A 144,179-nucleotide genomic window follows, 5' to 3' on the forward strand; every position below is an offset into this window, starting at 1 on the left:
ACCGCATAAAAATACAGATGATAATGCTCGACAGTATTTACGGTATAATGACACAGCGTCGTACTATAAATTGTACTAAAATGTGCGCATAAAGTCAACGTCACCGCGGTACCGTTGGAAGCGATATTCGTGGGTTAAGGCGAAGTTGCAACACATTTTTTTATTAAGTTATGATTTATCTTATCAATACTCATACTAAAAGTAACAGTAAATACAATTATAGAAACAGTTATAACTTTTATGATTAAGAGTCGAGATGGCTCAATGGTTAGAATGCGTGGATCTTAACCGATGATTGCGAGTTCAAATCCAGGCAGCCCTACTGAATTTTTCATGTGCTTAATTGGTTTTTATAATTCATCTCATGCTCTACGTTGACGGTGAAATTTGCATTATAATTTCAACTAAATTCTGCCAAATATGTCTCGCAAACTCTTTGATTAGTTTCACGTAAATAGTTTGCTTTGTGGTACGGATTTGTGCAAGGCCGTCGTCTGGTAGCTCCAGCCACTCATCACATATTCTACAACCAAACAGCAATACTTGGTGCTGTTGTATGTTAGTACTGTTGTACCGGATAAGTGAACTAGTGGTACTAAGAAAATAAATTAAGCCTTGCATTTCATGACACAATTGCGCCCATCCCTTAGAATCCAGCCCAGTCCATTATTATTTTTTCGAGAAATCGCCCCCGTGAAATGGGGGTACGTGAGAAAGCCTAGTGTGCTCCAGCTTAACCCACTAAAAAACCAGCGGTACCCACTCTGTGTTTTCAAGGGAATATCTCAAGGTCGTTGCCATTGGCCTATCTTTGCGGGCCTCGAGCTGCAGGAGTTTCCAGATAAGATAGATAGAAGAAGATACCCCCACTCCAAGCGAAGCTTACCGCTGAGGAGAAGGTACGCATAGCGCCATCCAACCCAGTTCAGCTTAGTTCAGTAAAATAAAATAGACGGTAGTTTTTTATTTAAAACTAAAGGTATAGAAGTATGAAATTGATTCCAAACATTTTTTGTGACGATATGATTTAATGAGTAAGGTGTATTAGCTCTGCGTAGGCTGCTGCGAGGAGACGTCGCTTATCGCAATGCTGATTATAATAAAATATTTGTTTAACTTTCTCTCCAAACCTAAATTAAGCATATCTCGGTAAACTTTAATTCGTGTGAAATGGGTGAGCACAATAAGTAGACTTTCCATAGTTACGCGGTACGACAATTTATTTATTTTTAAGATAAATTTATTATTTATTTATTAACGCTTTATTGCACCCAATCTTAAAACTTAAAGTTACATTTTTGCAACACAAAAATTGCATGAGATGCAACAGGCGACCTTATCGCTAAGCAGCGATCTCTTCCAGGCAACCTTTGGGCAGATGATCGTAATATTAACATACGTGGGAAGGGTACATCAATTTTAAGTCAGTTTACCTATAGTACAAATACATAATATAATAATAGTACACAATACACAGGTAAAAATAAATGTGTATAATTTTTTAATGATTTGAATTATTTTAAATTTATTTTCACAATAAATTAAACAAAGCAATTTCTTAATTGACTTTTCTTCCGTACGTATTACATGACAGTAATATGAATGGTGATCGGAAAATTCCTCGCAAAGCGTGTCAATTGGTACCGTATACAACAGTAGAGTCTTATTATATATGATTATGAAGCATGTTTTAAGAAGATGCAAAAATGGTCATATATTGTACTAACAAATGAACACTTTTATTCTTGCGATAAAAATAACATAGTAATTAAGAGCCGAGATGGCCCAGTGGTTAGAACGCGTGCATCTTAACCGATGATTGTGGATTCAAACCCAGGCAAACATATTGAATATTCATGTGCTTAATTTGCTTATTATTCATTTCGTGCTCGGCGGCATTTGTGCATTCCACCAACCCGCATTAGAATAGTAATATCTTCCAAAACCTTCTCCTCAAATGGAAAAGAAACCTTTGCCCAGCAGTGGGAAATTTACAAGCTGTTGATGATGATGATAATGATAAAAATTAATCTCCAATGAATCTTGGTATAGATGAATAGACTTCTCAAGAATGGACGTATAATAAAAATATTGATTATCGAATGGACTGGGTCAACGTCAAAAATATACTTTCCGCCCGCGGCTACGCTCGCACTTACTAGTTTCCGCAGCGTGAGAGCGGTGAAGGATACAAAGTACCCAATGTGCTATTATTATTTTATATCTATCGCCTTATCCAAATTTCATTTAGCTATCAGAAGGTACAATCTATCAAGAACTAATCTACAAAGAAGGTTTTTTTCGAATAGCCGAATATTTTATGTGATATATTTGAGGATTCATGTGTAAAGAGTGCCTTTACAAAATTACTTTCGCCGGCGGTTTTTCCGACGACATGGAAACCTTCAAGAAAAGAGCGTACTCCTTTCTTAAAGGCCGGCAACGCACCTGCAAGCTCCCTGGTGTTGCAGATGTCCATGGGCGGTGGTAGTCACTTTCCATCAGGTGAGACTACTGCGCGTTTGCCACCTATGTCACAAAAAAAATACATGTATGTATGTAAGTAAATGAATTATTCGTCGTGTTTTTGTTTTAAAACTAAAATAAAGTTATTAATCAATCATATTCATGATACAACAAAATTTTGAATTACTAAAAGATAATCAAATCGCAACCGCTAACTAGAACTATTGAGAACATAGCGGGGCATGTCACTGCGATGACCAACTCACTGATTGTATAAGTATTTGATTGTAACCTTTATTGTAAACCGACATTGTCTGTAATTCTATGGATTCAGAATAGCTCTAAGGAAATTAATTCTTAAATTTATTGTTATTTTATATTGTTTAATCTTTATATCAAGCGACATACAGAACAACAATAAGCAACAACAACATTCCTGTAAATTCGCTCCTGGGCTAAAGACTCCTCTCCCTTTGAGGAGAATGTTTGGAACATATTCCAACACGCTGTTCCAATGCAGGTTGGAATGCACACGTGGCAGAACTTCTAAGAAATTAGACACATGCATGCACGATGTTTCCTTCACCGCCGAGCACGAGATGAAATATAAACACATAAAAATTCAGCGGCGCTCGCCTGGGTTTGAACCCGCAATCATCAGTTAAGATGCACGCATCAACATTAACCACTGGGCCATCTCAATTCACATACAGAATATTAATTTACAAATCGGCTTTCTTTTTTTGGGTAATTAATATTATTTTAATATATTATATTAAATGCATCGTATGCAGAAGTCACTTATCCATTCACATTAAGTGATATTCCCCGCGTGATACACACCAGCAAAAGCTACAGGTGGCACGTTTTCCAGACTACATCTTTGTCGTAGAAAGAAAAAACCGTTCGTGTATTACTGTTTCTACGAAATTCAGAATATACATTCGTACCTCGGGATCACGGTCATAACGGGAAAGTTAAAACAGAAAGGATAACTGGAAAGTCGAATTTTAATTGTCAACTTTCGTTTTCTAATATAATAAAATCGACTTTCGTTTCAAAATTTATCATTTGAATTTTAAATTTTTATACATTTCTGAATTTCCAAAAACGGTATTTAATTTTTAGATCATTTTTTGAATATGTTGCAACTCGTATAACATTAGTCAGTGTATTATCAATAACGTTCTAACGAAATAAAACAAAGAAAAGTTAAAGCGTGTTAATGTCCCATTACTGAGCAACGGTTGCTCCTTTAAGAAGAAGTTTTGGAGCTAATCCACAAAGCTAATGTTATGTGAGATAATGAAATGTTGGTGAATGAAGCTTCAATTTTTTGATACAGATGATTAGTGACAAGACTAAGTATGATTGAACAAGATGCAGCATTTGGTTCTTAGTGTGTGTATGTGTGGCTTGTGCTTATAGAAATTTATCTCGGTTTTTATATTTTCAAAAAACCCTTAAATTTATCAAGCTAAGAAGTATTTCGTTCTTTTAATGTAAGACCTTAAGGCCAAGCCAAGCTTGTTCTTTTCACAAAAGCACTTTTTTAACACTTTTAATTTGCTAATTCACAAATAAATGTCCCACAGCTGGGCTAGGACTCGCGTCTTGGTTGAATAGACGTGGCAGATTCCACCACTTTTTCGTTAATCTCATGCGATTAACTAAAAATACAAATTATGCCCATGAAAACTCAATGGTGCTTACCCGGATTTAAAATCAGAATCGCTGTGTTGTCAAGGCTCGTAATTTTACTAATACAATTATCAATAAATTTGCTTCGATATTGAATACAATATGACATATTGCTCTAAAGCTTGTCTCAAATAATTTATCGGTAGAAAGTTACTAATAGAGTTTAATAATCGATTCACACATAATAATAATGAACCCACGAAGCCGTATTTTACAAAACCATTATTGATAGCTCGTCTTAAGTTTAACAAGTTTCTTGGGTAATTTGTCAATATTCGACGTCATATGGAACCGTGAAGGAAATTCATTAAAACCGGTCCAATTTATAGCGACTTTACTTAAGAATTCATTTGTATTAACGGTTGTAAAGATAACCGTTTGAAATTCATTTACAATTTGCATAATATTTGATTACGTCATACGATCTTATAAAGACGAGCTGCCAGCTGTCGTTAGAATCTTGCACAAATCGATTTTTAACTTACTTATTTAAATAAATTTTATACAGTGATATATGACTATTGTATAGTCTTTTATGAGCCTACTTTAATAAAGATTATTTTTTATGTAGCCAATTGTGACTGTGGAGTTAGTTTAGTGGTTGCGATCCCGAGCTTCTGGGTTCAATCCCATAACGAGTCAATTAATCTTTCCTGTCGTATCACATTTGGTATCCCATCAAATTATGACAGCAAAGGAATACAGGGTAATCAAATGCGTACATTACAATATGTCCTACATAGACGTAGTCTCATTTGAGATTTGCCTCCTACGACATCATAGCCAGCTGAAATTTTCATAAATAATGACTATACTCAATACATTAAATTTCTTAATAACTCACTGTTTAGCAGTTCTGAATAGTGCTTACAAAAACCATTGTAAAGTGCTACCTCCAAGTAAAACTACTGATACTCTATTAGAAATAAATCAAATATAGTCAAGAATAATCCATAAGCGTAGGAGATAATTAGAGGAAGCCTATGTAAGTTGACTCTTAATCAAATGAATGTAAATGTGACAAAAATCATTAAAATAGAAAGTTATTTTTATGTTTATTTTCAGTAAAAAATAAGGTTAGTATATTTTTCAATACCTTTTTTGATACATTTTTGTATTGTTTTTGAATTCGCACAACCATCTTTATTGATGACTTATTTAAATTATTAATGACTTCATAACTACGCCTATTGTTTTAAATAAATATTTATGTTCATCAATAAAGGGTTTGTATGTCATATTTTATAGTTTGCTTTTAACCGCGTTCACACATTTTTTATTTTGCACTAACAAAAAATGTTGTATGAAATATAAAAGTACAGTCAAACGCTCAGTAGGTGAATGTTTAGTTTGATTACAAGCAAAATGTTTCAAACCGTAACAGTAGATTAAATGCTTTCACATTTTATGACTCTATCTAAATACCAACTTCGTATCCATTGGTTAAACAAATCGAGTATCAAATTAATAAGTTCATTTAGATGCAATGAACACAGTTTAATTAGCAAATTAAATCAAATTCAAATATTTATCTTATAATTAGGAAACTTTCTATGAAAAGTTTTTTGGTTAGAAGTTTACTTATTTTTTTAATTCAGTATCTTGATGTCCTCCTGACCAATTTTGGTTAAAAGTAGCCATTCCCATCAAAGTAATCGAACATTCAATCACAAGGGGCATAGTAACACCGGCTCACACTTGGATGACTGGATCAGGATGTCAAAAATACTTATTATTTAGGTTTGAATAAAAGATTGTATTTTTTTTTATAAATACTTTTTAATTAAAATTATATTTAATCGTTTGTATTTTTCTAAATAATATAACATTAGCTTAGTTTATTGTGCTTTATATGACGCCACTGTAGATATTTATATCAATTTTGTATTAAATAAACAACACTAATAGACAGCTACATACACACCTACAGCTAGGAATTACGTTGCAACTTTTATAGTTCTTATAGATTTAATTGATTTCAAAAACATGTAAAGTAAGTACGATTCTGTGTATCGCAAATGCTAAATAAACAATCATAAGTTATCGATGTCAAACTGACCTGCCCATAATTACACGTTGCAGCAACTGAGCCGTTGTATTAACCCCGTACGTCAGCACATGCTGCAGAAGCCAGTCATTATCAAGATGGATCGACTTCGAATAAATTTCTTATAACATGGATTCAATGGATTATATAGAAGACCTATATATTTATTCATCAACGCGCCAGTTTTTATTACAATACATATATAAATACCCTTAAAAATACTATATTGAAATATAAATAGTTTTAAACATTTCAAAACAGTTTACTAGCTTTATAAACTACTCATCTTAATTCGCCAGGATTCGACTACGAAACAATTAAAGACACAATGGGCGCAGGCTCATGACCTTGCATATTTTAACTCATGGACTTTCCAGGCACATAGGCCTGCTCATAGGAATTTCCTGATATATTTTAGAAAATAATTGACATGATCGATAATTAAAAACCGGAGTTGAAAAAATGCACTAAGATGTAAATTTAAATAAAGTAAATTAATAACTTTCCTCCTCAATATGTATTTTATGTACGCAAAACATTAAAGATTTGTACATAAATTGTAATATTAACGGGATCCCAGAAAACATTCAAATATATTCAATTGTAATTTATACAAGTAGGTATCGTTAAGGAACGTGGTGTGCTGAAGGATATATTTTTTTGTATTACTAATACATTTTAGACGATAGGATTTTAGTACTACAACGATAGCAAACGACTTCAAATAATTTAAAATAAATAAATTTTGTTTTTGTAATTGAAAATTATCAAATATGAAATTTAAAGATGCTGCTCATTTTCTTTCTCTGTTTATTCACGAGCCCGGTGTTTATTTCCGAACCGATGGTAGATTTTTGTCAATTAACGAACGCTTTTATATTGAATTAAGACGTTAAGTTTGATTTAAATTTTAACCTTGGTCTTAAATGCTAGTCCGTAGAGCATAGAATAACCAGCACGGTTTCAACATCTATATAAATAGACAAAAATACTATACTATATAATACTTAGTAGTTACCATTTATAATTGTCACCCGATTTTCTGGAATCAATAATAACTATAGTAGTATACGATCTGAAAGAACAATAGTTCTTTGAGACATTCGTGTAAATTATATGAAAATAAAATAAAATAATAGATAGAATAGGTCGTAACTTAAACCAGACCGAATGTCTCATCGGATTCGGCGTCTAATGATCCGCCGTCGACCTACTGACATCGATCTGTGAGTCTGCGATTTTCGTCTTTGTTCCCCGTTCACTTTGTTCGCTCATGTAACATCTGCTCTATCTTTTATTTATACTATTATTCTTCTAGTTGTGACTCGTTCAACTATGACAAGAATCATTCGTATTTGTTTATTTCAATTCATTTCATTTTTGTACAATAATTATTGTAATTTTAATTCTCAAAATTAAATATAGCCATTTGGGCTTTTTTCATTGTATATTTAGTTTCCCAATCAGCTTGAATAATACTCAAATTTATACTGGCCTATTTTTTTTAATTAATATCATATACAGCGAATAAGTTTCCTTTGCATTTCAAATGGTTATTCTTTTTATGAAACCACAGACTACAATAAGTAAGTGTTATGTTTCAATATTGAATAAAGGAATTGAGGTTTGAGTTTATTCTGAACTATATTATTAATTATTAATTTATTTATTCTTTTATAATAGTTTAGAAAAACTAAAAATAATAGACATAAATAATTATTATATTTTATAATATAGTTACAATACACATATTAAAAAAACATACCTATAATTTTTTACATTTGTGCTATTGCTGACTCTTTGGTCTGACTATAAGTAAGCAAGTTTCAAGGTTTTGCATTCAAATCCCAGCCAACCTGACGAATTTGCAGCCAACTTTACCCTTAAAACATTTTTAACGTTGTGCTCCTGCGCCTGAAATTATTCCCATTGTACCGAAATTGCGTTTCATTAAATTATCAATGTCTAAAAATAAAGAGTGGTTCTGACTCCGCAAAGTCAATAAATTCCTCTTGAGCAAGGTATCCGTTTCTATAATAAAATTCCACAGACAATTTCATGACTTCAAATCATGTTCCAAAATTCATTTTTATGAAAGGCATATTATTAACTACAATATTATAAAAATTATAAAAAGCATGGACCTAATACTTGTTAATATATAAATTACATTTAACTAATACATATGACTTTGCACTTTTAAATGTTGAAAATAGTAACTACTCAATTTCTTGATGTTTCTTCTTGGTATGTTCTGCATTTCTAACCGGTGGTAACTTCACTTAATATTGTTCGTTAAATGACATACAAAAGTGCATATAAAAGCCTACTTAAAACTATTTTGATTTGATTTGGTAGCCACTACTACCAGTACTAGTGTGTATAAAGACTCTATTACAATATTATTACTGTCACTGCTGAGGTAGGGTAGTCACAGTCGTAATGGGCTACTGTGAACAAATTTTGTCAGTGAGGTATCATCACATGCTATACATAAACGTGATAAATAGTCAAATTACAGTGTATACTAAAATTTAAATTCATCAATCAGAAGAAACGGCACATTTAATTTATTGCTGTTATCATTCCTCTCAAACTAGCTTAATAATACGGTTTCATATAAACTGTGCCAGTTTTTACTTCGTTATAAATCAAGTGTATTCGGAACATTTCAAATTATTTACATATTTGAACGATTTTTCACAGATAGAGCAAATAAAAATTAATATAAACAATTTCGTTAATATATTTATATGGCTATTTAATTCTGAACAAAGATATTTGGAATGTCGTTATCAAGCAATAAGTTACTGTAGCTTTAAAACAGAAAGAAAGTTTTCATTTTGTATATACACAATATAATAAAAGTATTGCCAGCGTGCAAACGGCATTTGTAATGTATTGCTTAGAATAATTAACTATTTAAATAATGGACCGAGATAGTATATAAAGCTCATGGATCTCAGGAGCAGTTCGAAGTTCAAAAAACACATACTTCATTAAACACACAAGGAGATTTAAATTTTTTATTTTGGTATTTAGAATATACTGAAAACTAAAACGCTGGGCAGTTACTGTTGTCTGATACGTAAATGAAATAAGTTTAATTAATAAATTCAGGCAAACACCACAACTGTTATTTTGATCACAAGAGAGGCTTTGACCCATACCTGGGCTGTCCACTGACTATATGCCATATCGATTAGGAATATATCCAGGTCCTGAAACGTCTGTATATCGCAGCTACATTTACTGTTCAAATCCATATCAGATTCTTATCTAAAGCAGTACAATCCAGTACAAACCTTATAAAATGGAATACTTATAAAAAAAAATTATTTAATTCGTAGTGACCATATTTACACATCCCCATATCTCTAACCTCTTTGAGATACGATTGTAAATGCGACACGATCCGTTACAAAAATAGTTCAATCGTATGAAAGCCAAATAACGTAATTATTGTAGTTTTCAACTTTTCACATGTCAAAATCAGGTCTGTAAGACAATACCGTAAACGGATTCACATCTTATTGATTGCGCAACATGGTGTCATCCAAATAAAATCTTTTATATACTTAACCATCTTGTACAATATAATTTAATCAAGAATTTATAAAGTAAACGGCCCTTTTTTAATATAATTTTCAGTTCAAATATGTTTTGTAATGGAGATATAATCTTTATTTATAGGTACGTAATACGTTTTTGTGGGGTTTCGGTATTAGTGCCATGGTTTTGGCAGAAAAGTAAATACAGTGAAACTACTAAAATTCATGAGTATTGTGAGTAATTTTTGTTTAAAAAATCCATCAATTGATTCCATGATCATAAGCCAGTAAGTACGCTGTCCAACCAACCCAAACATGAAACGCATTCTCAAAGTTAAGCACACTTGCGATTAATAGTTAACTTATCTATATTTCATGTAGCTTATACATTAAGAAATAAGTTACTAAAGGGCGAGAGTAAGCCTGAGGCTTCATTCTGCTCCCTACATGGCATTTGTGTCGATTTAATACAGCAAAATTAAAAGTTACGAAGGAAAAATTAAAGATATTAAGTGGAAAATATAAAACAAAATATTTTAGATCATAAAGGTGTATTTTGCTTTATTCTATAAGAATAATACATATAATTATGTGTTATATGTACATATAACACATAATTTTGCTCATTGAGCCTTTATTTACTCAAAATAATCCTACAGGATTACTTTAACTATGCTCGTGAAACTATTATACATCGAACCGGGAATATAACAGACCACTGCACCACTCAGCTCGTGGCCCCCTTTACGTGGTAACGGTGTATTAGTGCTGGTTTTTGCTTGAGCATGCGCCGAAATGCTGAGGAATGTAGCTCGCAATAAAATGACTATAAATAAAAATAGCGTTATTTTGATCAAAGTGGCAAGTTGTGTGCTATTTTTTTGGCGTATTATCGGAGATGTTTTACAGCAATTATAGTTAGGATTAAGAAAGCATCATCAGATATGACGGTTCAATAAATTTTTACATACTTTTTTGTCTCTCTCGCACACGTTATATAAATAAATAGTTATATTAAAACTTTAATGTACACTATATATTGATATGGAAGCCACTTATCGCGCTTATTCATTTGTTTCCTTGTTTATATTATAAGAACTTAAATAACTTACGACCTTTTAAAAAACTTAAAATACTATCTGATAATGTTATAATAATTACTATTGTCTATGAATTATCTTGGAATATTTATAAGTATATAGTATAGTCTGTAATATTAAAAATATTTATTTTATTCTTATATTTGTATGTAATTTATCGAAAATTGTTTGAACCTAAATTTATTACTACACTTCATTAATTTCATATAAGAAAACCTAATCAAGTTATCTTATAGAAATAGGTATTAACAATTGATCGATAAGAAGAGTAAGCCGCTACTCCAAATAAATATTTCGAAACTTCTTCCTGTGCTACATTGTATATTTTATAAATAAATGATTTTGATTTTGATTTAAAAAAGGTACACTAAATTATAGGCTATGAAAAAATTCATAGTGAGTTTCTCACTTTTTTCAATTTTATATTACATATACTAATAAATGTTTGCATAACGACGCGTTGAAATCTTTTCGAGTTGCTATGACAGTTACGTCACTGAATATTGATAGAAAATCGTTTTAGTATTTAAAATCAATTTCAATCAATTAATTTACCAAATAAATATTTATTTTTTATTATTAATATAAGCGAATGAAATATAAAGTCAAATTGTTAAGTATAAATAATACAAAATCGAATACGATACAAGTAAAGCTAGAAAGACAAGCTAACATTAAAATTTATCTTTAAAACCAATTCAATTCGTTTGGCCAATTTAAAATATATACGACAATATTATTTATATATTTATGATCTCTAAGATGGCCTATCTTCTCTAAGATATTGTAAAAAACTCTCTTCAATTTAAATATTAATACATGTCGTTTAGGTAGTTATTGGTCAAGGCATTGAGGTCTAATGAAGGTGTCGTTCTGCTGGCTAATCTCAAAACACAGTAACCAACTAGGGACATTTTTCTGCTCCGGAATAGTCGTGATAACCTCAGTTAATTCTCTAGCTAATTGCCAACATCCATATTTCGATCTCGTATTGAGATTTTGGCAGATTCCTATGTCATACGAGTACAGACTATCAACGGATTTCTTATAGAGAGAGTTGTTAGCTGAAACCGTTTATCAATAATTTATTTAAAATTAATTCTCCCATCTATAAATATAATTTAAGTGTACTAAACACTTAAATTATATTTATTAATTCGATTTGTTTAAATTTTAAATATAAATGTTCGCATTATTCACGACTTTCTTTTATTAATAAATAAAATAAACATTTACTGAATGTATACGTATTATGTATACATATTTGTATGTGTTTAAACGTTCTTTTCTTTCATCTTGAAATCCAAATTAAATAAAATTTTCGTCGCTTAAAAATAAACGTCTAAATATTTAAATTGTTATTTTTTTTTTCTTTTAAAGTCAACACAAGTTAAATGTTGTTACGGTTAAATGAATGTCGGCAATAAAAAAATACCTTTGTACTGTTTCACTTTGGCGTAAGACGACCAATTTACGTTGCCTGCTTAAACTCCTTATCACCTGCCAATTAGAGTACAAAATCGCCTAACTCGTGGTAAAGTTGAGTTAAAAACAACAATGTTACACCTTCATAAACAAGTCTCTTATAACGAGAGTCATATAGTCGGGAATGGCACGAATTAATATTGATAAATTATTGTAAACGATTCTATTAACGGTGGAAGTCAATTGGGCTTTCGTCATGGCCCTAAACTGCAGGTGCTATAAAATGTAAACAAACAGAAGTATCGTCTTTTGTTATATATTGCTTTTGGCGTATTGTGCAGCCTTATTAATGTTATCTTTGGTTTTCGAAAACGTTCGTCCCAAAGGGTATTTATTGAACTGTCTGCAGTTGCATGTTTGGTTATGCCAATTATGACGACACATTTTTTTTTATTTAAAGTTTATTTTATGTTACATACAATTCCGATCTGTAAAAAAACAAAACATAAAACATTTGTTTTACAGGCTTTTTTATATTTAATATATAAGAAAATTATTAGTTGAAATACTTTTTATACCAATTAATTTCATTGAAGTTAATAAGGAGATAACGATATTTATAATGGATACTGTACAAATGATAACAGCGTGTGGAATGTGCGATTGGTGGTAAAAATAAAATTAGTATTATACAAATATTATACATATAATATTTGGTTTTACAAATATAGTAATTGCAATACAAAACAATTAACTAACCCTAACGATTGATGCCTCCTTTGGCGACTGATTTTCGCGAAATCAAAGAAACTTTTTTTGGTGTTAGGTATATTCTTGATGATGAGCTGAGATGGCCCAGTGGTTAGAACGCGTGCATCTAAACCTATGATTTCGGGTTCAAATCCAGACAAGAACCACTAAATATAAATGCTTAATTTGTGTATAAACTGAAACTGAAAATAAATTATAAAATTCATCTCGTGCGCGGCGGTGAAGGAAAACATCGTAATAAACCTGCATGTGTCTAATTTCATCGAAATACTGTCACATGTGCATTCCACCAACCCGCAGTGGAACAGCATGGTGGAATATGTTAAAAACCCTCTTCTTAATGTGAGAGGAGGCCTTAGCAGCGGGAAATTCATGGGCTGTTATTTTACTTTAAGGTATATTGTTTTATGCTCGTTTGAATAAAAATGAGTCAGAAACCATAAGTATGGATACATTAAACATTTATATACAGCGATAGTGACCACATACCATGAGGTGGCCCATTTGACAGTCAGCCTGTATCTATATATTCAACACAAATAAACCGTAGAACACCACCTTTACATATCAGGTTAGCCAGCCAATCGCGAACCATCGTTGTTATTAGTTATTAATATAATTTGTGGCTTCTCTTAATAAATATATCCGTTATTATAATTGTATCCGTTATTAATAAATGAAGTTGTTTACTTAGCGTGTGTGAAACCTAGTCAGTACGCGACACCGACTTCAGACAAATTGTTAGCACGTGTGAAACATTTTAATGAAAAACTCCTATTGGATATTTTTTTACTATTTAGTGCGCTCTTGTTATTTTGACGTCCGTTTTTTCAACGTTTATTTTTAAAACGTCGCATCTGAAAGTAATGGTGCAAATTATAAAAGTGTAAATAACATTTTTTATTTTCAGAATACGTTTAAAATGAATATTTATATTATTCATTTTGATAAGCGTTAATATTGTGTGTCATATCATTTGAAATAAATCGATTTTCATTAAGCGAGCGACGGTAAGCTGCGTTACTATATTATAACTTAGAAGCTACATAATATTTATCTTTACATTTAATGAAGTGATATTGGCAAAAAATCTATAAGTACAATATACCGTATGTTAATAATTGAAATCGATAAAAAAAAACTACAAAAAAAAAACATCCATTAATTAATCGAATAAATGGTACTTTAAAGAAAGGGCTATGTTAAAGATAATTATTAATGTGTCCATTTCCTTAGCGTGTCTTGTCTTGTCTCTCTGTGCTTGTATTAACCGTTCATCACATATTGCCAAAAAGCAATACTTTGTAATGTTGTTCTCGTTTCAAGGTTGAGAAAGCTAGTGTTACTACAGGCGGGGGAGGCTTAGCAAAGTAGTCCCCAAGATTGTTGACGCATTGGCAATATTAGGACCACTTTAGGGCACTGCTCAAACATTAAACACACGTAGAACATATGTACCTCAATAAAAGCAAGTTTAATCCATTAAAATCTACTCACGATTATTCGTTAAGAATACTACTACTACTAATACTTCGTCTACGTTTTATTTTTAAATTTATATTATAACACACCTTGAGAGTGAAAAGATCGCCGCGAGGCAGTTTAAACAACAATATTAATTCACCGTCAATATAAGCACGCTTGTGTATTAACTAAAACAAGGAAACAAAACTAGAAAGAATATATATTATAATTACTTTTGTTTGTTTCTTGCAAAAAAATATATTTGTTTCTTAATTATGGTCGTTAATTACGTACAAGATGTGCAACATACGTTATCTGATCTGAAGGCTTGTTTTTCCTAAACATCGGTGACAGTAAAACAGTAAAAAATATCTGCAATTCAAACTGCAAACGTATCTTGGTTTTCTATGCCAAAATATATATACGCGCAATCAGTCGGGCCGATATTGTATCGAGCCCTTTTTATACTCTGGAAAAATGTGTAAATGTAGGAATTTGTAACTTAGCGGCATCCGAGTGATGAAATACCCATGAAAAACAGAGCGTCTGGCTCCTATGAAAGCGCCAGAGGATCCATCAAACCGAGACGATAGTATCCTCCCTGTGAGAGCATCTGTAATATAGTAGTACATAAGTGTCCAAATTGAAATCCATGCCTTTGAGTAGATCTTTGCTAGGTTCGATTTCATTTAAGTCAATCAATAAGTTTTAAATATAAATAGAAAATTGACATTTAACAAACAATTATTTAATCTCTACTTAAATCTTGGTTTATCCAATCGAATTGAAAGTCTGTTGAATGTTTCGATTCAGCATTCGATCGAAAAACGGATCGTGTGATCGCGACCGAACAGTGACAAAGCAGTTGATACATTAATCTCTTATTAACACCTAGTTTTTTTTTTTGTATTTCAAATAATTCCGAGCCTAGTTTTGCATATGACGTGCATACTATCTGTCTCGCTTCGAAGACTACGCGGTATGGAATGCACGCGACCACTGTAGCGATGCAAGAACGCTTCAGAAAATGTATTCTCTAGACGCGGAGTCGTTAAAAGCAATGTAGCGTATACATCTATGCGCCTATTGGCATACTTGATCAAGTGCTATTTCTATCTAGCGCTAAATATCATCTTATTTATCCGCTTATTAACAACGGATTAATCGAGAATGATAAAAAAAAATATAATAAATTTACCACACGCTTACCGTTCTATGAGCAAAAAGTACGTGCTCTTCTGGGTAGGTACTACCCACTCATCAAATATTCTAACGACATACAAAACTCAATATTGTTGTGTTCTGGTGTGAATGATGAGTGTGCCCGTGGAACAGCTTTCTTAAAAGACTTAGTTCTCCAATTTCGTATCTTAGTCCCTTAGTTGGTGGCGTATCAACACTATAAGAAACGATTCATTTTAATTTCTTTCGAAATCAATATCTGAGATTTTAAATAAACACGGTTATTTTTATAATTAAAGTTATAAATTTCGGAATATTTATCATGTTCTTTATTTCTGTTCGGTGGAGCTCGATGAATGTCTTGTTGACGAGACTCTGACTCAGTCTCGTGAACAAGACATTCGTAAATAATGTCGAAATATCGAGCTCCACCGAACAAAATTAAAAGTGGTGTGGTAAATATTCCTAAGTTTATAACTTTGATACCAATATCTGTCGGCAGCTTAAGAGCACTTACCTTCAGGTAGCCCACGTAGTGGTCTGCGTTAAATTTGATAAGAAAGTTCTTACTCTACGTAATGTATTTTTTTATTAACTGCAGTGTTATCCGTCAATTTTAATTATCTGTATATCCTAGACTTTTCTCGAAAATGTGTTTGCAATCAACTTATTTATAGTTAGTTGGCTTCATGACTACGACATTTTTAATGTAATTTAGGCCAATAGCATGAAATATCTTTAGCAATAATATACGCCACGGCACGATTTTCGTTGATCATTTAATACTCTTGAAAATATTTAAATAATGTCACTTAAAAGAAATGCGGCGAATAAATGAATGAAATACACCCATGTGAAATTGAAGTGTGTAATTGTTTATAATGAAGGAAGCATTTTAACAATCCAGTAATTAGTGACAACATTATGTCACTTAAAACAACACTTGGTTAAAGAACACAATTAAATTTCCTTAAAAAGTCCTTTTCAACTCGAACACATGTTTATCCGATAACGTTGTCACAACATTCGGTAAGATCATTGTCTTAGCGATAATTATTTTTTCTTTGTATAAAAGAGAGTTCGATTATGAAGTTATTTTGTTTGTTTTTTATTTTTTTGTTACTTAAAACATTTGGTCACGACACAATGCTTTAAATGTATTTAGTACAATGTATGTAGTTTTTTATTTTGTAAAAAGTTAGTTTGGAAAATGTAATTACATACAAAAAAAACATAATGCATATTGTGATTGTTTCATCACTTACAAGTTGCTCCACAATAAAAAAAATGTGTTTACGAGGGGTCGCTCGACAATTGATGATGGTGCTAAGCTAATTAAAAATAATAAGAAGGCCTGAGAGAATTCTGAGGATGTCCAAAGAATATTTTGCGATTGAAGGCTTTTGATTGTGTGCAACAGAAAACTATGGTCTGGAATCTACGGCATTATGGTATTAGATTTAGCCACTTCTGATTTCGTATCCGAGCAATCAAATTCGAGATGGGTTGATGTAAATGAAAATAGATCTTGCAGGCATTCTGAGGGCTCCAGTTACTAAGGTGATCCCTCAAGGATTAATTCGTGGTCCATTTCTCCTTTTCGTTTAGGTAGTTGAGGTATTAGGAATAGGAATTTTAGGTACTAAGTATGAGATAGTATTGTTTGCTGACGATTATTTATTAATAAAAAACAAAGTCTTTCAATATACGACGATGCCAATAACGCTCTCTCAGAAATAATTTGGTGACTAGACTCAGATCTTGCAGCCTTAGCAGTAGACTATTGTCTTATGTTGACATGACTTAGTGTATTTTAGTTATTTCTGTTCTACAGTATGATGTCTATAATACTCCAGCGCAATACAGCTTATATTAATACCATTTTTATATAACAAAAGCGGACTATTTTTGCAATCTAAAACTTGTGCCCAAAAGATTCGTTACGATGTAAATTTAAAGAAAATAAAATAAAGAATTTGTTTTTGATAATGTTATTTTTATATTTCCAGAAATTGTAACGTACATACTATTAATACGAGGAACAAGCATGAACTTGTTACTTCAACGAACCGATTACAAACTGTTGTAACTCTTTTGCGGGTTTTTACAACAGGGACTCAGAAAAAATTCAAAAATGTTCAATAGTGAAAAATTTAAAGAATTGTCAAAGAGCGTTCAAAATGATATTACAAAACGAATGACTTCTTAGTTGATTGCACGCCTCTTTCTACTTTTTTCTGAAGTATTTAACAAATAATAATAAGATATGTAGAAAAAAAATTATATAAAATGTAGCGTTTTTCCACGTGAAACGACAGTAAGAAATGGATTTTAATTTTAAAAATCTTCTTACAGTGAAACATGAACACTCGTCAAAAAAATAATTCCCACAGATACGAACAACCCAATCTCCACAAAACTGATTTTTGTTCGTCGGTTAATACGAGTAATTTTTGTATAATTTATACTTAAATATTAATTAACCTACTGACCGAATTTCAAGGCGGCTAGTCTCAAAGCCAAGCCAACTGCTTAGGAGATTTTATAGTGGGCATGTGTGTGCAAACACAGGCAGTGTTTGCACACACTCTCTGCCATGCTAGGCATTATAGACATATTTTAGGCATGAGACCATGCCTAAAACTGGTTGTAAGTGACCATATTGACAGAAAAAGCCAATAATTCGTCACAGATACGGCCTGGGACTTCAGTAGGTACCTCTAGAACTTTCTTAAAAACTAGCCTTTGGAGCAACGAGATAAGTAATCTATATAGAGTAAAAATAATAAAACAAGTCCCCCAAACTGTTCTGTCCATCATTCTGATACTAATGATGATAATGGGCAAATTGTTACATGAGGAAAATTTAGGTCTATAAATTATTTGACTCATCTATAAATTATATAACTCATAATCATCAAATTTAATATTGATATGGCTAGCTTTATCAGAATTCTGTTTATATGTTGTAGATTTATATAAGGCCTATGTAGAACCTTATTTTACGCATGTACGTAAATCCGGGGCGGGTAGCTAGCACATATGAGTATTTATTATAAACTGAAAAATGACATGCGTTTTAGTGTACATATTTGTATGGTAATTACGTAATTATAACTGGTATGTCTGTGACAGCCCAAATGGGTCGCTCTTACCCTATATTGGTACAAGCTTTCCGAGTCAATGAGATCGCCGCGTTAACCTTAAATGCAAGTGGAGCGAGCGACCCGGTTCCAACAATTCGGAACCAGTAACGTAAACTACAATGGTATTGTCGCGTTTTTTGGACCGCACACAGTCTAAGAAGCATTATTCTCGTACTTAACACATAGGTAGGTTTCTTGTACTACGACAAAGTTATAACACGACATCCCAAAAAAGGAGTGTAATGTTTTCAGGGCTTATGTTACTTGTGTATATGAGTTTATTCCTCTATGACTTTTAAATGTCCACATAGATTTGGATTTTAGGTAACTTACTAATAATGGTAACATGACCAATCGCTTTGATTTTTTACTTGTTACTTTTATGGCTGTCGTCTTTTTATATATTAATAATAATATCATTTCTGTTTCTATGCATGTAATAATTAAATACGTGTCTCTAATAAGTTTATAATTATAAGTCAATATTAGTATATTTTAATTTTTTTATTCACATTATATTTTGTCAAAATGACCAAATTTATACTTATTTAATGATAGTCATAGTGATCTCAAAATCTTTTTATTACGATAAACTATTGTTATTATAATATGGTATATTTAAATAGGCTTCTACAATCAGTGTTTTACGAATAATACAAGATTGATTTTGTTATATAGATTTGAAAGGACCGACAAGAAACTCGGTAAATTTATTCTTTTCTTGTCTTTAATCTGCTTTATAGATTCCGAAAAATCAACAAAAACTAGCCTTACGCTTTTTTGCCCTTTTACAATCTTGTATAAAGCTGAGTCGACTAAGGTTTATTTTTATTTTATTTTTAGACGTTGCGGGTATATGACTCCACCCCACCTGATGATAAGTGGAAGTGGAGTCCAAACGGGAAGACGACTAGTACAGTCAGTAAGAATGTGCTGCACTAGTCTTCCTCGCCATGCCGGCCCGAAAAATGCATTTTCACGCCTCGTTGAAGATAATCAATCACTCAGGTTATAAGAGGAGGTGAAAATGTGTGGTGGTAGCGAGTTCCATTTTTTGGCGGTGCGACAAAGAAAGGAGCTGCCGAATGTATTCAATTTTATTTTATTTTCCGTCAATGTGTGCAATACAATAAAATCTGACTTCCTTGTCAAACAAGACATTTTCGTTACGCGTAAACATCTAATATTTATAATTAGACACACCTTGAACACGACCCGACGATGTCCCATCGCTATTGAAACATTCGGAACATTCAAAGTCTTCACGAAAACAGTAGTGCTGTAAACAGTTGACATTGACGATATAAAAAATCGATATATTGTTTAGAATAAAACAAAACGAATACAGAGCTTTGTGCAATTGTAGAGCATAATACGGCGTGAGCGGGAATAATTGTACCTGAGTTTTGTATCGTAGCGTGTGGCGCTGATGGCGACTAACAGGAGCATTGAAATCATTGGGTGGTTTTTTATACTTAACTAATCAAATGTTCACAGACGTGTTGTTCGTGCTTTTGGTGCATCTTATTTACTTTTAAGTTTTTGTTGTTCCTATTTTGTCTATATTTTGGGCATTTTGCTGACTATACCAATTTTAATTGGACTACAATCTTGTATTTTTTTTGCGTCTGTTGCTATTTCTTACATACAGGAGTATAAGTTTAATTTGTACAGTTTGAGCCAATACAGTGTTCGTCTGTACAGTTTTTTAGTTTTAGTGATTATAAAAGGTGAATCATAACTATAGATTTTGGGTTCAGACTGAGGTAAGCATTACAAAAAGTCTACATTTGTACGCTTAATTAATAAATCTTCTACTCAGCTGTTGTAGAACATTGTGAGGAAACCTGCATGTGTCGTAAGAAATCCTAACGTACATGTATCATCAAACTGCATTGGAGAAGACGATTGGTGCAATAAGCTCCATGCCTCGTCTCCACGAGGTCACGGTTTCATACCATGATTTCATATGATAAATGTACTAGACTCAAGTTAAAATATTAATGAATATATCAAAGATACCGACAGTCGTCTGTGGAAGTTTGTCAGCTTAAAGACGAAAAAAACTTATATCATGCCAAATTGCCTCGTTTCAATAAAATGCGTACCACGTTTTGCACAATTTCGTGTTGTTACTTTTTGTCAGAAATAAATGCGTTTAGAGCAAGGTGTCCAAATCACTGACTCCCTGTCACAGCCGTACTTGCACAAAGTTTAAACAAAAAAATCCTTTAACAAAACCACCTGCTGAGGTAATGTGTCTGTTCAATCGACAACCAAAATATTTACCTCCATAAAAGCTACTGTTTTATCCGGAAAGTCTTTTGTCTCATTGTCGAACCTGTCGCCGCTGCACTTGCTTGATTTGAAATTTATTGGACACCTTTATTGCAACGCGAAACAACCTAAATTGACTCTTACATACAGTCAATACGATTCAAATTTAAATAACAATGACCATGTTATATTATTTCTATATTTGTTTTCGTAATTCAAAAAAGACTTTACTCATTTGGTTTAAAGTCGGTTTTTCTTTAAACAAGCATCGTAAGAAGATTCTTTATAATGCAGATTATTTAATCACGCTATAATAGACTATAATATCTTGTATGTAAGGTCTACAACTGAATATATTAGTCATACCCGTGCTACAGTAATTCGTATTTGTACAATATTTTTTGGACGAGATAGAACAATAGCAATTCGGTAGCTAGCTAGTTCTAGGAATGGTTAAGATCAAGCGTAAAATCAAGTTTTGTTGGATGGTCTTGTTAAGGAATTTATGCCAGGTAAGCTGATACTGGAAGTGTTGCCGTTTCTTATGAAATTCAACTGTCTGTGATATAAAATACTCAACAGCAGCCTGTATAATTCCCACTGCTGGGCTAAGTCTGGTTCTCCCTTTGAGGAGAAGGTTCGGAACATACTCCACCACGCTGTTCCAATGCGGGTTGCCACATGCAGATTCCCTCAGGATATTGTCCTTCACCGATGAGCACGAGATGAAATAAAAACACAAATTAAGCAAATGAACAATCAGCGGTACTTGCTGGGTTTGAACCCGCAATCATCGTTTAAGATGCACGCATTCGAACCACTGGGCCATCTCAGTTTATAAAGCTACTCAATCGATGGCCGTTGCGGCAGAAATGTTCTAGAGTGGCGACCACGAAACGGAAATACCCTCCTAAATTATTATCGCTTTAAGACCTGTCTATAACTAATAAACAAAAATGTATAGAATGATATCTACACCTTACAAAAATGACGAATTTCCAAACAAACCTTCATCGTAAGTAGGTGTTAAATCAATCAGTCAAAATAGCTTCAGAATAACATCTTTTTTTTTTTTTTTATGGCATAGGAGGCAAACGAGCAGGAGGCTCACCTGATGGAAAGTGACTACCACCGCCCATGGACACTTGCAACACCAGGGGACTTGCAGGTGCGTTGCCGGCCTTTCAAAAAGGAGTAGGCTCTTTTCTTAAAGGTGCCCATGTCGTATCGGTTCGGAAAAACCGCCGGCGAAAGCTGGTTCCACAAAGTGGTTGTGCGAGGCAGAAAATGTCTGAGAAATCGCGCTGTAGTGGATTTTCGGACATCAAGGTGGTGCGGGTGAAACTTAGAATTTTGGCGAGATGTCCGAAGGTGAAATTCAGCAGCCGGGATTAATCCGAACAATTCCTCGGAACATTCCCCGTGAAAAATTCGGTAGAAGATGCAGAGTGATCCGACATCTTTACGCAAAGCCAAAGGATCAAGGAGATCGGAAAGAGATTGATCGTCGATAACTCGAGCCGCTCTACGTTGGATGCGGTCAAATGGAAGGAGCTGGTACTGGGGAGCACCCGCCCAGAGATGAGAGCAGTACTCCATGTGAGGCCGAATTTGCGCCTTGTAAAGTTTAAGGCGATGGGCCGACGTGAAGTACTGTCTCGCCTTGCTGAGCACGCCCAGCTTTTTTGAAGCCAATTTGGCTTTGCCTTCCAATTGACCGCGGAACTGAACGAGGCTCGAAATATCAACGCCAAGTATTCCGATACTACCTGTAGCGGCTATCGGAATGTTCTCAAATCGTGGAGATACGACAAATGGTGTTTTTTTTAGCGGTTAACGCGCAAACTTGCGTCTTTTTGGGGTTGAAATGGACTAGATTTAGCCGGCCCCAATTCGAGACTTCGTTTAATGAAGACTCGATTTCAGACACAAGTTTGTTCCGGTTCTCTTCGACGTTTTCCCGAGAAATATTAGCGCGGCCGGTGTATAAGGTGTCAACGGTACTGTCGTCTGCATAGCAATGAATGTTCCCGATTTGCAACAAATCATTGATATGCAGAAGAAACAGAGTGGGTGATAGAACGCAGCCTTGTGGAACACCAGCATTGACGAATTTTAAGTCAGAGCATGCACCGTCGACAACGACCTTGATGCTCCGATCTGCCAAAAAGCTGGTAATCCAATTGCATAATTTCCCGGGAAGCCCATAGGAAGGAAGCTTCGAAAGAAGCGCTTTGTGCCATACACGATCGAAGGCCTTCGCTATGTCCAAGCTGGCTGCTAATGCCTCCCCCTTGCTCTCAACTGCTTCAGCCCACCTGTGAGTAAGGTAAACTAGAAGATCACCGGCTGACCGACCCCGACGGAAACCGTACTGGCGGTCGCTAATCAGCTGGTTCTCCTCTAGATACCGCAGGAGCTGGCAGCTTATAAGGGACTCCATTATCTTGGAGAGCAAGGAGGTGATGGCTATAGGCCTATAATTGGACGGGTCTGAGCGGTTGCCTTTTTTAGGGATCGGATGCACCAAAGCTGTCTTCCAGGAATTCGGGACGACGCCTAATGTGTAGGATTGCCGGAAAAGACGCGTTAAGACCGGTGCCAACTCGGGAGCACATGTCCGTAGCACGATTGGAGGGATACCATCGGGTCCGCTCGACTTATGAATGTCCAAGGAAAGAAGTGCTTTACGAACTGCACTTTGCCGGAATTTGACCTCCGGCATCGTGGTATCACATCGCGGAATTGTTGGTGGAGATTTTCCTTGGTCATCCAGAGTCGAGTTCGACGCGAAGAGAGAGCCTAAAAGATCAGCTTTCTCTTTCGCGGTATGGGCCAATGACTCACCGTCTCTGTGCAGAGATGGAAAACATGGCTGACAGAAATTCCCTAAGACAGCCTTAGCGAGAGACCAGAACGCTCGTGTTCCTGAAGGGAGACGCACCAGTCTCTCGCCAATTCTGCCAATGTACTCCGTCTTCGCCCTAGCAATCACGTTTTTGAGGGACCTAGAGGCAGAGTTGTATTCCTTTTTAAATGCGCTGGTATTTACATCACGAGACGCAGATGCATTAGCCCAGGTTTGATAGCGTTCCCACTTTCGGCGTGATGCCGTTTTGCAGAAGCGACCAAACCAAGGCTGGGACTTGCCACCGATGGGTACTGCAGAGTAAGGAATGAATAGTTCCATACCCTGAAGCACCACATCGGCAACAGAGTCAGCAGCAGCGTTCGGATCATCCGGCGAGAAACAAATCTGCCCCCATGGGTAAGATGCAAAAAAAGACCGCATCCCATCCCAATCTGCTGACTTGTAGTGCCAGACTCGGTGGCACCCAACAAAGCGAGGCCGTGAGTACCGCACAACCGGCACTGTACTCCGGACGAGACAGTGGTCAGACGAGCCCAGAGGGGGATCGACGATAACCTGATAGCCGGATGTGAAGTCAGCAGAAGGTCCAACAGGGAAGGTGTATGATCCTCCACATCCGGTATTCGCGTTGGCGAGTTGACCAGTTGTGTCAGATCATATGCTAGAGCGAAGTCCAGAACAGATCTACCCGCATGATCGGTGGTGCGTGAGCCGAGCCATTCTGCGTGGTGAGCATTAAAGTCACCCAGAATAATGATCTCTGCGGATGGAATCTGCTGAAGCACGGAATCTGTAGCCATTTGGACGTGCTCAACCAGTCGGTCGGTTTCGGCATTACCGCTATGGGACCTATAAAGGCACGCATAGATTCGCGGATGGTCATCGCAGTCTACACGCAGCCAGATAATCGATAGGTCCTGTCCTTCAAGGCTGCCGAGGCGTCGAGAACAGATATCATCTCTGACGTAAACGCATACCCCAGCTCGTGGTATAAAGGAATGTTCCAATTTGTACCCAGGGTACGAGAGAAAAGTCGTATCGGCAGGAGAAGATATCTGGGTCTCGGTTAGAAAGAGCAAGGCCGGCTTTGCCGTTTCCAGATGGTAGTGAACGGCGTTGAGGTTGGAGTTGAGTCCCCTTATGTTGCAGAAGTCCACAGCGAGGGTGGTAGGGGTTGCCTTATGATGCCTGCTCCGCTTGCCCCGAACAGTGGCGAGCGCAAAATTGCCCCCCCCCCAGAATTCGGAGGGCAGCCTGGGCATCCCTGCTCAGGTGGTGTATGTCCTGAGCATGGATGCCCAGAGAGGGATTCTCCACCGCTGTCGCTGATGGTACCCTCCTGGGGTAATTTAACCAAATTCTGCACAACCATCAAGTTTTGGGGGGGAGGGGGATTGGGCCTCCGGAACTCTCACTTACCGGACGAAACGCGGTAGCATAACTACCACTTTACGCCGATTTTAAGTGAGAGAGTGGTACTTCCCCGGGCATGCCGGCCCATTCGGCTGTAACCCGAAGGTATACAGCGTGGCACTACCACTTGCAATTGTCTTTAGCTCATTAGAATAAACCTAAATTACGAACTTTCATGAAAGATTTTGTCCTCATCCTCCATTTCATAGCTTAGCAAACAAATAGGCTATTTGACTGGTTTTTAAAATCCATATTATATTATTTAGTAGAAGTTAAGGAACCCAGTAAAAGTTGTGTTTTTTATTTCTAGTAAATATTTGCCGAAAAATATCAAAATAGCGCGCAAAAATGCTACTAGAACAATATGGCGCTGCAATGGGGTCGGTGACGTCACTTTCCTGTATATTAATCTGTGGAAGTAGAAAAGAAAAGTTTACAAGAAAGTGACTTCATCATAAGCCCGGCCAATCAGAAGCGTTTTGTGTCACGTGACAAACGTTTGAAAATTTGTATTTATATTTATGGATTTTGAATAAATTAAATATTATTTTCAACTTTCGTTAGTAAATAACCATTCTTACACTCGTAATATATACTGATTACAATAATTCACAATTTAATTTTCGCATTTTCAAATAACCTATTGTGATAATTTTTCTTAGTACAATATGTATGTTCTAAAGGAATATTTGTGCTAAATTTCTTCTCTTTAGCCCTACTAGCCACTAGCCTTAGTTAGTGTGTGCGTTGTATATCAGTAACTCGATTATTAATTCCACCTACGCACACATACATATGTGTATATTGTATATACTTACATGCCGAATAAAAGAAAATAAATGCACAAGTATGTGCAAATATTTTCGTGAGGGGAAATTATATTATAATTCAACAACTCTTACAACCCTGTGAAACGCCAATATTATGGTCAGGCGCTGTTGCGATATTATTAAGATCAAAAAAACTTCGTTCCTTTCAATTCTATTGCTGACCTTACACCAGCTTGCTACAATAAGAATTTACTATAATAAGTAAAAAAAAAATTGCCGGTACCTTCTCGTCACATATCTTACGGCGAGTGAGCCAGTGTAACTAATACAACGGACATGACATATTTGCGCAAAAGATTGGTGTCTCAACGGTATTGTCTGGGATTGTGAATAAGTTAATCCTTATATTTAGAGGTGTGCGCTAATATATATGGGCTGTGGTGACCAGTTACATGAGTCGATATGGCCTAGAGGTTAGAACGCGTGCATCTTAACCGATGATTGCGGGTTCAAACCCAGGCAAGCACCACTGTTTCATGTGCTTAATTTGTTTTTATAATTTATCTCGTGCTCAGCGGTGAAGGAAAACATCGTGAAGAAACCTGCATGTGACAAATTTCATAGAAATTCTGCCACATGTGTATCTCACCAACCCGCAATGGAAAAGCGCGGTGGAATACGTTCCAAACCTTCTCCTCAAAGGGAGAGGAGGCCTTTTAGCCCAGCAGTGGGAATTTACAGGCTGTTGTTGTTGTTTGTTGTTGTTGACCAGTTACAATCAGATAGCCCAATCTTCTGTCCACCGAAATGAAAAAATAAAAGTAAACGATTACTATTTATATACTACTTAAAGAACAGATTATTGGCATTTGAAATAAAGCAGGCGGATCTCACAGTATGTCACCAAAACCTAAGACTATATCGAGATTTTGTGCATGTTTGACTCCATTAAAACATTGGAATGTAGAAAATATCATCATTGCAGTGATGAAAGTCATCAATTTTTAAGTAATTTTTGAAGTTCCTAGTACGCTTCAAAATTTGCTGAAAAATGTATATTTTTCAAATAATTAATTTGTTACAATATATCTTCCAAATTAAAAGAGGCACGCGATATACATTTCAAAATGCAAGTGAAACTTAAGAAAATTTTAATTGAAATACAATTAATTAAAACAATACCTTCCAAAATGCCGAAGTAAGCTTAGAGTTAACTAGTAATATTGAATGACAATTTAAAGTTAAGCTGTTATATGCAGATTATCTATAAATCAATTTTCTTGATTCACTGAACTAAAAGAATAATGAGCTATAATGTATGTGATTGTGCTTCGTCTAAGTATTATTTTAGAAATTTGTATTTTATTTAAAAAACGTTAAGTATTTAATGTATATCGTTGAGCTGTACATTAGGTACTTAGTACACAGACGTAGTGACTGTTATAAAAGTATGAGTATAAATTATTTCGTATACTTTCTTTTTATTTTCATATTTAACAAAGCTACTAGTGACATCTGTTGGGGATCGCTCGTACTAACGCATGTTTTATGTGTAATAGCTACGTAGTTCCTACTTGTGATGGTAGATGGCACAAATAAATTTATGAACAAATATTAAATTATAATTTATTTATTTAAAAATTGATATTAATTAAAATTATAAGATTATTAAAAACAATATATAAATAAATTCAAGTAATGATTATGATTGAACAAAACAAACTGACTTACTCTTATATCTCATAGATGGCACTAGTAGTTCTTAACCTACGTTATGGAAACAAAATATATTTTGTCCTCATAGTACCTAATTTGTTAATTGTGTTACTTAATTTGAGTAATTCTCTTATTATTGCTAGTATATTGATTTCATTAAAAATTAAAAGTTATTTTGGAAAATAGATCGGAAATTATAAGTATTCAATTAGTTCCTATTTAGACCGATAGATGTCACTACTTTACCCGTTACATACCAATAAGACAGTTCACGTCATTTTCTGTATTTGTTAAACTATCAAAGTAAGAAAATTTCTAACGGCTCAATATACCGTTGAAATATATATCGCATATTAATGTTATTTTGTATAGTAGTGTAAAGCCATGACATTTCTACCTCGAATGGTCGTAGAAGACGTGTAAAGATTCTTGCATTAATATTATTATTATTAATAGCGCTGTAATTCAGCAATTTAGTGGGTTACCGGTTAATGGTTAATCTTTTGAATTGTATTTATAAACCATTTTACCGCGACCTTATAGTAAACGGGATGAAGATTCTGACAGAAAGTAACAGCGTGTCACTGCGTGGTCACTGCTTGGGAAAGCCCATTTTTGCAATCCAGAAGTAGTTTTTAATGCCACCACGCTGTTCCTCACATGGTTTGTAGACACATATGGTAGAATTTTAAGCAGGTTTCGCCTTTCACGTGATGAGTAAAAACAAATTAAGCACGAGATATTCTAATACAACCCGGGTTTGAACCTGCAGTTATTCTTCAGACGAACAACAACAACAGCCCGTGAATTTCCCACTTTTGGGCTAAGGCGTCTTCTCCTTGACGATAAGGTCCTTGAGGAGAAGGTTTGGAGCATATTCCACCACGCTGTTCCAATGCGGGTTGGTGGAATATCGACGAACATAATTACTTGGTAATGCTATGTTGCATATAAAGTGTCAGCCAGTGTAATTATAGCTACAATAGTCATATCATCATCTTATTAGATACCATGGTTAGCGGCGCGCTTCCGGTAATCACGTATTACCACTAACAGTCTTCTGGTCCATTTTCCTGCCTCTCTTCCTGCCTGAGATGCAAAAAAAACCTATGCAATAGATAAGTTCAATAAACTCCTTCAATTCCTAACAAAAATATTTGTATATATTTTTTTTTTACAAAAAAGCGGTTTTATTCGATAAGATCTGTTCTAATTAGTCGTTTTGTATTTAGCCCGTGAATAAAATGAGTAACGTCCGTTACCGAAATATTTAAAACCAGATTAAAAACTATTTTTAATTATTCGGACAACGAATCCAAAAGCGTAAATCCGTTTTTAGATTTATCTCATTTATTTGACGAAATTATATCCGAATGGTACGTTTTATGACAGTAAGACTGAAAGGAACAGTTAGGTTTTTTAAATTGGATTTTATATGTGTGATGTCCTGACAGATTTCAATGTAGACCAATCTCAAGGGCAATCTACGCCCGACATAATGTTATAGTACACAAATGTGTACGCAAATAAAGTAAAGTAAAGTAACAGCCTATAAATTTCCCACTGCTGGGCTAATGGCCTCCACTCCCATTAAGGAGAGGGCTTGGAACATATTCCGCCACGCTGTTCCAATGCGGGTTGGTGGAATGCACATGTGGCAGAATTTCAATGATATTAGTCACATGCAGGTTTCCTCACGATGTTTTCCTTAACCGCCGAGCACAAGATGAATTATAAACATAAATTAAACACATATATATATATGTATATAGTGGTGCTTGCCTGGGTTTGAACCCGCAATCATCGGTTAAGATGCACGCATTTCTGGGCCATCTCGGCAATAATAATCATTCTAACAAATCGATGGTGGTGGATGGTGGACCGAAAATAGTTCAAGCACTGGTCCAGCGGTTTTACATGGTTTGTAAGGCACAAAAGTGTACAAAGTTCGTTTGATGACAGGAGAACTCAGAAACTTTTTGTAAGCCTACCCGGGGTTGAACCCAAGTTTTTCGGATCTGTAATCCAGCCACTAAACAATCGTGGCTGTTATAGATCGTGTCATGTATGTATAAAGCACTAACCTTCAGGCATTACTCATTTATGATTCACTTATTTGCGACAATTACTCGTGATACAGTAATTAAGGGATTTGTCGAATGCGTTAGTAGTTCTATAATTTATTTATAAGCTGAATTAATATGATTAGATTGTATACAATTATGATAAGTATATTTCTAGAATATTATTTGATATATGTTAAAAAACAGATGTATTTTTGTATACCAACGGAAAAAAATGACTGCACACTTATATACATATGTACAAGAAACTTATTCCAAAAGAATCAGCACGTTTCGGGTAGAACGCTTCGTTACATAATACGTACGCAGGCAATGGTCTGATGACGGTTTAACTATATAGGCTTGGAAGATGTTTTTTTATGACGAACCACTTAATAGTAAGTAGTCACAGCCATAGGTACCATAGGTATTGTCAATGTTAGAAATTAACAGTAGTCTTTGTTGTACGCGTTATTTCCTTTCGCCTGTAGGCTGCAGTTACACCCTTTGAACCCGAACTACTAAAATACTAGAAACATTTAGTTTATTTATTGGGCAGTATTATATAGGGTTAGTGGGTGGTACCTACAGAGACGATTTTGCAAGCAGTCCTACCATCAAGTAAAAGTATTCCAATTGACATTGTAGACTGCAAATTCAAGATGCAAATGAGAATTTATTAATGAAAAATGGAACCTTGAAATCCGAAATTTTATAAGATTTCCTCCGATGAAATTAATCAATAATTAACAGTATTTAACTAACAATAATTAGATAGTTGATTTAATTCTATTTTAATAATCAAGTTATTCAAATTAATATTGAAATCGTTTGATTTTCTTACTTATTACAAAGTAATGTAAAGAATAAATATTATACTCTAGCTGTATAAAATACCTGCAATTACAAAGCGTTGTTAAATAATTGGTATTCTTTTATATCTAAACGGAACATCTATAATGCTCGAATATCAAATTATAAGATCTCGTAAAATTAGTTTTGTGCGTAAAGTTTAGCAATTTGTAATGTTACAAAAGTTGGTTCATAAAATACGAAGGAATTAAAATGTAAGCAGTAAGAGGATCAATAACATTCTAGGCTTCCTTGGCCGGGAATCGAACCGGGTCGTCGCTATGGTGACAGAACCACAACACCACGGTACATAAATCATGCACTGAAGTATCGAGAGAAGGTACAACGTACCTATAAATGCTCTTTGTGACTTATAATTGAGGACTTATAATTGAGGGAATACTGTTTTATGGCAATACACTTATATAAAGATCAAAATAAATGTCAGGCATGCTTCCTCGTATTCGTAGCGGAAGAACGTGTAAGGTGAATGTTATTTTGGTTCAAAGAAAAGCTGAAATTCAAATTTAAATGATTATGACGATTCATTTCCAAAAAGAAATATATCAATAGCGTTAATTCTTGTAATCAAACGTTTCTGTACATTTATTTATAACGTCTACGACGTCCTGATAGATGTCCGCTTCGGCTGTCAAACTGGCCAGCCGAAGACGCAGAACATATTATCATGGATATATAAAGAGATTCAAACTCAAACTTAAATTCCTTTATTCAATATCGAAGCATTACACTTACTTATTGATATAACAATCAAACATTGCTAACTTTCTGGAAAAGAAAATACCCAGACCTGAGAATTACCAGTGATAGAAAGTCAGCGGTTTTTTTTTATCAATTTTATTAAACATATATTGATTATGAATAGAAATAGCCAAGAGGCGATCGTTTCATTCCCAAGGTGTATGATAATTCGACACAACAGGTTCCGTCCTGAGCATCTTTCGTTAGAAAACTCAAAAACTTTTTTATCAGCTCGACCTGGACTTTGAACCAACAATCGATCATTAGCCACTAGACCAACAAAGTTAATTACTATTATAACTGCAAAATTTTACAAAATGTCCTTTGTTTGCACGTACAGTGTAAGTATTTATAATAATAAACTTACATTAAATAGAAGAAAAAGAAAGTTTATCAAGAAAATTTACCTTTACTTCTTGGAATAGTGCACTCTAAATATGTTTTTAGATTTATGTATATCAATCTATATAAAGTCTTTAACGTGATTTCAACATCTTCAAGAATTCTGATGACCTTCAAATGTAGGTAGTAATGACCAAAAGCAATATTATAATTTATAATTTTTTCCTGATCAGGATAGACAGTATAACCAAAATATAAAAGTTACTGGTATTACTAATATATGTAAGTAGGTAACTATATTATTTTGCGTGTTTTCTAAACCATCATAATATTTTTATATTATTTTAATGAAACAAGTCAAATAGGTTATTATTCATACTGGAAATTCCATCTAGCCACTCACCGCTTGAATTGGGGAGAAAATCAACGTAACAATGTAATAGACTCCTCGGTTCAGTTCTTAAGGTGACAAGTCGTTTTAAAAATAATTAAATGTAATTATTATGCCGAGATGAGCCATTGGCACGTGAATTTTCATCAAAGATTACGAATAAAGCCCCGCTAGAAGATATTTAATTATAATAATTACTTATATTTATATTTTACAAAATAGGTTTCTATTATAGCTTTATATACAGGTATAGCTATTATATATAGGTAGGCTGACTGACAATTGGGGAACTAACCAATCCTGGGAATGATTAATTTCTTACTTCTTACTTGGTGGTAATGGTTTGTGCAAGCCCAAGATAGCTACCACCCACCCATCAGATATTCTGTCGTCAAAAATATTTAGTATTGTTGGGGTTCCGGATATAACATCTTAGTTCAGTTCAGTCCCAAGGTTAGTGGCGCACTGGCGAAGTAAGGGATGGTTAATATTTCTAATAGCGCCGATATCTATGGGTGATGGTGACTACTTGCCAGTCCTCCTATATATTACATGATATAAAAAAGAAATTGTTTCCTTAGTTACATAACTTCACTAATTTGAAATCAGAACCCAAGAATACCGTATTGTTTGGCTATAGAACATGTGACCGCAAAACCCTACCAACACAATTTGACAGTTTGATCAATCTTTTATTATATTACAGTCTTGCATAGATGCTAATGTAAGAAATAACTTAGTTTAATCAAAATTTCGATCCAACGGGTAAATGCAAACAAGATAAGATAAAGTTACAGGACCAAGTTTCTGACTGCAACGTAAATGCATCCTTCATTGCAAGTCATAAATTTAACGCTTATCTATATCTTCCATAATATAATACTATACATGACTACTGGAATCCTGTGACTCCTTCCGTATGATATATTCGGATATATTATCATTATAGTTGTTTAAATTTGACGAAGAAACAAACAGATAACGACATTAATTCTCATTAGATTTGTGATGAGAAAATATATTATAACAGTTTGATATAAAACATGACTTATCAATTTGCGTTCAGGACATAACATTTGTATTTAATATTTATAAGAATACATATTTCATATCTTAGATAATAATAATTATTATAGTAAAGTTATCTTGTTTCGCGATTAATTTTATTTTATTAAGTGTTAATTAAAAATGTATTTTTTAAAGTTTTTATTGAATTTGATTTTTTGATACAAATATCATGTTTTTTTAAGTGAGTATGTAATTTTCCCTTAAACGCCAAAATTGAAATAAAACTTATATTTAACATATGACTATTGGGCAATTCCACTTGATGGTAAGTGGTCAACACCGGCCATAGACATTATCGCTGCAAGTAATGTTAGCAATTTCCAGGAGTTACAAGTCCACCTTCATCTTTGGTGTTTAGTATTTATTCATTTGAATCAGCAGTTCTTTGCAAATCTGTCAGCAGTTATTTTCTCGTGGCCGATATAAATATATTATTTGCATAATTATGATTACCTCAGCCAATTTCGCAGGAGATATTATGATGCAAAAGCGCACTCTTTATTCCTTCACTTTCATAATCCTATGTGATCTGACACGACAGGAAAGAGTTAAGGCGCAGAACCAAAGGCTTTACGTGATTTCCGGGGCACGGAACTGTTACGTGAATCCAGGATCTGCGGACTTAAATCAGCTTCTTTAAGGCACACGCCCAGTGGCTTCAGCGCTTTCCTTTTATCTAGCCAGTAGACCAACGGGCAGACGTTTTCAGAATAAAAGCAAAACACACGAGTTCGATATAAAGACTCAACCTCATTTCAGAGTTAGCTCACACCGATATCGTAGATAACTTTTTGCACGTACTTTTCTATGCTTTAAAATGAAACTTATTCGTTCGGATCCGAAGCTCGTCGAAGTTTCTCGACGAAGTGCAAATAAATCGTTTCGAAATAAGTAATATCAGAGCATTTCTATGGAATCGTTTAAGTTTTCCTAGCACGATTAACAATTTACATTTTAGTATATAAAATAGGGAATAGCTTGGAGTAGCGTACCTAATTTGTATTGATGACGACGTTGAAGAAGGACATCTGCTTAAAGATATCGACCACAGAAGCAATTGCCAAAAAACTAGCAAAGTTTGCAAAATTAATTATTGTGAACAAATGCTCACAAAACTACTACTACTTCTTCATTTTCTCTAATAATTAGATTGGAAACAACACATTCAAATTAAATAATAATATATTGAATTACACAACATCAAGATTTGCATTAATCGCGATGTCGCACGTCTTTCACCAATTAATCACTTTGGTTGAAACTTTTTGCTGAGGAGACCAGTTACAATTATCTTCGCAAATATAGGAGACTGAAGTGTGATCTCTCATTTACTGGTGACGCTCAATCGAATAAGGTCGAATTCCTCTTAATAGGGATATACGTCGCACCCTGGCGACAGAGTGGCTGCAACGAAAACGTGTAAAAAAAACATAAAAATATGTTCTTCAAAAATAAGCCGAAGGTATTGAGTTACTTGTAAAAAATTCAACGTAGAGATAAAACTTAAAACAATTAGTAGGATTATGACTACTTTTCGAAGAGTATGATGTAGATTAATGATGTAGATATAGGTATGTGTGTGTATCTCAAGTTTTTCCAGTAAAAAACACCGAGACAAAATAAGTCAATGTGACTCAAATTAAACTGTATTATGTACATTAAGACGTTCAGTAATAATTAACTCTACATTGAAACTCACATAGATATTATAATAATATATCATATATAGTCAAATAATTTGGATCTCGGAAATATCAAAATAACTTTATTTAGCGTTTTTTATTCACAATATTAATAATAGAGTTGTATACAACAAAGATAATGACATTAAAGAGTTTCAAGATTTCGTCTCAAGTCAGTAGTAAGCTGTAAGGAGAGGCATATCGCTGTTTAATTTATCATTCTGAGCTCATTACTCCGTAAGCGCAGCCATTATTCCGTCAGGACCAAGGATGGAGGTAATTTAACGTCGATTTCTCAAAAATTGCATCGGAAATTGAATGCCAATTATGTTTTAACTGATATTTAATCGTTCGTTTAAATTATAGTAACCTTACGGCCGTTGACCCCACGGACCTTTGTTAATTCTGACAAGGCTCAATTATACGTGTGGATAAGATTCCCGCAGAGGACTCCGAAATGTCGTTTCATTATAAATAATTGAACTCCTTGCAAAGTTCACATCCGATGTAAAAAATTTGTTCTCTTCGCAAAAGGTGAACGCATCTTGATTTATGAATATTCATATTTTTTGCAAATTCCATAAGGTTTTCGACATAATGGATCTTGTTGTTGAAATCTGGTTAATGAGTTGGTATGAGAATGGTGTGGTGAATATTGCTACAGCATTATCAACGGACACAAATCTACCAAATGATTGGGCTAAAGTGTGTGCAACAACACAGATGCATTGATAACCTCACTTTAATAGTCAAGTGAGATGAAAATCGGAGACAATTGTGAGGAGATTTCAACTAATAGAAATCTGTAAGGAAACATTCGAGTTGTAAAGGTTTAGATTCTTGCTATCTGAGTATGACGAGCGATATCAATAAAAAATCTGCATAAAGACGGTCCGAGGATATTTGTTACATTACAGGTGAATACTAATTAGAAAATTTTGACCAAATCGGACCAAATGGTCTTATTGAGCGCCGTAATATTACGTAAATAAGCTAAAGAATTTATATTGGCATTACACTTTCTTTCAAGCACTGCAAAGCTCGGTTCTTCTGTCTCATTGATATAATGTTAGAAATTACATTATTACCGATTCTTCTCACTTACCCATTTATGTAATACCTACGAAACCACCCGTTTTGAAACCATAATATTGTCAATCAATTAATATGTTATAGTCAGTTCTAATATAGTTGATAAGAAACATCCTTCCCAAAACTAAAAAGTCGTATAATTTTTGCTTATATTATGTATTGTATATCTCATTGGCTATAATCTAGCAAGTTTTCTTATGATTTTTAAATAATGTTGAACGTTAACGGTACCAGTGCGAAGTCAGAACCAGTCGTTAGTGAAACAAAATTGAACGTAAATTCAAAAATAACTTTTGAAACTGGATGTTACGAATTCGTATTCATCGAATTTGATTTTCGAGGACGGGTTTTGAGATCGAAAATGAGTTTTATTTTGGTACTAAACTTTGTTTTTTGATTATCTACGCTTTATACTTCAGGTTTTTATTTTATATGTTACCTACATTTTTTTTTTGTAGACTACTGTCTAGATATTCTAACGGCTTGCATATAAAGACGTAGACCATGATATCACACGTTTAACATTTTCTATCGTTGTAATATATAGTAGGATCCCGAAGATAAGAAGATTGTATTAAATCCAAAAAAACTTAGGAAGTACGCAAACCAAAATAAAAATATACCTTATTCAAATAGGCTTTTAGAAGCAGTTTTGAATCGTCATTTAACAAACTATTTAGTGAAGCTACCACCGGTTGCGAGAACAGATTCTACCGAGAAGAACCGACAAGAAACTCAGTCGTTACTCTTTGCCAACATTTAAAAATACAAGTCACCTGAGTTAAATACAATTATATACGTTTGTAATATCCTGCCAGGAAATCAATAAGTATTAGCTCCATAATTTTTTATCAAATCAAATCAAAATAATTCCCCCTGTAGCAAAATATTTGAATCTACGAAACGATAAAGTTACAATGTCTGCGGAATTTTAAACAAACTAATACTTTGCTCCAATAAAGATCGGAGTATTACACAGATTATAGACGATCGTACATTTGTAATAAATTAGACGAATTGTTATTATGTACTTGGATGGAAAACCATTTTTCTAACGTAGTGTGTTACCAGGTGTATGTTCTACATTAAAAACCAAAAAGACATTTTTGCAGACCTGTTTCACTGCAAGTTGTTTTAAATATTATAAAAATTTAAAAGCGGTCACGCCGGCGCGCGTGGCGCTCACCCGAAACAAGTGACAGATGTCATTTCGGTTACAGCCATTAAAGCATATCATTTACTGAATTAACCTGCTAGTTAATGTACTCGAAATAATTCGTGTACCAAGTATACAGTAGATACGATATATAAAAATAGAGTTTTGAAATAAGTCTTGTTTTGTTTTCTTTATTGGGGTTTATCATAGAATGTACACGCATTATAGTTTCAACACAAATTAACTCAACATTATTACTTGTACAATATCAACTGGGTCAGTCGTCGGTTTTTTAATGTAATTTTTTTGCATTTACTTCTCATTTTTAATATTCTTTATTGATCGATCGCATACGAACAGGTGCCCTAGTGTTACTAACCACTAGAATTTGTACCAGAAAACAAATGAATCAAATTAAAATATATAGAAATATTCTAAAACACACTATGTTTTGATATATATAAGAATAATGTTAATAGTATACAATAATTAAATACTCAAGTATAACGGATTGAAATTATAGTAATTATTTACGAACCCGTGCACCGTATCAAAGACTTCTCGCAGATTTTGCACAGATTATATCAGACAAAGTACTCTAAGCACGATACATTGTGTTTTTCAGTCATTTATAATAAAAAATGTTGCAACATGTAATCATTTTTCCATATTTGTATCATGATAAATAAAACGATTTTGTTATTAAGTGATATATGATATCGAATTTTTGAAAATAAAACTTTTATTTTATTAGTTAATTTAGATTGGAATATTACATGTATTTATTATATATTTTTAAGAAACGTAAATAATTTCTCATGTAACTGACCAGTCGTAACAGTTATTACATGCTCAAGAAGAAAATTTATAGGCTATTTATGTGTTTTGTATTTGAACCATTCGTCAGTATTTGCAACAAATGCATATGTATGTTTACTCGTATACCAAAATAACTTGTTATTTCTTGTAATTTTTGTCTAGTTTTCTGTATGCCTGTTTATTTCGGCTAAGCTATGCAACGGCTGGACCGATTTTATTTATTTATTTAAGAGTCCCCAACAAAGGATACACACGAATTACACATTCAAAATAAAACGGTATAAAGGTTACACAAGTTATGTGCTCCTTCAATTATAGGAGACCACAGCATGCATTTTGACGATACTTTAACTGGGAGATGGCTGATGTAATAAGAAGTAACTTAGACTCCAGACGTTTGAATTTAACAAAAAAATTACTGCATTTTTGTTGACGTTCAAGATTATATTCAATATATTTTAAGATCGATATTTTCTGTTCCGTGTGTGTTCGAAATTAGTATTTATTATACATGAATTACAAATGATAAAACATCCTAGTGTAAAAAAATTCAGCAGCGCTCAAATCTGAAACCAATGATTATCATTAACGTTTATCTTATTCTAATTAAGCTTAATTTAGACAGATCGTAATTCGTAACTGGCTGAGAATTGTAAAATAAATCAACTGCTAATTAAAACCTTAATCACTTGTTTGAATTCAGAGGCTTTGAGAGTCAATAAACTGCTGAAGGCCGAAAAAAATATTGTTACAAATATCAACTCGACATCATTATATTAACACTTCGTAAACGGAAACCATTATTGATCAGAAAGTTGAATTAATTGAATCTCTTTCGTTTCCGGAATCATCATTATGAGAAAAAGAATGTTCCTGTATGAACACACACTTAGTACTTAATAATATAATTTTTAATTATATTTAAGAAAAGCCCGAATTGAAAATAAATTATTTTTTATCGATCTCGATATCGGTAGATTAATGTATATTGATTACTTTGTAATATTCGTATTATTATACAGCCGAGATGGCCATGTGGTTAGAACGCGTGCATATTAACCGATGATTGCGGGTTCAAACCCAGGCAAACACCACTGAATATTCATGGGCTTCAACAAGTGTTTTTAATTCACCTCGTATCAACTGTTGAATGTATCAATTCACATTGAACTTTTTGTTGCAAACATACAGTGTTTGTATAATTATATTTTTTTATGTTAGTAAAGATTATGTTAATTCTTATTTTTTTACCTGCAAATGCCTCTGTCATTAGCAATCCTGAACTTTATTCTTATTGAATAATAAGAACAATATAATAATAACATACCCAATCATTTGCTTGACAGACGGTGTTAATATTTAAATAAATTAAATATTACCTTGCTTTTGATGGGTTTTAATTTTTATATTTCGTACATTAAATATGGTCAGATTTGAAGATATCTGAAGATAACGTTGCAGTTTACAAACGATTAAAGTCCGTTTAAATGAGTAGGTGGATGAGAAAATATGCCACTTGCTAGTAAATGGTCACCACTTGACATAGACATTGGTGTTGCAAGAAATATTCATAATTGCGTCACAAACCTTGGGACCAAGAAGTTATGTCCAATGAGCTAGTAGATACACGTTTCTAGTATTATTTAACCCCAAGTTATTACCTCTTTCAAGAATTAAAATTGGTTCCAAATCGGTGATCGTAATGTAACTTAAAAAACAATCAAAAATTACACGAACTGTGACCTTCTCTTAAGAAGTTGTCTATTATAATATCCAGGATCCAAAATCACATTCTTCTTGGAACATACTTGACAATACCTATATGCTTTGCTTTTATATTTTATATCTAATTAGAAACATACATATACACACGGCAACATAATATCACGCTTCTCAAATGGACACAGGTAATTGTCGAGTTATAAGATGTTTGGGTTTACAGTTAGCGAGTCGTGTGTCGTGTTATTTACATAGCTTAGATGTATTTGATATAAGGATATGTATCTCAAAGCAATCGTGATCTTTATTATTTGGTTAATTTACTTGATGTTATATATTTTCGCCCATTGATTGTAAGTCTTGAACTTAACTCTGTGGTGGAACCTTTAAATTTTATTGAGTTTTTGATAAGATCTGCTCAGAAGTTGATAACGGATGAAAATGCCTTATAGAACGCATGACAAGCAGTTGGTCATTCATCTGACCTAGGTCATGTTATTAGGTGCTCGTTGGTTCGATGTAGAATATATATTTCACCGGATTTTTTCCGTACCGACGACAATATAGTATTGTCGGTCTCGTCCCTAGATTTGTGCTGCACATTCCAAAACGCCACTGATTGGACCTAAAATTATCAATAGTTGAGTAAGAAATATAAAACTTGTCCAAACTTCTGTCTTCCTATAGTTATAGTATTCGAACTAAACCTGTTTCGTCTGAATATTAATGCGTCAAATGCATTAGGTATTCTGAATATAATGTCGGTTGTTGTCTGATAAGGCGCAGGCATGAGACAATACAGTCGTAACAAAAACAAAGACAGCTGTAGAGATATTTACGCTTGTATTATTAATTTATACATTGATATTCAATATATGTTTATTTACAGCTACAGCTTCACTCATGATATTTATTTAAATGCTTTACTTTTGTTTATGGTTGTCTGGGTAGGTATTACCCACCGCCAAACAGTATTGTTGTGGTCCGTTTTGAAGGATGAGTGAGTCATTGTAAAAACAGGCACCAAAGGAATAATAGTTAGCTTAGTTCCCAAGGTTACGATTCTTCATTCAACTAATTGCATTTTATCATTGTAATTTTCATTCACGGTGACAAGTTACCACTGAAGTTCAGCGTGACACTGCTGATTCATATTGATTTGTTTAACAATTTGGGTCATGCTACTGTTGCAGACGGCAAATTGAACGTAACGCCTTTTTCGCAAAGTAATTTTTTGATACATATAATTTATTACTTTGAAAGTTAATTGTCTAGTGTCTGTGCTTTCTTTCATTGAATACGATTAAGAAATAAATATTCTCTGATGTTTTATCTCATACTCTATGTATCCGGCTGTTGAAAATTAATAATCTTTCCATAGTTATGTGGCTTCGCATGGTTGCAATATATCAATCTCATCAAGGATTAATTAACTTTGTACGAGTAAAACATTTTTTTGACTTGGTTCATTAACTTCAGAGATTAACCCCTTACATACAAATGGTACCCCTATAAAGGGATAAAAGATTATAAAATCTTGATATACGTGTAAAGTATGTATTATTGTTATACAAATCGTATCTACTTGGAGTTGTTACAACCGGTTCAAATGATTTTTTTATCTGTACATTAATTGTAAGCTAAATACTAGATCTAATATTCAGATTTAACTAAACATTAAATATTAAGGAACCGATTTATTAAACATGAAGGGAAAAACCTGACTTTAAATGTCTTACTTGATGCCGATAAGGAAAATTAAACAAAATTTATTTTTTAATATTTATTATGTTTTAATATTTTCTGCACTACAGACAAATGAATGACCCGAGCAATAAATGGGAAGTGTATAACAATGGAATGTGTAAGTACCTAATGATCTTTTAAATATACAAAACAACTACATACATTGTAAATTTTATCTTAATTTAACGACATGCTACAAATGCGTAATCGAAGAAAAAATATATAATGGTCATCCAAGATAAATATAAAGAAATATTAATACATAAATCTCCGATATTTTAATATCCTTAAAATACAGTTTTATATTCTATATTACAATATATACAGATATCTAAATCAATAATATATCAACTAGATAAAGTACATTCAGTACCCTGTTATTTACAAATATAAGGTAGTGTATGCTAGACCTTAGTATAAAATTAGTATAACCGTGCATTAATGTTGCTACAAGTGATGAAGTGTACATCCGCGACGCTTAGACCATGATCGTGTTACCGATAATACTCTCCTTGCCATCGAGGAGCTCAGAGTAGCCAGATTCATCGCTGCAAGCGCTGTCGTTATCGCCGGTGTTTTTAAAAACCTCCGTTTCCGTGCTCGAATTCAAACTATCAACATCAGTCAAATTGTCGATGAGAGCATCGAATTTGCCTTCGAAGCTGTCTAGTATACCGGAGTCAGCTCTCAGGGGCGGATACGTCGATCGTCGACGGAAAGTGTTCTTCTCACCGATCGGCACGTGACTTACTTCATCTGAAGTAACCGTGCTCGTTGGATCACTACCCTCGTTAATAGCGTGAATGGAGTTCGTGTAGCTCCTGTGGTTTCTCATCGACGCACTTTCGAAATTACGTATTCTCTCAAATACGGGCACTCTTTCTTCATCACTATCAGTTTCCTTGTGCTCTTCCTGTGAGAAATGTGAAGGAAGCGATGACGGCTCGGCGTCAGATGAGGTGACCGTGCTCGCCGTCTCGCAACCTGAAGAAACCGACCCATCGTCGCTATCAGTGACGAGGTAGTTACTTTGAGCTACAATTAAATTCTTCCTCCCCTGAAACAGAGCGGCATCGTTTAATTCGATCGTCTCTTCAATCGACTCCAGTGTTATTAATCTCGATTCCTCTTTTTCGTTATCTTGACTAGTTTCACTACGAGATTCCGACTCCTTATTTAATTTACTTTCTTCAACAAGTAAGCCAATTAATTTATCGGTCGATTCTTCCTTGCTTTCTTCGGAGTCTAATCGCGTTCTGTCCATTACGCCTTCGGGGCATGACAGCTTACGTGGGGATTTCATCTCTTGTCGTCGTCTATCTAAAGATTGTGACGTGGTGAGACCCATTGTGAATTGACATTCCTTCTTTGAATTCATTTCTGCTTCTTCTTCATCCTCTTCAGAACAGAGTTCTTCGATGGCACCAAGCTTAGGAGCAGACTTTGATCTTTCAAGAGGTGGTCTGTAGTTCATGGCGCCTACGCTGAGTAGTATCTTCCTACGCGGCATGCTGGGATTATCGTAGACACTGTTGGCGAGGCTCAGCCTTGCATTCTGTTTTGAGATTCTATCTTTTTTAAACTCGACTAAGGCTTGTTTGAGTTTTATCTGAAGTTCCTCGGTTATTTTCTTTGATACAGTTTCTTTGGTGCAAAGAACAGCGTGACAACGGAGTTCATGTTTGAGTTTCTTCCCCTCGTGGCGGTACACCCAGCAGAATAATTTAGGGTAGTGAGGCGGACTAGCGCAGTATGTGATACGGTGGGACCAGTACTCGGTGAGACCGTGTTCTTTGGTGAAACCTTTGAGGCCGGAGTTTGTGACGGATAGTTTCATCACGACGTCGGGCTTCGTGGACTGCTGGTAATTTCGCCATAATGTAGCAAGTGGCTTCTCAATGCAACTCTCACCTGCAAGTAAGGAAAGGAAATATTTGAGTACAAGGCATATTACATTTGTCACTCGTCCTAATATTATTGTTGCAATTAAGTATGAATGTTTAAATTTGTTTGTGAAATATTTAGGCCAAGTATCCGCGTGGGTGATGCCAACGCCTACATGATATATATCATCAGTCACTATCAAACTGATCTTAAATCAATCTACACGATTGTGTTTGTGTTGTGTTCGAGGCTCGAGGCAAACATCTCGTGACATTAACCGATTGGTATCATGTTGGTCGACTCCCTTTGATTTCAAAACGCGCACAAATATTTGACTATATTATCATACATTAGAGTATGTCTATTTTTTCAACTATCTACGTGTAAGTGTTTAGCTATGTGGGATCAGTGAACGAAACCTAAGCTTGTTTTTTCATTATCTAATATTTTTGTAAATATTGTCAGAAAAATCTGGTCGCAATAAAGTCCTAGAAACCTCTACATAATTATTTTATCTTTTGTTTTATGACGTCAACTGCTATATAAGTGCAACAGGAAATGTTTTTTTTGTGCATGAGTTAGCCTATAAATATGAAAAGTATTTAAATGTCACACCGAAGCAGTAAGGCCGCCACTCAATTTGAGGAGAACGTTTGGATTTTATTCAACCACACAGCTACAATGCGGGCGCTACATGTTTCATACGCATGTGACAGATTAAAATCCTACATTTATAAGTACGATTTATTATTTTAAACTTATAATGTACTTCAGTATTAGTAACAAAATGTTTACTAACAATAAATAAATTAACTTTGTATATTTTTTCTGACATGAGTAGACCTTGCGCATATATCGATCATTAACGAGCTGGCGTACTTACTATGATTAAGATAACAAAGGGAACCTAAAAACAACACGTCTAACAAACAAAACACGTGACGTGCTACGCATTAATTTATATAGTCTTCCATTTTGTTAAATGTTCATTAACCATCTATTATTACTTCAGTAAACAACCTCTGTTTATTTAAAAGCTTTATAAAAACAAAACAAAAACAGAGTTATTTTTTGAATCTCGTTCTTTTTTTGTACAAGCAAATCGTTTATTTAAATGCCTTTGATTATGGAACTAATATATTTTCGTGTAATGACCCTAAATCAAGCTGTCGTTTTGAGGTCGTTGCTACGAAACTCATTCTTGACTAACGTAGCGTGTCAGAGGGTGAGATTTTAATCCGTATAATAAATCATTAAGTACCTCATCTCACGATAAACATATATTTTTTTTTAATATAAGATTTAGGATTTTTAATGTATGCTAATAAATTTTGGAGACATTACTAAGTTAATATGCAACATATCATACCAGAAGATGCAGTTTGTTTTGGAGCAGATTTTATCATACAATGTTGTTATATATGTAACTGCACTATAACAACACACACAGTTTCACACGCTTTAAATTCAATAGTAAATGTAAATTTATTTTCATGTATAAAATATTATACGAAAAATAAATCTATTACTTTAAAAATGTATATAAAACGATAAGCAAGAAGAAGCATAAAAATTGCCCCTCCAAAGATGTGGTCACTAGTTACCTGGTATATCATTACATACTATAAAACAAAGTCGCTTATAGCTGTCTGTCCCTATGTGTGCTTAGATCTTTAAAATTACGAAAAAGATTTTGATGCGTTTTTTTTAAGATAGAATGATTCGAGAGGAAGGTTTTTGGATATACATAATACATACAATATAGTAAAGAAACAAAAAAAATCTGTAGTATCAGCATTGCATTGGCGGGTCGCTAGTGTTACAACAAGGGAGGCGTTGCTGAATCATACGTACAGTGAGCTTATCCTACTTGAGATAAATATGGGTATATGTCTCCTACATTGTCTTACGTTGGTCGTAGAATATTTATAGATTGTTCCGATTAGAGGAGCAAAAAAATATACAACTTTAACATTTGTGACGTAATAAACAAGTGACGTTATATCATTGATGAGATCCTTTATTGTATATCCATTACGGCGTTTAATTAGATCGAAGTTGTTATCTATACTTCTATACTAAATTTATAAATGTGAAAGTAGTTCTGCCTGTATATCTGTTTGTCGCTTTTAACTGCCAAACCAATGAAACGAATTTGAGGAGATTTGCTGTGAAGCAAACTTTAGCTCCAAGGAAGGACATAAGCTACTTTTTTTGCCTAACACGTGACAACATACTCCTTAAAAAGCGAGCAAAACCGCGGGCGACCACTACTCAGATGGAAAATTAAAGGAGATGTTAGTCGTTATTTGGATTAGTATTGTATTATAAAGAAAATTCTAAAAGTTTTAGGATCTCACATGGAATATTAATAATAATAATAATTCTTTATTGTACACACACACTAAAAAATAAATTTTACATTCGATAACACAATATATAAAAAGAAGAAATGTACAACTGGCGGTCTTATCGCTTAAAAGCGATTTCTTCCAGACAACCAGCGTGGAGGAGTTAATGTGAAAAAGCGGATAAATGAAATATTATATCTTTTATACAACTTAAATTGGAAAAAGGCTATATAGTATGTTAGTGTTGTCTGGTGATACTAATATAATTAGTTGCAGAATACCAGTGATTTGGTTAATCAATTCGTTCACGATAGATACACGGAAAAAAACAGTCATTTCCGTCACACACATGGCCTTATTATGTATTGCATAAAGAAATTACGGGTATACATATATGCTAGGGTGACCATAGCATAGCAATTATTTTTTTATGCAGTGGAACTCGATATTTCGACGTTATCTACGAATGTCTTGTTCACGAGACTGAAGTTTGCGGTAGTCACCTTGTTATAAATTTTTATTTCGAAATTATTTTTTCAACTGGCACGTTCATTTATTTTTCATACGTACAATGAAATGCTTAAATACGGCCTGCAACTAAAATAGTTGACAAATAAGAAACATTTTTGTAATTTTACTCAGACGTCACAAATAGATCGTTGCACTCAAATGCAACCTTGAAGTTTCCTCTCACCTCAACCAGAGGTTACACTTTAAAACTTATTTTGTTTACCCGTGACGTCTGCGTTACGTACGTAATACATACGTACAATAAAATTTATTTTGGTATACCTTAATCTCTAACTAACTAGGTCTATTTTAGTCTAAGCAAGTATGGTCACCCTTTTGACGTTTATGAAGCATGTTACATCATGTGATGACGCTTGTGTAATCGTTTTCTCTCAATTTATATCTTACATACCTGAAAAGAACTTGTATAATATTTATGTTTATCACTGTCATTTTTTACCCTTATTTGGGATCGAGCGTTGAACTTACTAGCTGGAAAGATTTAGCAGATTTATACACCAGGCGGCCTGCCTGATGCCATCTTTGGGAACCGTGCATTAATAAATCAGATACAGTAAAAGCAACTCTTAAAGAGGCATTTGTCAAATTTGTTAAAAGTGTCAAGTTAGAATCTGTCAATCTATCAATTTGAAAACCTACGATCTATACTTGAAATTTTACGCTTGTCCGCTGAAATATATTTTTTATCTGTGATGGAAATTTAAGCTTAAACCGATTGAGATGAAATTTGGTTTGGAGATAGTTTGAATCCCGGGGAATAGTATAGGTATAGGTATAGGTATATTAATTCACTCCCCGATGGGGTATAATGGGTGTTTGAAAGGTAAGGTCTCATAAATTGTGCCCGGGTAAAGCCGTTGGTTCAGCTAGTAATTAATTTTTATACGGCTTATGTCGTTGTATACATTATAAGTTGTATTTTTTTGCGAATACACTTGTGACTAATTAATTATATAATATTCTACCTATAGTTGACGAAAATCTGTGCAAAAACGTAATTACCATCATAGAATATGAGACATTAAGTTTGTTATACGGAACTAAGACAAAGGTCACCCTGACATATTTCATTAACATTGCATCATGTTAATTAAGCTGTCAATTGAAACTTAACTGTTATTGCTAAGACTATGTTCCCTAAATTTATCATATATTTGAAATGGTGTGCAGTATGCACCCGATATAGGATACACATCATCCATAGAGCATATGGCTTTCAAGTATATTGCTAATACACACCATTAACAAGGTCTACTGTTTGGTATTTATGTGTACAAACACAACCACTAGTCAAAAACAAATGTTCAATTTGAAGTTAGTGCAGCTAGTTATAGCTTTTTTGACTTCACTCATACCTCAAACGGCACATAATAGAATAAATTATGAAATATACGTACATAGGGCTTCCATCACGTTTTATTAAAACTTATACTATCCAGTGTTTTAAAATCACGCATGTTTCCATAAATAGGAATTTATCTAAATTTTTTTAGCCCAGTTTCAAATATATATTTCCATTTTGAAATCTTAAAACAGTTGTTCAAGCCGTATTTATTTTAGGTATTAACTTAGGTGGCAACTTCTCCAAATACAATCGAAACTGGTTTAACCTTACCTTTCCAGTTTTTGGGAGCAGATACGAAGAAAGTGTTCCCTTATTCGCAAAACTTAAATCAACATTTCTAAATCACGCTTACGAAGTTTCGATTCTTTCCGAGTGTAACGAACGCGGTACGAAGGAGTCGGCTATATATTAGGTAATTACGAGAACAACAATGGTCAGACGTTTGCGCTTTCACTTTCATTGCTAAGTGTATTTTGACGCAGTTCAAAGACCTCTTGACCACGGCGCTCGGATTACAAAGTTTACTAATACAACTTGGTCTCGATTTTCAGTTTATTATATCGATGTTTGTAAAAACTAATCTTCACATAATTTTGAGATTACAATCTTTCTATTTCACTTGTTTGGGTTGTGTAGGCTCGACTGGGATCTATTGATCCGATATTCTACCTCCAAACAAAAGCACTTAGTATTGTTATCCCGGTTTGAAGATAGAGTGAGCCAGTGTAACTACAAGCACAAGTGACATTAAATCTTAGATTCAAAGTAAGGAATGGTTAATATTTTATTACGTCGATAAAGCCTCTGGGCGGTCATGATCGCATTTCATGACGTTTTCATTTGGATATTTATTGAATGGTTTCTAAAAGCCTACTTGAATTAAGTATATTATGCTTTTGATGTGGTTTGTATTATAATCCAGAAAAAAAAACTTTGTGTGTAGATCAAAATACACAGGTTTTATGAACTATTTATAAGGAAATATATGGTTATCATAAGCAATATTTATAGCGCCCTAAACATTTAATCGTCTATTATAAAAAACTTATTGTAATTTGATATAATGATAGCTAATATACGAGCTACTATCTTGAATCAAATATTCTTATCTGTACCAGTGGTTGATTCCAGTGTATGAATAAGCTTGGTAGATAGATAGGTAGGTAGGTAGTTAATAACAAAAAATACCCAGGAAGTAGTTCGCTGAACTACTTTGATATCATTAAGGCTTATGGTAATATCTAGTGTCCAACAAGTTGATAATTGGGTCGGGCTTAGGGCTCACATTCCTTGCAAAATATAGCACAACATCGCTCAACATTATTGATGATGATGATACGATTTTTTTGTTAATAATAGATAAATATTAACAAACAAAATCATACAAAAAACATAAAATCTTTCCTACGATTAAAATATATTATGATACATTTCTAATGTTTTATTTTTGTCACTTTGCTTATAACTAACATGTATAATGTGGCTTAGTAAGAAGTAACATAGTACATTTTTTATTGTTTTCAATAAGGTAAACTAAAAAATATTTACTAACGATATTTTTTTGCTGTCAATACACGTCTCACGCACACATATGCAATTCTATATTTTAACTTGTAGGGGCGAGAGTTTTACAACAAATATAAGACTTGAATTAAATATTAAGATTCAGGTTTTTTATTGCTATTAATTAATATTCGTATATAATTAATATGGATTTAAATTTTAGCGATGACTGGTCAGTCATGTAATGCTATGTGATGCGATATATGTATGAGCGATCAGCTTAATGTAAAGGGCTGTTCGACCGGCCCGTACGCATGAGTTAAGTGGGTGAAGCGCTTTCACCGCAACGATCTATGGATACATTCTCGCAAAAAATTAATCATAATCAACTATAGTAAAAATATAATAAAAAAAGTTTATATATAATTTTCTTAGTACGTTTTGTTTAGCAAGATTTAATAAATGTGTAAAAGATTTAGTTAAGCATTGAGTCGTCATATATATAATAAATATTGGAAAACATCACATACATTACTTTGATCTCACTGTAATTAGCTAAATCACTTGTGTTATGTAAAATCAGAGTTAGCGACGATACTACTAACACCCATACTCAAAACAACATAGAAAACTAATGAACTTTTTCTACATCGACTCGGCCGGGAATCGATCCAGGACCTCGGAGTGACATATCCATGAAAACCGATGTGTGTGTACATCGGTTTACTTGACCACGGAGGTCGTCATGTATATTTTTTAATTTTTATTCGTATATATTTATTTATCCTTTTTTTCTCTCCTATCATCAAAGCCACTGCAAGTAGCGCTATTAGCCTATAATTGTGCAAGTTATGTATGAATTTATTACTTGACATTCGCAATCAACTCGAATTCTCGTTACTTAAAAGGAGGAGTATTATAACAAGTTATTTAATCGGGTCAAGAACATCGGCAATTGTATGTATTGATTGAAAAATTATTACAACAAAAGAGGCGCGCGCTATGGATACAGAATAATAATGATAATGTGCACAGCGTACATTGTTCCTTAAAAACGTACTGAATTTTCTTAAAAATAAACAGTTATTAGAAAATACGCAAACGTAATATGGAAATAAGCAACTTCGTTGTATTTGTTTATACTCGGTTGTATTCATTTCTTCGTCCTGGTGAACTGTGGACGTGTATACGTATCCTTATTTAATTATCCTTACAAAGTAGGAATCCTTATATTTCCTAACATAAGAAGTATTATGTAAATTAACTCGTGGTATTTTTAATTCAATTTAGAATGAAAAAATGCAATGGAATACTGTAGCCTTCTAATAGTGAAAAAATATTAGAATTATATCATTAGTTCCGGAAATAACCCTTACATACATACAAACAAACAAATTTGACCTCTTTATAATATTAGTATACATAGATGTTCAATAGGATATGACTTCACTGTGGTTAGCGATCATTATATATAATTACATAGCAGATATTTGTCAATAGCTTATGTAACAATATGTATATAAATGTATTTACATATTTCTTACAAATTAAGCGAAATTAACACTTGCATAATAATTGATATTTATTAATAATAACATGTTATTTAAATTTACATATTCAGATATATAAACAGTAAATAGCACGCTTCGCTGCGTCATATTAAATTTATATACAGAAATTAGAGAGATGGTGCTAACTATATAATACACAAATTAAATATAATATGTAAATGGTGATACATACTTTAATTCTGAATTACGCCGAAATATTTCAACGTAAAAGCTTACAAGTTAATTATCAATAAACAATGTATCATATGAACGTTTTTACAAAGTATTTTGATAGTTCACACTAATGTTTACGTTAAAAAAATGCTATTTTCTTTTTTTAATTTGATTATGAATAAATACAATACACATCAAAAAATAATTATTTATTTAAAATTGTTAACGTTCTCTTAATAAAGTGTGGGTTACGCGTTAAAATCTTAACGCCTACAAATTCCAACATTATATTTTATTTCGGAGTTTTGTTCTATTATGCAGACTTTTTTTTTCAACTACCACGTTTGTATATTATAGCAATAAACTCGTATATATTATTTAATTTATTTTAATGTATATCAATAAAAATATATCCATTAAAATTCAAATAAAATCTAGACCAATGCAGTTGCACAACATTTTATCATTTAGTATGATTTCTTAAAATTGTATTATAGAAGTTCATGACATTTCAGTATCTTCTTGTGCAGTAAGCTTTTGGTCTTGTACAATAGCTGGATGGCTGACAGATTTTAGCAGGAAGATACATTGAATGATTGAAAGTTGAGACATCTTGACAACTTTGAGGTTGATAGAATTTCTAATTCTATCAACCTCTGAGGTAAATGATTTTTATTTTTACATGTTCGTAGTCATACTGTAGGAAACTATTATAAAATGTTATAAAGTGATATGCGACATTCAATCAATGAAAATTAAAAAATCAAAAATAAAGTTTATTCAAGAAGGCTTTTATTTTATTTAAGCACTTTTGAATCGTCATTTTACAATTAAGTGAAGCTACCACTGGTTCGGAAAGCAGATTCTACCGAGAAGAATCGGCAAGAAACTCTGTAGTTACTTTTTTTCAACACTAATTATAATAATTACAAAAAATTTTAGATATGCGCACCAAAACAGCTTAACCTGTTCAAAAGTACCCGAATGAGGTACTAAATGAGTCCCGAAGAATAACAGAAGAGAAGTTACATTTAGATAAAACTCGATCTTATTTAACCAGTAACACTTATGCAGACATACATATTATTGCTGAGCCATCATCTCGCCTCCACTTGAAGAAAAAACTGGGAGCTTATTCCAATACGCTGTTCCAATACGAATTGGTGGATAAACAGAATTATGAATATGTGTGAAAGAGGTAAAAACTGGTTAACTCTTGCAACTGAATGTAGTCTTTATCATCCAAACAATTGAGCTAAAACTTTCATACATATTGTAGTATGTGAATTGGTTTACTTTTTAAATAGCCTCATAATCCAGCAGTTACAAACTATCCATTAAATCAAAGAAACAACAGTTTGTTACGATGATGTATGCACTAAATTCCTAAAAACATTTAGGTCTTTAAAACCGAGCAATAGACCTGGGGTGTTCCGTTAGGCATTGTTAAAGTCTCTCGTGTGCAAAACATGATCGTATATTAATGCAAAACGTACCCAATTACGCGTTCACGGTTACTCGAGCTAATATTATAATTTGACACTGTTCACTAAACCAATTGAATATATTATATTTATTTAGATAATTGAATGACTAATTAAGCCCAGTTGCCTCGAATTCGAAAACGAATTGTAATTGAACAATTACTTTTATTACAATAATAATTGCTGTATCAAGTTGTTAGTTATTAATTGAATGTTAACTAAAAATAGACAATTTATTACAAATAACAATACAGCTGTATAATGTATAATATTACAAATATAATACATCTTAACCGATGATTGCAAGTTCAAATCCATCACTCTTATATATGTGCTTAATTTGTGCTTATAATTCATCTCGTACTCAGCGGTGAAGGAAAACATGTGTATTCCACCAACCGCATGATGGAATATGTTCCAAACCCTCTCAATGGGAGAGGAGGCCTTAGCCCAGCAGTGGGAAATTTACACGCTTTTACTTTACTTTACGATACAGCCTCATTCTAATGATTAACGGCGCACTATATTTGCGGTAGTGACTGTTCTTTGTCACGTATCAAATTAACTTAAGTATGTTCTTGCCTATTATAAGGTAATAAGCGATGCTAATTTCTTTTGTTTACGTAAACAGTAAACTCGAATTTAAAGTGCACTTTGTGTTAAAATACGCGTCATATGACAAGGAAAATTAGTGTTTCCTTGTATTTCATTACACAAATATACGTAATATAGATTGGATGAATTCGCTTCCTTATGAACTTTCAAAATAAAATACCTAATTAAACAAATATTTATAATTGTTTCCTTCTTGTCGTTACCTGATAAAAGACCTTCAAAATTAAATTCTTAGTATATTTTTGATTCTATACATTTTTTAAGTCAACAAATGATAAATAAAAAAGACATAGAGGGGATGCAGTTTTTGTTTTCTTTAAAAAAGCTTGAGCTGACTACTTCTACATATTTATTTATAAAAGTATATATGTATTTATTTACTCGCCATATATTCTACTATCAAACAGTAATACTTAAGATTGTTTCGATTCAGTTTGAAGGAAATCAGTACTATAGTCTCAAGGGACATTATATCTCGGAGTTTAGAGCATTGGCGGTGTAAGGAATGCTTAATATTCCTTAAAATTCCGATGTATATGGATATAATCACTTCCTGTCAGTTGACTCACCGAACGTCCACTTTTATAATAAAAAAATATACATATGTATATTTATTTCATTATTAATAACAAACATCCTTATGACCATTAATTGAGGATTATGTACAATAAATATGCCAATAATTACTACAGTTATGGATACAATTACTTACAGTTTAATGGTAAAAGTGCAAATATTTTTTCATAAATAAATCAGTTAAATAATAAATATATATAACACATATGCACGTGCAAATACGAATGGTTGTGTGTGTATATATGGATGTGTGAATAATTCTACTTATTTTACATTAACACCTTTATGTACGTGTAGTAAAGAATTCGAATGCATATCGTATCATGTGTATTATAATATGAAGTTAACTGGATCACTGACCGTTCTAAGGGAAACATAGTAATCGTATAAGATTTTATGTCATTTATTAGGCGAAATAACATATTAGCCACCTGATGTTAAGTGGTCACTAATGATCATAGATATGGGTGGTGTAAGAAAAATTAATCCTATCTCAGAACATCAATGCGCCAACCACGCATGTAGGTACTTATGTTAAACTTAAATATGGAAGCAATACCCAGTATTGCTGTTTTACGGTAGAATATACGATGAGTGGGTGGTACCTACTTAGCTTACACGATGTCCTACCACCAAGTGAAGTAACAAATCAATTCCCAGGATTGGTTAGTTTCTAATTGTTGGTCAGGTTACCCATATGGCACCTACGAATACGGGATGGCACATAGCTCTTGCACCAAATGATAATTCTTTATTCAAAGATACGGTAATTAATGCTAAGAGAAAGATCACTCACAGTGGACTTTATGCGGAAGCATAAAGAAAATAAAGCATACAATATTATTTGGCGGTATAATTAGTAGCTAACTTCACAGTTTCATATGAACTTATTCGAGAGCGGTCGACGACTCTTATGCGACAAAACAACCAAACAAATATTATTCCGTCTCGCTCTCTCCCTCGGTTGATAAATTATTAAAAAAAAATCAGGTAAAAGTTTGTTATCGTCAACTGTTTGCTTACGCAAGTGACCGTGTCTTACACAATCGTGTAAAGCATATTATTCTGGTAGAGTCCATTGTTTTTATTTGCGGAATTTCTTCGTTGTTTTCATTTTCAACATGATTTTCATAAATATCAATTACAAACAGCTATTAAAAATCAAATACTAGGACAAAGTTTTTATACCCCTTAAAATTATAATCCTCTTATTTCTTACTCACCACCGCCAATCAAAAATACTTAACTGTGTTCGAATTTGAAAGTTGAGTAGGCAATGTAAATAAAGGGACTTAACATCTTAACTTCCAAGTTTACTTTATCATTAGCATTTTCAGATTTTTTGATGATTTTCCAGTAGCAAGGTTATACCAAATTACTTAAAAAAACGCGTATAAGATTGTAGTCGGAGTACAAGGGAATAATGATCATTTTTAATCCAATACGGAATCACTAATTATACATTCTCTAAAGTCTAAAAATAAATCAGCAGTCCGCTCTGCTTATAATTTTTTTAGGTCAGATGGAGAGCTATTGTTCTAATAAAGCAGCTCTTTTTATAGTTGCAGATAATAGTGATAGGAAACGACGCTTGAGTATTTAAGTCTTCACAAACATGGCCTACTTTAATTAATACTAAAATTTAAATTAATCTGAACGTCAAATCATTCATCACGAAAAAGTCACGTTAGAAATCTCTTAAAGATAGTGTGTTTGTTGCGTTTAATTTCCTTTAAAACCATAAGTTATAGATGACAGTAGGCATTTGGAATGCAACGATCACCAGTGCGTTTCATTAATCAGATTTAGCTTTTTATCATCATAACAATATATAATTCTGCTGAATCTATTTTTTTCCAATCTTCTCAGCTGAGGTTTTTATTTCCAAAATATTGCAGATTTTTGAGAATCAATCAAATAGAACAGTAGATATTATATTTTATATTAAATATAGATCCATCATTTTCCATATAATAAAGACAATTTTGACGAGAATGGAAAAAGAAAAAAGAGTACAATAACAAATAAACTCTATAGTTGTATATCAACCAAAGGTTTAATGTGTATTTTTTTAAATATATGTTAAATTACGATTAATCAAAATATATACAACACCAAAAACGTAACACCTATTGCTTGACATTTACATTATAGGTGGTTTATAAACTAAAAACAACCCACGGCTTTTAATGTAAAGGAATACAGAGCTGAAACGAAATATATCATTTATCCGTATTTAAATTCTCATCAAAACATAACACGTGGGGAAGTTTACAATTCCAACAGACGTCCCTCTGATCTTTAGTTTTATAAATATTTTTACATCGAGGCACAAATGTAAAATAGTTGCCCAGAATTCTCATAACAATATGAGACAAACATAATAATTTTCTATCATCATCAAAATCTAACAGTTCTAATTTTATTTTAACATAGTACTGTGCTCCTTTTCTTTGTAAGTTCTGTAAAGTTTTAATTTGAAAATTTATTTGTAATTGATACTGATGTTTAATACGTACGTTATTAATATGTATCCGTACCTTATTAAGTTAAGTAATTAACATAAAATATAATTTCATTATACACGGCATTATAGCTTACAAATATAAATATTTACCCTTAGAGTTGCTCTCAGGGTAAATGTAGCGACAGTGTCCACACGCATCAATACATTAAAGGGATGAATGATGATGGATTTTTGTATATAGAGTTAAATCCGTTTACACAATATCCATTACAGCCAGGCAGAAGGCGAGGCTGTGTAGATTTGTTGACGATATAAAAACAAAACAGTTACAGAAAACTTTTTCAGGCCTAATGGGTGTACGGAATATTTCTTCTATTTTGATCTTTATTTATTAATAATAATGATTGACTAAATTATACGTACATGTACAAAACCTGGAGGAGATCTTAGCCAAGGCATTTTGTAGACTTATATATATATCAATATTTGATACTTAAACAAACCCCGCCGAAAAGAGAGTAAAGTTTACTGCAGAACAACAAAATTATAATTAGTATACATATCAAAACTAACTAGATTTGATTCAAGATGAGAGTCGCTAGCTAAAAGCAGATATTACTTTTATATCCAAACATTTTTTAAGCTTATAATCTGTTTGTGAACAAAACCATCACCTAATTCACAAAAACATTAAAGCACTCAGGAATGCCATATGGTAATGGGTTCGACGACCTTTATGTCATCTATATGTCGCGTTAGAACAAATTTGTGTTCTAAAATTGATACGAGTCGCATTTAAAGCGTTTTCAACCCTGTATCAATACAATTAAATGTCATTTTAATTCATATGTGTACGTTTTTAAAGTATAGGTCGCATTCAAGTGTTAGCCGTGACTCGACTTCGATATAAAACAAAATTATGCAAACAATTTTATTTCGTAAAAGGTTTAACACTGTCATTTTGTTAAAAAAACGTAATCGCTCTAAGATTTAAAGGATAATAATAACAATCTTGCGAATTCAAAAGAAATCCGAACATTATTGAGACTTTAAATAAGCTATTATGAATAACAAGTAATCTTATTACATAAATATCGAATATAATTTATGATTATATTCCAAAAATCCCATCTTCTTATTGGCTGGCTATCCAACACCGTGAAAGGGAGAATCCAACAGCTTGCCAACTTCGACTGGCTATAAGCAATTCTTAACGTAAATAAATATGAATTATCCAACACGAGATTTGAACCTGTGATCTCGGAACTGCCAACTGATGTCTAGGTAGTTAAGGTAGTTAAGGTAATTAAGTTTTACATAATTACACAAGTCTAAATCCTTAGCATATATACGGACTGCCAAATGCAAAAAGGGATAACGAATCGCTAATCTAATAAATAATGACAAATATCTTAATAGGGATAATTTCATTTTTAGTTTACAACCGGGTACTGATATTGAAATAACACTAACGCCGCAAAATCACGACAGTGATTCACTTAATTTAGGTATATAAAATCTAATTTTCCTGATGGATACATAGTCCCCATTTGCATGAGTACAAGTCGTTTTATTCTATAGAGAAACTGTAATGCTTCAGTTTGCAGTTATAAAGGATTTAACTAATTGTAATTCTTGGTAAGACTCTATATATGCTTATCATAGTACAAACCACTCATATTCTACTGCTAAACACCAACACTATTGCTGTGTTACAGTTTAAAGGGTGAGTGAGCCAGTGTAAATACAGGGACTTGTCCGTAATATAATTCAAAACTGTGAATTAACATCTGAGTTCCCGATGTTGGTGGCGCATTGGTGATGCAAGGAATAGTTAACATTCCTTACAGTGCTAATGTGTATGGGCGTTGGTGATCACTTACCACCAGGTGGCTCGTTTGTCCGTCCGCCTACGTATAACATAAACAACGCATTGCCAATGTAATGAAAAGATAAATTCATTTATCCTCTTTTGTATTGTTATAATTATAGGGTTATCGTAGTATCCTCACACGTAACTCTTTTATAGAGCAATAACAACAACAGCCTGCAAATATCCTATTTCTTACCTCCTCTTCCTTTGAGGAGAAGGTACGGAACATATTCCATCACGCTGTTCCAATGCGTGTTTCCTCACGATGTTTTTCTTCACCGCCGAGCACGAGATGAATTATAAACACAAATTAAGCACGTGAATATTCAGTGATGCTTGGTTTGAACCCGTAACCATCGATTAAGATGCACGCACTCTAACCACTGGGCCATCTCTTGTTGAATAGAGCATTCCAATAAAAATCAAAGTTTAATTTAACGACAATCAGTGTCGCTATAAAATCTCTGTAATTGAACATCTCGCGCGGGCGTCTCATGTCAACGACACGCATTGTGAATTGATCTCGTCAGAGTCTAACAACTTTATTACTGCCCTTTGTTCCCGCAACGATTCTTTATTTGATTAAATGAAACTCAGCAAGAAAGTATTATTTTATATGCATCGTTCAAATGTAGATTGCAGATTAATATACAGGCTAGTTAAATTGAGATTTCATGTTATTTTTGTAGGTTGTTTTGAGAATAAGTAGACTGACTGTGACTGAGGAAAGAGAGGTAATTGATTGTTAGTGGTCACCACCGTCAACAGTCATTGTCATTATCACTGTGAGAAACATTAACCATCCCTTACATCGTCAATGCAACCAACCTTACGAACTAAGATGACATGGCTCTCGTTATACTGGCTTTTTTCAACATTTAAGCCGGAACACAACAATTCTAAGTACTGTTTTGATATTTGAACCTACCTAGTTAGACGAACTTACTCAATTCTCTACTACAACCAAGGTTTATAATTAATTGATCGCGTGTTTAGCGTCGAAAAAAATTCTGATTAAACCTGCATGTATCGAATAAAATCATATCACGCTATGTGTACCCAACTCTATGATTCTCAATAGCAGTAAAGAAATTAAAAATACAATACTCTATACAATACTATAATGTAATATATCAATACAAGCTGTATTGAGATATTACATTATAGTAAGGACATAATAAAACTAAGTTGTCCTTAAAACATAGCCATTTGATATAAAGGTAATTATAATTAAATAAATAAACTTCCAATAACAATCACCAAATACCGATACATTGGAAAGGCATTTAAACTAGAATACCGCAGTTGGAATTTATACACGTGAATGGACAATGGTGCTTATGGACAATAGGCACTGGTCCATACCAAACGACGCATACCGACTCGACAGGTGCTCCTAATATGGCATACAAGCTTGCAGATCCTTAGTTTTAAGATTCAATTATAAATTTTATATGAATAACAATTGAGTTTAATTTTATTTGATTTACTTCGCTAATAATTTTTGTAATGCTATGGTCACACCTGCGCTATCAGTTGACACGCTTTATAATAACAATGTGACCGACAATTTATTTCAGTGTCGTGAATTGTCATAATAAGATAGATTTATAATTTCTTGTTATTTTGTAAACCAATTTTCTTTTACGCAGTTTTACTTTACTACAAAAAATATACCAATATTAGAATTTTTTTAAACACAAAACACTCAAATATACAATTATCTCTATCATTCCTAACACATATTTTAATTTAAAGTATGAGCAAAATTATTTTTTGTTAAAATACATTTTATGTACGCAAGTTTGTGTATTTAACTTAATAACGTTTAAACGATTCGAAGGATTTAAATTAAATTCGGTATAGGTAGGTGTCAATTAGGACGTAAAATAAGATATATTTATCTCTTACACGCACACATATACTTATGGAATGATTTTATAACACATTTAAAACTGGAAGTGTCATGTATGAATATATGTTTGTGTGTTATACGTGGAAGTATGATTGTATTTTTTATTTTATTTTCGTAAAATTCCCGTTTAATATTTATGTATCTTCTAAAATCATACTACATGAATGCAAGTATCATAAGCATATTATGTATGTATATGTATATATGTCAATTAAATTATATTACGTTGTACGTTATTTTCGCATTTTAGCATAACACTAGCGGTTGCAATACTGATACAAAATATACGACAGAATTTGTTCCGACATCAAATTAAAAACTTCTAAAATTATTAGTGAATAAATAAATATTGGACAACATCACATACATTACTCTGATCCCTATGTAAGTAGCTAAAGCACTTATGTTATGGAAAGTCAGAAGTAACGACGGTACCACAAAGACCCAGATCCAAGATAACATAGAAAACTAATGAATTTTCTACATCGACTCGGCCGGGAATCGAACACGGGACCTTGGAGTGGCGTACCCATGGAAACCGGTGTACACACTACTCGACCACGGAGGTCGTCAATCAGTGCTTCTTTATTATACTGTCCATGTATTATATACAAAAACCTTCTTCTCGAATTACTCTTTCTATTAAAAAAAATCGCATCCAAATTCGTTGTGTAGTTTTAAAGATGTAAACATACATAGGGACAGACAGCGGTAAGCGACTTTGTTTTATACGATGTTATAATAATGATATTGATGTGCTTTTTATATATAAATGAACAGGACGAGACGACAGCTAACGAATACTTACAAAGCAGTTGCTCAAGTAACCCAAGGACAACGATATTTACCTGAAAACAAAATAGTCATAAATTAGAAATTGCATCAAGGTATTACGAACATGAACGTATGAAGCGGACGAGCGAATTATGCAACGACGTACGGTGTAATTAAATTATGAAGTTGCGAAACAATTCTACGATAATCAAACAATGTAAATTGGCTTGAACTTGAATTACTATTGTGATTTATTGTATAGTACGAAATAACTTAGATGTAGCATCGGCAAATTCAATAAAACCGATTACTGCCAATTCATACAACACATAGAAATCGCTCCATTTGACGCTATTCGTCGCTATAGATTCTCGCGTCAGTTCAACCCGAGGAAGCAAGAATATTGGGTCATATGATATTACAAGTTATTACGTTTGTGTAAAGATCATATTCAAATAAGAAATAAATATTTATAATGTGATAGCGGACTTAATTCGGATGTCATTCGTTTTGCTAATTTTGCCGAAGCTACATCAAAGTTGTGTCGTACTATACGTTTATGTTTATTTTACGTGTGTTCGGGCGTTACTTTGTTGTTTAGGAATCGAGACACGTCTCGGAATCATTGGTATTGCTCATTGTTAAGTTTTCATTTGAAGCGTGTGTTCAGGAAAGTTCGATGATCAAAGAATAATTTATTTCAATATATTGGTTCGTAGCACTCTGGAGACAAATATTACATTTTGGGACATAGTGGCTAATATCATTACGAGTTTTTTTCTGGAATTATTTAGATAAGCGCTCGTTTCGTTATATTAATGTACATAAATAGTAATTAATTTATTACAAAAATACCAACACTTCTTTGAATTCTATAATATTTAATGATCATGAGAAATATGTCGAATTATGCATGGGCAGTACCAGCGCAGAGAAGGGCAGACGGGTGAATTATAAATGTTATTTAATCCTATTAAGCAATATATTGAAACTGTGTTCTTTTTGAATTTTAAAATGAGAGGAAATGTAATACACACCATTGTATCGCGAAATTAGTTCGCTTCTTTTAAACTTAATGGGTTTTTATGAAGAAAAGATACTGTACAATGTTTCATAAAATTTTTACATAAGTTGTTTGAAAATTAAAATAAGTCGGAAGATAAACGTAAACAAAGGTCACAAGTTCAAATCCGGGTAAGCAACATTGATTCTTTGTAATCTACGGAAATTCTTGAAAAAACCTTCATGTTTTGGATGAAAACAGAATACAGTTAGACCAAATCTTAGTAACTCCAAACCTTCTAAGACAGGTTTTAGCGTAGCAGATAGGTATATTTTTAAGTTAACTTTGAGAATTGTTTTACGATAAAGGCATTGTAATAAAATCTAAAAATACCGTATACTGTAAGCAAATAAACATACTGTTTATGTTTTTATGGGAGATATTACCATCCTCTATCTTGAAAGATACGATTGCTCTTAACATTCGAACACCAGAATACTGCCTACATTCATAAATTAACTGTGTATTTTATGCACATATAAGCTCCCTTCCCACGAACGTTCAAACTCCATACCAATCAAGTCCGTTGGGGGTGATTTGGGTGCGTTGGCTTTGGGCGTAATTTGGGTTGACATCGAACCCGTGGCGGGTAATCGACCGAATCAAAGGTGTTTGAACAGATCAAGGAACTTGTAAACTGGTTTTTCGCAAATAAAACCGCGTACTAATCATTAGTTGTTTTATTTTGACATAACGTAAGAACTCGATTCGTCTTCCATATTGGGCGGAATAATTTTGGCCAATAATTGGCTTTTGTTTGATCAAATGTTCGTGATCGATAAAACCATTTAATTTGTTGTTCGTGTATTAACCGTATGAGTAGAACTAGCGTGTGGCGTATGTTTTAACGTGACACTAAAACTTTTACAACCCAATAACAGTTCCAACGCCTGGATTGGTTTTATGAAGATTCTCTTAACGAGTTATAAACGTCGCGACTAAGTAAACATATTTAAGTTAGGGATTTTATTGGCAATGCTCTCGTTAGTAGACTTATACGAGCCCGCTCGAGTACAGAATGTAATTGTCATAAACAAAAATAGATAAAACGGGATGTTATTTATAAGGTTTATTTATGTTGCTTGTTCTCGCTTTATCTATTCTAATAGTCTAAATAATAAATACGAAAGTAGCTCAGAGTGTCTTTCTCTCTGTCACTCGTTCATGGTCTATCCACTGAACCGATTTTGATGAAATTTGTTATGACGCAAACTTGAGCCGTACGAAACGACATCGACTCTTTTATGTCTGACAAAGTCGCGGCTGCTAACAAGTTTTAGAAATTTAAGTGTAAGAGGTAAGGACTAATACAGTCAAAGGGCTAGGATCGATATAGGCAGCCTATATACAGTAGAATGACGCGTGAATCAGACAGACAGATGTCATATATTCATTTCAATGTTGAGAAGTCAACTGACATTGGATATATGAAATATTGCATTTATTTATTAAGATATCCAATAGATATTTACATATCTATATAAGTTATTTTGTAACGCGATGATTATTGGTTTCGACTTTAATTCTGTTATTCATCAAATTATATAAATCAAAATTTAATCGTCGATCAAGTCTTCATTCCACATATTATCTGCGATCACAAATATATTTTAATTATACTGTATATGTTTTTGTTGAATATTTAAATTTACATTTTATGAATGTATATAAAAATATCGAATCGAATTTAAATACAAAATATTCAAATATAAAATAAAACACACACAAAACTAAACTGATTCTTAGCACACTTTTGCCGAACTACCAGGTCATTAACCCGACACCGTGCCTTTCAAAATCTTCGTGATATCTCATATTTGGCAATTCGATGCAAAGTCGATCGATAGTAAGCCGAGACTTATATAAATTAAAAGTCATACACTTCATAGAATACTAAAATCTCATTATTTGCGACTCAATACGATTCGAGCTATGGAGTTCATTTATATAGAAAAAGAGAAGATTTTTATATGTCAAGATTAGGTGGGTAAATAGGTCATGTAATGGTAAGTACGACCATGACCCACATAAATTACCACTAAAATAAATAGCGATCATTGGTTAAGTCATAAAAGCACCACCAACCTTGGAAACTAAGGGGTTATTTTCATTGTTTATAGTTACACTGGTTTACTCATGTTTTAAAGCAAAACACAACAATATTAAGTATTGCTGTTTGTGGTAGAATATGTGACGAGTAGGTGGTACGCTATAAGCTGGCTAGCTCAAAACTCAATTAGATAATAATAAACACTCATGATTTTGTATTAGTTACAAAACATTACTCGTTATCCTTCAATTACTTAAAAATACTCTCTTAAAAAAAGCAAAAGTGTACTTGTTTCTTAGTTTCGATATACATATCAATTATTCAGAGAGAAAAGTGGCAGTTTGTACTTTTACCAGTAGTAGGTCTATGTGTCCGCCAGGTGTGGAACGGCCCTATTATTCTAGAGCCTAACAGCAGTACGTTTTATTGTTGTGTTCCGGTTTAAAAGAGGAGCGAGCCAGCGCAATTACAGGCACAAGGGACATTAACTCATACTCAATGATTGGCGGCGCATTGTTGTGTTAGAAAAGGATAACAGTTTTTAAAGTAGCACAACTTAATTATCATATTGGTTCAAAATCTTTTTTGTTTTCTAAAACAAAATATAATCCCGGAAAAAGCACATCCTACCGACTTCCCTATCCAATCTTTTCGCAAAATTGAGATTTATTTAATTGAATCCAAAACAAAAATAGTTCCTTGTCGACAATCGTAATTATAATTTTTTATCCAGTTAAACTCGTTTATTCAATAAATAGCAATTATGCCAAAATATATTGTAGTAATAAATAAAAAAAAAGCGATTAGTCGTAATGATACCATTAAGTTCGTAAAATAATCGAGTTGAATGAGAGACTTGATTTTGAGCGATCTGGTATCATTTCCTGCTGAGGTTCGCGAATTACTTACGCCAGATCTTTTATTGCGAAATACTTAAGGAAAAAATCGACCAAACTAAACATATTTGGCTGGTTGCACGTATAAGACAATTTAACTGATATATGTTACTTTCTGATAGGTTTATTTTAATAAAAAGAAGTAGAAGAAAAACCAGAGCCTTGCAATCCGAAACCTCAGTTTAAAATTCACGTCATTTTGACTTTTATAATATCAAAAAATTAAAAAAAAAAAGTTTCGATATATAAAATTCCAAATTTCAACCAATCATGAGTCCTGTGCGACAGTCAAATACTCCGATTTCCGAAAAGTTTATTGGTCATATCAGTAATAATGTCACTTTTCATTAGTCATTTGCAAAACATACGTCGCGGTTGTACGCGGCCCCGTTACAGTTTCATTTCCACATGTAACAACAAAGAATATAATAGACGCTCGTATAGAGAACAAACATTTACCCGAATTCCAATTACTCACAGTTACAGTCATTGGACAGGGTACATGGAATACTCTAATTAAAATCGTGTTCTATTTAACTTCAAACTTTAAGCCAGGGGATTAACCTGCGTGTGAAACCGTGATAAATTATAATAACATCGAAAAATTCAATAATCGAGTCCATAAATTCTGCGGGTAGTATCAGAAGGCCGTTTCAACTGTCAACATAGACTTTAAATTAAACATTGTCGATCTTACTGTAACTGTTGCACAAATCGATGAATGCTGTTGATAAGTAGCTGTTGCGTACTTCTATTATATTACTAATAATACAAATGAAATCTCAAACGTGCTACTCTATAGTAATTAGAACCCATTTACACAATTTGTTTTTTCAAAACATCGCTTGGAAGATTGAAGATGTATCGAGTAACTTAAACTTAACATCTCCGTAACGGCCAGTTTGACTTATTGAGAAAGTGAACCGGGTCAGTGGCGACGCTGCCTTATTGGGCGTTTTGCTCATTGCCTAATAGTTATGTAAGTCGGATTGAATAACGATTTATAGACGAATGTAAAAACAAAACGTGTTTTATAAAATGACTTACGAGATTTTTTATTTACGCGTTAGAACATCCATCTAACTATATTGCAATCCTTAGGAAATATTTTAGGATTAAACGCAATTTTTCATTTATTTTGAAATACGAATCTGTCATCTTTTCAAGGCGCAAAAATATTTATGAAAGTTAGATCTTTGAGCACAGATAATGAATGTCTTTGGTTTATTTGACAGTTTTAAATACTAATTTAGATTTGGCACATAGCATATGATATCTGACTAGAATTTAATTTAATTTATAAAATATCTATCTTTTTCATGCAAGATATAACAGCTATCAATTGCAATAATTTCCAGCCAGCAGTATTAAAGTTGCTACTTATATATCAAAGTATTTTACTTCAATAAAGATTATAAAAAGAACAAGACAACCCCCCGTCCAAAGGTCCGATCGAGATAACCTACGGATGCATCAATTGGACCTCATCATACAATGTATCCTTCGCGTCTCGGATGGCATGAATCATAATCATTTATGCACTTGCGTTAATTACACTAAATTGTCCAACCAAGGTTGAGTTCAAGGGGTCAATGAGAATTAACATTGCAAAAGATTTTTAGATTACTTCGGTACTACTGAAGATTTATGCTAAATGGGAATTAAGATGACGACAAAGCTTTATCAGGATAAAAAAAAACAAGAAATGGCGAGTGTATTATTAATCACTGCATAGTATAAAACAAAGTCACTTTATCTGTCCCTATATCCCTATGTATGCTTAAATCTTTAAAACTACTTACTAAATGGATTTTGATGCGGTTTTTTAATAGATAGAGTGGTTCGAGAGGAAGGTTTCTGTATATAATACATGGACGATATAGTAAAGAAATACTGATAATTTTAGAAGTTTGTAATGTGATGTCGTAAATAAACAAATTCTGTCACGTTGTTTGTGTTTAATAAATGTTTGTTCGTCTCGTAGGTATTTCTATACATTATATTCATCTGATTCATTTCAAACTTTGTATAGTGGCCGTTGACAGTTGTGTGAATATTTCGGGTATAATGTGCGTACAATAAGTCCAGTACAAAAGGTATCTGATAATAATGTTTTCGCAAGATTTGTAAAGCGTGGCATGTGATTTTGAGATAATGGTGTGTATGAAGTAAGCGCTATCTCTATTCTATATTTCAATCAAATCTGTTCAGAAGTTTTGTATCTTTGAGAAGCAGTCATCCAAACAAACTTTGGCTTTTGTAATATTAGCAGAACGTTGCTGAATTCAAAATATGTAAGTAATTTCTAAAGTTCGCCACAGTCCAATAAAATGTTTTAGTATGGTTCTCATGTACAAGATTAGTTTCACAGTCGACCTTCGGATCTCAATTCCGGTAGCGATCATTCGCATTCCAGTCACGAGCGCGGAATCTCCGTATCTGCAAGCCAAATTTGTACTTTCCTCGCCAACTGCACGAAAATAACAATGCTATGGTCGAAAGTTTCGACGAGAAATGTGAGGCGGAACTCTTTACCAGTGATTACTTAAAATACAAATCCTACCATAAGCCTGGAGCTCACTTTTAGTAGAGGATAATAATGATAAAATCAAATTCATAAGGGCAAACTTTAAAATATTATTGGAAGTGGTCTTATCATGTTATGTCATACTTGAAATGTTATATTTACTTACGATGACACGGTATTTAGATTTTTGATGCGTGTAATTTGTAAATGCTTCAATAATTATAGCCAAAAGTCGTATATCACTTCTTGACATTTCACGTTTTTGCGCGGTGAATTTCGGGTTTTTTACTTACAGAATAACTCTGCTGATAATGGTAAAGTTATATAAGTCTATTGAATGTTATGACCGTTAAATATTTTTGACGAGATCAAATTATGTAAAAAGGTGAAACATTTAGGGCCGGAACCGGTAATAAGTTTTTAATCTCAGAGCTAATAAGAATAATCTAGGAGATACTTGCTGTCATTATTTCACATATGCGGGTGTGCGTGAGTGTGCCTAACTCGTTATTTTAAATTCATGTGCTGAAAACGTCACGTTTTGTGACGTAGTGTTAACCCATAAACAAATTCTCGACTAGACTTTTATTTACTTACAAAAGGCACGGAAGGTGAGGCGCCATTGGCTTCCGGAACGGCGCGTGATTGTCAACCACGATTTACTAGCGACGATGACGGACAATAACACGTTATAGTCATATCGTTAGAATTGTTAATACGTTACAAGTACAATGTAGATAGGAGCAATTTCAATAGGCTTTGAGCGCGGCACGTGACACATACGACGATATTGTTATGAGACTTCAAATTCTGTGTTTACTTGAATACTTATTAAAGCTATTAATATATTATTATGACGTATTTAATGTTGAATATCATACATATTTATTTTTTTTCTAATGTCTTAATTCTGTAACATCTACTGTGTCTAAATGTTCGAAATATAAAAATTATTCAGGTATCATATTGTATAATTTTTAAACATATTATAGTTATAGTCTGTATTTTCTTAACCGCTTAATGACTAATAAAAATAAATGTATGATATTCATCAGCGAATGGTGACACGTATAAACAACGTATATAACACGAGTATCTCTACATATTGAATCTACTTGAACAGTTGGAACTTTGCATTTGACATGTTTATTAGCCCAGTGAGTGAGCGAACGCAAATTCTCGTGAATTCTAAATCCAAAGCAAATACTTACTTCATTAAAAATCCAAATTCAATCTTTCATAGAACGTACAACTTTATGTATTAAAAGCCAGGACTTTTTGTTTTAATTATACGTAGGTTGTATACCTCAGAAATATATATCAAACTATTTACTAACTAAGTGCCCACATCCTCTTACAAAATGAGCTTCACGCTTGAATTATTACAGATATTAAATGACTACAAGTGAAACGCGTGTGTTGATATCAGAATCTTGTTTTCTTAATATGTACATTTGTTCAAATATTAACTTCACCGCGAAAAATTTGCATACGTTCAAAAATTTACCTTTTTAAACGACTTCACAATGGACAATAAGCATTTACTTTCGTTCCTTTTTTAATTACCGTTGGAAATATAAAAATGGGTCAACTGATAGTAAGTGGTAACATTCGCCACCTTTAAACCGCCAGCTTTAAATGCGCTTTATAAAATCGTGTGGGTAAAAGGTACATCTATTCTATATATCTATTACATATGCAGTTGTAAACTAGTTTACTTTTAACAGAGTACCAGTAGTAGCATCTCTGCACAGGCCCGTCTGCTTTCTTTCGGTTCGAAGGTTTAGTGGGCCAGTGAAATGACAAGCACAAGAGTTATTATATTTGAGCGGAGTATTAATGACTTAACGGTTGTTTTACACCTTACTTCGAAAAACAAATAAAAATAAAAATCAGAGATAACACTTAACTTGTATATTAAAACAGGAAATATTTAATTTAACGTAACGCAATACATCACGTGATATTTCTTAAGTTGATATTTCTTAGTTATTTTTAAGATTTCGTCTAGAACTAGTTATTGAGAAACTGTCTGTCTTTCGAAGCGATGATCTCATTGCTACGTTATTTTGAAAGATAACAATTCAAAATAGTAGTTTACCGTTTATCGTGTTTTTTTTTTCATTAAATAACGTGCTGTCATTTGTCAATACCATTGTTGAGTGTCTCTTATTTACTCACCTGCTAATTAATCCACTGACAAAAAGCAATGCGCTAATGTAAGTCAAAAAGGTCTTAAGTCGCAAATAAATACGTTCCATAATAAACAGGTAACATTTGTGGTTTGGGTTTTCTACAAGCTCGCCCGGGAAGGTACCACAAACTTGTCACGTATTCTACCTTCAAATAGAAAAGTTTAATAATATTGTTATGGATTGAGCGAGCCAGCCATAAGAGTGAGCGAGCCAGTGTAATTACATAAGGGTCATTTTGGTTCCCAAGATTGGTCGAAAATTGGGGATATAAGGACGGGTAAATTTAATTCCCAGCTAAATGTCATTGGAATATGATGACCACTTACTCGGCCAAATTTCAAACTAAAGTATTATTTGCAAAACTCTCATAAATAAACAAGCGAAGTATTCAAATGTGCATTAATGTCATCAAATACATAAATCAATAACGACGAGGATAAAATGGCAAACGTGTCAAGTATTTAATTGACCTAATTACTTGATAAATATTTCCTTCTACCCTTTGAAAGACTCGCTCCTTTTTCATATAAATAGACGATGTATTTCAATTGCGATTATGTAAGTAGTTTCCATGCAAAAGTGAATTAATTAAATTAAAATTATGCTTATATAATTCGATGTATGCAGCTATTAACAGCTGTGAACCCGCTTGATGACAAATCGCAAGTGAGGCAATTAATTATTCACGTTTTCTAACGCTCGTGTCGGTTCAAACGAAGTAACGTTTTGATTCGACGCGCCTCGCAGAAATAACTCTGAGAGCATTCAAACGAAACGTGTTTATATTACAGGAATATCTTCAAGTGCATATTTGAAGTCTGTTATCAATTAACATTTGAGTTGTTAAGTACAAAATTTCAGAACGAAATACTCTATATTTTATGAACAGAAGATATTACAAAGCGAGACACATGTCAATTTTTTTCCTATGTATACCTCTTACCTATATATAAGTTATATAAATTCTTACCTATATATAAGTTATATAAATACTTATATATGTAAGTCACAGATGAACCACCGGATAAATAATGGAGAGAATTATTGTTTTAGTATCCATAATACAATGCATACTTATAGACAAAAATACCACTTCATTCTATAATCTAAGTGTGAGTTGTACAAAGTTTCATAAAATTAATAAACAGTTCATCTGGTTAATGAACTGTCCGAAATACTTCTGAAAGTTTAATCAAAGCAATTTGAAGATTCTTCTACGTTTCCTGTTGAATACTTAAATTTGACGCAGTAATTCAAAAATACTATTTCTTATGGTCTAATTTAACGGAAGTTTACAAATGAACTGTAGGATATTTTGCATTAGACGCCATTAATCTTCGAAATTAATTTGTCAATATTTTGTCTTCGTTAGTTATGTAAATTTCAAATCGTACCCACCGACTTATGTCACGGAATTATTTTAGACGCAATTTTGACATCATCGTTATTGCAAAAACTCCTAAACTCAAACAAAAACTTAGGCGGTGTTGACAGAATTAACGAACACGCTCTTGAGGAGTGGAACATTCTTTGAATACGTCGGCTATACGTAAATCATTCCCATTGTTTAATCTCACTAATATTAAGAATGCGAATGTTTGGATGGATGTTTGTGACTATCACGCCAGAACGGATGATGGCTGAAAGGATATGGATGAAATTTGACAGAGATATAGATTGCTCATAGATGCATAGATCAGGCGTAACTTGTTGTGTGTTTCAATTGTTAAAAACTTCACCTTTTACACAGTGGCAGATCTTCGAGTGGTAACTTACTTAAATAAAATGACAGAGCCCTTTTATTTTTCTATTTAAATTTTTTTTTAAGAAATAATATTTTTAGGGTATTATTGTCTAATCCAGATTAACTTACCGTATTTACGAATGAATTTTCTTCGAGTTTCGAGAAAAATTTAGCTCACGTCGTCATGGAACGGACGCATTGAGATCATATAGCCCGCGGCGGCCGCTCAATACACACGAAAGAGAAACCGAGATTACAGTGCACACAATTACGTGCATTTATATATCTGCTGTGCGAGAAGAACTCCTATCCCAGTTATTTTTAAGGATAAAGTATTTTTGCTCTCCGTTATTCCTGTGCGAAAAATGGTATTTATCATATCATAATAAATGTAAATATTTATCTTGTATCTTATATTATATCGTAATGTTTGTTTTCAATGAATTCACTTGTTTACCTCATGTTAGCAATGAATGGAGAACTCCGAAAGGAACGAACGCCAGGTGTGCTGTTCTTGGCAGCGCACCAACTCGACTTTAGAGCATTAACACATTGATAGCGTTTTTAACTTTCGTTCATATATAATTAAAAATGTTTTATGTGTATGAAGACTATATATTAAGATATCTCGCAGCTATGTTCACACTGAACATTGTGCTAAAATACTTTCTATCTAACAATCAAAGAGCCGAGATGGCCCAGTGGTTAGAACGCGTGCATCTAGCACCACTGAACATTTGTGTGCTTAATTTGTGTTTATAATTCATCTCGCGCTCGGCGGTGAAGGAATACATCTTAAATCTGGATGTGTCTTATTTCATAGAAATTTTGCCACATGTGTATTCCACCATCCCGCATTGGAACAGCGTAGTGGAATTTGTTTCAAAACCTCCTCAAAGGTTTTTGCCCACCAGTGAGAAATTTACAGGCTGTTGTTGTTGCTGTTGTAAACAATCCTTCACGAAGCTGTACTACCGTTTAATATGTCTAAATAATCGCTTTAGGTGTTGTTATATAATATAGGTGTATAACAACTTACCAGACCACATAAAATGTGTTTTACCTCATGCAATAAACATGCAATGATAAATAACAATACGTTTATTCGTAACTATGTGTGATTTTACATCATTAAATAAATATGAAAACGTTAAAGCGACGGTGCTAATAGTATCATTACTTTGTTATGCGGGAGTCACACTCGCGTCGTGAACACCCATTTAACAAGGCGAATGTGAATTTGATAGTTTTCGCGCCTGCACATGCATATTCCCAGCTTGTCCACCGCTCCGGATCGGTATTTGTGTCGCGTAAAAGGCTTTGCAGGGCGCGAACGCATATCATCTGAATTCAAAATTGCAGTGCAAATACAGTAGCTATGTTTTTTTAATTACTGTTTTTAAAGATACAGTAAATGAAGGATCAGCATAAAAAAAAACTAAATAGAGACTTATAACTTGAAACATAAATCCTTCTTTGACTAATAAATAGGAAAGGTGTTGTTTGCTGTGTACATTTGTACTCCCATAATCGATAATTCCATCTTCTCGATTAAATTGTTAATTATTTACACGAAAAATATCTATATTATTTTCCGGGGAAAAATCCACAAAGTTAATTATAGTTTTCTATACCAGTGCGGTTGATTTTAGATACAATTTACAATAAATTATACAAAATATTTTAAAACACAATAAAAAATCTCGAAACTGTTATGTGCTATTAATGTAACACTGGTTTTATAGCAGAACTCGTTACCAGTTGACTGTAAGAGCATCAGAGGACGAGCTGCGGTCACGGCCGACACGTACCACAAGTACTCGAGTCATTAACGACTTATCTCTTAATAAATAAAGATTAGCTACAAGGAATAGTGTCTGCTATTTACATTAATATAACGTCTAATATTCTGGAATAAGGGAATTGTGGATCAAACTTGGCCAAATTATTCGGAAAATCTTGTCCTATGATTGATTCGTTATTTTAATTAATATAAATGCTTAATTTATTTTTTTAAATATCGAATTTAATAATGTATGACGTCACAAGTTAATTGACTGAATAGTATTAATCTGTTCGATATTCGGCCGATTCGAAATTGACGACTTAAATAATTATAATATTATTAATACCCTACGCATATATTTTTCATTTAATCGTTATACAAAATTAGTTACTCGAATTAAAACAAATAACATAAATATTTTGATAGAATATTTATGTACATATATATGTATATCAATGTTGAAATGGTCTCCTATTTCCCAATAAAAAAATATACTCATTCAAGTAGGCTTTTAAAGCACCTTTGAATCGACATTTAGCAACTATATTAAGTGAAGCTACCACCGGTTCGGAAAGTAGATTCTACCGATAAGAAACGGCAAGAAAATCAGCAGTTATTTTTTTTTTTCAACAATTAAAAATACAGTCATGTTAAATAATAAATCTTTTTATTGTATCTATCCCTAACTCAAAGATTTCCTTGGCTCAAGCGCGGATGTAAGCGTTTATTCTTAGTTATGTGACGAAGCCTTTACAACTGCACGCAGCCAGTACCGGTGAAATGTGCACAAAGTGCCAGCGGGGGACATCTGACGGTCACGGTCAACTTCTATCATTTCATTTCAACCAATGAAAACGATTTATTAGCGAAATAAAATCACTATTTCGATTACGTAGAATTCAACACTGGAAATTGTTCTTTTATTTCCTGAAAACTAGTTTCAAGTATAAAATCTATCATAAATTCTTAGTTGTAAATATTAATGATAGATCTGTTTTTTAAATTAGTTCTTACGTCAATGAAACGCGTTTATGAAGTTTACATACTTTCAAAATTAATTCGAATGTTTTGGCGCGTCGTGCAATGTATAGTGATAAGACTATTATAGACTATTATATTATTATTAAAACAACACGTTCGCTATATATCGATAATAATAACTGCACCTATTGATATTTGAAAAGTTTTTCGAGAAACTGGTGTTGACTCCGTGTAATATTACTACGCAGCACGGTATAACGCCTATCAATATACAGACGAAAATAATAATAATATATTAAGTTAGAATAAAAATAAATAAACGTACATTTATATGTATAAAATTAAAATGAAATTAATTAAGCGTAACGTACGATATATTAAAAACAAACATAAAATGTGAAGTGAAACAATGATGTTTTTTTTAAACAGTATTTCATATTGAGATTCCGTAATATTTAGGATTTGGCAGTTCGTAGATCTCGAATCTCTTTTCAGAGAATTATATTTCTTAGAAATATATTTATTATATTTCTTACATGTTGGTAAGTTTTTCTTAACTATGTGTTTTAATCATTCACTCGATGAAATAAATGATATCCAAACAATGTTGAAATTAATAAATGTTTCACTAGTACATATGACAGTGTCCTTGATTTTGCAATTATAGTCCGCCCTTTATTTTCAAAGAACTCATTATTTATAAATTGTAGTAAAGTATTAACCGTTTTTAAATGAACGAGGCTTATATAGTCATAGGCTGGTTTTAATATACCTGATGGCATGTCATGATCGTCACTCATGGACATTGGCTCTGTAACAAATATTAACCATCCAATGCAATACCAACCCTGTCTGCCACTGACCTTCAAACCAGAATAATAATAATAATAATACTAAGTATCGGTATTTGGTGCCCAGCCCGGCACACAGTAATACACAAAGTAAATATTTATTCGGTCACATAGTTGAAGTTCTTACGGAGCATTTCGTATGAGTTACGTATTATGTAACTCGTGTGGCGTTTCGAAAACTTGTCCGATGAATTCACTGAGATCAATTTGCAATCAATTTAACGGCAAGTGCGGGTTGCATTCCGCGCGGATTGCTGTTCCACAGAGTGATTAGAACATTTTCATAGAAAATATTGCATAAATTTAAATATCACCTACTAAATAATAATATAAAAACATACATACAGTGATACTCGATAATACGAATAAATATGATGCAGCACATATGTTTAACTATTTAACATAATATTTGCGTTATATAAAGTTAATGCTATATTATTTAAAATAGCTCATACTAATGGTTTAATAATTATACCATGCATAATACATATAATATATACCTAGTAATATATTTGTGTTTTGGATGATGTCGTAATTTAAATATGACGACCATAATATAATACATAAATACTCCAAATATAAATATTTTTTGCCAATTATTTAAGACAAGTTATTACGATTGAATGAAATATCTTACATGACATTAAGAAGTCCATAAAACGTAATAGTCTACTGTAACTGCAACGTTTATATATATAACGTTTAAGAGTAACGTTTCATAACCGACCCGTAAAGAAACTCATTAGTTACTTATCACCATACAATATATCATACATATATTCTATATCAATGAATACTAACACTACGCTTTTTATCATAAAGCTTAGTAGACCTTATGATTTTAATACTGGAATTTCAGTAGCAATTTATTTATTAAAAGAAACAGTAAGAGATTAGAAAATTTCCATTCCCATTAGCGTCTAGTTTTAAGAGAATCCTCCATTGAACATTATTTATGACGCTGTATTCGCAAGTGCTACAAAGTAATTGCTTCATTAAGAACGCTTTTTGATGTTACATCGAAAATTCTCAAGTTCAATTAAAGCTCTTAAACAGTTCTCTGTTTATATTGTAGATATATATATGTATGTATATACATATAGTTCTATAGTCTTACTTTGAGTGTCGGCGTAGTGTGAAAACTGCATGGAATGAAAATTTATTGTAATGCTGGTGTATTGATTCACCCCCAAAATACGATTGGAAATATCAACCTATAATATGATTCTGCCATAAATTGTAATTCGTACTCCATATTGATACCATTATAGTAATATTAAACTAGTTTTGTGAAACTGTGTGTTGTATTTCGAAGCTTGCTCGTTCTTTGCAGGCTGATCGCCATCATTATGATATGATAACAACAACAGCAGCCTGTAGATTTTTCACTGCTGGGCTAAAGGCTCCTCTCCATTTGAGGAGAAAGCTTGAAACATATTCCACCACGCAGTTACAATGCGGTTTGATGAATACACATGTGGTAGAAATTCAAGCACGAGAGGAATTATAAACATAAATTAAGCACATAAACATTCACTGGTGCTTGCCTGGGTTTGAACCCGCAACTATCGGTTAAGATGCACGCGTTCAACAACTGGGCCATCTCGACTCTTCTCTTATGATAAAATAGCTATAAACAAACACTGGTAGATAAAGACCTTAAGAGAAGTTCTTTCTATCAGTAGAGTAATTTTCTAAGCGACTTCATTTGCTATCTTGGAACTTATCGTATGAGAATGTTTTCTCGACATGTTTTTCTCCCTGTGTACATCGGACGCACGAGATGAATTACAAACACAGAGAACGTCAAAGTCCTGCGTGTGTACTCACTACCGCGGCTTACTTACATATAGAATAGGAATTCTTTGATCTGCGCCGTAGTTTTAAAAAAAAACTGTGTGATTCTACGTGATACGATTTTTTGAGTTTTCGTATTTCTATGTTAGTTAGCCGTATCTTAAATGACAAGCAATATTTAATCATAAATAAAATCTGTATCAATTCTAGTTATGATAATTTTATAGGAAAAGAGACGCCATAGGACGTAGTTTGACATTTTTATTTGCGGAACACACAAATACCTAACGTCGTATTATTAAAATATTGTTAAAAAAATGTTTAACAATAAGAATGTGTTTTGTGATTGTTATTATGTTTTAGCATTTGGTAGTTTTTTTTTTCAAAAGTGTAATATTCTATTGACACCAAACGTTTAGCACCCAAACATATGTATATGTTTGGGTGCTTGGTGCATTTTAGGCAACATAAGCGTCAATTAAGCACCTAAAAGCTCATATGTTGTGATAATAATAAAGAAAACTATTTAAAGTAAGTTTGTCTCTATCTATACTACAACTACTGAAATAGAATATACTCCTTATTGTATGTGTCTTACTACTCAATTATCACACACTCCCTGAACGCTAAACAGTTTTACAATTTTCCACATAATGTATTAAGAACTAACTATAAGAAAAAAAATATATTATCGCAATAAACTTATGAAAAAAGATTTTTTAAACACAATAAAGAAACTAAGATAAAGGTTTTATTCATTAATTAGTCCACAAACCAACGCGGGTTGTACTGGAAGCAAAACCGCATTTGAAACACTGGAAGATCTGCCGGTAACACCCCGTCGTATCGCACTGGTGAGAATCCACTGTGAAGTGGTCTTAACACGTTTCTTTAAAACCTGTTTGCCGTCATTCACAATGTCCACCGACCTTCACGTACGGCTCGCCGCCGCTTTTTTAATCCTTTATCAAACTTCGCTATTATCAAGTGTATTAAGTTCAAACTCTACATTTTATAAGGTATTTATTTTCAAATGATTGCATGGTACTATATTCAAAATATTATTTACTGAATAGTTTTACACGGAGACTCAGCAACATACATTATTATTACAATACTTTTTCAGCGACTGTTACATATAAATATCGTTATTATTCACAGATAATACTGACATTACAATATCTCTAGTAAGCACGTAATACGAATAGGAAATATTAATTCTCTACGAGTTCAATGACTTACATGGAATCCTAGATCGAGGTTAGAGTTTAAGTATTTGCGCATAAATGTAAATGCGGGCATTCTATGTAAAGTTAATCTTTGTATTAACCCAATGCGTTCTACAAACCTTGCCCTAAGAACAGGGAAGGCTGGAAATGGTTTCATTGGAGTATAAACAACAAATCCAGAGATGATATTGACAAATAAAAAACTTATAAATTGTAACTTATAAGTCATATTTATCTTAAGAGATATAAGCAACTATATTTAACGCGTACCCTCATTCAACTCAATACATATATACAAGCTTACCCAAATAATGTGAGGAAATTGAAAGCGTATGAAGTAGTTGAAGATGTGTACGTGGACCTTAATATAATATTTGATACCTTTTCTAATAGTGTCCCTGTTCTGGGCCCTCCGATTAAGTGGTTAATGCTATGTTCCGCTCCCGTTAGGGTAACGGGAACAAATTCCTGCAAGCTATAGTGGCGTACACACTCCGACGTTCGCTGGAATATTTGCAATTTCTATACCCCTGACAATTTGAATGGATACATTTACATAAGTATGCGTTCAGCTAAGATTGTTTAAAAACACATGCGTTATTATGCTTATACTGATATCAGCAGAATAAATCAAGTAATAAATAATTACGTAATATTTAAAATTAAGTTCACTTTCAAAGTAAAATAATAGTTTGATGTTATGGTAGTCGTAAACACACGGAATGTAAGGTTTGAGAGGAAAGTAAAATAGATGGCATTCCAGGCACTAAACCGACGAAGGATCATTTTGAATATGATGTTATTATTAATACATCAACTATATATATCAACTATCCAAATTAAAATTGATAGCAATTTGGTAAACCACAGTTGCAAGTATTTATTATTTAATTAACGTTAGATATTCTGTTATTTTTAAATTATTTTCAACATAATGACGTAGTGCATTATTTATAAATTATCTTGCAAAATAATGAATATTTGATTACGTAAACGCTTGTTTATGTGCGCGTACACGTGTACGCTTGTGTCTGTGCGTTTTCGTGCGCATGTGCGGATGTGTGTGATAGAAATAATAATACTATCACGTCGTAGCTAAATGCGTTTATTAATATCTACTAATTGTCAAAGAGGTCAAAGGACTTGAGTAGCACGTCATAACTTGTTTGTTGTATCAAGAAACTGTCGGACGAAGAATTGACTAGAAAATGATATCTACGTTCAAATAATATAGAGATCTAGAAACTTCTCGGTAGTCGCCGTCAAATTGTTCTTATAAATGGAAAGTGCTTTGAATTATTTGCAAGTGAAAACCCCTTTTAGTTTACCCTTTAAACCCAAAAGGAATGAATAAGTTAGCGTTCTCTAGTGGGTACTTTCACTTGAACTTTGACAAGTAATGCTAACTTACACGGTTCTGTACTTTCACTTATCTTATAATTTATAATATAAAGTCATCATTGAGACAAAAATATTCGTATAAAATATTACGAATTATGCGATGGATTTAATAAACTTAATCAAATATTCTTGGAAGCGTTCATTACAAAGGTAGGAAATAACAGGACCGAAGGAGATCATATCTAGGTTATAAATACAGATTAATCTACCTAGGTTTGGTTTACTGTCAGTAGCTTTAAAGTCGGCCTTAGTTTAGAAAATAATGTCTATACGTCCTTGTTGTTCTGTGAAATAAATTGCACTCGTCAGCCCGACCTTGCCTTTGGACTCTTGTGGGACTCGTACCTTCACGCATCATTAGAAATAGAACATGACCCCGAAAATGTCTAAAGAATTCGATAATCGCCTCAAACTTCAATAGGCTATTGTAACTTTTATATGGAACGCCGTTAAGAATTAAATTTGTGTATGGAAATCGGCTGAACTATAATTAAGAGATAAAAAATATATATTTGCATTACATTTAGCATTTGAACGCGTTAACAAATATCTGATTTATAAGCCTGGAACTTAGTTCACATGGAACTTGTGCAGACTACTACTACTACTACTACTACTACTACAGCTGTACTACAGCTGATAATAATAATAATAATTAAATTGTATCTTTAATTGTAATAACATTCAACAAAAAAAGGTTCGTGTTACGGAAAAAGTATGGATCGCATTCCATCAAGCTACTCCATTTAAGGGTAGTATATTTCCCACTTCGCCTTATCACCGAATTCGAGATGAATTACCTGTTAACGTCCGTTAAAATTCACGTGTTCTTATACATCTATTGTACAGTCGGGGTAAGAAAAAGTTCGTTACCTTTACTCTGACTGTACATAAACGATTTAATTTGAAATATTGGGATTCATGTAAGTAGGTTTGCTACCCACATTAACCTCTTTGATACTGTTCATTTTAACAACACAAACGTCAAGAATAAATCTCTTTTAGTTATGACTTTATTGATAGTGAAAGTGTCATTTCAACACATTTTGACCATTTAAAATGTGGGACAAGCTTAATGCACTTAAAATGTTTCACTTATGATAATATTACAGCATTTTAATAAGGACGATTCGATTTAATATTTTTATTATCTTAATTAAACATGAGCTATACCGAAAATTCGCATGTTGTTGTTTATATTGAAATTTTATACGGATGAATATTCTACTAATTCTTACTTTCTAGATTTCAAAAAGTAATTTCCTAAACGAGACTAAATTAAAGTGTTAAATAGTCATATGTATATTTTAGAAATTTCTTCATTGGTTATCATAATGTCTGAGATAAGTTAGCGAAAATTCTATCGAATATGTATTTCATGTTTATGAACATCGAAACTCATCGCGATACTCGATCGTAAAATGTCAAGTGACATTCTATATTGGCTATAATAATTGTAATACACCAAGGATAAAAATAAGGTATGTCCATAAATTATATTTAAGCATGTCATGAATGAGAAACGAAGTAAGTTTGTACACAGGTGGACCACAGTTTTTTATCTGTATTCAAGTGGCCGGCGTTACCGCGTCATTTCGAGATGCGAGTGAAAGTCAGCCTGTGCAGGACGCTGCATTCCGATGGACTAGTTGCGACTGTTTGAAAACATTCTACAATTTATCGTAGTAATGCATCGAAAACATATATCATAGTAATATCATAGTAGAGGATAATAAAATCGAACGGCGTTTTTTAATAATATTAAATTGGATGATAGAACCGATATGAAATGTAGATTCTAATGAGAATCGATCCCGATCAAAGGAGATGAATACGCAAAACACAAGTGCACAAACACAGGTGCACTTGCTATTCCCACACCCTTATAATCTAATGGTACGGAAAATCCAACACGACCAGAATGACAGGCTTAAAATGCGTTCCGAGGAACGATGGTGTACTTTCAGACTCCTAGACTTTACTAAGAACTTTTCGAAAGAAAACTCCAATAACTTCTATAAGCCTGGATTTTGAACGCAGACGCTATCGGCGACCTCATCGAAGCAGTCAGCCATTGAAATAACCTGCGTAACAAAGACAATTTAAGCTAATAACAAATGATAAATATGAACGATTTGTAAAAACAACTTTCTACACTAACTTACAGCTTCTATTGTACCGATATTCTAGTATTCCTACAAAAGCATTCTATAACATTAGTTTTTACAAAAATGCATGAAGATACATTTTGTTTAAGTGATGCGTACGAATTTTGTGACCTCGTTAATCTCATTGCGGAGCATAAAGGCTCGAATGTTGTAAGGCTCTCTACAGACGGCGCGGTTGTGTATAATACATATTTCAAAACCAAATCTTTTCATTATGATGTAGGTTTGAAATGTTTACGTAATGCAGACGAGCTTTACATATGCTTTTGTTTTACATAATTTGACCGACATTTACGTAGCAGAGTGCCCCGATGCCCTAGCAGATAGGTTTTTGAAATGTAACCGATGTTCGCGGGTTTCAGTTTGTTGACAGTTTTCATTTAATTAGGCTAGTATATTTCATCTGTAATAGATAAAGGTAAAAGATCTTACAAAACTGCATTAGTTGTAGATAACTTATTGTTTATATGTATATATGTTTTTTCAGCAGCGTCGTACATAAAAACCTATGCTTAAGTATTCCCAAAAATAATGTAAATAAATAATAAGAGTAAGTATATTGGTATTTTTTATAATATTTAGCCGTCTAGTAACACATCAACTTGTCTCGTAAGTGATTTGTATGACTTTCGTATTTAAAATAAAGCTATATAAAAATTATGTTAATTAAATATTGTTCATTTGCGAAATAAACTCTGCTGTGTTGCATTTTTATGAAGGTTAATTAAATTAAGCAATAACTGTAATTACGTATTAAATTTTGCTAACAGTACATTTAAAAATTATATCAAAAAGCTTTTAGACATGTGTAATAAAACTACGTGTAGTATATTATAGCTAAAAATTGAAAATCCAAGCAAAAAAAAACAAAATTATTGACACTCTTAACATATGCATAGGTATATACATTACGTCATAAATATCTCATTTTTTTTTTAAAATCTCGTATTTTTACCCATGTTTCCACTGTGTAAAATGTTTAGAAGGCTCCACACTCGAGACTTGGCACAAAAATGTAATAAGTTATTGCTTTTATAATAAACAAGTGCATATAAATTACGTTACTCACGTCAGTAGTCCAAATTTAATCCGAATATAAATTGCGAAGCGCTTTTCGAAGTCTGCGAACTACAAATTCTATAAAATAATATTATCTACTAATAAAATATTCTCCCAGACGCGCTGAATCCACTGATGTGATTTTTATATACATTTATTTTATTGGTTCTATCATTTGCCATAAAAAAATAATGTTCTCTCATATGTTTTACTGTATATCGACCAATAATGATTATTCTCTTCATAATATACTATTTTAGATATTTTATTTTATTTAACAAGTACCATTCTCTAAGTCCTACTTTAAGACATTTGGAGTTTTATTTGTTACATTTTTATCAGCATCATCAGATCTTCCCAGGATTTCAAGTTTGTAGTCTTCTTGGAAGCCGGAGCCCACACGGATAAGTATATTTCATAATGTACTATTTTAGATATTACATGTACAATGTGTGTAGTAGCATTCAAGTTTTCAGGCCTTTTCAAATAATATTTATGATAATCGTCTGCCTTGTTTTAATAATGTGCTGTTGCGAAGGTCTGTCTTCTAAGCCACTACACTGAGCTCAGTCATTAATGTCATGGGTGGGCTCTAATGTCCTGCTTGACGACAACCAGCCATCGCTTCCTAGATATTCATTTAAATGTAAACATAAATTTAGGAATAAATCTCCGAATTTCTTTTAAAGGATCCATCGAGATATTTTTTGCACGCATATAATTTTGACAATAATTAAGTATAATAATTTTGCATTGAATAAATATTACGAGTAATGACTTGATAGCTCTTCACATTATCTCTTAAAACAAGTAGCTACTTATAATCAAGGGTCTTATCAATTTGTATAAAAATAACTTTTATCTTTAATTATTATTTATTTATAGACAAAGTTAACTTTGTATATCTTGATGTTTTGTAAAATTACTAGCTTGTATAAATATATACATATTTGTGATGTATCTCAAACAATATGTATGTCAAATTAAGATATTAAAGGCGAATTTTGTATCTATAATAGGTACCTAGGTAAAGACGTTTTAAATTACACATGAATATATTAATATGAAAAATTTACACAATAATCAAATTGCAATAATGTACCTTTGCATATGGATAAAGGATAGAAAACCGCTATATTTAACGCAATCGTGCCCAATGAACTGCAACGTTCGTACGTTGAACGCCCAGTGTGACGAGAGCCCTAATCAGTGAAGCGTGGACGGTATGTGTGTCGATGGCCGTAGCAAGGACGCGCATCCAAACATACTTCGATAAGGCGATAGAACTCACACGCACGTATTTAGACAGGTATAGACGAATTAGTCACAGCAAATTAGCTACCATTCATTTAACAGTCGCAGCGACTTAAGTACCTTTGCATAATAATAAAGAGTATGACTTATTAACGGCATCTTGTAAATTTCCCACTACCTCCTGTCCTTTTTGAGGAGAAGGATCGAAACATATTACGCTGTTAATGGGATACACGTGTGGCAAAATTTCTATGAAATTGACATATGCAGGTTTCCTTACGATGTTTTCATTCACCGATGCACGAGATGAATTATAAACACAAATTACACACATGAATATTCAGTGGTACTTGCCTTGGTTTGAACCCTCAGTCGTCGGTTACGGTGCACCCGTTCTAACCACTGGGCTATCTTGGTTCATCTTTATTAATGAGAACTAAATCGCAAAATTTGTGCATAAAATACAAGCATAAGTGGTCTGTTCGAATCAGCTCTCAGTATTCCGATGGGACGTTGCGAGTTCGAATCAAACGAAAATCAAACGAATTTCAAAGTTAACGAGGTGCTTAAACATCGTAAGCCGAGCTCCCTGAACTGATCGTGCTTGTATTAACTTGTTCCTCTGTAATTTAAATTACTCTTAATCATATTTTAGATGACCCAGTGGTTAGAACGCGTGCATCTTAACCGATGATTGCGGGTTCAAACCCAGGCAAGCACCACTATATATGTGTGCTTAATTTGTGTTTATACAAAGGGCGGTGAGGGAAAACATCGTGAGGAAACCCTCTCCTTAATGGCAGAGGAGGCCTTATCCCAGCAGTGGGAAATTTACAGGCTGTTACTTTACTTATATTTTAGATAGTATAACATTTTATAAATTCCTCATTCCTATTAAACAGTTCTTATTAACAATACAGTATAGTTTTGTTATTCAGGAGTTATTATTTATAGTTTTAGAATATTTTACTTGGATTTCAAATACTTATCTCATAGTTATTTTTATGATTTGAAGTCCATTTGTCTAATAATCTATGCAGTCAGGGATTGTGTAAGGATTGCTAAACCGAAATAACAATCCGAAATATATTATTATTCCATATCGATCTCATAAGATTCGATACCACGCCCACGAGATCGTGAGACCTTAACGAGAATACCTCTCTATCTGCAGGATAAAATGATCTTTTGGCATTCGTCGGAACGCATTTATATTCAGGTCAAGATCTATATATTTATATACCACACTAGCTGTGCCCACGACCTTGTACGCGTCTGAATTAAACAAAAAAAAAATGTTGTAGCCTAAGTTATCCTTAATGTATCAGTTATCTGCCAGTAAAAGTTCCGTCAAAATCGGTCCAGCCGTTCCAGAGATTAGCCGCAAGAAACAGACAGACAGTCAAAAATGGTAAAAAATGTTATTATGTTATATGAACCGTGTATACATACATATGCATTAAGTAAAAAAGGGCGATTTTAATATTACAAACAGACACCAATGTTATTATACGTATAGATATAGGAATCGCTTTTAGAAGCCAATATCTTTATACCCAGGATAAGTTTTCAAACAAAGATAAAATTGTATTGAACATTCAATGAGTTGGTATAAAAACAACATCTTTATAAAAACCTAAATGTAATATAATATCTGTACGGACGCGAATTAAATCGAATGTAGGTACTAATTTGTATTGACAACACCTAAACTGACATGATTACAACCTCAATGGTTTTGATAGAACGGATTTATTATTCGGTTGTAAGATTTCATCGTTGGTTATATTTGTTTTAATATATTGAAGCTGAGTTAAATAAAAGCGTGTAAAAATAACGCGACGCCATTATTAAATGATATTAATAATAAATATTGTCTTACAAAACTTTCCTCGTTTTCTGGACTAATTCATTGTTCTAAATTTAAATTTACTTGATTTCAGTGTTCCTTTTTACGTTCAATATAAAGTAAATAACACTATTTATTATAAACTTTGACAAATTACATCTTATATTGTTTTTATTACAAGTCGATTCGTCCGTCTGTACTAATGTATTTGTCTGTGATTTTAGTAACTAATCTTATATTATTACGTATTATTGCATGTTTATCTTCAGATATTGCGATCGTAGCTGGCTGTAATTTTGGTTTATGTAATTCGTTTTTTACATATAATATAGCGAATTTCAAATGTGTTGTATGAGTGTTTTACTGATTAAGTGGTTGTTATTTTGCTAAGCAATATCAGGCATGAAAGGTAGTCTGTTGATTGGCCAACAGTTTGAACTTTATAACACAGATACTTTAAATTTGGAATAGATCTGGTTATGTAGGTAATATAGAATGAATTAATAAATGATGTTAAGAGTATATGTGTGCGTTGTTATTAAAGTACGTGTGTATATGTGTGCGTTGATAATATATTAAAACGTATATAAAACCTCATTACGTCCTCAAGTCAATTTAATATTTAACGGTTGTCGATATTAGGTGACGGGTAATATCCTGTAACGTTTAAAAGGTTTCGATAAGTGCTTGAAACCGTACAAGCTTCCGATGTCCTTTTGATGTTAACATTGCTTTTTAAACAAAACCCTTAAAGAACAAATAGCCGCAAGACTAGCTCCTGTTTCAATTTAATATTGAAAATCAGATCCCTTTCGGGTTCTCAGCTTCAGTATTTATATAAAAGGAAATCCTTGTCTATGAAAAAAGCCAAATAAACAACATTCTATATCAAATTGACGCGACATAAGTGGTCGAGAGTTTCATTAATCTAAAAATTGCATTTTAAAATGTCGACGAAACTATTACTGATTTTTTAGAAGTAAAATTAAAGTGGAAATGAATAGTGTTGTATTGTAAATAAAGATATACATATAACTTTGAACCCTTAAATATAGCTGAATTATTACAAAATCACATGAAATACTTAAAGCAAAGATCTATTCATCATTTTCATGTTCATTTTCCTACTTCCATTGAAATAGGCTGCTTATATGTATGAGTCTTTCTCTCTTTCTCTCTCTTGTTTTGTTTGTTTGTGTGTTTATATGAGTGCAGAACAATATTCTCCTAACTTAACCCTCTATTTCTCGGACACAATTCTGCCTCATTATATTAGAGCATCGTGGTAAAATAACCTCCCTCTCTTTAAGACGTTTGACTTTAAGTCACTTTGACTTCGCGTACAAGTGTGATGTATAAACGCTGTTTCTTGAGATAAAAGAAATATCACCGTGACCGAACTAGTGACATAAATATGAATACAAGATTACGTTTTGTTCAAACGATTCACAGGTCATGAACGCGCTCCTCGTTATCGGGATTTCCGTGTTCTTTTGTATAATTACAGAAGATTTTTTCTCCTTTACATTGTGAGAATTAAAACTAAATACACGCAAATGAGCCTACATCGAAACAAAACAAGACGATTATGTCTAAACTAAGATAAAAGTGCACGAAATATTGTTATTACACGAACAAAGTGTAGGAATATAATATATTTTTTACTCGAATTATCTAACAATGGCGTTTGCCGTAAATGGTTTTGATTCAAATCGTAGATCATAATTGTTATTTAATGGTTGAAATTCATACACCATTAAGTTTAAGGTTTTTGTGTTGTGAACAAAAATTACTAAAAAATGCTTGACAATAATTTCCAAAAAGCAAAAAATAATTTACATTAAAATTTTCAACCAATGAATAGGTTAAGCCTTATACCTACGTTTTTTTAAGGAACATATTAATAATAGAATAGCTTGAAGTTGGTATTAATTGAGTTTTATAGATGTACAGTCGAGATAAGAAAAGATTTGTCACCTTAAGATCTATTTTCGTGTACTCAGTATGAGCGATAATTTGCTTTACAAATGGAGAATGACATATTGCGTCGTAATGAGTCGATGTTTAGGATTCAAACGGTACTTAGAGTTTAAGACGATAAAGGAATGAATTTGAAAACTGACGAAGGGTTTCTTACTCTGATTGTACATATGATGAATCGTTAATGATCATAACATGTGTACCATTGATAAATACAGTAACTTCTGACTGATTAGCCGGTTCTTCTATAGAATTTACATTTAAACTGGTTGGCATTGGATTTTTTTTTCAAACTGGAGTGTAAACAAAGTGTTTATTAATATAACAGCCTTTAATGTCCCATAGCTGGGCTAATGCCACCTCTCTCTTTTGAGATGATATTTTGGAGCTTATTCCACAACGCTCCAATGCAGTCAGATGGAGATCCTTGTGGTAGGATTTCATTGAACTAGCATGACATGATTTACAAACACTTTAAGCACATGAAAATACTTGAACACATTAAGCACATGAAAATTCAGCGTCTGGCTGGGTCGGAATCCGCAATCATCGGCTAAGATTGTATATATTATAAGCATCCATTATAAGCTAAATATAAAAAGACGACACGTCTTACTTGATGAATAGTCTGTACGCTTAGTTTTATATTTTTTTATACCATATAAGTCTACAGCTAAAGCGGTTACGTTGACGTGATCATATGATTGTTGAATAGATAATACTTCTAGATCGCGACTTGACGAAACTCACACCTCAATGTGTAAGAAAAAATATGTGTGACTTCGTTGATCCACACACGTGGGAGCTTACTTTGTATCTTTTTCGTGCTGTCAACTGCATACGTCGATACGCTTATTTGACACTTATATCCTTATAACATCATGTCATTAAAGTCGAAAGTCGCATATTACTTTCTGACACTAAAGATTATCGGATGAATTCATTCGTACAGAATAGCTTTACTGAATCAAAATGAACTCTATTTAACTGAAGTATCGATATAAAATAAAATTTAATGACATATAGATTGAATAAGGCTCATTTTACATTCCATTAATTAAAGCGTTCCTCTAATGCAGCCATCATTACGTAGATAACGGTACTGATGATAAGAGTGCTGAAGGAACTAATTACTCGCTTCTCAGTTGCAGCTCTTCACTTCGTTCGGGTTATATCTATGCACCGTGTAATCACGGGCGATAAGCTACCTATCAATTTTACTACTGAAAGTGAACTCATTAAACGTTGAAGTAATAAGGACTTAGATATAAAAACTCTTAGTTTAATCACAATCGTTTAACGGAGCTGTCTTCTGGATTGAAGTTAAACAAATTGACTTCGCTCATACGATGAATATGTATAAATGATTGAACACATGTTTATAGGGTTGATATTTTGTATGAACCAGTTTACGTATATATACAAATTTCACTCCCAATCAGATAACGGTTCTGTAATAAAAAGAAATATTTACTTAAGATAAAATACTTTCATTACTGCTTATATAAAAATATTTATAGTTTTATGTATATTACGTACTACTACGTCATACAAGCGCAGATTATTTAGACATTTGTATTAATTGTCTCGAGATCAAATCTTAACGCCAAGTTTGCTTCAACCTTGATCTTAAAAAATATCACAATCAAAAAACACAAACGTTTTATAATTCTTTAGTTATTAAAATCCTACTGAAAATGTATTATCAACATCCGGAAACTAATCTGACAAAAAAATCATTCAAAGTTCACGGACAGACATACACACACGAGGAACGCTCATTCTATCATGGATGCGCTTATTATCATTGAAAATTCACTTGTTATTCAATGGGGTAACAATACAACAATCTATTTCCGTACCTACGATTAAAGCGTACCCGTAACCAATTAATGGAAAACGACACTTATGTCGAATGCAACAAAACACAAAACAACGCACATATAAACTACATACAGGACGTATGTCACTAAAATATATTTCAACCTATATCGACTCTTATTATCTACACAATAAAAGTGATATTGGTGTAAAACGACGAGTACATTGCAAAGGCATGTCGCCGCTTGTAAAACTCCTGATGAGAGAAGGATAAAATTTATGTGTATTTTTAAAACCTTCATTGACAAGGACCTTGAATTACTCGTATTTACCTTTTATATACTTCAATATTACTGTACGTACAATGAAACGAATACAACTGTAGCTGTTAACATATTTTTTTCATTACATCACTTAATCCACTCGATGAATTAAGAAGAGTCAACATACAACATTATTTAATAAAACAGAGAATAGATTTTAGAAAACAATAATTTTATCAAAGATTCTATTTTAATATTATTCGGACCATCTAATTGGCCATCTACTATGAGGGGCCCACCCATTGACATTGACACTGCAACATACGATAACCATTCCTAAGATTGCCAATGCATCACTAACCTTGGGATATAATGTTATATATATAGAACCCGTCCACTTACCTAAATCTATACATATAATAAAATTGCAGTGTCTGTTTGTAATATTAAAATAACAGCGTTCTGGTAAATTCGTATGTAGCGGCTAGTCACAAATAAATTTACGCTACAACCCATGAGGGTGAAATAGTTACGATTCAAGCTATAGCATTTGCTATATAGCAAGCTAAGCTAATCAGCTAATAATCAATTTAACTGGTACGAATATTATCACGCTATTTAGATCAAAGTCGTAAATTCGTCGTCGTTTATATAGCGAAAATGAATTCCTATTAAAATATTATTTAAATAAACAAGTATAGGTGTGGCGTTACCGTTTAATCATTTAAAATTCAACTGAAGAACTAATTATCACATCGTTATTTAGTTCATCCATTTGTAAAGAGAACACGATGTATATTAATAAATTTTGTGTTAAACTATCGTAATTATTTAATTTCGGGTATTTGAACTTTCATATATTTTATTTATTTCAGAAATAAAGGCTGGTTTAATTGATAAGATGTGGTTGCTTTTTCCCACGGGCGCTCGCATGACAAGAAGTTCATTTACACTGACTTAATCACGCCTTAAAAATAATATAATAAATAAATAATAAATATTGGACAACATCATGTACATTAAAAAAAAACAGCTAGAAAATATATATCATATATCATTTGAATATTTGACGAGTGGGCTAATGATCCACCCACGGGGTAACATACCATATTTAATATCTATAACATATTTCTGGTGTATTGTTTGTACAATTTGCTCCCGAGTTGGCACCGGTCTTAACGCGTCTTTTCCGGCAATCCTACACATTAGGCGTCGTCCCGAATTCCTGGAAGACAGCTTTGGTGCATCCGATCCCTAAAAAAGGCAACCGCTCAGACCCGTCCAATTATAGGCCTATAGCCATCACCTCCTTGCTCTCCAAGATAATGGAGTCCCTTATAAACTGCCAGCTCCTGCGGTATCTAGAGGAGAACCAGCTGATTAGCGACCGCCAGTACGGTTTCCGTCGGGGTCGGTCAGCCGGTGATCTTCTAGTTTACCTTACTCACAGGTGGGCTGAAGCAGTTGAGAGCAAGGGGGAGGCATTAGCAGCCAGCTTGGACATAGCGAAGGCCTTCGATCGTGTATGGCACAAAGCGCTTCTTTCGAAGCTTCCTTCCTATGGGCTTCCCGGGAAATTATGCAATTGGATTACCAGCTTTTTGGCAGATCGGAGCATCAAGGTCGTTGTCGACGGTGCATGCTCTGACTTAAAATACGTCAATGCTGGTGTTCCACAAGGCTGCGTTCTATCACCCACTCTGTTTCTTCTGCATATCAATGATTTGTTGCAAATCGGGAACATTCATTGCTATGCAGACGACAGTACCGTTGACACCTTATACACCGGCCGCGCTAATATTTCTCGGGAAAACGTCGAAGAGAACCGGAACAAACTTGTGTCTGAAATCGAGTCTTCATTAAACGAAGTCTCGAATTGGGGCCGGCTAAATCTAGTCCATTTCAACCCCAAAAAGACGCAAGTTTGTGCGTTAACCGCTAAAAAAACACCATTTGTCGTATCTCCACGATTTGAGAACATTCCGATAGCCGCTACAGGTAGTATCGGAATACTTGGCGTTGATATTTCGAGCCTCGTTCAGTTCCGCGGTCAATTGGAAGGCAAAGCCAAATTGGCTTCAAAAAAGCTGGGCGTGCTCAGCAAGGCGAGGCAGTATTTCACGTCGGCCCATCGCTTTAAACTTTACAAGGCGCAAATTCGGCCTCACATGGAGTACTGCTCTCACCTCTGGGCGGGTGCTCCCCAGTACCAGCTCCTTCCATTTGACCGCATCCAACGTAGAGCGGCTCGAGTTATCGACGATCAAGCTCTTTCCGATCTCCTTGATCCTTTGGCTTTGCGTAGAGATGTCGGATCACTCTGCATCTTCTACCGAATTTTTCACGGGGAATGTTCCGAGGAATTGTTCGGATTAATCCCGGCTGCTGAATTTCACCTTCGGACATCTCGCCAAAATTCTAAGTTTCACCCGCACCACCTTGATGTCCGAAAATCCACAACAGCGCGATTTCTCAGACATTTTCTGCCTCGCACAACCACTTTGTGGAACCAGCTTTCGCCGGCGGTTTTTCCGAACCGATACGACATGGGAACCTTTAAGAAAAGAGCCTACTCCTTTTTGAAAGGCCGGCAACGCACCTGCAAGTCCCCTGGTGTTGCAGGTGTCCATGGGCGGTGGTAGTCACTTTCCATCAGGTGAGCCTCCTGCTCGTTTGCCTCCTATGCCATAAAAAAAAAAAAAAAAAAAAAAAAAAAAACAATACAAAAAAATAGGCAACTTACCTAAACTATTCTATCAGGTAATGAGTCAAAGTGGCGGATGCTCGCATTATCCGACGTATGAATTACAATGATTTCCATCATCAAAACTACTCATTACATATGAAATTACAGTAAGAGGTAATGTATAGTAATGTTACGTATTATATCTTAGTATTATATCTCGTTTTACTCTTCCACTTGGACTTCTTAAGCAAGATATTGGTTACAATCACACATAATCCAACTGACTTAGAAAATCAATTGCGACATTGTGTGTCCATATTGATGTTAGGTTTATAAGCTTCACGTAACAAAATACTTACGTGTTAAATTAAACGTCGATACATATACGATAGACATTTGTGAAGCAATATGTTGTATGATGTTGATGTATATTGTAAATAAAACTATTTGTCGGGTGAACTTTTACAACATAGATATTCATGTGTTATTTTCATATGTCAAAAAAGAGTGAACGCTCTCCTTGAGGATATTTAACAAAAATAGCAACAAAAATAGTTAAGAAATAACTTGTACTACGCCCGTGAAGTGGTTACTTTAATGGATATAACTATAGTCTAAGAGATTACAATCAAACCTGTTAATTCAACTGCAAGACGTCTTGATTTATGTTTGAGTTAGAAACACAGAAGTATTAAGTTCATAAATAAAAAGGCATACGATAGTTAGCACTAAATCGTAAAATATTTGTGTCTGGATGACAGTTATTTTTGAGATAAATATATGGAAATTATTAGTTGTGTTCTATGGGGTAATTTTCAAATAAGATGTATTTCACGACTTATTTTTTTAATAATTCAGTCCGTATACGGACAGATTAAAACAGGAGCGAAATTCTTCCAAGGAGTTGGACTTCTGTAGTTAAACCTTTTATTTTCATCTATTTATGCCGAACTAACTTACTGCGACGACGAGATGATAAGAGGGCGTGGTCAGGGCAAGTTACTTAAAAACACTTGGGAAACATCGGATAGTTCCTGCTAACATATTGGCTACTCGAAATCCGTCGAACATACGGCCACTTACTATACAACTATAATTGTACTATATAATGCTATATAGTAACAGTAAGTCAATTTAGTTATTCATATAATGCATTTAATTACACACTTCTTCGATTATTTTATGCATTACTACGTTATAAAGACAGAAATTGTATTGTATTTAAATGTCTCTGGGTCTGAGTGTTCGTTGAATACATTAAAACGACATTACCGCATTGTAATAATTTACGTAACACCATTGTTTTGAAGGTAATAAAATAAATAAACTCACCACCAGCTGTAAATAACAGGACGTCAGATCTCCTTTACCGGACCACGTTATCTCTGATTAAGATCAATTCGGAAGCAAATATTCCGTTCTTATTAAGTTAGAGTTATGAAATACCATTACAACTTAACACCAAGATCTCATAAGAAATAAATTAATTAAAATGATTAAAGACTAATTTAAATGTGAAGTTACAAAAACTTCGCTTGAAGACTCTACTGAGAAGAACCGTCTTAAAACTCAGATATAAGGGTGATTTCTTATAATAAATAAATGTACATCTATTTTTAACAAACACATTTGTACATCAGGTATGAAGATATATAACTTATAATGCATCTAATACTCTTAAACTGTCATGACACAATGTGCTAAAAACTGGATGCTTATTGCAGTTAGACTCGCAGGCTAATGCAGACATTCAGTTAAGGCTTAAGTAGATTCATTACCCTCTTAGCTTTGTTGCTTTCGGGAAAAATTCTAAAAATATACATTTATACAAGAGTATACGGAAGGAAAATTATTTACTGTAATTACTGACCCTAATTTAATAATTATTAATTAGCAGTGTTATCGTTTTTGAGCTAATTAAAATCGTCCCAATGAACATGCTTTTACTCTGCGTACTTTTTTTAGACGGGAGTCTTTTAAATTTTTATTTTTCCTCGTGACAGCTTTGTATTGCGTGCGTGGCTAGCAACAAAGTTACAGTCGGTTTTGTAATACGCAAATATTAACCAACCAGTTTAAAAAGTTGTCTTAACGTCGATATATTTCCTTCATTAATATAATTAATATACAAACATCCTTTCGACTTTTTTATAGTAGAGTTGCCAGGCGTCCGATTTTAACCGGTTATGATTTCGTCCGGATAAATATTTATGTCCGGATTTTAGTGATAGTTCAATGCAACGCATTCTCCCGCCGTAATAACATTCAAATAAAATGTTAATGTAACAATCAGCTGGCATTAATTGGTGAAACTTAAACGAATTGTTTTTTTAATAACATTGACCAGTTTGTTTCTTTGTTTTTATTTACTTAAAAGTAGTCGCAAATAAGGAAAACGTAGTTATCTTTATGTATAAATAACTTGCTAATTTTAAAATGTTTAAAAGTTCCGCTTGCTTTAATTAAACGAAAGAGAAAATAACTGACATTTGGAGCTTATTCTACTAAGCTACTCCAACGAGGGTTGCTTTACCTATACAAGTGTACACGTGTAAGTATTCTCACGATACTTTTATTGACCACTCAACATAAGACGAACTTAAAACACTAATTAAGCACGTCGAACTTCATTGTGAACCCACAATATTCGGTTAACAACGTGTTCTAACCACTGTGCTCTCTGGTTCACATACGTCCTTGTAGTACGTAGCTATTGCAGCGACGGTAACATTACAAGGAGAGTGAAATCGAACAGATATCGACAAAAACCTCGTCCGTTGACCTCACATGTGTAACAGCAGTGTTGTGACAACAGACACTCAGTACTGAACAAGACTAATTTATTCATCTGTCAAGCTCTGACAAGTATTTGATTGGATACTTTCTTGTTATATTACGGTCTGTATATAATATTTGTCTATTAACATTAACATATTATGTATATATAACCTTTTTTCTTTATCAACGCAAAAATATTTAAGAAAGTAAAGGTTAGTTTTTTTTATAATTTGAATCCAACGGCATAAAAAGGATGGGGATTTCTATCATAAATGTAAAAAAACAGCTCACAACGCTTGTGGTCACCAAAATATTCAAGTCGCTGCTTTGAGTGATAAGTGTCACGTAATCAGACCATATTGGAATCATATTGGAAAATGAAAAAAATGACAAATTTAATTACAAATAAATAAATAAATTTTTACGATTAAATGCAACTGAGCGTTGCTTCCTGATAAGCTGCCGGTTACATAATAATGGTTTACGAATGACAATATAGTGTTTACGACACACACAAATACATGCATATTTTATCACAAATATTTCCGTGTACGATGGATTTTTATTCGTTTATTTATTCGAATTTAAGTTAATTTTAAACACGACAAAATTATCATCAATACGTCATATGTATACTTCGTTTTAAAAAAAAACTTGATTTTATGTTTGTTTAAATTTCTTGCGAGCTTGTAGATATTACGAAGATAAGACGCTGATTCGAACTGCGATGTTTCAGTAATGAGGTGTAACGTTGTCAAAAGCCTCGAAACCAGCCGAGTAGTAACAAGAATCGTTTTATGTGTGAAATAATCAAAAATGTACTCTATTATTATTGATATATAGTTGATTATACCTGCGTTTCAAATTGGTCGCGAACACGCCGCGGAGCGTGTCTGTGGGAGCACGCAAACAATGATGGTCGGAATGTGATACGAAAAAAAGCGTGAGAGAGAGACCCATGGAACAGAGGGAGAAGCAAGATTCAGTTGAGCGAGTACACTTCCGCTGTACGAGGGGGACTCAGGTGTTATTAAGAACTCCCAACAGGTTACTAAATTTACATTTTTAAACTACCAAACTCTATATTCCAAAATATTTTCCATATCAACGATACAGCAAGTAATAATTACATTTTTACTTATCTGTATAAAGTCTGTACTAACATAAAATCCCTGTAAAAATACCGACTGAAGATCTGAATTCAAATATTCATTATTTACAAAATAAGGTACAGTTTTAAAAAATCGAAAATGCGAAATTAGCTCCCAGACCATCCGTATAAAGCGAAAACTGAAAGAAAAGACATACCGGCTACTGTTTTGTACCTAAATCCGAAGCGAAGCAGCGGCTAAAACTAGTTCTGTATAAATAAACAAATAAGGAAATAAAATATATAGCATAATAAAAATCTTATCACGTAAATATTTAAAACTTACATATTTTAAAAAAAGAATGAATATAATTAAATATTTATACCTATTCAATATCCTGAAATGTTGTTTTCAAGACAATCGATTTGTATTACGTCATAAAAATATCAAAAAAGCGGCAGAAACTTACAATAATACCTTAAAACATTCAAATACAATATATGTATATGCATCTCGTTAATACTCCTAGTATTATATATTATATAGTCCTCAAAATAATCACCTTTAAAATTCATCATCAAATACTCGATGGTATTTCTATGGATCGAGTCAATTTATACCGTGAGAATAGAGGCAAATATACTTCCTCGATAGACAAGTACGAGTGACCTCATTAATATCACTGGCTGGCTAATATCGGCTTCGTGATTTATTCAATTCCGGCTCAAGTTGACGACCAATCAATGATTACTAACCTAACTTTTGCAAATGTAACGCCAGTTAACATTTAAATTTAGGTTGCGCGTTCATTATCGGTCGTAAGAACAAGAACAGGTCTGATTATATCCGATCAAATACATAATGAGACGTTAACACATATTCGTTGTATAACAGGTTGACAACTTTATCTTACTGATATAATAATAATTAGTAGATTGTATGTTTGTTACGAAATCGCGCTCAAAACGACTGGATGTATTTGGATGAAATTTGAAGCAGAAATAGCTTTTAGCCTGACTTGAATTGCCTTCTCCTAATGCCATCATATGCTGGCGATGTTGCAAGACACAAATGTTACCAGAAACATTTATCAGATCATTAAATGCATCAATTTTATTCCTTGGGTATATTACAATTTTAAATAATTTTAGTTTTTTAAAGGATGTAATTAATTATCATCTTTATAGATTGAACTCTTAAATTGCTGATACGATTGTGATGATCAGTTTGTTTCTATAAACAATCGTTTTTCATCATCAAATATATTTACATCCTATACCTTCTACTACATATAATGTATTTTGATAAGATCATAATTTTAAAATAAATTGAATAATTATTCATTATTTCGAAATGAAGAATCTGCCGAGAAAGTCCGACAAGATACATAGTATTTAAAATTATAACATACCCGTATTTTATAATAGTACTGAGTTACGTTTGGTATGTTCCTAACGTATAAGGATTCGGCAAGCTAAATGCGGGTACATTTTAATAATAATTTAATTCTAGCAAATCTCTCAGATAACATTATGTATATCTCGTATAAACAGGCAGACAGTATAAGCTAGAGTTCGAACTTATAAATTTATAAGTTATCTTATAAAAGTTGCGACACTCATAAAAATGTAGATGCAGATTGAAATTTCGACATAAGCCGTAAAATTAAATGTCGAGAGCCAACAACATTTTCGCCGTAATTTAATTAAATTAGCAGGCGATGACAAATCTGTTTGTTATAAAGCTCAGAAGGATTATCGCAAAGATTCGCTAATCAACTAAAGTGTATGATCAAATATTTTTATCAAACATTGTTATCTCGCATATTAGTCGCAGTGACGTGTTTCTGTCGCCTTGATCTTCAGAATTATGATATCTTCTTCTTATACTAGATAACAACAATTACTCATACCTATACGTTATATACTAATCGAAATGGTTAAGTAAATAGAAGGATATTTACCAAAAACAGTTTTATTAGTAACATAACCTCGAAGACCAAAAAATTCCCGTTTAATTCATACAATTCTATTTCAGAACTGTTTTTTTTTATGGTATAGATTGGCGGACGAGCATATGGGTCACCTGATGGTAAGTGGTCACCATCACCCATAGACAATGACGCTGTAAGAAATATTAACTATTCCTTACATCGTCAATGTGCCACCAACCTTGGGAACTAAGATGTTACGTCCCTTGTGCCTGTAGTTACACTGGCTCACTCACCCTTCAGACCGGAACACAACAATACTGAGTACTGTTATTTGGCGGTAGAATAACTGATGAGTGGGTGGTACCTACCCAGAAGGGCTTGCACAAAGCCCTACCACCAAGTGAGACTGGGACTAAAATCAAACTTATTGTGTCAAATAAGCAAAGAAGCAGAACGAAAAGAACATCGAGGACATACTCGTATGTAAAACTGCAGAGTACATCCATCGTAATGTTAATTTGTCAATGGCAACATGTACTTCCACTTATTATTTACATGTATTTACATATTCTCAGAGTGTTTTGAAGGAAACTTTCAAGATCTTCCGTGATTTTTAGCATTGTAACCAATAAGTAAGTTAAGTAAATACGAGGGAACTGAACGACTTCGCTCATCAGTATTCTGAAGATATCGCCAGTAATAATAAGATCTATTTTCCATGATAAACATAATCGTACTAATCACCCCGAGAAAAAAACCTATCAACGTGATGACATGCACAAACACAATAGATTATGAAATATTTTAGAGAAAGTCATATTACAAGATTATGTAATACAAAATCTAGACAATAATGTGGCGGATTCGTATATATTCTAAATTATTCTTTTATTTGAAAAAAACACATGCATTTAATTTTCAGAGCAGCATATTTGCCAAATTTTAAAAACATTTATTTGTTTTTAAGTTTTAAAACTGATTAAGGGGATACTCCCTTCGAACTCCTAATTAGGCAAGAAAATCCTCTCCTGTATTTTTCAGCATGAACATCATAAAATTGAACCTGAGCGTAAAAATTGATAGCCTCTCAGTTTGGATGCCTAATTATTACGTGTGTTTACTTAACTCTTATCGCCATAATCAGCTCTGTGGGATTTTTATGACAAAAACAAAACATTTTGATAAATCTATAACGGTGATCAAATGTCAACATGAGCGAAAAACATGCTCCGCTATCTTAATTGTTGTTAACATAGAAGAACTCTTCCAACTGTGACTTTTACTATCAACTGCGTTCAGAGTAGCCCGTCTTATCCGATGACCGAAAGGACCTTAAGCGAGTAACGATCGAAGCCAGTGATGCCGATGAAATACTACGATTTGACTCACTTGTTATGATATTTATAATATTACTAATGTTTTGATAACAATAATAATACATATCGCGTGTGATTATTTGACATAGATACATTCGGATAAGATTATGATATTCTTGTTAAAATTGTTATGAATGTGGAGGTTACACACGATTTCCACCAACAAGAATATCAATTATGAACACAAAATAATCCAATACTCTTTAATACATTATAGTAAATATACAGCACATATTATATTATGACACAACTTAGATGTAGCAAAACCGATCACATCCGAATTAAGTACGCTATCCCAAATTATCCAATCTTTATTCCTTATGTGAATATGACCTTCACACAAACGTCATAACTTGTAATATCATACGACCTAATTTATTCGTTAATTTTACAAGTCGATTTACACTTGCTTCCTCGGGTTGAACTAACACTAGAATGTATAGCGACGAATAGCGTCGAATAACGCGATAGGGAGCTATTTCTATCGTTTGTATAAATCGGCAGTAATATGTTTTATAGAATTTGCCGATGCTACATCTAAGTTGATTCGTACTATCCACACATATCTACACTTTATCTTGATTGGTATACATAATAAAAACCGCTTTAAGTTGATTAGTATTCCACTGGAATTTAAATAATTTAATATTTAATTGATAATTTAAATCTATTCAAATATATTACTATCATCGAGATAACATTTAATTACCAATGTCGTCATCGTTAAAGAAATAAATGTCTTAAGTATACTTAAATCGAATCTTACAATTTTAACAAGATTTATAATTAATATACTAGTGAGATTGGCTACTGAATTACTAACCATACAAGCCTAACCGTGTATAGCGATGAAATACTATCGCAAGATACAACTAGATTCATTATAATATGTTTAGTGATAATAAATAACATCCGATGACCTAATATTGATGACTTAAAACAGATGTGTTGGTTCAATAATGTTGATACTACTATCAGCAATGTTTTCTTCATAAACAAACTATTCTAGAAAATGGAGGTAATCTATTTACCAAGAAATATTCCATTGCAAATTAAACGATTATTGCAAAGCTTTATCAATATTAATAAAACGAGAGTTCAAAATTTATGAAATTAAAATACGTAATGAAGTACTGTTCGTTCATGATAAGAATGCGAGACGAACAATCTCAATCAAAGCTATGAATGGTTAACTGAAACTTATTTAAATAAAATGTATTTACAACACACGATAACACGGGCGATTAATCATGACGATTTGTACAATCATCATAATACAAGATAAAAATAGAAACCAAGTAACAAACTACTTAGAGATAGCGAAAGTAAACAAAAAAATATCAGATATTATTCTTTTATTGCAATGTGGGTCAGGTATCTTATCGTTAATAATAAATCTGTAAATGATAATTCAGTTTCACTTAAAGTTGTTTCAGATAATGATCGTGGCGTGATGGACGAAACGAAAGTCCGTGGAATGTGAGCTGGTCACTTTTCGTTCCATATCATTTATTAGCAGCATTCTGTTGCCAGTTTGTTAAAATTCTTTATTTAACACATCAAGAAGATAAGTTATTTTACGTGATTCATACTTTAAAAGACCACACGCTAAACTAAATTGAGTATGTATCTCTATTCTCATCGATCCAATAAAGCCTGTTGCCATAAAATCGTAGAACTATTCAAAAATTCATTAGGATCATGAAACAAAAGTGCTCTGGTCCAACAAATATGCCTTGAACTACTTACGCAGAGGCGGCCTTTACTTCGTAAACCCTCTACTTGCATGAAGGTTTCACGAAATAACGATATTAACTCGTTTAAATGTTTAGATAAACGTGCTCGGTCTCTCTTAAAGTCAATTATTTACCAAGATAGTTAAAAAACTAAATTTTAATTCATGTCGTTCAATACCATAGAAAACTTTGGTATTGAACTTTGGCCACAAAAAATAAATAAATTAACATTATAAGACGCAGCGAAAACATTTTTGTTAATATTAAAGAACTCGATTTCAATTACAATTTGCGTTAAATGTTTGCTTAAGTTATCATATTTACTGCACGAGTCTTCATCAAATAGGAATGTAGTAACGCTTTCGTATTTAATGATAGCAGTTAACATTGAATCACTAATTAAACAGACTTTGTTAATAAAATTTAATTGAAGATTATTATATCGATTGTAACTGCATATTAAATGTTTGTTACCTACATATTGGTTTACTGCATAATTATTTATACCTATGTGATGTAACAAATAAGAGTATTGTAATAGATAGGTAATTTACAGCATCATAACTTATGTTATTCATGTTTAAAAAATCATCAAAGAGCAATAAATTATTACCTATTTTAAATGATACCAAATCAACATTACGTTTTGTCGCTAGCTCATAATATAATTGATTTACGCTTGCGATCAATTTCAGTTCAATTTGTGTTATTGTTATTGTTTGATAGCCTGGTCAGAGGTCGTGTGGTTATTACAAGGTAACTTTTATTTAACTTATTTATAATGACTCACCTCTAGCCCAGCCGGTGAGCACGTTCCCGAGGTATGCCACTTTGTACACCGGGTCTGGTTCACTGATTCGTACGCTGTTCGTACGTCGCAGCAACCGGCCCAAACCACGGGACAGTCTTCCTATGGTCCTTGCCGTAAAGTCTTTTCCAGAAGCGCCATCCGCCAAACAGACCTCATTTGGCAAAATTGATCTTCCTTGCACATTCTCCCTGTGTGCTATCAACTTTGGAATCGTCAACGGAATCGACTTCTTGCGCTCCGGAGTCAGAGTTTTCGCCTGATTCACACTATACACGTTGCAATTTTTCTTATAAATTTGGCTCTCTTTGGTTTGGTCTGCTCCGTAATCAGTCTTGTCGGAATTCTCAGTGTTTCCCGATTTTCCGTTGAGGTTCTCGCTTTGAGAATTGTTATTTAGAGTGTCTGTTTGGCCGTCGCTGTATCGACGCTCCAAAGTGAGTCTCCTCTTAAGGAGAGATGGGTTTCGTAGCAATATGCTAGTTTCACTGGAACTTCTGTTTTTTAGTATATGAATTTTTTTCACCCGAGAGACTGCGCAGTCGACCGAATCAGCGCTAACCGTCCTTTCCGTTTTCCCCTCCTCGTCCAGGAAGCGAACTCTCAAACCGTTAGATTTGCAGTCATTAATTGTTTTTTCCGCATCTTGCAATCGCTCCGGTTGGTTTTTTGCGCCTCCTTCTAGGCAATGCCGTTCATTTTCACTTAGAGTTCCGCGAGCCATTTTCGCGAAAAAGATCTCACCTTTTTTTGAAAATTTTACATTCTGAGTATTCCTGCCTCGTAGAGCAGTTGCGGTCGTAACTCGCTTAAATATAAGTCGTTATCTAGTTCACGATACAAAGCATTAAACCAGTCACTTCTTAGCTAACTTACAACACACACAGTAGTAACACACTTCGTCCATTAAAGAACGACACCGGTTTGGAATGTAGCTTGCACTTACTTAATACACTTGACGGTTTGCTGGAGAAATGTTTACAAAAAGCCGTGCAAATAAGAATTCCTTCGGAATCACTCGGTTACGATAGTATTGCGAATGGCAGGTGATTATGATTACAACACCAGTGGATATTTCGCCACAGTGCGGCGGCGTGCGGCGCGGGCGTACGACTCGCGCGGCTCGCGGAGGAGGTATGGCGCCGCGGCGGGCGCGCGGGCGCACCGCGACCGGTCACTCGATCCCGACTTTGATTTTAATGTTCCGACTTATGTTGCGGAGCTAATCCATCGTCAGCAACCTGTATGCAAACATAAACTTTGTATTAATAAAATTACAATTATTTTAAATCAGCTTAACCGTAAAATCATGTAAATAGATGTCTGTTGCAATAATCTGCATCAAGTAAAAACGAAATTGACGTTTTCATGCTTCTCGAGCACTAAAACAAGCTTAAATAATTAGTCCGTACAAAAAACATATCACTAATAGTGAAGGAACCGCTGCTCTTACAAAAACTGTCTAGCGCTCTTGAAAAAAAAAGCAACATACATATTTAATGATATTATATAGAGCGGTATTTTCAATTAACATAATGACTATAAAAACGTCTAATCGTCCGACTGCAATTTAATCGGAAATTGTATCTTAGTGCAAAATCTAAACTAGACAATTACTTATCGACAGAGAATGCGTTTTTCTTTGCAGATTGAATAGAATTAACGAGTTTTTTGTGCTACTTTTTACTGACATATATCGTAAATGTCGTGTGACACGAAATTGAATATATGGGCTGATCTACGTGTAGTTTTTTAATCCTTTCAGAATCCTTACAATTCAAGAGGACTCGATTCAGAACTTCCATCATAACTGACTTCTGATCTCCAAAAACTTGACGCCCAAAATTGACAAAAATTGTAGTATGATTTTTTGATTGGTTTTAAAGTTATATTTTAATAATCGTTAGGAAATTTTTGATATGGTTTAAAAAACAAAACACCATGCACTACGCATGGTGTTTTGTTTTAGACTCTACACACTCGAACTTTATGTTCACCAACCACTGCCGTCTATACACTTAAGCTTTTTTCTATAATTATGGGTTCACCACTCTGAGTAAAGACATCATTCTTGTTGAAAAAATAAAAATAAAACATTATTCTTCTTCAAGCAAAAACTAACAGTTATTATTACACTAAGCCTTAGTTAAAAATCAAATCCACTGTTAAGGAATTATAATACTAATAATCGCAGTAAAAAAGTACATCTAAAAAAATGTTGGTCCTATTACAGCTTCAACCCTATTGACGCTGAATGTATTTTCCCTAAAATGGTGTCCTCTGTTGCAAGTACGAGACGAATTGTAAACAGAAAAACACTCGGAAAATTCAATGGTGCTTGACTGGTTTTGAACTTGTGACCTTCGTTTGAAATCCACGTGTCTCGACATGGCCATCGGAATACCGACTATATATAACTTTGTTTTTGTTGTTGTAACTAATAACAGACAATTTTATTTATAGTTGCATAACCGTAACCGCTGTGTAATTATATCTAATACGTAGGATTAATATCAAAATCATACTCTCATACTTTCATAACAATTTTAAATACTAGAATTAAATTTTTACATGAACCACTGCTAGAAAAAGAAGAGTTTTTTTTATAAAGTTTTGTTGCTACCAAAATGTCGCAATTTGTTTGGTAGTTTTTTTATGGTATAGATTGGGCGGACGAGCATATGGGCCACCTGATGGTAAGTGGTCACCATCACCCATAGACAATGACGCTGTAAGAAGTATTAACTATTCTGTACATCGTCAATGTGCCACCAACCTTGGGAACTAAGATGTTATGTCCCTTGTGTCTGTAATTAAATAGGTAGTGCAAATGTGGCAAAATTTCAACGTTATGAGGTTCCTTTTACGATGTTTTCCTCCACCGCCTAACATGAGATCAGCTAATATTCAAGAGTCAAGTTTTTTAGCAATCTCCAATTGCACGTATTCTAGCCACTTTCAGATGAGACCTAATATCTCAGATAACTCCGATTATTTTTCGGCATACTTAAACTGGTTTCCTTCCGATCACAATCTATCTCTATGTAAACATAATGTCGTGTCGATCGGTTGTTCCGACGCTACGTGAAAGAATAAATACTAACACAAACAATGTCGCATACAATACTAGTAGAATTATACATCAAACATGTAATTTTAAATTTATAGCACTTTGTATCATTATAAAATGTAATGATACTTTATAATTAGATTTAAATTAACACGTATAATAATGATGGTGATTATGTCTGCCTGATCGATTTCAACAATTACAATTTCATAAGGATTTACCAGGTCAGATTCAAGTGGACTGTGTGTGCAGTGGGACCCTTTTTATTTACACCAGAAAACCTACAAAATGTGAAACCGGCTTATGTGAGATTCTTATCTTTCTATTCGCGAAGGTCTACTGGAGAACTAAGTGTGATCTGCTCATGGCTAAGAGACAAATTTCAGGGCTTAGCTAACTATAGTGTAAGTCAAACCACTTTTGTCTTATTCTCTGTCTGACCTTGAAAGCTATTGCTATGTTATCAATTAAACATAATTATAATAAAAGACGTGACTAAACGCCGACTTACTTATATTGTATACATGTGTCTTGAAATATTTACTATTAAATAAAATAAAATACCAACAATAGAAAAGACACAAATATGATCATAATTATGATGATTAATCGAAAATGCACTCAAAATGTAAAAAAGAGCAATTGGTTTTTATCGCATCTGAATTTGATACCATGCCAAGAAATAATGTCTCACTTAACAGTTCAATTAAACAACTTTATACATTAATAACGGCTTCTAATTAAGTAATTATAAAGAATGTTACTCGATAATGACGATTACTTTACAGTGGAGAGTTGACCTGTTAAGTATTTGTATAAATTATAACTTACAATTTCTTTAATTTTTTTCTGCGAATTCATACATTTAAACATAATATCGACTACCAACCCTCCGCTTCGCACGCGTGCAATACTATTAGTATTAATAAATATACCACAGAATTTGTTTGTTTACGACATCACATTAGAAACTTCTAAAATTATCAGTGTTTCTTTACTATATGGACAATATAGTAAAGAAACACTGATAATTTTAGAAGTTTCTAATGTGATGTCGTAAATATATGGACAATATAGTAAAGAAACATATATTTATATGTACATATACATATATTATTTATCTATTATAAAAAAACCGTAACAAAATCCGTTGCGTAATTTTAAAGATCTAAGCATACATAGGGACAGACAGCATTAAGCGACTTTGTTTTATACTATGTAATTATAATGCTATTAATAAGAGGATTAATTCGAATTAATTATAATGTATTTTTGTGTATGTCGAGTAACATAAAAAAAATCCTGTATTATATTATAGACATAAATATGTGTGTGAGTAAGAGTGCGTGTTTCCTAGTTAATATTATAGGGTAGGTTGAAATATCAACAACAAAAATTTTTGCTCGTAAGTTTTTATTTAATTAAAATTACATTTTTCTGCAAATAATAATACATGAAGTGTTAAAGTTAATATAAATTCCCACATTACCTGGTTCACAATCAATTCTCAACATTAATACAAGCACGATGGATTTACATAACCAACTCAGCAAGAACATGGATGACATTGTTAAAATGTTCGAGTCCCGCATGAATCAATTTGATAAAATGCTCTCACTGTCAACACAAGCACAAGGAAGCACTAAACCACCGACCACTACCTTTGGAGACTTTAGTTCTCTCGCCTCGGACTATGCTGCTTTCAAAGATGAAATCTGGAAGACCCTTAGTATGCTTCGTCAGCAATTAGAGCTGCTCTCGGTGGGTTTTGATATGCAGGAAGCTCGTTCCCGCAGCAGAGTGCTGCTTTTTCACGGTCTGCCGGAGAGTACTGACGAGCAAGTGGAGAGCAAGATTCAATCCGTGTTGCACAATGAATTAAAGCTGCCTAGTATTGATTCTTCACAGCTGGATATCTGCCATCGTCTTGGCACAAAGAAGGAAAAACCAAGACCAATACTGGTTCGTTTTATTGCCACAAAGCACAGAAATCTAGTTTGGAACTCTAAAACATCTCTTAAAGGGTCTGGAGTTACTATATCGGAATTTTTGACTAAGCCCAGGCAAGAATTATTCGTTGCTGCTCGGAAACATTTCGGTTTGAAAAATTGCTGGACATCTGACGGAGTAATCATTGTGGCGCTTCCAGATAAAAGCCGTAAAAAGATCCTTACATCGGCCGAATTAAAGGATCTTTGCGAAAAGTTTCCTCAACTTTCCAGTGCGCCGGACCAGAAGACAAGATCTCGGCGGGTTAAAGTAACTACAAAGTAAAGGTTTCTCATATATTACTAAAATTGCTGTCTGCCGTTCATTACGTCACCCGTGTCTATGTATTTGTATCCGTGTAGTTGGTTTTAAGCTGCCAATTAATAATATGTTACTCTTATTTTTTTTCTTATGTACGAGTCGGTAGTTTAAAAATTCGTCAAATTCTTTAAATTGTTTTTAACCAGTACAATTTAACCTAAACACAAGGTACTTGAACAACAGTCAAAACACTGACGTGCGACAACTGACATTAACACGATTGACAGCGGATTAGCGTTCGGATATTCTGCTTGAAAATTTTTATCTTTGTGGTGAATAAGCAGCTGTTTCTTTTTCTTTGCATTTTAAATTTTTAAAATGGATATCTAGTTAATGTCTATACTCTGTAGCTACTATCTAGAATTTCAAAATATTTGTGTCATCATATGTATAATTGTAGATATGTAGCATAGATATAGATTTTCTTTATTTTTATTTTTTTTTTCTTCTTTGTTTCTCTTTTTGTTATGTATTTATTAAGCCAGGGACTAATAATGTGGGAGATTATTTGTATCGCTTGTGATTAATAGTATTTTTATTTCGTTTAATTGTTTTTACTATTTCTATTTTTTAGTTTAAGGTATAATTATATATATATTTATATATTAATATTTATTTTATATCTATATGTCTGACTTAAGTGATGCTTGTATAAATGATGATTTCTTTTCATGCTCCTCTGATGATTTCCGTAGTGTTTCTAGCCATAATCAATCTTTTGATAGTGAAGGCTTGACCGTTGATTCACAATTAAATTCTATCTTTTCCTGCAATTCTAATGGTCTTAATTTTGTACATATAAATGCGCAAAGCATTCCGGCACATTACTCTGATTTTCTCGCATCATTTAGCAACGTGCAGGTCGACGGTATCCTTGTTTCTGAGTCTTGGTTAAAACCTTCTCTTCCTTCGACTCTTTACACTTTACCGGATTTCACTCTAATTCGTAATGACAGAGTTTCTCAGAGAGGGGGAGGTGTTTGCATTTTCTTACGAAATAATATATCCTTTCGGTTAATACAACAATCATCAAACCTTTCCCCTAACATCCTTGAATACCTCTTCATAGAAATTTCTTCCCATCACACTAAACTCCTTTTAGGGGTCCTCTATTGTCCTTCCTTAAATATTAATTATTTTAACACCTTTGAAGACCTTCTTGTGAAACTTTCACCTTCTTATGAACATGTGATCATAATGGGTGATCTTAACACTTGTCTCGTGAAAAATGATCACAGAGCGACAAATCTAAAATCTATCGTGTCTTCTTTTAATTATACTATCCTCCCTCTCTCAGAAACTCATTTTTCACCTAATTGTACTCCGTCTCTTCTTGATGTCATTATTGTCTCCAACCCTCACAGTGTGTCAGCTCATGGTCAGCTGACAGCTCCGTTCTCCTTCCATGATTTACTCTTCGTTAGCTATAAACTCTCCTTCTCAAAGCGCAAGACCAAAACAATTTTAAGACGCAATATGAAAAATATAAATATTGCAAATTTATGTTATGACGCCAATAGTATTGACTGGAATAATGTGTATGCGTTTACGAATGTTGACGATAAGGTGGCCTATTTTAACGAATCTTTGACAAAATTGTATGACAAGCACGCTCCAATTAGGAAAATTAAGGTAAAACATCTACCCGCACCTTGGCTTACTCAAAATATTAAAAATATGATGGCAAAACGTGATAAAGCCAAGAGAGTCTCTAAAAGGGAACCTACTGACCTCAATATAGCGACGTACAAAAAATTGCGAAATCTCTGCAATAGGATGTGTAGAGATGCTAAACGCCGTTTCATCCACTCCTCCATCGATAAACTGACCACTTCACAAATGTGGAGATTTTTTAACTCCTTAGGCGTGGGTAATCCCTCAAAATCTTCTCAACATTCATTTGATTTGAATTCTCTAAATAAACATTTTTCTACTCCCCCTTTAACAATTTCAGCCTCTACGAAGGCTGAAACATTGTTAAAGATGGCGAACGCCATCACGCCTGATTGTATTCCTTTTAATTTTCATACAGTCACAGAGAGCGAAGTCAAGAGAAGCATCCTGTCTATCACTTCCAAGACGGTTGGTAATGACAACATTAGTCGGGATATGTTAATACCTGTCCTTGACTCTTTAAACCCTGTTATTACTCACATTATAAACTTTTCCTTTGAATCCAATACCTTTCCAACAGTTTGGAAGTTAGCACACGTGATTCCTTTACCTAAAATATCAAATCCCTCTTCATTTTCACAATTTCGTCCCATCTCTATTTTGCCTATCCTATCAAAAATCCTTGAAGACGTTGTACGTAAGCAAATGTCAGAATTCCTAACACATAATCATCTCCTTAGTCCGTTTCAATCCGGTTTCCGTTCCGGTCACAGTACTTCCACCGCACTGCTTAAAGTCACTGAAGACATTCGCTTTGCTATGGACAAAAGAGAGTTTACTATTCTCATTTTGCTCGATTTTAGCAATGCCTTTAATTCAGTCGACTTTGATGTATTGCTTGGTATCCTTCGCTCACTTAACTTTGCTCAGCCTGTGATTGATTGGTTCGAATCTTATCTTCGTGGTCGTCGGCAGATGGTAAAGTCTGATGAGGCTTCCTCGGACTGGGCTGATCTCTCTGCTGGCGTTCCGCAAGGCGGCGTACTTTCTCCTCTTCTGTTTTCAATCTTCATTAATGAAATTACCAAAGTTATTTCTTCTCACTACCATCTCTATGCAGACGATTTACAACTTTATAGACACGCCACCTTATCAAATCTGTGTTCGACCATACATGATATCAATTATGATCTTGCAAAAATTAAGAACTGGGCTGCATCCTTTGGGCTTCTTGTTAATCCCTTGAAGTCAAAGGCATTGATAATAGGTACCAGACAGTTACGTAGCAAGATTAATTGGGATATTGTACCATCAATTGTCTATGGTGGAACTAAAATTGCATATAGTGACCAAGCTTGTAATCTGGGGCTAGTTATAGATTGCAATTTATCATGGAGAGCTCAGGTTAACGAAGTCAGTAAACGTGTCCATTTCTCTCTGCATTCTCTAAAACGTTTGCAGAACTTCCTTCCTTTCAAAACAAAAATTTTACTTGCACAATCCCTTCTTCTTCCCATCCTGGACTACGCTGATGTTTGCTATCTTGATGCGAATGATGAGCTGCTTGACAAACTAGATAGACTTCAAAATTTGTGCATTCGTTTCATTTACGGTCTGCACAAATTTGATCACATTTCTCAATATCGACGTCAGTTAAAGTGGCTTCCTATCCGACTTCGCCGGAGCTTGCACATTTTATCGCTTCTTTTTAAAATATTAAAACATGGTAGCCCTGATTACCTACATGAGCGTTTTCTGTTCTGTCCTGCTCGTGAAAGACCAGTACGCGCATGTGTGGCGTCGAAAACTCTTGAGGTACCATTTTTTAATACTACTTCCTATGGTAACTCGTTTTCCGTTGTTGCCGCTCGCCTATGGAACTCTCTTCCCGATAATATTTTCTATAATAATGTTACAATAAATTCGTTTAAAATCAGAGTCAAGCAACACTTTCTTTCCACTTAAGTTTAATGTATTTTATATGTATGTATTTATATATATATATATATATTTTTTTGTATCTATGTACGTTGAATGTATATATATGTATATAATAATAATATATATGTGTATATGTATATATATAGGTATATATTAATGTATTTATTTGTATTTAGTGTGTAATATATTAATTTATCGTTAAGTCTACTTGAATTTTATAATATAAAACTAATTGATATTGTACCTACACCATAAATCTGTACTACAAATAATCTCCACTAGATTCAGGGTTTCTGGAAGAGATCTCTTGTTAGAGATAAGTTATCCCTATGTACACATTTTTCTTGTATATAATTCTCTGTATATTCTGTTGGTACATAAATAAATAAATAAATAAATAAATAAATTAAAGTACATAAGCACACATCGAAATGTTACGATTTTATTCATATCATTGCGTAACGCGAGTACTCAACAAGAGTAACAAGAGTGCGTTGTTTGAAGAGCAGCCCTAGAGTGCAGATCGTGACAGCGGAATAGTCGAGCGGCTTAGCTGGAACGACATTGGGAGTTGCGCGGATACATTTATGCAAGAACTTTAACAACGAATGTTTTTATTTTCAATGTTATTTTACGTAAGAAAAGCAAAATATTCGTATTGGTTTAAAATAATTCAAATAAATATATAAATAAAAGATGAAAACTTAGCTTCCCACGGCTGAAATAAATAAAACTAAATATATATTAAATACTTATGATTATTATCAAACATATATATTTTCTATTAAGGTGGTCTAAACTAAGAATAATCATTCTTTACATAGCTTTCTGAACGCAATTGTAAACGTCAAACATAGCCGCCGAAATTATTACGATTTTGCGAATATTGTCGACTAAAAATCGTTATGTTTACACGATTTGTAATTGTGAATAAATATCGATCGGCTTTATCGTAGATTTGCACGAAATTATTATTATAATTTAATTTATTATTAAACTAATTAATATTACATGCCTACATACATTAATACTATTACATGCATTAATATGACATGCCCGCGAATTCGTGTGCGTTTGAATTGTTAAATTGAACAAAAATGTTGTTGTTGCTTAAGTTACTCCTTATTACATTAGCTTTCTGCCAGTGAAAGTTCTGTAAAAATTGATTCAGCCGTTTCAGAGATTAGCTGAACAGAAAACCAAAAATTGTAAAAAATTATATATTGTATATGAAAATTATATATAGGTATGTGTATACTTGCAGATGGATTTAGTAAAAGCGGTTATTTTTATATTACAAACAGACACGCCAATTTTATTATATGTATATAGACAATAAAAATAAAACTAAATTCAAATTAATTAATATACCTATGTAAGCAAATGTTGCAACATTCTCTCTGCTATGATTAACATTAATTACAAATGTCAGCGTGACGCAAAGTCTAAGTACGCGCCTAGTGTAAGTCAATTCACTTTGTTAATTAGCGTTAATTATACGACGCCACATTTGTTTTACAAATTACTCGTTACTCCGAATTGTATATACGATCTTTATATACAAGGTTCCGCGACTTTACTCATTAAAATTATACATTTATAAATAAAATACAGTCACATGGATCAAAATTTAGCCCATGACTGTCCTACAACAGGGGAAAGGCCTCTTAAGGTTAGAAGCTTTTTCCACAATTCTGCAGGTAATATAGGCAGAGATATTTTTTTTTTTTTTTTTTTTTTTTTTTTTTTTTTTTTTTTTTTTTATGGAATAGGTGGCAAACGAGCAGGAGGCTCACCTGATGGAAAGTGACTACCACCGCCCATGGACATCTGCAACACCAGGGGGCTTGCAGGTGCGTTGCCGGCCTTTGAGAAAGGAGTAGGCTCTTTTCTTGAAGGTTCCCATGTCGTATCGGTTCGGAAAAACCGCCGGCGACAGCTGGTTCCACAGAGTGGTTGTGCGAGGCAGAAAATGTCTAAGAAATCGCGCTGTTGTGGATTTTCGGACATCAAGATGGTGCGGGTGAAACTTAGAATTTTGACGAGATGTCCGAAGGTGAAATTCAGCAGCCGGGATTAATCCGAACAATTCCTCGGAGCATTCCCCGTGAAAAATTCGGTAGAAGATGCAGAGTGATCCAACATCTCTACGCAAAGCCAAAGGATCAAGGAGATCGGAAAGGGCTTGATCGTCGATAATTCGAGCCGCTCTACGTTGGATGCGGTCAAATGGAAGGAGCTGGTACTGGGGAGCACCCGCCCAGAGGTGAGAGCAGTACTCCATGTGAGGCCGAATTTGCGCCTTGTAAAGTTTTAGGCGATGGGCCGACGTGAAGTACTGTCCCGCCTTGCTGAGCACACCGAGCTTCTTTGAAGCCAATTTGGCTTTGCCTTCCAATTGACCGCGGAACTGAACGAGGCTCGAAATATCAACGCCAAGTATTCCGATACTACCTGTAGCGGCTATCGGGATGTTCTCAAATCGTGGAGATACGACAAATGGTGTTTTTTTAGCGGTTAACGCGCAAACTTGCGTCTTTTTGGGGTTGAAATGGACTAAATTTAGCCGGCCCCAGTTCGAGACTTCGTTTAACGAAGACTCGATTTCAGACACAAGTTTGTTCCGGTTTTCTTCGACGTTTTCCCGAGAAATATTAGCGCGGCCGGTGTATAAGGTGTCAACGGTACTGTCGTCTGCATAGCAATGAATGTTCCCGATTTGCAACAAATCATTGATATGCAGAAGAAACAGAGTGGGTGATAGGACGCAGCCTTGTGGAACACCAGCATTGACGAATTTTAAGTCAGAGCATGCACCGTCGACAACGACCTTGATGCTCCGATCTGCCAAAAAGCTGGTAATCCAATTGCATAATTTCCCGGGAAGCCCATAAGAAGGAAGCTTCGAAAGAAGCGCTTTGTGCCATACGCGATCGAAGGCCTTCGCTATGTCTAAGCTGGCTGCTAATGCCTCCCCCTTGCTCTCAACTGCTTCAGCCCACCTGTGAGTAAGGTAAACTAGAAGATCACCGGCTGAGCGACCCCGACGGAAACCGTACTGGCGGTCACTAATCAGCTGATTCTCCTCTAGGTACCGCAGGAGCTGGCAGTTAATAAGGGACTCCATTATGTTGGAGAGCAAGGAGGTGATGGCTATAGGCCTATAATTGGACGGATCTGAGCGGTTGCCTTTTTTAGGGATCGGATGCACCAAAGCAGTCTTCCAGGAGTTCGGGACGACGCCTAATGCGTAGGATTGCCGGAAAAGACGCGTTAAGACCGGTGCCAACTCGGGAGCACATGTCCGTAGCACGATTGGAGGGATGCCATCGGGTCCACTCGACTTGTGAATGTCCAAGGAAAGAAGTGCTTTCCGAACTGCACTTTGCCGAAATTTAACCTCCGGCATCGTCGTATCACATCGCGGGATTGATGGAGGTGACTTTCCTTGGTCATCCAGAGTCGAGTTCGACGCGAAGAGAGACCCTAAAAGATCGGCCTTCTCCTTCGCGGTATGGGCCAATGACTCACCGTCCCTGTGCAAAGACGGAAAAGAAGGCTGACAGAAATTCCCTAGGACAGCCTTAGCGAGAGACCAGAACGCACGTGTTCCTGATGGGAAGCGCACCAGTCTCTCGCCAATTCTGCCAATGTACTTCGACTTCGCCTCAGCTATCACGTTTTTGAAGGACCTGGAGGCAGAGTTATATTCCTTTCTGAATGTGCTGGTGTTTGTATCACGAGACGCCGATGCGTTAGCCCAGTCTTGGTAGCGTTCCCATTTTCGGCGTGAAGCCGTCTTGCAGAGGCGACCAAACCAGGGCTGGGACTTGCCACCAATGGGCACCGCAGAATATGGAATGAAAAGTTCCATACCCTGAAGCACCACATCGGCGACAGAGTCAGCAACAACGCTCGGATCATCCATCGAGAAACAAACTCGCCCCCATGGGTAAGATGCAAAGAAGGACCGCATCCCATCCCAATCTGCTGACTTGTAGTGCCACACGCGACGACAGCCCGCGAAACGAGGTCGTGAGTACCGTGTAACTGGCACTGTACTCCGGACGAGACAGTGGTCCGACGAGCCCAGAGGGGGATCGACGGCAATCTTATAGCCGTCCGGATGCGAAGTCAGCAGAAGGTCCAACAGGGAAGGTGTATGATCCTCCACGTCCGGTATTCGCGTTGGCGAGGTGACCAGTTGTGTCAAATCATAAGCCAAAGCGAAGTCGAGAACAGATCTACCCGCATGATCAGTGGTGCGTGATCCAAGCCACTCTGTATGATGAGCATTGAAATCGCCCAGAATAATGATCTCTGCGGATGGAGTCTGCTGCAGCACGGAATCTGTAGCCAATTGGACGTGCTCAACCAGTCGGTCGGTTTCGGCATTACCGCTATGGGACCTATAAAGGCACGCGTAGATTCGCGGATGGTCGTCGCAGTCTACGCGCAGCCAGATAATTGATAGGTCCTGCCCTTCAAGGCTGCCGAGGCGTCGAGAGCAGATATCATCTCTGACGTAAACGCACACCCCAGCTCGTGGCACAAAAGTATAATAATATATATAAATAATAATAAATAGATATACGAGCCTGACATACAAGATCGCAACCATGGGAACTAAGGTGTTATGTCCCTTACGCCTCTGATAAAATACCTCTCTGATTTCATCCAGAATACCATTACATAAAGATATATACGTTTAGCGGAATGTGATTATATTGAAAGAAAATACTTTATTTTAACAGAATTTTATTAACATTTTTCTAATCGTCACTTGTCATATATTGAATGTAATTTTATCATAAGATTAGAGTTTATAGAGAAGAGCCGTCAAGAAACTCAATAGTCACTGATTCTTTTTCTGAAATGAATTTAGTAAATTATGTACAATTCATTTAATATATCATTTAGAAAGCGAGTAAAACTTACACTAAGATTTTTATCATCTATGTACATATTCTTGTATTGTATTATAAACGTTATCTAGCCTTCGATTTAAAATAATAACTTATACAAATCTCTACATCTAATGTCTGTACTGAGAATGACATCGACAGATCCGAGATGAAATGAACGATGCAACTTGAGCTGATAATAATAATTAACGATAGCATATTACTATAGTTTATCTGCTGTTTTGACGATTATCATAAAAGAACTGTATAATTACTCTACATAATTGTCTTACAATCATTAAATAAATAACAAAATAGCGTCATTTAAATTCCTCGCTGCACTGTTATAAGATCATTTTGTCACCTTTATGTATGCAATGTATGACCAACTAATAGACGTGAAAAAAACATTACCTTTAGAACTTCATTTAATACTATTCGGTTGCCCGCGAAACTTTACATTTATTCAAAAGATTTTTTAGATACATCAAATCCCATGACAAGTTTTGTTTTGATTTCATTTCTTTGTAAACCTTTTTACATTAAATTTTGTCATGTCAAATAATTTAGTTCTCTATAACAGGCCAGTAACTTTTTCTGCAAACTCAAACTCAAACTCAAATTCCTTTATTCAATATAAAAGCATTACACTTACTTATTGATTGTCAAATAAACACTACCACCGGTTCGGAAAAAGGAACACCCTGACCTGAGAAGAACCGGCGAAAGAAACTCAGCGGGTCTTTTTTTTCTGTTATTTTTTTTTTGTCAAATTTATAAGGTACATAGTAGTATATGATTAGAAATAGCCAGGAGGCGATCGTTTTATTCCCAAGGTGTGCTATCAAACATAAACTCGCTAATTGTATAGTAACCTTTTGCACACAAGCGTTCCTTAACAATTTTTTTTAAATTTGGCAAACAGAAGCATTTTGAACGCTTTCTGGGATCCTGTTGTAGAAGCGTATACATTGCCCCACAAAAGAGTTACTGACTCTATGCAGTCGAGTAACAGGAGTAACAAGATTGTGTTTGTTCCTTGTACCAATGTTATGGGAATCACATTTTCTCATAAAAACATTAATATTTTTCCGTACATACAAAACATTACGAAATATGTATTGAGAAGCAACAGTCAATATCTTAATTTGTTTAAATCTATACCTTAATGACTGCTCTATCCATTTTTTTTTTAAATTTAATTGTAACTATTCAATTAATTCCAATCAAGAATCATCTTTACTTTACTGCATATTTACGTATAAAACTCTTCAAAAATAAACCATGCTCAATTCTCTATGTGCAACTATCGTCCCATAATCACTGCGACAAAATCAGCTTACGCTTTCAACGTATAAGAAGTGCACGTGTACATATTTATAATTACAAATACTACTAATTAATTAAATCAGCAGTCTCGTAAGCATTATGAAAAGTAACGCTTACATAAAAATATGTGGAATTGTAGGTTGTCTAATCAGCATAAATACGGCAAGTCAGGTTTTATGTGAAAGTACAACGAACCAATCGAGTATCCACGTGCGAAATAGCATTATGACGTCATAATCGTAATTTTTGATCTTTGTAATTTATACGAAACTTAATTTTTTTTATGGTATTGGTTCGCGGAAGAACATATGGGCCTCCTGATGGTAAGTGGTGGCCATCACTCATAGACAATGACGTTGAAAGAAATATTACCTATTCCTTACATCGTCAATGTGCCACGAACCCTGGGAACTAAGATGTTATGTCACTTGTGCCTGTAGTTACACTAGCTCACTCACCCTTCAAAGCGGAACATAACGATACTAAGTACTGTTATTTGGCGTTAGAATAACTGATGACAATGACAAATGCACAAAGACCTACTATCAACAACAACAACAGTTTGAACTCGCAATCATCGGTTAAGATGCACGCGTTCTAACCACTGGGCCATCTCGGCTCATATTTACAATTTACATAATAATGTGTATTAGTCTGTTACCTTTAGCGGTCTATGAAAAACTTCTTCGATCGAAGTAAAAGTCCATCAAAATTAGATTTAAATTTTAGAGCAACGTCTACATGTAACATTCGAATGGAATATTACTAACAGTTTTTGTTGTTGTTGATATGCCAGTTTGTTTTCCTTTTTTATACAAAAAATACAATAAAAAACAATACTAACCAAATGTTATGCAAGATCAATAAATAATTTTATTTTAACAAACTATAAAGGTTGTTTCACATCGTACGATCAAATTTCAAGAGGTACTTTATTCATTAAAATAATTACTGACAATTTTATTTATAATATCTTAAAGGTTAACTAAAAGACATTTTTTTGCTTCAACTAAGACGATCGATATATATATTTTATCACTACAGATAATCATTGAACTCTTTTTAAGGTAAAGTATAGTACTAGTCGGCTTTGCTTTTTTCATCATAAGCTCCATATATTATAAACCCGATTATAGTATAAAAGGTGATGCTGACGATGACAAAAAATATAGACACTTATGCCATATTAGTACAGTTTACCGCCACCACACATGAATGCTATATACTAAAATACAAAATGGAAATAAACTTTACTCAAGTCGACTCTATACAAGCAGTTCTCAATCACCACTGGTGAGAAATATGAATTATGTTTTATGTTTTGATCAATTTTTTTTCACAGCTATCGTCGTATTTACTGAAATTCTTGATGAAGATAACATCGACAGTGTCGCAATATCAGCATCAAGTCACTACCAACCTACCTAAGTATCGACGGTCGTAATGGAATCAGGTGCCACAAACATGGCCGGAGAAACGACTCAGAGCAGATATAATTTCAAGTTGGGAGGGTTTTTAAAAGTGTGCTCAAATAAAAAAAAATCATTGTCATTATTAAAGTTCTACATTTACTCGGAGTCGAATATGCAAAAATAGGAGAGAAAAGGGCACCGAACTTTCTTTGGCTATTTATCCTACTTATATTATAAATGCGAAATTTTTTGAGGTTATGTATGTTTGTTTCACTTCCAAGAAATTTTACAGTAATATAAGATATAAATCATAATAAGATATAGGCTACAAGTTTTAATGATTTTATTTAATTTGGTCAGAATATAGCGATACATATAAAGTACCCGGGCGAAGCCGGGGCGGGTCACTAGTGTATAAATAATAAAATTAAACCATATACCGCAAGATGATCTTATTCCTTGTAAATTAACAGTACTTTTGTGTCTTATGTTTATTATGTGGCTAATGTACGTTGTGAGCCAAATTTCTTATATTTTGCTCCAGGAACAATTTCTAGCGCCTAAAAGTTGAAAACTATACATATTATCAATTAATTTTGTCGCAATGTTTATAGTATATGTAAATGATATGCCATCCGTGCCATATGGCACGGATGGTATATTTAGAAACTATCGATTGCTTTGGTAGATGATAGTTTTCACTTCATGTATAATTTTGTGTGACGTTTCACCAGAGATGTACGTATAGTGGTCTCGAAAGTGTCCCATAATTCTCCTATAATTCAAGCATAAACTTACTCGGAGAGTCCTAATGGATGGAACTCCTATCCCCAATCTCCAGCCGCTGTCATTAAGCTTTGCATTCGAGTGACTGTAATTACAAAATTCTTGATGCGATGCAGCCGCGCCGTCTTGAGCAACTGTGGCGCCATTTGTGGAATGCTCTTCATTTTACAATGACTTATTCCAAGAAATTATATATGATATTAATGATATTTATAATTATGTAATTTAGAACGAAGGTACATATAGTATATAAATATTTACCATCGAAAATTAAATAAATATGCAGCCTTGCCGGATGTATACATATGTCTGTTGTATTAAATATTTAATTTTTTTTTCTTCATCTAAATCAAAACCCTGAACCACTACTTATGATTATTTTTATAGTTGTAACCTAGAATGCAGGATAAAATACCGAATTCTATGATCTAGTACAATATATTAGTATTCATAGAATATTAAATCTCATGTGTAGCGGATTCATTATCATAAGTCATGCCTTTTGCAAATGAGATAGCCGTGCTCGTCGCCGTTTCGTTAAATTATTTTAATAATATAATTAAATATAATAATTTAATTAACGAGTTGGGTAACCGCTGCTTCACGTACATGTAAAGTAGGATTTACAAACGCATTTCTGAACTTTTGTTTATGAATTAACGTTATTAAACACATAAATATAATTCAACTATATCATAAAATGATTAAGGAAAACGGCGTATAAACAATTATCGTGAGAAAATTTGTATTTTGTGTTTTTATATTTATTAATTAAAGTAGATTGATTATTATTTTTATCCGGTCCGTATGTTTTTTTTTGGCGTGGGTACAAGATTAATATAATAACGAGAAGTTTGAGTCACATTACGCACATAGTAGGGTTCCATTGTTATTCAATTTATTATTTGTATCATTATAAATCGATTATTGTTTATCATTCTATAATAATATAATTAAACAATTTACTATACGCACAAATATGACACGAATACAAAAAAAAATTAAAAGTTCTTACATACGCTAACAACCATTTGATCAATACATTAGAAAAAATAATTCACTAGTATATTGAGTTTAGTTCCTATGATTTTCACTGAAGTTGTATGGTAATTATCATCATTAAATAGTACAAACAAAGTGGCTTACCGCAGTCCGGCCCTACGTATGCTTAGATTTTTAAAATTACGCAACGGTTTTTGCTGCGTTTTTTTTAAAGATAGAAGAAAGAGAAGAAAGAAGAAGAAGATTTTTTTAAAGATTTTTGAAAAGAGAGTGATTCGAGAGGAAGGTTTTTGTATGTAACACATGAACAATGTAGTAAAGAAATAAGATATTTTTTGCTTTACTTTTTCAAGTATATGTATCCCTCTAGAGTCGCACATTAACGCTTTACTATAGCTAATTAATATTTTTTCTGTATGTGGCAATACGTAATTTTTATTTTTTTCCGTTCAATGAGCGATTTGTTCTGTTCACTCTTGGTTAAACTTTTTTTAAAGTAACTATAGTTTTTATGTGATATTCCGCTTATACAAAATATAATGAAACGTTTATTTTTTACTCATACATTTTACAAAACATTTGCTTACGAAACTTCCATCACTGGCCAATGAGTTGATTTAAAAATAAAAAAATACTTGAAAAACATTAGAATGATTAACAATTCGGAAATAGAAGTCGCAATCGTCTTCTATAAACCGGGCCAGGTCGGCACAAATAATCTTATCATAAAAAATGGTTTTTCTAATAAATAAAAAACAAGTACATGTTATCAATTGACTCATACAATACTTTTATGGCATTCGTTAAAATTTGAAATGATTCAGTAGCGCGCGTGACTGTAGACGCAGCGTTGAGTTTTCATTTGTTTTATTGTTATGTTTACCTGTGAAGGAAAATTTCGTGCGTCAAGAACAAACATACAGGGATCACATATATCCAGCTACAGAGGAACTGTAACAACAAGCTGTGCGATGCAGGCAACCAATGGAAACCTTTACTCTCCTTCATAACTCGGTTCCTGTAATAGGCTCCAACCTTTTCGAGAATTAACTGGCCTCATTGCCGCTTCCCATCTCCTGTTTGCTACTAGATTTAGGCCTTACAGAATGTTATAGTTTTTTAATAATCAATTTGGTTCGCATGAGACACGATTATCTCTCAATATTGGCACTATCGCTATTGAATTTGGATCGCGTTAGAATAATGTAGGTCACTGTTATCGCAGTTCAGAAGTGGATGATTACGAAATATTTTTTTAGGTCTATTTTTGAAGTGGGCTTCTGTCTCTTTGTTTTATCTACGTCTGTGAAAATATTCTGATATTCAAATATAATAATACATAAACTGTGCTTTCATTCTATTCAAATTTTCTGCAAAAATTAATATTAACCAATATAGGCTGTTGTGTTTGTATGAATTGTACTCCAAATTGTGGTTTATATTCATTTTAAATCCATACAGAAACATAAATGTGAGATTGAACCATTGAACTACAAAAAGAAGCTATCAATTTCGTCTACAAAATAATTGTGATCTAAATGTATGTTCTGTAGATAACTGTACTTAACATAAATAGTTATCAAAGTTGTGTATATAGGAACAAGAAACCTTCTCATACACAATTTCTAGTTTACTATTTCAATTTGGAACTTTGGAATTCAAACAGCCGAATTATTTACACTAAACAAGTAAAAGGGATATCTACCTCATTCACGTCTGCCGGGACAAACTAGACCACAACTATCTTGGCTATTTGAAGTTGATTAAAATATATACTTCCTCCTCCTATAAGTCCTCAAAGTTCATAGCAGACATATACTTATGATAATGTTAATAAAACCATTTCACCAAAATAGTAATTCTCAAATTAATTAAAATAAAATAGATTAAAAACCAAAAATAAATTAGGATTAATCTTAAGGGCGGTACAGACAGTCGGTCAGAGATACTTCCGCATTTATAATATTAGAACCAATGTACATAAAAGTAATCGATACTCGAATATGAATTACATTTTATTTGAAACTTCATCAATACATTTTACTTTGAATGACGAAACTATCAGCGTATAAAATTAACAATCCTAATATAACTGTACTATTATTTAATGTAATGTTTACAATTGATCTGTCACCACAAGATACATCGTTCGTGGAGGCCCTATTGTCATGTACATCATGTTTGAAACATCACGATTTGCATTGTGTCCACGATCACTCGTCCCATTGAGCAACATATGTATAAACTTGCTCCATTTATATAAAGGCGATTATACGCTCTATCACGAAGCGGTAAAAGATATATTGGTCTGCTTGAAAGGAGTTCGATGTATCTCACGAGTATTGACACAGCGGACTACATACAAGAGGCTTCCAGATTAGGTTTTGGCGTATATTGTTATTGGTATTGGTGTGTTTTGCCTCCGATATATGTTTTAATATACAATAGTGAGAAGTACCTTTTAAACAACTCGATTGATCGCATTTCTTAATGCGCATTATGTAATAATAAGCTCTCTGTCAACAGCAAATCTTCTTTGAGCGCGGTGTGAACTTTCAAGGTCGAATTTTAACACAACATTTCTATGTATTTCTATTGTAAGGTTTCAACATAACATTTGAAGACCTCTGTAGTCGAGTAGTATACCGCTTTTGATGGGAACGCCACTCCGAGGCGCCGGGTTCGAGGTTGAAAAATCCACTAGTTTTCTATGTTGTCTGGGGTCTGGGAGTTTCTACCTCGTAACTTCTGTTTTTCCATAACACAAGTGTTTTAGCTACTACATTGCGATCAGAGTAGGTAAAGTAAAAGATGTTGTCCAAAATTAATTTATATAACACGCCTCTGATTGAAAGAGTTCAAGCAAGTTCGACTTGGACGAGACGCGCAATGGATTTGTCATAATTTCATGTTATTTTAATTTACACAAACATTCTAAGATTTTTATCATACATTATACACATATACACAAGCATATGCGTATGTGTGTGTGTGTGTGCGTGTGTGTTAATGTGTGTGAGAGGCACATGTTACTTAACATAAAGTAACTCATATCATTTATAACGTGCAACGCCGCAGACAGCTACTAGTACAGAACAATCTAGTCGCCTAGATCTCCGTTGACAGTTAGCTATTGTTCTCAGCCGTGTCAGTGAACATTAACTCATCTTTGAACTAACATCGTTTCCACTGATAATTTCTAAAGAAAGTAAATTACTTATCGTGTAATGTGAGACGAAGTAACCACTGTTAGAAAAATCGACGTCTTGTGATAAGAACGACGAAACGTAATTATTTAACTACAGTTACCTCGAGTCGGAGCGCAGGAAGTTTTCTATTATACTTTTCTCATGCAGGTGACATGCATCTAACATATTTTTTCTTCCGTTATGTTATAATTATTTTCTTAAAAAAGTTATATTTGCTTATACTTATGGAGTCATATTAAAAAAGAGCCCATTTACATACATAGCCGAGATGGCCCAATGGTTAGACCACGTGCTTCTTAACCGATGATTGCGGGTTCAAAACCAGGCGCCGAATATTCGCGTACTTAATTTATGTATAATTCATCTCGTGCTCGACGGTGAAGGAAGACATCCTGGGGAAACGTGCATGTGTCTGTGTCTAATTTCATCGAAAATCTGCCACATATGTTTTCCACCAACCCGTATTGGAACAACGTGATTGAATATGTTCCAAGCCTTATCCACAGAGGGAGAGGAGGTCATAGCCCAGCATTGGGATATTTACAGGCTGTTAATATATCGAATGTAACATACAGGGGCTACAGTAAGTTGTGACTGCAATCGGTTTGAAAATAAAATTCTCAGCTTAGGGAAGAAAGAGCGAAAGCACTCTATAATTATATTTATTACTCATGTCCTTTTTTGTCACATTTTATCGGTTTTCGATGTATATTTTAACTTTAATTGTATGTTTCGCGACGAAATCGCGGAAGTTTCTTCGTAAAATATAATTGTAGGTGTTTTTAGTTGAAGCGATAAACAACACTCCGGGTCCAGATAACCTTTGACTTCCTTCATTTAACACTTATACGTAATTTCACATGTTAGCGCCTTTTATTGCCAGCGACGCATTTTCCTCATATACACTATGAATAAAAATTATACAATCGAAGTGTATAATTATACGCAATGAAACACGTACTCATTCTAGGGCTTTTTTTTATATGAAAATGAATTTTATACCGGAGTTCCTATACACAATATGAGATTAATTTATTGTTCTATTTAAAATCCTGAGTTTCAAGGTACCGAGGTACCTTATATAAACTTTCAGGACCTTAAACTTAAAACGCTGTTATAATCCTCAGTTTATTTCATTCTGCGATTTAATGAGAAATGTTAACATCTATGCAAATATAGTATTCGGTTTAAATTTATATGATCAATTTATTTTAATTTGTCATTTATACTAATACAATGTTATGCTATTGTTACCTGTACACGATTTGCCAATTATTACTTTAATTAATTGGCCAATGTAATTATCAAACAAGACAGAACATGGTCTCGTATATTAATTACTACAAATTCCCACCCAAAAGCCTAACAAAAATAACGTAAATTACTACTTGGACATAGGCTGAGTTCGGTAAAGTTAAACTCTTCTAAAATTACAATAATTACCTAATTAAGTTGTGCAATTGGAGAGGGTAGGCGGCGTGGTCTGGATAACTTTTATAGCTCAGTGACCTCCTTGTAAACACCGGCCACAAGCAAACGGCATGATCTGACGCTGTTATACCCACCAACGACCTAACGTGGATAGATTGAAAACAATTATAAGATGATCTTTCCCTAATGTTTCCGAAGCACTGCCAAAGAGGTTAGACATGACCTGACAATGAATGAGCCTGGTTTTCAGTCTCTTGATACATCTGAGAATATTTCTACCGAGTGCATACTGTCCCAACACTGGAGATGCTTTGATTGTCTATATCAAACAATGTCATCGAATCTCCGATCCGTACAGAGGACGGCCAATCCAATGGTTTCAGTTGGTATGAATACCACATACACAAATGCTATCTGCGCCAATAACCTGTCGATATAATTATAGCACGTGTGTCGATAAGTAATAAGGTAATAAGTTAAATTTAAACTAAGTCGTCGTGAACACCTGTCCTAAGCATAATAACTACAAACATATAATGGCACCGCGTTCTCTACACGTAACAATGGCGTTCAGAGAAATATAAAGCGTGTCATATCGGGCCGGGCCAGGGCTGTACTCTTAAAGAATATGTTTTATTGTTATATAAACAAAAATAATAATAATATATTTTGAGGATCTGATTAAATGAATCACTTTATGTTAAATGGTCACTGCTATTACACACAGGAATTATAACGATAATGACAGTCTTAAAACAAAAGAAGTACCTATTTGGTTTGATAGATATTGGTCATGTTTTATTATTTGAAGTTATGCCCGCGTCTGACGTGGTTGAATTTAGCAAAAAAGTAAGTGTTTTAGCCTTAGTTACTCCTTATCTTTTAACTTTCAGTCACTGAAATTCCCGTCAAAATCGGTCAAGCCCTTCCAGATATTATCCGGAACAAACAGACATACACACAAAAATTGTTAAATGTTATTTTGGTATATGTACCGTGTATATAATTGCATTTAGTAAACAGTGTTTATTTTATTATTATAAAGAGATATTCCAATTTTGTTAAATGATTAGATAAATATGAAATATGTAATGTCGTGAAGTGACAGCCCTATTTACCACATATCCGTTCGACGCGCGAATCCATCGCACCTGTGACATTTATTAGACATAATACCACATATAAGTAACTACATCTACGTGTCACTGTTTTGTATTTTCATCTACAGATTGCTCCAATATCAATTCTGTTGGTTACTTATGTTTACAATAATTTATAAATTAGCTAACCATGGTACGCAATTTGTACAAACTATGCTACTAGTATGTTTTCGTGCCAGCCACACTGGCTAGGTATCTCATCTCATTATGTAAAGTATACAACAACAACAACAACAGCCTGTAAATTCCCACTGCTGGGCTAAAGGCTTTCTCTCCGTTTGAGAAGAAGGTTTGGAACTTATTCCACCACGCTGTTCCAATGCGGGTTGGTGAAATACACATGTGGCAGAATTTCTATGAAATTTGTCACATGCAGGATGTTTTCCTTCACCGCTGAGCACGAGATGAATTATAAAGACAAATTAAGCACATGAATCAGCGGTGCCTGCCTAGGTTTGAACCCGCAATCATCGGTTAAGATACACGCGTTCTAACCACTGGGCCATCTCGACTCATGTAAAGTATACTACCGCATTAATTAGTGTTGATGATTTTTCAGTTTTCCAAGATTAGTGACGTAATGGCTATATAAGGAATGGTTATTATTTCATTCACTGCTATCGTCTATTGGCAGTCATGACCTCTTGCCATCGGTCAAAATCAACGCGTGCTACCAACATCCACTGGCCTATTAGAGTTCTCCATAAATTCCATACCTTTGTCTGAACATTTATTAGTTCATATTCCGTATCAAATGACATGTTTACTTCATACATTACAATCTGTCAAAAGAGAATTGAGATTTTTTTAACTACTAGCAGTACTGACAATATACTGTATTGTATGCGATTTACGTCATTGATAGACATTGTCGCTGCGATAAATATAAGCATTCATTAACCGTCAATGCGTCACAAAAAATGCAATACCAAGTTGTATTGTATAGCAGTAGACGCAATATATGAATATGTTGCATCTACCGCTCATCGCCCGTAATATTACTAAATTAATAAATTCGTGAATAAAGATTATTCATATGTTGTATAGATTTTTAAACTAAGTTTTTGTATTGCCGTAATCATTGTAAATTTTTAAATGTGGATCAAAAAACGATTTCAATCCTTTTATTCGGCATAATAAATGAAAAATTTCTCATAATATTCTGACCTTAAAAGATCTGTAAATATAATATATATAATACATAGGTAACCTACCTAAGCCTCTGCTTTCCCTGGAAGAGTTTTTTTGGAACATTTATTCTATGATAGTTTAGAACTAACAATCAGTAAGTGTATCGCTTCCATATCAAATATAATTAAATTGAATCTATATCAAATAGTCAACAACATGCAGGTGAATTCAAAGCTACCGTACGTGACAGACGGATAAACGAGCTCAATATATCACTGTCCAACGAGTGGCTGCGTGTGACGTTCGTTATAATGTCATATGGAAACACAGCATGCAATTTAACTGTAGGTAATTTGGAAGCCACTTCATTTTCCGAGATATAATCTCACTAGTATCCCGTATGCTGTCTCAGGATACGACCTGTCGCTACTGTATACAGCAACTATCTCATCACTCTTCTGATACTATTTCAGAGAACCACGACACTGCAGTATGGTTTTTTTTTTTATTGGGGACAACTTACAAAATATACACCGTTTATAGGTTTTAAAATAAAGGTTATTACATTTTTAGCTAAAAAAAAAAAAGTTAGGTAACGAGAAGTTATGTGGAAGGCGGCTATCATGGTATGGGCATGTAATGCGGAGGAATGACAGAAACACATTGTGAGGAAGGCCTTGAGCATGGATATGGATGGATATAGAGGTAGAGGACGACCAAGGAAACGATGGATGGATTGTGTGAAAGACGATATGGCTAGAAAGAATGTTACTTGTGAGACGACGTCTGACAGAGAAGTATGGAAGGAGAAGACATGCTGTGCCCAAATAAAAGGGGATTGGGATAAGGGCTGAAGGATGATGAATGATGACATTTTTAGCTGAGTATTGTTTTTTTTTTTTTTTTTTTTTATGGCATAGGTGGCAAACGAGCAGGAGGCTCACCTGATGGAAAGTGACTACCACCGCCCATGGACATCTGCAACACCAGGGGGCCTGCAGGTGCGTTGCCGGCCTTTAAGAAAGGAGTACGTTCTTTTCTTGAAGGTTCCCATGTCGTATCGGTTCGGAAAAACCGCCGGCGAAAGCTGGTTCCACAAAGTAGTTGTGCGAGGCAGAAAATGTCTGAGAAATCGCGCTGTTGTGGATTTTCGGACATCAAGGTGGTGCGGGTGAAACTTAGAGTTTTGGCGAGATGTCCGAAGGTGAAATTCAGCAGCCGGGATTAATCCAAACAATTCCTCGGAACATTCCCCGTGAAAAATTCGGTAGAAGATGCAGAGTGATCCAACATCTCTACGCAAAGCCAAAGGATCAAGGAGATCGGAAAGGGCTTGATCGTCGATAACTCGGGCCGCTCTACGTTGAATGCGGTCAAAAGGAAGGAGCTGGTACTGGGGAGCACCCGCCCAGAGGTGAGAGCAGTACTCCATGTGAGGCCGAATTTGCGCCTTGTAAAGTTTTAGGCGATGGGCCGACGTGAAATACTGTTTCGCCTTGCTGAGCACACCCAGCTTTTTTGAAGCCAATTTGGCTTTGCCTTCCAATTGACCGCGGAACTGAACGAGGCTCGAAATATCAACGCCAAGTATTCCGATACTACCTGTAGCGGCTATCGGAATGTTCTCAAATTGTGGAGATACGACAAATGGTGTTTTTTTAGCGGTTAACGCGCAAACTTGCGTCTTTTTGGGGTTGAAATGGACTAAATTTAGTCGGCCCCAATTCGAGACTTCGTTTAACGAAGATTCGATTTCAGACACAAGTTTGATCCGGTTCTCTTCGACGTTTTCCCGAGAAATATTAGCGCGGCCGGTGTATAAGGTGTCAACGGTACTGTCGTCTGCATAGCAATGAATGTTCCCGATTTGCAACAAATCATTGATATGCAGAAGAAACAGAGTGGGTGATAGGACGCAGCCTTGTGGAACACCAGCATTGACGAATTTTAAGTCAGAGCATGCACCGTCGACAACGACCTTGATGCTCCGATCTGCCAAAAAGCTGGTAATCCAATTGCATAATTTCCCGGGAAGCCCATAGGAAGGAAGCTTCGAAAGAAGCGCTTTGTGCCATACACGATCGAAGGCCTTCGCTATGTCCAAGCTGGCTGCTAATGCCTCCCCCTTGCTCTCAACTGCTTCAGCCCACCTGTGAGTAAGGTAAACTAGAAGATCACCGGCTGAGCGACCCCGACGGAAACCGTACTGGCGGTCACTAATCAGCTGATTCTCCTCTAGGTACCGCAGGAGCTGGCAGTTAATAAGGGACTCCATTACCTTGGAGAGCAAGGAGGTGATGGCTATAGGCCTATAATTGGACGGATCTGAGCGGTTGCCTTTTTTAGGGATCGGGTGCACCAAAGCTGTCTTCCATGAGTTCGGGACGACGCCTAATGTGTAGGATTGCCGGAAAAGACGCGTTAAGACCGGTGCCAACTCGGGAGCACATGTCCGTAGCACGATTGGAGGGATGCCATCAGGTCCACTCGACTTATGAATATCCAAGGAAAGAAGTGCTTTGCGAACTGCACTTTGCCGGAATTTAACCTCCGGCATCGTGGTATCACACCGCGGAATTGTTGGTGGAGACTTTCCTTGGTCATCCAGAGTCGAGTTCGACGCGAAGAGAGAGCCTAAAAGATCAGCTTTCTCTTTCGCGGTATGGGCCAATGACTCACCGTCCCTGTGCAGAGATGGAAACGAAGGCTGACAGAAATTCCCTAAGACAGCCTTAGCGAGAGACCAGAACGCACGTGTTCCTGAAGGGAGGCGCACCAGTCTTTCGCCAATTCTGCCAATGTACTCCGTCTTCGTCCTAGCAATCACGTTTTTGAGGGACCTAGAAGCAGAGTTATATTCCTTTTTGAATGCGCTGGTATTTACATCACGAGACGCAGATGCATTAGCCCAGGTTTGATAGCGTTCCCACTTTCGGCGTGATGCCGTTTTGCAGAAGCGACCAAACCAAGGCTGGGACTTGCCACCGATGGGTACTGCAGAGTAAGGAATGAATAGTTCCATACCCTGAAGCACCACATCGGCAACAGAGTCAGCAGCAGCGTTCGGATCATCCGGCGAGAAACAAATCTGCCCCCATGGGTAAGATGCAAAAAAAGACCGCATCCCATCCCAATCTGCTGACTTGTAGTGCCATACTCGGCGGCACCCAACAAAGCGAGGCCTTGAGTACCGCATAACCGGCACTGTACTCCGGACGAGACAGTGGTCCGACGAGCCCAGAGGGGGATCGACGGTAACCTGATAGCCATCCGGATGCGAAGTCAGCAGAAGGTCCAACAGGGAAGGTGTATGATCCTCCACATCCGGTATTCGCGTTGGCGAGTTGACCAGTTGTGTCAGATCATATGCTAGAGCGAAGTCCAGAACAGATCTACCCGCATGATCGGTGGTGCGTGAGCCGAGCCATTCAGCGTGATGGGCATTAAAGTCGCCCAGAATAATGATCTCTGCGGATGGAATCTGCTGCAGCACGGAATCTGTAGCCAATTGGACGTGCTCAACCAGTCGGTCGGTTTCGGCATTACCGCTATGGGACCTATAAAGGCACGCATAGATTCGCGGATGGTCATCGCAGTCTACACGCAGCCAGATAATCGATAGGTCCTGTCCTTCAAGGCTGCCGAGGCGTCGAGAACAGATATCATCTCTGACGTAAACGCATACCCCAGCTCGTGGCACAAAGGAATGTTCCAATTTGTACCCAGGGTACGAAAGAAAAGTCGTATCGGCAGGAGAAGATATCTGGGTCTCGGTTAGAAAGAGCAAGGCCGGCTTCGCCGTTTCCAGATGGTAGTGAACGGCGTTGAGGTTAGAGTTGAGTCCCCTTATGTTGCAGAAGTCCACAGCGAGGGTGGTAGGGGTTGCCTTATGATGCCTGCTCCGCTTGCCTCGAACAGTGGCGAGCGCAAAATTGCCCCCCCCAGAATTCGGAGGGCAGCCTGGGCATCCCTGCTCAGGTGGTGTATGTCCTGAGCATGGATGCCCAGAGAGGGATTCTCCACCGCTGTCGCTGGTGGTACCCTCCTGGGGTAATTTAACCATATTCTGCACAACCATCCAGTTTTGGGGGGGAGGGGGATTGGGCCTCCGGAACTCTCACTTACCGGGCGAAACGCGGTAGCATAGCTACCACTTTACGCCGATTTTAAGTGAGAGAGTGGTACTTCCCCGGGCGTGCCGGCCCATTCGGCTGTAACCCGAAGGTATACAGCGTGGCACTACCACTTACAATTTGAATTGTGTCAATTAAAAGTTATCACGGCGTGAAAAAGGATAGTTTTGTCAATTAATCTAACACAACTTCTTTTCTACTATGTTATATAAAAGGGGAAGAATATAATTACTAACAATAATAATAAAATTATTTTGTATATAGTGGGATATTACTCTTTGCCAAACGATAAAATACACGATACGGTTACTTCTGAGTCTATTTTGATACGATTGGTAGGCGGACGGATAATTGTACCACTTGATGGTAAGTGATCACCGTTCATAGACAATGGCACTGTAAGAAATATGTATTAACAATACCCTAGCCCCAGGAACTTTGGGGAACTGTAATTTAAATTGTAATTTATACCTGTAACAAAGCTCCCCTCACTAATATAAATGATAGAAAGCAATACCAATTATTGCTTTTTAACGGCAGAATATGTGATGAGTTCGTAGGTGTCGACCTAACAGCCGAAAATTAATCGAAATAAAATTTCCAGAATTGAATCCATGTTTTCCACTTCAAATTCACCTTATCACTCCACTAGGCATATTATACTAATAAGCCAAGTTTAGTTAAATTGCGTGACAAAACCAATCATACTTTTTATTTATTTATACAACTTTATACCCTTAATATTTACATGAAACATTGTTATATTTAATCACATGGAGACCTTATGTATTGTTACTTAGGGCATGCGACCCAACTTGACTTAAGACATATGACACACTCCTGTATGGATTCCTATCATATGTCATTCGAGGCGAGTACAACCGTAAACAGCGTGTTTCAATTAGTCGTCAGAACCGGCGACTAATTGACAGCCCGTACATATTGCACACAAGTACATTTTTGGTATATTGTAGATTTTTCGAAAGAAATGTCATGACTATGTGGTATTGTTAAAATGGGTGTTTGTTAAATCATTAGTTGATCCGCTTTAATTTCCATTCTAATACTACGAGATTATTCTTTCTGCCAACGCTAAAAGGTAGGAAGAATATTCTGCTTCTTCTTAATCCTTTATATTATATAATCTCCTTAGCTAATCTGTCAGGGTTGATGACCTAACCTAAATAAAATGTCATATTTATGATGTAGGTGTAATAAATCATGCATTTTACTCATTTTTTATTGACTTTTGTATATTAATATCGAAAAATATCGTCAAGTATCGTCCGTAAATAAGCAGCGAATCATACGCGATAATGGTTTCATTTATTTCTTCTTCTGGAGTTTATGGAATTAATGTCGTTCAGTAATTACTGATTTCCTTAACGGACCTTCATAATATGTTCTATATCGAGTCGAATATTTGTAAAATAATTATTGATGTCTTAATTTCAGGGACTAATAGAATGAAGTATATAGAGATTTTATTTTAAGCCATTTCAAACTAACCGTCTTAAAATATACTAAGTCATAACATTATATTTTTACACAGATAGAGAGATGTTATTATATCCCGCTAAATAACCGCAGAACTAAAATAGATCGACAACCACTAATAAAAAGTATATTACATATACGCACAAAACACCATTATATACGAAGCTTTTTGTCATTAGATAATACAAAACCGCTATGTCCCTGCGCTTTAAATCTGTACCACTTCGAAAATATTCATATAAATTACATTCCATTAAGGGTCATTTTGATCTATACTAAATTCACAATGTGTTAAGGTGCTCAATTGGATAAGGATTAATTATTGCCTGAAATCGCTTGAATGAAAACCATTATTTCTCGTAAAAACTAAAGGATAAAAAATGATTATTGTGGTTTGTCCCTAAGAAATAGATAAATACCATAGCAGACTACTTTGAAGACCTTTTTAAGGTTTACAATATTGTAGTACATTATTTTGATCTATTTTGTAGATTACAGCCAGCGTCTGTAATTTAAGCGCAATAAAATGTGTTTATTTTGATTTAATTTGATTACTTTAAAACCTTTAAAAGTGTTTCTCTGCTTTATTGTGCTAATATTATACATATAAACCTTCCTCTTGAATCACCCTACTAAAAAACTATTAAAAAAACCGTATCAAAATCAATTGTACAATTTTAAACATCTAAGCACACCCAGGGGTAGTCAGACAGCGGTAAACGACTTTGCTTTATACTATGTTATATGTTCGCATACTAGAAGCAATTGTTTTTATATACTACCAGTATTTATTATACCTATTTTCCCTTTAGCGATAAATAAGCTATTAATATCTGTCCTTATTACTGATAGCAAATTTAATACTTAAAATAACTTTGTAACAAAATATTGGTATATATAATACAGTAATCATCAATCAATACATTTAAAGTGTTTTTTTTTTCACATTTGAGAGCACTTTTTTATGCCACATAATACGTGGTTATATTCAGTCACAATAGTACTTCATTGTATGATGAGATAACCTATAATTTCGATGTTTTTAGCAAATGCAACTATGTGTTAAAGATGTTATTTTTTAAAAATCACCTATATATACATTGTACCTACATAATGTTGGCATCTATTTAATAAAAATGGAAAATAATAATGCTAGCAAGTTGCTGTGAGTAAAAGAAACCTTTTTATCTTAGAGTATTTATATATCTAGGCAGTGGCCAAATAGAAAACACCTAAAACGAACGAGCTAATTTCATTAACTTGGTGTGTGTGTCAGTTGGACTTGACACTGGTCAGCCTACTTTACGAGTGTGCGCCTACTATGTAACCACTATGCTTCTATGCGTTCTTAGCTTTGACAACCTATTGGACTTGATCCAAAATATTTGGGCCTTCACTTACTTTTCAAATCGGAAGATAATATAAACGATATTTAGTAGAAGAATAACTAAGGAGTCAGTATCACAGAAGAAATACAAGCGTATCGTACCCAATGTACCTAACATTGGATTCATATAAAATCAAACAGTCGCCAAGACATGCACTTTTGGTACAATGATTTCCCTCCGTCTTAAAATCATAAAATTCCGTATGAATAACAAAAATAAATGAACCCGTAACCTTTGGAAGAGATCCAAGTTTGATCCACGAAACTATCGCGTCTCTAAATATTTAAGGTAAACCATAATTATTTATTCAACCCAAATCGAATTTGTTATTGACCTATAATATAATCGCTACCGAGAAGTTTACCCAAGGACACAAAATAAATTGAATAAATGATATCAGAACAAAGCTGAAATCCAATTTTTTATATATATTATTGTGTTCCTGTTTAAAAGTTAGAGATATAACTTCTGAAGTCATATTGTTGAAGCATCGGTAATGCATAGGATGGTCAGACTACCTACCAAAATGGAAATCTTAAACAATCCAAATACAAAAATTTGGATAATTATAATAATACGTGTTGAATGAGACAGCTGCGATACTGTTATTAATTGTTTTTAAATTTATTATACCACTTGTAAATACAATCCCACCAGATGCCATCTCTATAACATTAGATTCCTCCCAGAGCTTATTTTTCTATTAGCCGTGTTCAAACTTTACGAATTTCGTAATAATCAAAAATAAAACAACCTCAATGTTATCTTTTAAATCGACTTAATACAATGACTTCATTTGAAAATTATTTATGTAAATAGTAAATGGAAGGTCCATTTTAATTACTGACAAACACTCTGTTTTATTGCTAAATAAATATTAATATATCTGTGTTTATTTACGAATACAATCGTGATTTATACTAGCAGTATTTATGCTGTCTTCATATGGCAATATATTATATTTAATCCGGTAAATTAGACCAGAAAAACAGAGTAAAAATACCTAAACTTACAATTAGCTGAAAATTGATCAATTTGTCCAAAATATAATTATGAATAAAATGTTGTACTTGGCCATCATTCGTGTGTATGGAAAAAATTACTCAAGGTCAAATGTAAAATAAAATGGGGATGTCAAGATTGAACTAATTCCTCTGTAATCCGACAAATAATATCACGTTGTAATATTACTTTTTGCTTCTGAATCAGTTTTTTCATGTATTCAATTTATCCCCAGAACACTTATTGTAGCTTCATAGATGGCCAGTGTTCCGCCAACAAGTTCAGAAACCCTAAGCTTGATACTTCAACGCCATTTAAACGAAAACATCTACTATTTACAAGGAAAACCGATGCTTATTTACCCGCGTTATAATATTATGATTATCGTCTGCCATGCTTATTGTGAATTATGGGTCGTTGGTTTATTTCAATGCGAATATAGACGGGGCCAGAAATTATTAGTACGCTAAATAGCTTTAAAAGAGCAACATATTCTTTATACAGAACAACTCATTATTTTTATTTAATTTACGCTCAATTTGCAACAAAATTGCATTTATAATTTTGAAGGTGTTTTTTATGAAAGAAAAGGTTTCATCTATATATATGTCTATATTTTTATGTGTGGTATCATTATAATTAATGATGTCTTCTGAATCAATCGAAAACATTCCTATGGAATATATTACGAGGCATTAAGTTACCCTTCCAAACTAAACACAATACCTAAGCAAACATTTTCCTCGTTATATACCTTAGAGTTTAAACGTAGGACTAAAGGCTTACGTGCTTTCCGAGATACAGGATTGCTAACGCTGACTTTCAAACTTCGGGCCGATACCGAGCGGTCTCAGAACCTTCGGATCTATTGCTTAAAGATAGACTAGACTTTACTTAGTTATAATACCTACCTGTACTAACAAAGAGAGCCGTTATTTCGTGATGGCAAACTGAAAAATCTAAACATAAAACGTTTTAGTACGTATTTTTTTTTTAAATAATAATAGTACTTTTTTATTTCACCCACTTTAAATTAACGTCACAAACATAAAAATGATATTCTATAAATGTAAACCTAATCATTACATAGTATAAAACAAAGTCGCCTACCGTCCCTCGTTGTCTGTTCTTATGTGTGCTTAGATCTTTAAAATTACGCAACGGATTTTGATGCGGTTTTTTTAAAAGATAGAATGATTCAAAAGGAAGTTATTTGTAACACAAGTAATATATGTATTATGTGTACAAAACCAGCATTGCACCCATGCGAAGCCGGCGCGGGTCACTAGTTATATATGTCGCAAAAGTGTCATATTTGGATCGCTAGCGCCGCCTGTCGGCGCTCGGCGGAGTCAATGATTCACTTATCACGCAGCAGCCAGCCAGTGCGGTCGAATATTGAAACCGACGCGCGTTCCAAGTTATTATAATTAAGTTATTGAAACATTATAAATTATAAACGAGTTGATTAATCTACTGTGTTTCTATGGACCACGCCAGTGAAACTGAGGCTCATCCTCCGACATACATATATATATTATCAATCACTAAATCCTCTGATTATATATTTTACATAAATAAGAACAAAGCTCAATCTCTATTCCCTTAGCGGATAACCGTGTGAGCGTCATCAATAAATAATATATATATATATATATATATATATATATATATATATATATATATATATATATATATATATATATATATATATATATATATAGCTTTGCAATTTACTGATAAATGAAAACCATTCCCTGTATGATAAATTCGATTCAACAAATTAATTATGCGTAACTTAAAATTTGTTTCGATATGCTAATTAATTACGAGATCCACACGGGCTATCACTGATAATAAATCTCATATTATCATAAACAAATACGGCTTATCGATAAAAGATTACAATATAGATGACATCCATCCCGACTTCATCGGCTGAAATAAAAAAAATATTTATTTCCTGGCAGCAGCGTCACCTGCCGGTCCAATCTTAACTATTAATTATCTAATACAAATACAGACATTTTTGTATGTTTTTAGGTGTAAGTGAAACATATAACAAAGATGAAAAGCGTTAAGATAGTTTCATTAACAAATAATGTAATTACTTTTCATCTACATAATTTCAGAATTTTGAAAGGAATAAGAGCAAGGGTATGTTCATGAGTAGTGGATACTAAATTAAAATAAAACGTTTTTTTTTATAAATGATTAAATCAAAGACGCACACAATAAATCTAAGCTACGTCTACATAATCACAGCCTTTTCCTACTTCTTTTCCAATTACAGCAATTCACTATTCTCTGGAAACTAACTTCGCCTAGCTGATCACTCCAACTGTCGTAAAATTTTCAGCTGTAACGAAGAACGCCATTCAAAAACTTCCACTTATTACAGAAGTTGGGCTTTGTAGATAAGATCTTTTGATGTCGCAGTCCGTGAGGTTTAATATAAGGCCTTTTCGATGTAACCTTCGTTAAATATTATACTGTAAAATTATGTAACATTTGAATTTGAATAAATATTCAAATTGTTTTTATTGCTATCGAATTCGGTTACATCATCAAAGATTTGGGAATAAACCAATAACAATCATATGAAACAAATGAACCAATTCCTACAAATCCTTATACTAATGCAGATGCACATGCAATAGTTGTATCTTATAGCAATAAATCTTAACTCTATTTCAATAGCCATAAAGTTCAAATTCATTCGGTAATAGTATTTTCTCGTCCCATTTATTAGAAAAGCGGGCAACCGCAGATGCTCTTACAAGAGGATTTCAACTTGTACGTAATAGCGTGACGTTATTTCAAGCGTAAGCGTTTATCGAAGTATTAACTTGGAATTTAACACACGCCTACTCAACTATATTAATAACTCCTTCAAAGATTAAATAGCGATAAAAGAAGCCTATTTAACGCACTCTATGCAGTTTGTTCATTTCTTTCTTAAGTTTCTTCACTTAAGTATCGAAACGTGACGTCATCAAATATTCATCTCTATATATTATACTACTGATATTGGATAATACTAGAGCCAGTGTAAAAACAAGCGCAATGGGGCAAAACACCTTACTTCTCAAGAGCGATGCCATAGCAATTGTGCGAGTTTCTTATCGATTCTTATTTTATTTTTTATAGCATAGGTTAGCGGACGAGCATATGGCCCACCTGATGTTAAGAGGTCACCACCGCTCATAGACAATGGCACTGTAAGAAGTATTAACCATTTCTTACATCTCCAATGCGCCACCGACCTTATGAACTGAGATGTTATGTCCCTTGTGTTTGTTTGGCTCACTCCTTCAAACCGGAACACAACAATACTGTGTACTGTTGTTTAGCGCTGGGTATTCCGATAAAATAGTAGAGTTAAAATATTGACCTTACAGAAATGCTTTACTATAACTTACTTCGAAAAAGGATTCAGGATTCATATCGGAAGGATACGCCAAGATAAACTCGTATATCTATCAACTACTTCGAGATCTTAGCGAGTGTTTATCGTCATTACTACAATGTGACTCCAGACACGTACTCAAACTTCTCGCTATTGCAATGATGAGGCAATCAAGACTACGAGTCTAGCATATGAATTGGATTATGGCGAAGTGTTAGGCGTATATGGAAACTGGTGGAAATATTTATATTTTAAAGCGAATAGATTAATTTATTTATAGCTCACTGACTCACTCATATCTGTTGTTCTTTATTTAAAATATAATTTTTAATTTCATTGGTAAACGAAAGTAACAACTGAGTTTCTCGGTCGGTTCTCTTGGTAGAGTCAGTGTTCCGAAGCGGTGATAATACCGAAATATTTAAAAGGCGCATTCATTCATTCATCTTCTGATCAAAATAATCTTTTTCTGATCACATATTTACTTCTCTTCGAATATCTTGATTTCTTTTGAGTGAGTGTTACGTACACTGTCGAGAAATTAATACAATAAGAAAAATAAATCAACATAAAAACCAAAAATGCTCGTTTTGAAAAAACTATTTGTATAAAATAGCCCAATTAATGAGGGAGTCTTGTTACCACGGCCTAACTGTACTATTAACAACAAGAAAAAGTATACACTTGTTACATCTGTCAACAGACAAGACAGAACTCATAATTATTTAAGGAATAATTTAGAACTGGATCCCAAAAACGTTCATTTGCAAAATAAAATAAAATGTTACTAAACGTTTTTGTACGTATAATTACATAAATAACGACTTCTTAAGTGTTTGTTCCACAAGTATGGAACAAAAAAAAAACAATTACATAAATTGTTTTTTTTATGTTTAATTTCTGTAGTTTATACCTCGAACTGGTCAATTAATTTAATCGACAAAGTATATCTAGTATATTATATTTATTGTATATTGATTCAAATTTAACTTTAGATTATTAACACCAGTAAATAAGTGAAATGCTTCTATATGGATTAACAAAGTGACCTTGACCGTAATACAGCAAACTGTACTAATATTTATTTACGAAGTGTATCAGCATATTATAGTGTTCTCATTATGACGTGTACGAAATACACATGCATAATCCAAATGTAGCGCCGGTCATAACCAGTAAATTACATTTAAATAACAATAGCCGAGATGCTCCTGAGGTGTTATGTTCCTTGTGTTGTAGTCACATTGCCTAACTTACTTAGTCATAGTTTCATTTTGTAGAGCTTCAGGATTCTCAATTGCAATTTTCTATTTTTTTACGAAATTAAAAAAAAATTAATGACAAAAAAAATACTGGCCGATTACAGAACGGTAAGATTTGTAGAACAGTATTTTATATATATTTTCATCATTTTGGTGACAACTGACAAATGTAGTTGAGTAATTTGTAGTTTACAGTGAAATGAAATCAAAACAAAAACTGTCATATGTTTCCAAATTCCTAATAAATCTTTTAAATAAACGCGAAGTTCCGCGGGAGACCCACTAGTATATTATGATAGATAGTTGATACGATAGTATTCAGACGGAAATACACAAAAGCCTACCATCTAGTACCTTGGTACAATAAGCTCCAAAACCTTTTCAATGGAAATGATGCGTTTGCCTAGAATAAATTATTTAAGAGCTGGGACTGTTACCAATTGCGTGCCGTGACTAGAATATATTTTAGACCCCGATAAAATTTATCTCAGAGTAATCAATATGTGTCATTTCAAATGTATATTTGCCGGATCTTCTCAGATATTACATTTCGAACTGAATCTTTTGTCAATCAATGAGAAAGTTAGCTGATTCTTTTTTGAATAAAAAGATTTTGACTTTGACTGTAGGTTGTTACATGAAGATTTGTTTTTATTTTATAGGTATGTGCTCGTGGATGCTAAGTGATTACCACCATCCGTAGAAAATGGCGCTGTAAGAAATTATAACCATTTCTTACATCGCCAATGCGCCTCCAAACTTAATAACTAAACTTGGCTTGCAAAAAGTCCTACAATGTAGTGACAAATGAGTTTTCAATCAGATTTAAGTCAAAAAACTAATTTTATTGGTTACGAATATTACTCGATTACAAATTTTAACAGTTTTTGCGTCCTTCATCCAAAAGTGCGTTTTTGCAAAATCGAGACCGTGATCCCAATAAATTAACGAAAAGAGAACGAGGTCGCTTCTATACTACGGGCATATGATTTATTCAAATTAAGGAAAATACTTTGAAAAAAATGCTATAGTCGAAATAATTCAACCGTCGGCCTTAAATTAGTAAGTAATCTTTCAAATCTTAGTTCGACTATTAAGGACATAAATTACTAGAAGAACTAGTTCAAACGCTTTTCTATATAATACTTGAGCTATTAATCTACAGCCCAAAAGTAATAGCTTGTATTGCTGGGTGAATAGTGAGTGAGTAGTTGTCATTTGAATGACAATTTAAGTGGTTTCTATAGTAGGTACCAGTGTTTCTGTTCCCATATGTGATCACATGACCTATTACTAACACAACATTTAAAAATCATCCCATTACATGATAAGATTGTAATTTATATAATAGGCTCGGTTACTCGGTCGGTAAACATCTAAGAATATGTCACCAATGAGAAAAGTAAACATTAAAATATTTACCATCGAGTAGCTTTACTGAAAGATTGAGTTAAATATTTTTCGGGATATATCGAAGAAATTGTGTATAATGTCTAACCTTGCGATTCTAGTGAGTGAGAATTATTGTAAAGAAAACTTTTGGTGGCCGATACGGGACTCAAACTCAGAACCTCCAGGATATACAACCTGGTGCCTGAGAGGTACTGAGTTAACGAGTGATTGTTTGTTCAATGTGTATAAAACAGCTAAACGCCATATTAAGAAGTAACGTCGCTTCATTAAAATAATTATTCGACATTTAAAACATGTCACCGTAAATTATCCCTCGTTCACTATTAGTGTCAAGTGTATGAATAAACGAGTGCCATTTATAATACGAGTATGTTCGTTGGCAGGAACCGTCGCAATATCATAACGCAATTGTAGCGACGTGCTGTGCGTGGAAATTAATGCAGATTTATTACACCCAAATCATGAATACTTGCGGATACTTGTCGCTTATGTTTGATAAAATTCTACTGACTCACCGGTTCATGTCAATAGGCATGCTCATAAAATAAAACACGTGAGAGATGGGAAAAATTTAACGGGCTTTTGAGGAGTGAGAGAGAGAGAAATGACAATCAGATTAATTTTAATGTATTATGTATAAAATGAAAAACTCATCAGTACTTGAATTTGATTACCACGTCTTATACACAGCTGGCCATGTCAGCTCACGATGAAAGATATGAATTAGAAACTAGGTTAATTACAGGCTTATAGGATACGGCTTTCTTATAACTAAGTTTTTTTCACTAGAAAAACGCACTTAGCAATACTCCAACGTTCATCAACTTAACAAATGAACAAACCACTCAAATAACTGATCCATTCAATTTTCTTGTTTTTAAACAATATAACATGTTATTTTCTATTTATATATAATTGTATAACATACAATTTACTCTAGACAAAGGAACGTTCGAATATCTGCTTCATCGTTGTACAGTCAGAGTAAGGAAACCATCGTCAGTTTTCAAATTAATTCCTTTATCAAGTCTTAAACTCTTAGTACCTTTTGAATCTAAACATCAAATCATTGCTACGCAATATGTCATTCACGATCGGTAAAGCAGATTATTTCCATACTGAGCACACGAAAATAGATCTTAAGGTGACGAACATTTTCTAACCCCGACTGTACATTTGACTGTCTCTTGTCTTGGCTTTAATAAACTATAACCGTATTGCTAAACGATTGTATTTTGAGCTAACGAATGTCAAAACGCAATTGCGCACGTAACGCAACGGCGAAGACGAAATGTACATACAAATTGCCGACGAGTTAGGTGGGTCACTCATTGAAAGATTAGCTATTAATATAGCTCGAATAGAATAATTAAAAATAATAATTATTTTTTTCAATTAATCTATATTTTATTTTATAATTGTGAAAGTAACTCTGTCTGTCTGTCTTTAGCTACGAAACCGCTAAACCGACTTTGATGAAATTTGATAGGAAGCAAATTTGAATTTCAGGAAATAAACTAGGCTACTTTTTTTGCTTGACACATGATAACCATTACTCTTAAACGCGAGCGCAGCCACGGGCGACTACTAGCTATAATTTAAATAAGAGTAAAAGTAGAAAACTCATTATTAAAAAACTATATGTATTTGTGTTTGTGGATTGTATACGGTAATATCTATATTTAGTGATAGTGAATTAAATAGTGTTATGATATTAACTTATTTACACATTTTAGCGTAAAGTTGTATCAAAAAGCTACTAATTTATTTACACAAAACTGTGTATATTGGTTTATGTTTTTCTAAGGATGCAAGAAAGCAACTAGTCGAGATGATTTTTTTGTATATTTCCCGGAAAAGATAGCGACACTACTATTAACTAGCATTATTAATAACCTGTACAGAGAATACGTTATACGTAAGTGAAGCGTTAGTGAGGATATTTATAGCTATGCAAGGTGAATGATCCGCCTTAGTGAGTGCGGTTAGACGCTGCCCGCTGAGATTTAGTTACGTAGTAATAAATATCGCCGTTGAAGGTCCATGAGGAAGTATAGCCTTTCAATGCTTTCGCCTCAGGCTTCGTAATACCCTTTAATGATACGAACACTTTCCGTCGTAACGAGATATTTTGAGGAATTCTAAAACGAGCTATTTAATAAAGCTACGGCTTGTTTAGTTCGATTACTTATAAGAAAGCTACACGAATACCTGTTGACTTCCAGGCAGGATACTTTACATACATATATAATTCTATTTAACTAATATGACTGTATTTTTTAAATTTTAAAAAAGAGTAACTACTGAGTTTCTTGCCGGTTTTTCTCGGTAGAATCTACTTTCCGAACCCGTGGTAGCTTCACTTAATTGTTAAATGACGATTCAATAGTGCTTGTAAAAGCCTTCTTGAATAAAGTTTATTGTGATTTTGATTTTGAATACGGATGTGTCGATTTACAATAAGCCGCGTGCAATTTCGATAGGCATTTTTGTTAGTTTTGGTTACTCTGGAACAAACTTCAATAATATTATAATATTAAAGTTATTAATTTCGGGATATTTACCATGTTTTTTATTTTTGTTCGGTGGAGCTCGATATTTCGACATTGTCTACGAATGTCTTGTTCACGAGACTGAAGTGTGCGGGTAGATGCTGATAATGTTAGAGGTGTCCGTATCGAACTACCTCCTTTCTTGTACGTTTGCTACGTAAACACCGGTCACCACTACTATTGTCACTTTCACCCCTACCATTGTCACTAGTCGAATTTATTTTATGTACACTCGACACTCGATCCCGTGTTTTGCAGACGAAACTC

At 34.0% G+C, this 144,179-nt stretch overlaps 1 protein-coding gene across 1 annotated transcript; it reads right to left on the reverse strand.

The window, feature by feature from the left end:
• Positions 1–41,622: 41,622 nt before the first annotated feature.
• On the reverse strand, positions 41,623–103,103 carry LOC124536150. Its single transcript, XM_047112615.1, has 2 exons — positions 101,940–103,103; positions 41,623–43,504 (listed from the first exon to the last, which is right to left on the reverse strand). Exons 1-2 carry the CDS (start codon positions 102,679–102,681, stop codon positions 42,072–42,074), a joined length of 2,175 nt encoding a protein of 724 aa, XP_046968571.1. The 5' UTR covers positions 102,682–103,103; the 3' UTR covers positions 41,623–42,071.
• Positions 103,104–144,179: the final 41,076 nt, after the last annotated feature.

This window comes from Vanessa cardui, chromosome 2, assembly GCF_905220365.1.
Source record: "Vanessa cardui chromosome 2, ilVanCard2.1, whole genome shotgun sequence".
Lineage (NCBI taxonomy): Eukaryota > Metazoa > Arthropoda > Insecta > Lepidoptera > Nymphalidae > Vanessa > Vanessa cardui.

Bases quoted from the DNA above. Each gene is read 5' to 3' on its own strand.
- LOC124536150 (XM_047112615.1), bottom strand. From the start codon at position 102,681: ATGGCTCGCGGAACTCTAAGTGAAAATGAACGGCATTGCCTAGAAGGA. The intron at 43,505-101,939 runs GTGAGTCATTAT...CCTTACTTGCAG, and splicing joins GCTCACCGGCTGGGCTAGAG to GTGAGAGTTGCATTGAGAAG.